The 139,331-nt window shown below is 39.0% G+C and overlaps 3 protein-coding genes across 4 annotated transcripts; 2 read left to right on the forward strand and 1 right to left on the reverse strand.

The window, feature by feature from the left end:
- The first annotated feature begins 19,568 nt into the window (after positions 1–19,568).
- On the forward strand, positions 19,569–38,816 carry SLC39A6 (solute carrier family 39 member 6). 2 transcript variants are annotated; one of them, XM_042808667.1, is made up of 10 exons: positions 19,569–19,668; positions 20,252–20,986; positions 22,282–22,462; positions 22,713–22,882; positions 23,869–24,081; positions 25,438–25,507; positions 26,725–27,102; positions 30,653–30,733; positions 32,997–33,187; positions 33,902–38,816. In XM_042808667.1, the coding sequence occupies exons 2-10, from the start codon at positions 20,261–20,263 to the stop codon at positions 34,052–34,054; spliced, it is 2,163 nt and encodes a 720-aa protein (XP_042664601.1). In that variant the 5' UTR covers positions 19,569–19,668; positions 20,252–20,260; the 3' UTR covers positions 34,055–38,816. The 2 variants fall into 2 exon arrangements, with proteins under 2 accessions (XP_042664601.1, XP_042664602.1); XM_042808668.1 differs by lacking the exon at positions 25,438–25,507 and having other exon boundaries at positions 26,781–27,102.
- Positions 38,817–39,429: 613 nt separating this feature from the next.
- Positions 39,430–41,369, forward strand: ABITRAM (actin binding transcription modulator). Its single transcript, XM_042839930.1, has 6 exons — positions 39,430–39,495; positions 39,570–39,621; positions 39,918–40,047; positions 40,793–40,869; positions 40,941–41,010; positions 41,079–41,369. Exons 1-6 carry the CDS (start codon positions 39,438–39,440, stop codon positions 41,211–41,213), a joined length of 522 nt encoding a protein of 173 aa, XP_042695864.1. The 5' UTR covers positions 39,430–39,437; the 3' UTR covers positions 41,214–41,369.
- CTNNAL1 (catenin alpha like 1) lies at positions 41,020–99,641 on the reverse strand. Its single transcript, XM_042839929.1, has 19 exons — positions 99,507–99,641; positions 82,665–82,854; positions 75,742–75,929; positions 69,272–69,391; positions 66,683–66,772; positions 66,213–66,383; positions 65,150–65,350; positions 62,454–62,540; positions 59,206–59,364; positions 57,331–57,423; positions 56,872–57,022; positions 51,265–51,302; positions 48,243–48,293; positions 47,987–48,141; positions 46,565–46,613; positions 45,305–45,361; positions 45,050–45,169; positions 42,658–42,741; positions 41,020–42,557 (listed from the first exon to the last, which is right to left on the reverse strand). Exons 1-19 carry the CDS (start codon positions 99,630–99,632, stop codon positions 42,396–42,398), a joined length of 2,292 nt encoding a protein of 763 aa, XP_042695863.1. The 5' UTR covers positions 99,633–99,641; the 3' UTR covers positions 41,020–42,395.
- Positions 99,642–139,331: the final 39,690 nt, after the last annotated feature.

Below are 139,331 nucleotides of genomic sequence, written 5' to 3' on the forward strand. Positions count from 1 at the left end.
GAAGGAAGGAAGGAAGGAAGGAAGGAAGGAAGGAAGGAAGGAAGGAAGGAAGGAAGGAAGGAAGGAAGGAAGGAAGGAAGGAAGGAAGGAAGGAAGGCGGTCTGTTCTTCATGATCATTGCACCTTTCACAAGTAACTATCATCTTTGAAAAGTCATGGCAGTCAGACATAACATCAGTGGTGTGCAACACCAGGACAAGAGGCAACAAGCAAAAACTGTGACACAGGAAGTTCTATACAAATATACAGAAGAAATTCTTTATTGTGAAGGTTACAGAGCACTGGGAGAGGCTTCCCAGGGAGGTTGTGGAGTCTCTTTCTCTGGATACAGCCAAGATCTGCCTAGATGCTTTCCCGTGACCTCCAAGACAGCTTATATTCCTAAATCTGTGGTCGTCTCTAATCCACACTAATTTTCATTTAGGCCAAACAGAAACTACTTCTAACAACTGTTGCATTTGTCTGAGGGACTAGAAACTAAATGTAGGAACTCAACTTCCTCTGTTCTACATAGTCCTCTCTAGTGAAATTTTCTGTTTGCCCAGCTCACTGATGACTGTTTTCAATCTCCTGTTATCTTCTGGCTTGTGGTACACCATTCTCATTCACAGATAATGGGACTCCCAGCTTCTGTTTTAGTTTATTCCATTCACTTCACTTATATTTCTACAAAACCTTCTGTTTTCCCTCTAACAGCAGTTTGTCATTTCCCCTATCCAGTTCAACTTGGACAAAAGCTGAACTCAGCATCTTTCCCCCAAAACTCTCCACCTCCTACTTTCTGTATCTAAAAACAGGGTTCATTTTTTTTACTTTAAATACCACACTGGGTCATAGTCAGGGCTGAATATGACAGTGATCATCTTCAAATGCAATATTTGAAGACCTCTAGCTCCCTGACATTAACCACCAAAATATAAATCTTCCCTTTATATCTGAACTCTATTAAAAATGAACCATTTTAAGCAAAATGTGATATCTGAGGCAGGTGAAATTGTCAGGATATTTTTTTCAAAGAGTTGCTGTTTGTTTCAATCAACTGGACAATAATCATATGTGAAAATAATATAGAACTTCACTGTATCTTAATAACAGAGATAGAAATGTATCACATCTTTGCCCTAATAGCATTCTCCGTGAGTGCAGCTTGGAGGTTCCTACACTGGTCACAACAGGTGAAGGAGATTCCACCTACAGCCTCCCTCTCCAACGTGAGGGAACCTTGCCTGGAATGATTAGTTGAAGAAAACTGAAGGAAGGAAGGTATTAACTTCAAATTAATATTGTTTAAAAATTAATTGGAGATGTTAGTGCTGTTTTTCTCCTTTAATTAACAATGTATAATGCAACTTTAACTGCAAGTTAATTACATTATAAAGGCAGAAGATATCTTCTGAAAGCTTTTGAAGTTTTTTTTCTCTTGCTCTGAGGAATTAATCCCTTTATTATTTATAGATAATCTGCTTAAGTTCCTCATATATTATTATGAGAATGGAGCTCAAAGTTTAACTATTCTAAAAAATGTAATGCTTGTAAATTAAACATGTTCTACTAAATCTTAGAGACATTAAAGTGAAAAGACATGTATAGAATTTCAATGTGATTTTGGTTGACATGCTAGAAAAACTGGACTTTAACTGACCTCAAGAAATGCTGTGTTGAGTAAGATTATCAAATTTCTCAGACTGAAAATAGCTACTATGCTACTCCCATGAAAGATTTTGACATTGATAGGAGGCACCTCCCTTCTGTCTAAAGAGGAAGGTATGAAAAGTTTCCTATTCCTGATCCTATTCCTATTTATATTCACCTTCCTAGACTTCTCAAGAGAACAAGATGACTCTTCCCCTTTTAGTTAAAACAGGAAAGACATTTCCTTAGGTGGGCTGGATATTCATCTGCACAGAAAATAAAAATGTTCACTCCCCAAATCTTCACTTTGTGATACAACTGTCTAACTTTCAGAAACAGCTCAAAAGATAAGGGACAATTGATCTTAAAATTAATTTTGATTTAACCAACAGAGTAAACTCAGACATCCATAGAAGGCCGTAAGCAGGTCATAAGAAAATCCATTGCATTCTCTCAGAGGAGAAATTTTAGAATGACCATCAGAGAAAAAAGATAAGTAACAGGCTGATGACAGTTGCAAATCTGTTTCCTTTAAATGTGCAATATGCAACTGAATATTATGAATATTATGTGAATATTATGTGCATTCTGAGTGCAAAGTTCAAACATAAATATTGAGTTGTAGAAGCTGAGAAGTGGAAAAATAAGTATTTAAATTCTCTTGGACAAACAGTGCAAAGCAGGCCTATGTCAGATTCTCCAGGTGACATCAGCAAATCTAAAGAGGAAGAAGGCTGGCCTGAATTCACACTCACTTTAAATATTGGAAATGGGAGATTCTGACACATTTCGTTGAGGAAATTGATGAAAACGAGTGGTTCCCACAAGAGTTTCTGAAAAGTAATTCCTACATAAGAAGCTGAAAGAGATTTTTTTTTTTTTTTTTTTTTTTTTTTTTTTTTTTGTATATGCAAAGAGATAAATACTATTACTGTGATGTTTATCCAGATAAACCTTTTCCTTAATTTCTCTAGACAGACTAGAAGAGCAATTGCAACAAATGCAAGACGGTATTTGATGGAACACTAGGCTCTGAGAGAGGTTCAGAAATGAAGACAGATCTTTTCCCATGCTGTCAGGATTCTTTCTAAATTTCTGATTCCACTTCTGAGAAGCTTGATGATAAATGATGCTGGAAGGTGAAGTAAGAGATCTAAGTAAGCTGATGATAACCTGCTTGCAGGGCACTTCTATAAAACTGAAATATTATGGATTAGGTGTGAAACATCCTCCATTGGAAAGGGACGATGCCTGCAAGGAGGCATGAAGGCAACTATGACTTCATTGTCTTTGTTCAGCCCCCTTTTAAGGTGGGAAGTTTTTACTACTTTGTATCCAAACCTATACTGAATGAAAAAGGCTAAGGATGAATTTTGTAGCTCCACAGAGTTAATCTTTACCATTTCCAATTTCTGTGTAATTTGATTGATACGTTTCCTATCTTTATCTTAGACACTGTGCAAGATTTTTTTATGCATATTATTCTGCCTGTGTCTATTGGTAATCAAGGTCATAACTATCCACTAGAGGTCTCTAAACGGGGTGGATAGCAAAAGCTTCAGTGCATCAAGTACAACTGAAACCTACAGGAACCAACCTGAGATTTGATTGCATAAAAAACTATGCTGTGAGTACACAAATGAGGTAGTTCACCAGATGAATCAAATTCTTATAAATTTTGGTAGCATAAAATTAAAATCTGGACTCAGTAAACTTAGCTCTGATTATTTCTGGATAGATGTAAGGGAAAGACAAAATATAGAGCTAACAAAAGTAAAGGCTGGGTGCCTTAATACTTACAGATGACTGTACGGTCACAGTAAATACATGTACAAACATTTTATTTGCTGAGGGCAAAAGCCAGAACAGAAGAAATTCTAGGATTCTGAATTCAATTTAATATTATTTACCTCATTTTAAATATTAGGTGTACATCATCGGAGATTCAAAGGGTAAAACGAACAAAAAAAGTATGATAGGTTTAAATTCAGAAGTAGAAACAGCAATGAAAACAATCAAAGGAACTTTATTTTTAATTAAACACCAGCAAAAAAAAAAAAAAAAAAAAAAAAAAGTTTCTATTAATTTGTAAATGACACACACGAGCAGGTGCCATTTCTGGATTTTGTAACATTCTCATTGAGAAGAATTCAGCCATAAATGATGAAATTAATATGCACTTGCACAAACTGTCAGTGGCAGTGTTGGATTCAAGTGAGAAATGTGGAAATTTACTCACACATTTTACTGTGCTGCAAGAAAGAATTACTGAATTAACACCAATTTTTACTTTACTTTTTTGAATACAACTCCTTGATATTTCTATTACAATAGCCCATTTATCACACGCTTTCCCTACACTACTTATAAACCCTCATTTCCACATTTATCTGTGTCCCCAAGCTACATTCCAATTTAATAGTAAGGTTATTTGGAGATATCACTTCTACTCTTTAATCTCTGCAAAACTCCTTCACTGGCTCATCTCTGTACTACAATAGGGGTTCATAAAGCTTTTGCCTTATTGAAATGAGATAAAACAAAGCAGCTGATACTGATTTTCTAGATATGTGAATACTGAAGAAAACAGAGAACCAGATTCAAAGGAGTACTTCAATTTTTTATTTAGAAGCATTATTTTCTACAAGACTAGGAAAGGATGATGTTAAATGAGAGTCAGATATGTAAATACCCATGAGCATGAGGACTAGAAAGAATGTAGGTTATAATGCTTGAGACCCCTCCTCAGACTTTCTTCCACTTGTACTGATTTTGTCTATGTAACACTCAGATGGATTACTTAAACTTTTGCCCTAAAATTAGTTAGGGTTTGGTTATGTCCTGCCTCTGCTGCCACTTCACAAAAGCAATATGAATACTTAATCTGTTTCAATGCCTATCTTTTCAATTTCCTGATTCGGGTTTAATGAAAGCAGTATGTTTCATAGTACTGGTACTGGCTAAAAGCAATACTCCTATTTCAGATATTGCCTTCCCCCTCTATTTACTGGAATGACAGATACAGTGCATTTTCTTTTCCAGCTTAACCTTTTGAAAATGTCGAAAGAGAGAATAATTTGTATTTCTCCTTGAGTTACATTTCAGAAATTAGCTTTTGAAAACAGTTCACTGAAGCAATTCGCTCTTATGTTTCAGGGAGAAATAACACATCTTTTTCTGTCATCTGGGAAGTTCAGAATTCAGTGCTCTCAGGGTTCCGTTGGTCTCTTATATTTTTAGCTTTAGTCAAAGCTAAACAGACAGAGACAGTCAATCAAATCCCTGCTTAACTTTTACAATAAAAGGAAAAATAAAGATTGAAAGGTCCTGAAGATTTCAAGCTCTGGAACCCGAAGCAATGAAAATACTGGGAAAATGTCAACTGGATTTTGAATTTAGTGAATGAGTTAAAGTTAAGCACATTATAGTGAAAGCTGAATATCAACAGACATTTCCAATTAACAAGATCTATTAATGTGCATTTTCTTATGGGCAGAAAGGAAAAGTTCACCACAGTAATTAAAACTTGACTAAAATAGACAGGATGATTTCAGTAAATGAAAAGGGATAACAATACCTTCTCATTCTCCTACAATAATTAATTTTTATGTTTTAAGAAAATTTTTAAAATGCATATACATACAGACTGTAAAATCCATAATTGAAAAATGTAAGGGAAAATACCATGAGGTCAATTGAAGGGTAAAAATTCTTCTCTATACAATAAACAGTAAGAGCTGAACTTCTGGAGAATCACAGAATTGTAGGGGTTGGAAGGGACCTCTAGAAGTCATCTAGTCCAACCCTCAGTGAAGTCTGACTGAGTCACAGAATGGGCTACTTGGATACCTACAACTTTCTCCCAGATAGTTATGTCAAATAGATGCCAGCAGTCATTTCATTTAAGCACAAAAGTACCTTTGAGATTCTAACCCTAAAGAGGCAGAGAAGGGCCTGTCCGGACCTTCTGATACACCTCAGTGGGTTACTCTCATTGAAATCTAAAAATTATGTCCATACTGTCTGAACACTTTTGAAAAATAACATCACACCCATCCAAATATTTCCATGTCTCAGTGTAACTGGCTATTTGTCCCTCACCAATTCTCTAGGCCAGTTGAATAGGAATTATCATGGGTAATTAAATAGAACAGAGTCTGATCTGGTGACCTTAAACAGGACGCTCCAGGGAAGAAAAATGTGTTCAGTGTATCACACAACAAAGCAACAGTGCAGAAGACAAAGCAACAAAGTCGCATTCCAGGTGAAACAACATTCTAAGCTCTATCATTTCCAAAATCTGTGCCTGTAAACAACAAATGAACCCAAGAAAGGGTTTCTCAATGAGTGAATTTGAGGCTAAGAGTTAATAATGTTTATAACAGCCAACAGAAAACCTTTTTTTTTTTTTTTTTTTTTTTTCCATATGTATTAGTCTCCAAAACTAAAAAAATGCCTCTGGTGTGGCTTTTCTAACACAATGAATCTACTTAAGTAATGGTTTAGTGTAATTTAAAACTGCTTTGGTAGTAAAAAATGGATTCATTCAGGTATGAACGGTGCTCCCACTACTCAATACCTATCATTAACAATATAATCTGAGACAAAATATTTTTTATCTGCTCATACTTCATACAACTTCTTGTCATAATTTGCTGTTATTTTACTTGCTACTTCTGGGACTAAAAATGCTACACATTTAGCTTACATTTTAATTTATCTCAGGCATATTTTTAACACCCTTGTCTCCTAGAACTACAGTTCTGACATCTACTGTGTTTGATTCTGTATTATATTACTTCACAACTGTCAGACTGATATCTAGCAGCTAGACACTTGATTGCCTTCCTGCTACAGTCTAGGTACTAGCACATCCTTCCCAAGTGTTCCAGGAATCACAGATTTCGTATAAAATATATATTAAGCAAAAGTGCATTTCTGGGTAACACAGCACAGTGAACGCCCAGAGGATTTGCAAGGTACTAAGGTGTTTTCCTAAAGATCATTGTGGCCTCCTCATGACAGTAACATGCCTAAGTTCAAGGAGGCTGTGGATGCCCCATCCCTGGAGGCATTCAAGGCCAGGCTGGATGTGGCTCTGGGCAGCCTGGTCTGGTGGTTGGCGACCCTGCACACAGCAGGGGGGTTGAAACTGGGTGATGATTGTGATCCTTTTTAACCCAGGCCATTCTATGATTCTGTGATTCTAAGTTATGCCAGTGAGCTTCAGTTATTTTACAGTGATTCTACCTGTTATATGGATAGGATATATGGCAGCTCTACAGTTTCTTGACACCAACATCACAATTACAAAAATCAAGGTCTTGTCATTTGGGAAATCCACTCTGTATTCAAGTTATTGTTATTGCAGTTTTATTGACCAACATCTTGTCATGACATTAGGCAGAAACTGTTCATTCTGATGCATGGACTGACGAGTGTAGCTCAGATTTGTCTAAAAGTCAGATTGCTTTATAACAGACTGCTATTTCTTTAATCTTTTTTTCTAAAATTTATCAGTAAACCTAGGATCTTGGTATTAGAAGAAGAAATTGGGAGCTTTGCCAAGGATGTTGATATTAGTTTCAGAGAGAAGAATAAATTATTTGTTCTGATGGGGCTGTACAACAATTATTATTATATTCACAGATACAAAGAGGCTTTCAAGCCACATTTTTCTTTCCTTTTAGACTTATTGTTTATGCATGGCAAGTATGTTTTAGGGGACTAAGCAATGAAGAATGTCTAAGAACGCTTTCTTTGTCCAACCTTGAAGCTTTCCCTTTTCAGTTTGTGCATAATCATTATGAAGAGTCATCGTTTATTAATAGTGAGAGCAAAGGGTGCTGATCACAGTGAAGATGAGAAGTAAACTTGACCTGTTCCTAATCCCCACAGACTTTGTAAATAGAAGAGAAAGTTCATTTTCCCCACTATCCATTCAAACATTGACTTCTGTATGAAATGAAGATCTAGGATGCCTTTAGATATACATGCAGAGCTATCAAGTATCAAGGGTTTTGATAAACCCCAATCAACACACAATACAGAGAAAATTACCATTCCTGACTGTTTATAATTCAGCCAATAATGTAGACTTTTTTCATAAAGGCAATAACAGCACCTATCTAACCCAAAGACTGCCGAGCTTCCAAAATATGCAGTTGATCACGAAGGAACTGGAGCTGCACAAATTATATTTTCATATTATAGAAAGCACTTAAACTGAGTTAGAGGCTTCCATTCCTTCTATCACAATGCCTATAAAGTAATGATGCAATTTTGTTAACCACTTTTCAAGACAAAATAAGCTTGCAAATTTTGAAAATATAATTCTAAAAGCTATTGATATTGAAGACAGGCAGTATGGTGCTCACTTTTAATTTGACAAGGCACCAATGACTTAGAAGCTTCTGAGTCCCAAACAAATTCCTTTTCTGGAAAACAAAACAAAACAAAACAAAACAAAAAACCTTCCATTCAGAACAGTTTACCAGAGCATTCAATTTTAGCAAAAATTTTCTTCAGGAAATGTTTCTTAAGCCCAAAATAACTCTAAAAATACTTTCTTGAAAAGAGAGCTTAAGGAAGACACAATAGGTTTAAAATGAAACAATAAAGTGTGCCAAAAGGCACTAAAACTGTGATTTACATAAAAATATACAGAGAGAAAATGACAGCAGTAATGAGAATTGCAGATGCGGGTTGACAAACTGTAAGACAGCAAAAGTATCTTGGTAGAAAACTGAGTTGGAAGAAAGAGAAGATTGCTTTGTCCCTTTTAGGGAATGAGATCCGAAGTGTTAGTATGACTTTTAAAAAACAAAGAAAATCAAATTTTAGATATTAACAAAGGAAAGGGTCAACATTTCTGCAGGAATGCTGTATCTAATATATCAAGGATTGGCAACAGCTTTTTTCTTCTTTTTGGTGGGGAATATTTATCTCTTTTTCTTATTCAGAAACATAACTTCAGATCTGACAAATTCAGTATCCTTTCTCCATTTTTGAAGTTTTTAAACATACCATCTTTTTAGGGATGCTCTTCCATTTTTGCTTTCCATTACTATTTCTTTACAAGGAAGTCAGTAGTCATGTTTAAGCTCTCTGCTTGTCAGTTCCTAATTATGAGCTTTTGTCTTGTTAAAATGCTTGTATACATGTTCTTTTCAGCATTTACTTGATTCAAAATTACTATTATATTTTTCCACAAAAAGACCATAAAGGTAAAAAATATTGTGTCCAGAATGTCTAAAATATAGTTGTTTTGGTTTGGTTTGGTTTTTTGTTTGTTTGTTTTTAAATAATCTTCAAAACACCTATGAATAGACACACGGAATACAGAGAACTTAAAATACTGTATTCTAAAAATTAAAGACTTCCAATAATGAACAGTATAATGAACGACAGTGTGATTTTGTGGCTGCATGCTCAGCTTCCCATCATTAATGTGAATAGTACATATATAGAGAACAATAATTATTGAGAATCTGCCCCTTTTCTACTGCCTCAAATGCAGAGAGCTTCTTCTTACCTGCCAGCAGCACAACACTATAACAGTGCTTTACAAAGCTACCTAGAAATTAATTAGGCATTACCAACATGCCTTTTATGCAGTGTAGCATCTTACAGTGTGGGACTCTCTTTTGTCCTTATCTTGTGCCCAAAGGAAAGAAGGCAGTTGCACGCAAAAGGGAACATTTGGGGTATTTTCAAGCCTGTGAAGTCTAATCTCTCAGGTATTTTTCCTTCCAAAGAAAAAAAATGTGTCTACAAGGAACATTTATGTTGTATTCAAGCATGTAAAATGCATAAAAAAGGCTCAGATGAAAAAATGCCTTTCTTAAGTACCAGAAAGTAGTAAGAAAATAAGATCAGCACATTCAGATCATAGGACAAAGTTAACAGGGAAGCATCTGCAGGAAATAGTACAACAACCAGTATTCTACATGCAGTGCCGGAAAAGTAGAATTGCAGAACAGTTTGGATTGGAATGGCCCTTAAAACCCACCCACCTCACCCCGTGCTGTGGGCAGGGCTGCCCCCACCAGCTCAGCTGCCCAGGGCCCCATCCAACCTGGCCTTGAGTGCCTCCAGGGATGGGGCACCACAGCTTCTCTGGGCAGCTGTGCCAGCGCCTCACCACATTTTGAGGAAAGGATTTCCTTCCAACATCTAATTCAAATATCCCTTCTTTTAGTTTACAGCCATTACCCCTTGTCCTATAACTATCAGACTGTGTAAAAAATGTGTTTTCCTCTCCCCTCAGGTACCGAAAGGTCACACAGTGAGATCTCCCCAGGGCCTTCTTGGCTCTTTGTTTCTTTCTATAGGACCCTCCACTGATCTATGACTGCAGCATCAGCAATTGTGCAGGTTTTATTGTGAGTCCGGAAATATATGACAAAATACGAAATATGATCCAGCAATATCTGGTGTTCAGGTTTTCAAGTTATTTGAAAATGTTCATTTTGAGTTTCTGGGGCCCATGACTGGAAAGAAAAAAAAAAAAAAAAAAAAAAAAAAAAAAAGAAACAAACCTGAAAGCAAATTGTCTCTAACATCAGAAAATAACTTTCATTATTATTTCATTCTTTAAACAGCGTAGACTATCAGCCACTCAGACCTGCTTTTAGCATTCGGCTCACTGTTTTTTAATACTTATGATCGGTGCGTTAGCGATCCTTGGCCTGCTCTATTCATTGCTTACTTCTGAAATACTAAGGTGCATGTGGATTAAATTGTCTTTTTTTTTTTTCTTTTTTTCCCCCCTGCAACTGAAAGAGCTAGAAATATATTTTAAAGAGATGAGCATGAAAATTCTCTTCTGAAGAGATGATTAAATAAACAGCATGTTAGGGCTTTTAAGAAACTTTACAAAATAAAATTAAATATGGAGATATAGACAACAGCTATTTATTAAGCCCTCTCTACCAAATACATTTCATACAAATTCTTACGTCTCTCCAATCCCCTCTGAATGACCTAAACTGTAACTTCTTAGGAGACAGAGCACAGAGAATACCTGAAGGCTTTTCTGAACCCACGAAATTTGAGTTAGTGGTGTGAGACACAAAAATGATGAAATACCTTTATCCTTTCCCACAGCTGTATTTTTAGTTAAAACTTTCTCCCTGGAGGAAAGGACTTCTCTTGCTTCAGGTTTCACTTTTGTTCCATCCTTTCACCAACTTGCAATAGTTAGTACAGTTAATCCTTGGATGTTGGAGCAATGGCTTCAAGTAAAGCCTTAAGGATCTGAGCCAGCGAAAATTCAGAGTTACTAGAGCTCTGCTACACTGTATTAGCCAAAATTTCCACCATCCTGAGGTCAATTAGAGCAGATGGTATAGGAAATTGATTTCAGACATTTATAGATCTCTAACCCAGGGATACTGGAAGCACTGTCTTTTCTCAGGGCACCACTTACCAAAGCAACTGCTTATTAGCAGGAGGCTCAGAGACTACAATTGACTTGTATAACCACTACAACATTTTTTTTTTTCTTCCCTGTGAAAAATATTCTGGTGATTCCTTGAAGAAAATCATCTCTCCTAAGTTTTAGATGATGGGAAGAGATGTGACCATATGGTCATTGACTATGTGATGCTCACATCCTGATTTACAAGGCACGCTGAGAACTGTCATGGGACTATATGTCATCAGTGCAAGTTTTGCTTTCTAACAAGAAATTAGGAAGCACACTCTGAAAAACAAACAAACAAAAAAACCAACAAAAAATAGCAAAAAAAGTCATTTGCTGGGTGCCTAAGCTTGACTACTGTAAATTTATTTTATTCTGATTGCTTCCCATGCAGCATTTCTGTAGCAGATCTCAGTGCTGACTGCATTTTGTATTGTGGAGAAAATTGAGTGGAACAACTCATCACAGCCAAAAAAAAAAAAAAAAAAGGAAAAAGTTTGAACAAAAATGCTTACATATAGGAGAGTTCTTTTGCTGTCACTCATGCTCTACTTCCAATTTTGTTTCTCTATTTTACCTTAAAATAGACATCTTGAAAACATAAATGGTTTTGGAAACAGTATTTGCTATCAGTATTGAGAGTTTTGTTATTTTTTGGACGTGAAAAGAAGTAATGCATTCTTAGTAATTGAACTGACTGACTCCCAACTGTGAATAGCATCTTCCAGTTGTACCACAGCAATAAGGTTACTCTGGAATTGTGCAAAGCAGTTTGCTCTCCAGATGAAGAAAAGAATCCAGGTGAATGTCATACAACAAGAAAATTTAGAACTGAGTAGTAGTAGAGAACAATCATTCTGTTTACCAAAGAACAGATAGCTGTGCCTTCTGGAAGGGAGTGTTAACTAAAATTGCAAGCAACAGTTGAAAGAGAAGAAAGAACTGCAGAATTTAACAGTTATGGCACTAAAAGTAGCCATGTACTGACAAGCCTGAGGCAAATAATATTGCTACTTAAAAGGTTGAGTTAGGAGAGCAAGTGTTAGCTATAGCTTCTGGGCTATCAGATCACCTGAAGCAAGTCAGAATGAAAAAATCAGTGCAGCACAGCATTTAGTGTGCTATCAGTGCCCAGTAGCAGATATATTGCCTACTGAGCTGGGGTTTTGTTGTCACTGTCTAGCAGCAAGATCATTTGTTTTAATGACCTTCTGCCATCATGTAAAAGCAAAAGCTCTTCTGATTGGATGTGTGGTAAAATTAAAGGCTAATTGGTATTCCACTGACAATATACAGTAGGTACCTCATTGTGCTGCTGACAAGATCTGATTGATGCTGCTTCAAGAACATACAGGTTTAAAGGAAATTAGTTTGATAGGAAAAGAATTGCAGCACCAAATTTTCGAGTTATCTACTAGTGTTCTATTTCACAAGAGATATTATACCATCCAAATTTAATACATACCAGGCAGAAGAAACCACTACAAAAATCCTAAGCATTATTGTGGCATCTGTCATATGCTGCATGATGTTATCATGTCTTTGAAACAAGTGCACCTGGACACAGCAATAGTTTAATAAAAGTGAAGATTTCTGAGTATCAGTTCATCAAAACAGGCAAGTCTTATGGCCAACAGTAGGCATTCTACACAGAGATCCTTTTTTCTACTAGAAGTGTTATAGGAATTCCTGAATATTAATGCTAGGCTGCTAGACATCTAGAAACACTGCACATGCCACATAGTTCTGTGTCGTATTTGCAGTAGTGTAGAACACTGTTGTGTTAGAAGAGATACAGAGTTTGTCTTGTCATGCACAATTAATACAACACATTTTGGACACTGTCTATCCTGCAGAATGGATTCATGTGTTGAATCCACATGAATTTGGAATGTTCCCCAAGACCAACTCAGTGCATACGCTCCTCTTTCTTTACAGAAAGATCCAGAGAGGAATGTGGCAACAGTTTTAATGCATAGAATACACTGCAAATGCTTGCTTGTGTGACGTAGGCCTCGTGTCATTACAAGGTTGCTTTATGTATTACCTTAACTGTAGCCATAAAAGCTTAATTCATCAGTAGTTAAACTGGTATTAAACATTAAAAATATTTTTAAATGACAGAATGTGTCAAAGAGAAAGCTGGCCAGCAATAAATCCAATACTGCCTTCAGTACAAATGGAAGAACCACAGCAGAGGTCACTCTGATGCAATCTTTCTTTTCAGAACACTGCACTTAAAAGTAGAGACAATATGCTTCTACCACAAACTTCATTCTTCAACATGAATTTTCTCAGCTCAATCAGAGCTGCTCAATATTACACTGTGATCTAAAGTAAAGAAGTGAAGGCAATGGGTGCCATAAAGCCCAGTGATATCCTGGTGAGAGTTGCAGCCCTGCTGTGTTGATTAGACCAGCTCTTATGGGATTCAGGTTTCTGTTCACACAAATAAGCAAAACAGGAACAGACAAAAGAGGAAGATATTGCTTCTGTCTGGTAACTACAGCTATACATATTTGGTTATATAAATATTTGGGGTTTTTTTTGACAGAATAGCTAACCTTCTGTGTTTTAGAGACATATAAAATGTACATGTTTGATGATGTTGGATCTCGTAGGCAACTTTCAGAAGTAAATAAAACTCTAGACTCCAGATGACAAACTGTACTCAGACACTTAAACCGTTTTATTCCTAAGGCACAAAGGAATAGAATCTCCATCCTGGGATACCTTGTATTTGTGTTGTAGTTTCCACTGTAAAGATGTGTAATAACTTATGCTACTTAAAAGCACGCCATGCATGAATAAATATTCTTATTCTCTTGCTTAATCGTCTTCCAATCAATAGCATATCAATAGCGTATAACATTATTTACACTGCACACACTCAGTCTGTCCAACAAGTGGCCTCTGATCTCCCATTCCTCCAGCTGCTGGCACCTGGACATGTAAGCTCCCCAGGGCCATTGCTCCACACCAGCTGCTGGAGCCCAGACCCCCTCTTCCATGTGTGCACACACTGGGAATCTCTCTGGTACCTGCCTCCTGAATCCCTGGGTCTTCAGTTGTCTCATGTAACACACATGCAGACAGGCTCTCTGATAGCTGGTCCCTCGATCCCTTGGGACTTTCTGGTACCTGTTCTGGACCTCCTGGACCTCCTGGACCTCCTCCCATAGCCTACACTCACAGTGTTTAGGTCTCTCCAATATCCAGACCAGACTTAGGTCTGACCCAGTACTTGGCTCTCAAGCCTCTTATCCTACTATCCTGCTAGTCCAGCTTAATATTCACTTACAATTACACACATGGGTGAACACATCAACACAATATACATGTACTCAGATCCCTGTCACTGCTGTGTCCCTGTCACATTGTCTGTCACTGCTTCTCTGTGCTCATGGAGATGAGTCTCTAATCACACAGCTTGTCACACAGAGCTTATACAACAGGTGGGGTATTTTTTGTCTTTGTTATGTGTCATAGTAAAGTTTAACAATTTAGAAATTTCTTTTTACTTTTTTTTCCTGTTGGTGTTATTTTAGTACAGCAAATCATTTGCATTTTCTCCATCACTGACTCACACAAAAATTTGGGCTTTTCTACTGTGAATTCCAGTCATTTTCACCTGCATTCTGTACTGGTATTCTGGATACATCAATAGCATACATCAACACACACACCAGTAAACAGAATCAAAACTACTGAAAAGAAGGATTGCAGCAGACCCAGTGTAAAGTTCTTCTTTATAAATACCTGGTGATCTCATGCTCAGTCACTAGGAGCTCTTCCACTGATCTCAGCAGCTGTTGGATCAGGCTAAAGGTAAAAGGTGTTCTGTGGAGAGAAAAAAAAATGGTGTAACTTTAATATTTTATTTCCATTCTTTAATATTTTAATCATTTCAAGGCTTATTCCTTCAAAGTGATTTGTAAACAGCTCTGAAACAACATGCAGCAAAGATTTGCAAGAAAATTACTTGGGCCAAAGACCTACCCTAGCAGTTAGCTCTTCCATAGGCCCTTGTGCATCTAAGCACAGCACAAGAGGATCTAATGCTGTGCAACTTTTAAATTACTACTTCTTTTGTTTTCCCTCTATTCTTATGAGAAGGAAGAGGAAAAGTATTCTTTGAAATGAGAACAAGCCACTACAGAGAGACAGGAACAGAGCAGAAGGTCCTTGCAGTCCTTACATAAGGAAACCGTTTGTGTACAGTGCTTGTTACCATCTCTGCTGAAGGACGTATGCTTATTTATGTTTTGTTATTGCTCTGCACATATGCTAATAAAAACCACCAAAACTCAACTTGCAGGTTGCTGAACATTCGCAGCCATATGGCAGCCATAACCAGTGATACTATTTTTTTCTAGATGTAATGCTATGTATTTTGAAAACCAATAATGAACACATCAATAACATTAATGATATGACTACATTAAAACGTAAGAGTTAAAATATGGTGCCATCAAATATGCAGATGTTAAGTAGTTATTAAGTAGTTATGTTAAGTATGCTACCAGACAGAGGAACATTTTGCAACAGGAACAGAAGAAATCATGGCTTTGGGGATTTTCCTTTACAATTTTGAAATTCTATCAGTAGTACACAAGGATTAATGGAGATTTTAAAGAAATTACAGAGAATCACAACAGAAATAATGTGATAATGGCTGCGTAGCTTGAAACAAGTATGCTTTGGAACATTCAGAACAAACGTAATATTTCTTTTTGTGTAGCTGTTCTGACTGAAAAGTTAAAATGCAAGGAAATATCAGTCTTTTCAAATTCTAAGAAACTTTCAGAGGTAAAAGCTGATATGTTGAATATTTCTTAAGAGGAACCTCAGCATCACACTCAAAATCCTTTCCCTACCCACCTATCATCACCTCCATTAAGTGTATAACATCGGACTCATGCAACACATTTTTGATGAGGTCCTGCAACAGCTAGAAATTGCAGGCATACAAGAGACTAGAACTGAATTAAAACAGTCAGCACCTCACTGTTCCCAAAATACTACGATTTTTGGGGGGATCAGGAACAGGCTGCCCAGAGCAGTGGGCATGGCCCCAGGCTGCCAGTGTGCAAGAAGTGTTTGGACACCACTCTCAGACACAGCATTTGAATTTTGGGTAGTCGTGTATGAATCCAGGAGCTGGACCCAATGATCATTGTAGATCCCTTCCAACTTGGGATATTCTATGATTTTGTGATATATGCTCAGCAAAACAATCAAAAGTATTGGGGCAACATTATTGGCAATAGTTAAGCAGGTTATATTATCCCTAAACATTTCTAATATAAATGCAGACTAGCTGGGAAAACAATCACGACATTCACATGTCTGGGTGGGAACAAACCATCTGTAGGGACTGTGCAGTTGGCTAAGGAGTGAAGTTCACTGATTCTCACAATCCAATGAGAGCTCATTAAAACTTCCTCTGACACAGCTCACACACTCCTTTCCTCACCTACCACTCACTGTTCTTGTCTTTCTTGTCTCACACTACAGCTATTTAATTGGTTGATGCGATTGGATTAAAGATTTTGCTCATATTGACTACTGAAACATCCAACTGTTTGAGGCTAAGCTTAAGGTTAGAGATTCAAGACCAGATGAGGCCTGACAGGTCCTAAAGTTTTTGTTTTTGTTTTTAAATAACTCAAGGCCCGTTATATAAAACAACCACAATCTAGCTCAGCTAATGGCTGTTAATGGGCTTTCTGACTTTAGCCAGAATAACGTCTTAGCTACATGAGTGCTATAGTTCAATTATAAAAGACATAATTGCTTGTGGAAGGCAAGCTTGCTTTCAGCCTGCTACACTGACACTTAGAAGCCCTGCTCCTTGTGAGACTGAATCACCTTCCCTGGGCTCCACAGCAGTTATCGCATACATCCTTTGTACTCCTCCTCATTCACCTTCTTTCCAAGGTGAAAAGATTGTTGTCTCCCGGAAGCCTCTCCATACAGAACAAACAAAAGTGGCATTGAGGGTGGTCCTTCCCATCTCTGGTGCACCCTCTTGGAGGCCTGAGCCACAGGCGGCTTTAGAGCTGCAGGCACACAGCGGATCAGAAGCAGTTGAGATGCTGCCTGATTTGCTCTCTGCTGTACCTCTAAATATTGTCTTATAATGTGTTATACATTCATTGAACAGTCCACAAGGGACACCAAGAGACTTGTTTTATGTAGCCATCGCTATGATTTATATAGCTAGGTGTGGTCCAGAGCTCCTGTTTTCAGAGTAAGCCTTGAGACAGCAACAAGAACAAAGACAACTCAGGTGTTTTGATTTTGGCATGAGGTAAACTTACTGAGATAATTTCAGGTATGATAAAAGAGGTTTGGTTTCAAGTTTTACTGCAAATAAGTTTGTTTTTTTTTTTAAAAAAAAAAAGGATTGTTTTTACTACCCCCTTTTTACTATTTTTTTCCTCAGTTAACTACTCAAATTAAAATAGGAAGGAAAAGGATAGCGCTTTTAGCACTGAAGACCATTTCCCTGTGACCTAAGCTCTGATGCTTAAATCTGTAAATGACCTTGACAGGATGCGAGAGGAGATAGCAGATTTGACACAATGAAACAGCAGGAGACAGCAGATACATTCAAGAGGCTGAAAAAACAGGCTCACCATTCAGTATCTGTATTTGGAAGCAATAATAGTAATAATAAACTATAACAAACAAATGTCTAACATTATCAGCTTAGGTATAAATGCTATGTCACTGCAGCATCATAAAGGCTTCTGGTCAACAGTATTCATGAAAAGGGAATTTGCACTAATGAAAAAAAATACACCCTTCTTCCATTTTGCATCCTCTTGCTCACCCACTGGGGAAAAAATGAGTAAGGCTGAGGGACACAGTATTCTTTCCATACTTCAAAGCTAGTACAAGGAATAAATTGCCTGATCTGCTGCTGTTTCTGGAAATGTTCACAACCCATAGCTCCATTCTGCCCTCCAGTCAGCCAAACCTTTGAACAAACATGTTTAATTCATCCAGGCTTGGAGGTATTAGGTATGGAGATCTGTAATGTGAATCATCTGACAAGCGAGGGGCACTGACAGTGGCAGCAGAAAACAGGAGAAAGATGGCTGAGAAGGGACTGGATGTTAAGTTCAAGCTGCTGGCAATCAACCAAGAGACACAAAAAAACCCTCATATTCTAGGGCTGGATTTGGTACTACCTTCACACTCCAGGAAGCTGAGAGGCCTTGGCAATTGGTGACATGGGGGAGGCCAGATTCAAATCCGGCTGGGATGTGTTAGCAGAACGGCACCCAGTGCTGCAGCAGTATTAATGATGCTACGGCAGAAAGTAAAGTTCTGGGAGTGGTACAGGAAGAAAGGGGAAATACCAAGAGCCTACTGCCAGGGCATATAAATGTTTTGGGGCTGTGTTCACTTAAGAGGGGTACTGCAAAGCAGAATTTGAGAAACACAGGGCACCTATCAGCTTGCAGCAAGTTTCAAAGCCTTCCTGATTGACCTCCATCCTTTCTTACTTTCTCTGTTCACTTGTGCATGAAGAGCAGTTTTCTTCTGCCAGATCGTTAATTATAATGACAGATTCAACCAATGTTCACTGCAGTACCCTTGTGTATGTCACCAAAAAGTGACACTGCTTTCCATTTACCCAGGCCTTTTGCTTACAGCTCATCAGTCACTTTCTACTCCAGGAAACAATTTCTCATCCATACTCTGTGCCAGTCCTCTTTGAGGACTGGGAGTCCTTGTGTGGGACCACTTCTAGGAATCTCAGGAATGCTGTTCTACCTGGTGCATTTTCTTACACTGGAAGTACAGCTGGATATTAGGAAGAATTTCTTCTCTGGAAGAACGTGAGGCAGTAGCACAGGCTGCCCAGGGAGGTGGTGGAGTCACCATTCATGGCAGCATTCAGGAACATCTGGATGTGGCAGTGAGGGACATGGGCAGTGGGCACGGTGGGGATGGATTGGGGTTGGATCAGATGGTCTTAGTGGTCTTTTCCAACCTGAATGATTCTGTGATTCTGTGGAATGGCTATTAATTCGAGTTAGTACTGCTAGTCTCTTCTCACCTCAAGGCCTTGGGCAGCCTGAGCTGGTGGTAGCGGTTGGTGCGTGGCCCTGCCCACAGCAGGGAGTTGCAACTGTGGGGGCTCTAAGCTCCTTTCCAAGCCTAGCTATTCCGTGATGCACCACGCTTGGCTCACTTTAACTCCCTTTAGAGCATTTTGCACCTCGCAAGAAGCAGCTCGACCACTTGCACAACCAGTCACGCTCTCAGAACCAAGGCTCCTCTCAGCACAAAGCCCGGCCCGCAGTCACACCCAGCCCTACCTACCCCCCAGGCCTTCCCGCCCTCGGCGCCCGCCGCCGCGTGACACCGCCCCGCTACCCCATTGGACGCCGCGTGACACCGCCTTGCTTTTCCATTGGCCACCGCACCCGGAAGGGGCGGTGCCACCGCTGACCCGCGTGTGCGTCGGCTGAGGGGCGGCCGCGGGTGCGGGTCTCGGCGGCGGCCTGCCGGCTAGCAGCGAGCCGGCGCCGCGGCTTCCTGCTTCTCCCCGGTTCCCTTCTCCCCCAACGGCCGAGCTGCGGAGCGGCGATCGGGTAGGCGTGCGCTCGCTTCTCTTCGCGGAGGGGCGGGGCGGGGCCGGCAGCCGCGTGGCGGCGGCTCGGGGCGGGGTCCCGCCGGCTGATTTGTGCCGAGGCGGCGGTCCGCCTGCCTGGCCAGAGGAGATGTGCGGTAGCAGCGTGTGAAGCGTCTAAAGTAGCTGCCGGGAAATGCGGAGTGCTTGTCTCCTTGGTCGGCCAAAAGCAGTGAGAAGTTAACAATGCAGGGTTTGGCCGCATCAGGAACTCAGTTGGCACGGATGTGAGGATGCTGTCAGTTTGTTTCGTGTTAGAAAGCTGCCTCAGGCCGAGCTAAGCCGAGGTGAGCTTACACTCCTAGCAGTGACTGTGGCTGGGCACGTCGCTGTGATGCACAGTTCCATCTGTACTGCGTGAGGCTGCACGGCTGGGAGAGCAGTGTGCTGGGGAGGCTGTATGGCTTTTCTTTGGGTACTTCAGTAACTTGAGCAAGGCCTTTTTGCTAGTTCTGGGAATGTATTACAGATTAAGAGGCCAGTTTTATGCGAACTTGGAAGCTTTTTTATTGTTGTTGGTTTTTTTTCCATTTATTGCCTAATAGGGCACTGCAATGGAGAGTACAGTGTCTGTTACGTTCCTCGTATCGTTTTTCATACTGTTGTGTGAAAGTTATCATCATGGAGTGGAGACAACTACTGTCGTGCAGACACTGGAGAGAACTTTTCCAGAAAAGGCAGCTGGCATTAATGATGACTTGGCAGGATTGAGACAGAAGCATCACCTTCAAGAACTTTTTAATCGTTATGGAGAAAACAACTCTCTGACAATTGAAGGATTTAGAAAACTGATACAGAACATAGGGATAGATAGAATGAAAAGAATTAAAATAGACCACAACCATGATCATGACCACGATCATCACTTTCATCGTAACCACATTTCCTTGAGTAAAAACTCTGAGAAGACTGTTTGTCCGAACCACGAATCTGATGCTAACAAAGACCCCAGGAACAATCATTCAAAGGAACCTCATAAAGCAGAGACTGCAGACCATCAGCACAACTTTGTTTACAGTAAGAATGCCATTAATGAAATCACTGGGTCGATCAACACTACTCCCACAGACGGCAGTTCTGAACTGCAGAATTTGGAACCTGCAGAAGGCAAGTCTGTAGCTCAGGTAGGCCTGGCTGGATCTAACTCCATTAATATCACAAATGGAAGCAGCACGAGTTGGCTCGCAAACATCAAGTCAAACGAATCTCATGTTTCTCCGAAGGAATTGGAAAAAGGAAGTTACCTGTATTCCAAACTTAAAAACACAAATACGCAAGAGGTGAGATGCTCTGTTGTGTTCTGGGTCCATTAGGAGCATTGTTATGGCTTGCTTACTGGGAGCTTAATGTTTAACTGGGTCCAGGCTTTATAGTATAACTGTATTCATAGAAGAAACGTGGAACAATAGCTTCTCTTGAATCATAACTCTTTGGCTTGAAAAAATGTTATGCTCACAAGCTCAGAAAATACACACACTATCTCATTTATGTAATACTCTTTTCTTAGAAGGAAATGCATGTTTACATTAAATATAAACACACATTTGTTTTTATATACTTATTTACTTACTCTAAAATATGCAGTGACATCGAAGAGCTCTATTTAGGCAAGCACATACAAGTTAGCAACACTCTGTAGGAAAACTCCCTTTTACTTTATGCAAAAACAGCAAGGGAACTTCAAGTACCCAAGGCACCATGGAGTGAATACTCAAATACTGTTTTCCTGAAATGAATTTCTTGCTGTGTAAGTGCAGCCAAAAACCACGTGTGCATGTGACTGTGACTATAGAGCTTGTACTTTGGTGCACAAGACCAGGAAATAAATAGCATGGGGCCCTGATCTGGAAATAACTGAAGAAGAAAAGTTTTCGGCAAAATGATGTCTGCTACTTTAAGGTAGTGAAAAAGAGTGCTGATGAAGTCAATCATTTTGTTGTAAACAGTTGTTACACGATCTTTCTGCACCAAGAGCTTTAAAAAGCAAGTGTTCCTCTGGAGTGTTAATTGTGTAGTTATTCTAGTTAGTTCAGAGCAGGCATGTGCAGCGTTTGATTAGTGGGTGCTGTATCTGTGAGTAATTGCTGCATTCTGCACAGTCAGAGCAGAAGTGCTGCTGTGGGAATCAAGGGGAGTACTGAAGCCTGTAGGTCATGGAGTGGAAAGTTCTTTTCTGAGGGAAATATGTGGTGGTAGTGCTCTGCAGAAGACTTTCCACAGTAGTGACATAAAACAAAGCTTAAGAGCTTTTTTTATTATTCCTTATCCAGCCTCTAAAACAGAGTCAAAACTGTTAGGCTTTTTCTAATCTCAAAACAAACCATCTGTTCTCCTTGTGTTGAGAACGTGTGATAATCACACATCATCTGTCAGCGCTGCCCAGCTTGCCTTCTGGGCCAGAAGAGAGGATAAAGGTGTAGTTCTTACTGAAGTGATTCGTTACTGCTTTTTAATTACTGCCTGTGTAGCTGCGGTCATGTGGAGTTGCTACTGATTTCAATTAAGATAGGAGATGCAGTCATTTTAAGGTACAGTATTTTGATTCTGGCTAACTTAAAGAAATGTCTTCCCACAGTGCTCCAGTGCATCAAAGCTGATGCAGTCCCATGGAATAAGCACTGAAGTACTGTTGTCTGCCACAGAATTTAGCTATCTCTGCCCAGCTCTTATTAATCAGATTGATGGGAAATACTGCATAGTGCATGCGAGTAGCGAAAAAGCTGAAGCTCCTCCAAAAGGTTATTCTCTGCAAATAGGTAGGTTATTTTTTTTAATGAGAAATAAAAGCCTGCTCAAAACCCATACATGTTATAAATCTCCGAAATGTTTTTCGAAGCTGATGATTTTCTTTTGGGGCTTTTTATCACATGTGGGCACAAATCTTTATGGCCCAACGCTTGCTAATATCTAATCAGATGATAAGAGTATTTGATTAAAAAAAAAAAAGTTAAGCAAACAACATCTCGTGTAGCAGTTGTTTACATTTTCTTTTTCTTCTTTTAACAGCTTGGATTGGTGGCTTTATATCCATCTCAGTCATCAGTTTCCTTTCTTTATTGGGGGTTATACTGGTACCTTTGATGAATCGTGTGTTTTTCAAATTTCTTCTGAGTTTTCTTGTGGCATTGGCTGTGGGGACTTTAAGCGGAGATGCCTTCTTACATCTCCTTCCACATGTAAGTATTAATTGCTGATTCATTAGTTATTTCAAGAGGGCCATATTGACAGCTGGCTGTATCTATTAGTGGTAGTTTCATTAATTAACATATGCTAGTAAGATAGATTATTTAATAGAAATATGTATTTTTCTCTCCTAATAACTTCCTGTTTGGAGCTGTTTGTATTATTTCTGTCAGTCTTATAGCGTAAAACTTCACACCCCTTTCTCTCAAGCTGTATCCTGTTTTCTCAGTCATGCATACTGCCAAATTGCTCACAGTTTGTCACGCACAAGAATTTTGCATAAATGCTTTTCTAGTCACTTATTGCAGTGCCATCTCTTTCTCCTCCATCAGTTTCATGAACCTTATGGGCAACAGAAATAGTTCACTGTGCTCTTTAGATGGGGAATAGAAAATCCACTGTTTCATGTTGTCAGACATGTATGTTGATTGCTTATCCATTGTAATGTTTTTTTTTTTTAATCAGAATTGAACATTTCTAAAGTCCTAAAAATACATTACTTGATAGGCTTTGAAATGTTCCATTACTGATAGGTAATACAGACAATAAAATTGGAATATGGTTGTAACATTTCTAAATTTCTTGAAGCTCTTGATCACATTTCTAGATGCAGCTTCCAGGTAAGATGTACTAAACAGCAGGTTTCAGAGCTGTGAGTTCTTTCTGTTCGTTTCTTAGTCTTGAACTTTCCATGTGATGTCCCTGAAAATCTAAATGTATGTGTATGAATGTAATGCATGTGTGCATTATATCTGCAAGTAACTTCACTGAGAGAATGAAAGCCAGGACTGTTCTCAGTAGTTTCTGTCAAGACATTTTCCTTGTAATTGCTTGAGGTTGTATTCTGAGCATTTATCCCATTCTAAGTGCTAAATCTGTACTCAAGATTTGAGGAGAGAATGTAGAGAGAGCTTTGTATGTTTCCTTTGTTGTCAATTCTTCTGAATATAATGACTTCCCCTCTTGCTTCTCCTTTTAGTCTCATGGAAACCACCACCATCACCACGAAAAGGCTCCGCTTGAACAGAACAGAGGTCCTCTGTTCAAGCATCTTGTTTTTCAAAGTACAGAAGAGAGTGCTTACCTGGATTCTACATGGAAGGGACTTACAGCGCTGGGAGGCTTGTATTTTATGTTTCTAGCGGAGCATTTGATCACTTTAATAAAGCAGTTTAAAGACAAGAAGAAAAAGGTAGAGAAACAATTAATTTGAATTTGTTGCGTTGCATGATGACTTCTGAGTACGCTTTTATAGAAACAGAAGGATTGTGTATGTTGTTATTGGATAAAGTAGCAATTGCTGACTAGATTAGCACTCTGTTCTGTTTCTTTTGGTGGCTTTCAAACTAGACAGTGGTTTGGTTTCTTTTTTTTCTTTTTTTTTTCTTTTTTGTGGTTATGTCGGGGAAGAGTTCAGAACTGTCTCCTTAACCAGACAGGTAGTGTGTGTGAATTGTTTAATAAGCACACAGCTTTGTTTTAAGTTAGAAATTTGGGAAGTTATTGTTCATTATTGACTTCCTTCTGACTTCTTAAGGAGATCATAGGATTGTCTAATCCTTAAAATTGTTCATTTAAATCTAAAATTCAGATGTAATAAGATGGCCTTGTGCAGTTACTGCATTACTGCTGAAGGAGCACTTCCACAAAATGGGTAAGGGCAGCAGTCACTCCTTAGGCAGCTCAGCGTCTGTCTGCACTGTAGAGGGTGACAGAAGGTGATACCTTTAGTTGGCATTTTGCTTGGAAATACCACCTTGGAAGTTTTACTCTCTCCCAAAATGACAGTGCAACACAGCCTTCGCATTACTATGCTGTGTTTTATGTGGAAGGTGTAAATAATGATTGATTCCAGTGAGTTGTAAATGCTAGAACAGCAGATTCGGTGCAGAAGTTGTAAGCTCTTTTACTTGGATCCCAGCTGATTCTGTCAGTGTGGTTGATGCTGGAGTAAGTGAAACTAACTGAGTGACAGGATCAGTTCCACCGTCTTTAGTTAAATGTATTCACAAGGAGATGATGTGAAGAGTTACAAGCAAAGCTAGTATTTTCTGTATCCTTATGTCAGCCACTGAGAATGGATTTCCTGTTGAACTAAGGCACAAGGCTTTCTACATAGCTATTGATTATAAACTTTTGTGACACTGACTTTAACAAGCCATGAATGAAGGTTTTTGTTTGGCTTTTCTTCAGTATGCCAGCATTAAGCATTACACTGATGTTACAGATCTAGCAGAGTTGTTCTTGTTCGGCATATTTTTGTGTTTTTTACTTATCAGATGAATCCTTCTATTTAGTCCTTTCACAGAAGTACATGGTATTTACTTATTCATGTTCATTTTTTCACTCCTTTGGAGCCTGGGGAACTTTTGTCTTTTTACTGTACTTAAAAGAATTTCTAATGTTCCTCTTTTGCCTCCTTTATATGGCTTCCATGTTGTCCTCTTTCTGTGCAGGCTGCATAAATGTTGTGAATATAATATTGCTCATGTATATCCTGAAAAATAAGTAAAATATTCATAACTACAGTATTTTCTTTTGGAATAAGAAAAAAAATGAAGATGATGGAGAAAGTAAGAAGTTTTCAGCGAATGAAGAAAAGTTAGATACAGATGATCGTAAGTCTCAGTAATGTCACTGCACAGTTGTTCTTGTGCAACAGCACAGCTTAAAAAAGCACTGTATCTGATTGATGGCAGTTTATTCATTTGATTCTTACTGTAGGTTGATCGCTACCTCCTTCCAACTTATCCAACCTTTCTAAAGAAGGTAGTGGATTCAGTTTAGAAACGAGTGTTTTGAAGTCATTCTGGGAAGCTCTACTGGCTATGCCTGCTGCATGTGTAGACGTACCTAATGACTTCTACACTTCTATTAGACTGCTAGATGTTGGATACAGAAGTCTAAATAACAGACCATGCATACTTAAGTCCAGTTTTCTGGGGGTTTGAATGTTTATTCTTAAAGTTGATAATCCATAATCCAAGATGTTCAAGTACTTCTGCAAATGGTCGGATGTCTTGAAGATCATGTTGCAAACAAAGCCACACCTCACTAGGTATTTGTAAGCTCTTGTAGTTAAGAGCAGCTTCCAGTTTTTTCAGGAGATAGTTTTCTGTCTAAAGAAAGAGATCTCAGCAGTGCAGGAAAAGAACTGTAGGCAAGGAACGTAACGAGACTGGAGAGTTTGTCAGATAAAATAGTCAATGTTAGTGTGCTGTTAATGTTCACATGAGGACACTTCACATAGTGTTTATATTCTTGTGTGTATATTTTCAGGTGCTGAAGCTTAACAAGTTGTGTATATTATTTATTTCTGTACAGAATGCAGGGAGGTTGCCACAATTTTGCATGGCATAATCTTGTTCTCTTGCGTTCTTACTTCTTAGCCCAAAGATGAGTTAATGTCATATGCATTTCAGTTTTCTTTGTTCTGAGGCAATTGAGCTAACAGCTTTCACGCTATGAAATTTGAACATAGTGCCTTATGCTGTTGTACTTAAATTGCACTGCGTCTTAGATGAAAAGTTGGTTTTTTTTTATTCTTCTTCTTTGACTTTTTAGGAGACATTTGTGGCCACAATGTATGGGACTGCTTTAGTGTTAGGAGACAAAGTAAAAGCTTTTTATTGTTATGACATAAGAATTTTCCCCCAAATCTGATTAAAACAAAAATTGGTTGTGGAAGCATTTGGTACAGCACACTGGGTTATCAACTTCAACTTTCAGACTTGCTATTTTTTTTCTTTATCAATTATTCGACTTGCTCATTTTATCTTTGCTTCCTGGATGACTTTAAAAATATATAATATTATGCTCTGGGTTTTTGTAACAGGGTCTGAGGGCTATCTAGGGACAGACTCACAAGATCCATCGCCCTTCATTTCTCAGCAGCCAGCGGTACAAGAAGAAGAAGAAGTCATGATAGCTCATTCTCATCAAGAGGAGGCTGATAATGAATATGTATCCAGAGGCTGTAGGAACAAATGTCATTCTCACTTACACGATACTCTTGGACAGACAGATCATCTGAGTCATCACCACCACGACTACCATCACATTCTTCATCACCATCATCATCAGAACCATCATCCACACAGTCACAGCCAGCGCTACTCACGTGAAGAACTGAAGGATGCTGGCATAGCAACTCTAGCATGGATGGTGATAATGGGAGATGGACTGCACAATTTCAGTGATGGCCTAGCAATTGGTAAGTGTTGGTTTGAACACAGCAGTCAGGTGTGACTGTAGCCAGGCATTGCTGCCATGTGTCTTTTTTGCAATATTGTGGTTGTTCTTCCTCATACTTGTACAGGTCTGTGGAAGCTGAGTAGTGCTTTTTATGTTCTGGCAGTGTCTAAGTAGGGCACTGGTTACCAACTGTCAGAAGAACAACTCATGGAGAGGATATCAGTAATATCAATGTATGCTGCCTTTATGCAGATCTCTGCTTCAAGAATGTCTCCATTAACTGTAGAAGTATAGAATAAGTGCATTCCTTCAGGCACTCAGTGTCCTGAACAGATTCAAAACAAGCTTAGTCTCATTTTTGAGAAAATGTTTAAAAAGCGTTTTATTTTTCTCAAATACTGATCTTGCTCAACTCAAAATCTGCTCTTAGTTTTTTTTTTTAATTTCAATGAAGTTTAATTATATTAAAGATGGTACAGTATTCTTATAAAGAAAATCAAAATACTTTCCTTTTTGTTTAGATTCCTTTCTTTCCCTTCATGCATTATAGTCTTCATTCTTTTTTGACAGAACTTTAACTGAAAGGCCTTTTTGGTATGACAAATGAACAGATTAATGTTCGTGTTTTGGTCTCCTGGACTTGACCTTGGATCTTGGTGTCTCCTTTCTAGAAGGAAAAATTTGATGGTAGAACTAAATTATAGAAAGGGAAGTTAAATCAGTAATCATTCTTAGTTCTTATGCTGTTCTTTCATGATCTTGAATTCAATAATTAATGCTATTCCACGTGGTGGTTTTGTTTTGTTTTAGCTATTGGATTGGATTCATTACCAGCCTGTACAGAGTAATGAAGAGTCAGTTCAGCAGGAACAGTCTTTCTATAAATTTTACTGCATAGACAAGTCCATTCTTGTTTAAGCAGAAAGCTCAATAGTAAATGTTTTCTTACAGCAGTATTTGCAGTTGTTCAAGTTCAGTCAGTTCAAAGAATAATGTGAGAAGAGACCTTCTGTGATTTAATCTTTTATTTTTATTTCTTTATGAAAGTTGAAGTGTGGAATGTAAATTTTCTAGCAGATGAGTTCTGAATGTGTGGTAGAAGAAGGATTTGCATTCAAATTACATGCAGAATCAATTATCTCTTAGCATTTGGGAGGTTTAGAAAGGAACTATGATTTAATAGTTATGAAAAGAAAACTATGAGAGGCTTATAAAAGCTTACTGAGTAAGCGAGAGCAGTAGCCTTTAAAAGTTCTGCCATGTTCAGACTAATGAAAGTGGAGATTATTATTATTTTTAAATTCTGGATGAGTTTGAAAACCACCTACTTGATGTTTTGTCCATACTACTTATATAATATTTCTGCTTATTTACATGAAGATGTAAACATCTTCTGTGAAGATAAGTGAAGGGCTTTCTGGCTAAACTGAAGTTTGTTCATTTCATGTCATTTGTGAATTGGTAACTTCCGTCAGTTACTTTTTCCTTTAAATCTCTTGTGATTATTACATAGCAATGAGATTTAAGTGCTTTGATTTCCATCATGGAACACTTGCACTGACTAACCTTTATGAAATTATGCTCTGTGATTTGAACTTTTCTGTATAGCTTCAACTAAATAACTAACATGCAGAATGCTGTTTGTTTCCATACTAATCTTACCTACATTTTTACTTCTATTTTTTGAGAGAAGCGATGAGTCAAATATACTTGTAAATACCGTAACACTATTAAATCAACTTCTTGGGGAGGAATACCATCAATCAGATTCATTAGTGTAGTATTCAGTTTGCTGAAAATGTGTTAAAATATTAGTAGTCAGTGAAAAATAAAAACAAATATTCCTGTTCTTAAGCTTCTCTTTTGGTTGTTATGAGTGCAGTATGTGCATTATACAGCTTTCTCAACTACTTAGATGGTTGGTAACACAGTCAGCTTTTGTATGGTTTGCCTTGGTGGCCACAAAATTAGGTTTACCTTTTGTGACTTAGCTGGACTCTTGTATTTTCACTTCCTTCTAATAAATGATAAGACTGAAAACATTGTATAAAGGCAGTAATGTAGAGGAACTCCTAGATTATTGAGGATGCAGGCATGGGAGAAGGTAATTACTTTCTGCTTTCCTTATCTACTCTCTTCAAGAACTGAAGCCCAATTTAATTCTGAGGAGGTCTCTTGTCTTGGGAGATAACTGTAGCTATTCTGTCTCTTTCAAAATCTGACTCGGAAACTATAAAGCAGTATTTAGAAGAAAACAGATTGATGCGTAGAGAAGATTGATAGTTTTTACTAATAGCCTCTTTAGCTAGTCAAGTAGCAGTAACTTGTCAATTATGTGTTAATTACTGTGTAGACGGCCATGACTAAGTGTTTTGGAGTGCTGTGTGAAATACTCTTGTTGAGGTCTTAAATCAAAATAGCTTTAGTCTTGCACACTGCGGCTCACTGAATTGAACTTGGAAAATAGAACCATAAAATGGGATGCTCCTCGGAGGTCACTTGAAACACAGTGCTTGGAAACACTCGGTGGAGCCAGTCATGGATCCGCACAGCCACCCCTTGGAAACTTCCATGGATGGCTGTTTCTCCCCTTCTGTGGCCAGCCTTGTCTGCTGTTGCACCTCTCTCTTAATAATGAAGGTTTTATTTATGTGTAGCCCGAAGCTCCTGGTTGTAATTTGCAGCCTCTCTGACTCGTTATCTCTCACTGCTTTGAAGAGCTAGGCTCCTGCTTTTGTATTTGCACTGAAGGTGGCTGTGGGCTGCTGTTTATTCTAGTGAAAGAAGTGGAATTTAAATATACACAGCTTCCTCAAGCTTTTAGACCATGTGCTGTAGGCTTCTGATCATCTTGTAAGCCTTTGGGCAGTATGCACATCCACCTTGAGCTATCTGTTTTAGGCAGTATTTCTATGCTAGATCAAGTGAGCTTTGGTGGTCTCCATACCACCATGCTTGCAGTTGAGGAGGACTGCAAGCAGTGGGCTTCCTTATGCAATAGCTCTGGTTGGCAGGTCTGCCTAAGGCATCTACCCTATGTGAGAGGGAATTGCCTGCCATTGAAAAGTTTTTCTTCCCGTTGTGCTGGCCCTAATCTGACCATCTGAAGTGTTGGGTGAATATTTTGGGCTGAGCAGAACTCATTTTCCTGGCAACTGTTGCCGGAAGTGTGACAGTTTTTTGCCTGGGTGGAAGCTGCTGGAGTACTGGTGGAGAGATGGGCTTCTTTCCTGTGCTCTCACAGCTGTGATAGCCATCCCTCTGCCAGCCCTACTCCTGGATCCCCTGCATGCAAGCAGCTACAAATGACTCCTCTTTGCAGCATGGTATTGCGCTTATTTCAGAAATCAGTGAAATTTGGTTTGCTTTAGAGGATTAGAGGGCATTATGTTGCTTTGGGGTGACATGTATCAATCTTAAAAACTTCAGTGACACTTCTGAATGCTTGCTGAAACATAAGAAGGTTTGAGTGAGAATAATTTTGTCCTAACTTAATAAGAAGCTGCAACAGTATGTCAGCATTTGATGACTGAACATGACCTAATGTCTTTTTTTCTGTCTTTCTGTAGGAGCAGCCTTTACTGAAGGCTTATCAAGTGGTTTAAGCACATCTGTGGCTGTGTTTTGCCATGAATTACCTCATGAGCTAGGTAAGACCCCAATATTTCAGTATGCTGCAACCACCTAGGTACTCGCAGGTGCACTCTGGGGAATTGTAGGTTATTTTATTCTGTTTTACAGTACAGTTTTTTGATAAGTCAATTCAGCCGTATCAGACTGTTTACTCAATGATACTTTTATTTAAAATAATGTTTATGAACTGCATTAATATTCCTTTAAAAAATCTAAACGGCTCTGCTACCATGTTTAATTCTCTTGTAGAATTTTACAAATTGTTCTGCATAGTTTGTATTTCTTATTCTTCATAGCACAGATAGTGAATGGCAGAAGAGTGCATGTTAGCATTTGCTTTTGTCACATCTGTTTAATTTTATTCTCATGTGCTATTGAAATTAAGATTACATCTAGTCAGAATCCTTTCTGTGTAGTATGTGCTGCTTTTTCCACTAAGGTAGTTCCTCACTTAAATTAGAGCGACTTCAAATATTCTAAAATGCTTTCTTTTTTAAGTCTAAGTGATCAAAATTCATGACCACAATTGCTTATAGGAATGCCCATAAGCTTGCTGTTATGCCCTGCTCCTGAGAGCAGAACTTGACTTTTTGGTTGAACTCTGGAGAAGAAGCAGCTCAGGGGAGACCTTAGCACTATCTACAGTTCTCTGAAAGGAGGTTGTGGCGAGGTGGGGGTTGGCCTCTTCTGTTACTATCAATTGGACAAGGGGGAATGGCCCCAAGTTGCACCAAGGGAGATTCAGGTTGGATGTTAAGAAAAATTTCTTCTCAGGAAGAGTGGTCAGATGCTGGCAAGGGCTGCCCAGGGAGGTGGTGGAGTCACCAACCCCAGAGGTGTTCAAGAAATATTTAGATGTTGTACTGAGGGATGTGGTTTAGTGAGGAAATGGTGATTTGGTGATAGGTGGATGGTTGGACTTGGGTGACCTTGGAGGTCTTTTCCAAACTCGGTGATTCTATGATCTCCTTTCCAGTTGTTGAAGCATTTTGAACATGTAACTGATAGTTCTTTCTTGCTCACCGTGGTCTTACCTGGTGTACAGAATGAGGAAAGAACAGTTTGCTTACACTTCTTAAACTGGTTTAATCCTCTAGAAAGTGGACTGCTCAATTAATTTAATGGAGCTTGTAAACCAGCATGTATATATCAAACTATTTATTAAATGATACATCTGGCTTGTCTGTACAATCATGTTGTAGAAATAAATTACTTTCTCTGGAGAACATTTGTGGTTTTATGGCAGGGAAGAAATTATCTTGTTCATCTCAATATAAATTCTGTAGGAATTACACAACTTGTATTAACTACACATACAAGGTGTCATTAATACAAGCATACAAAATAAGTTCATGTTATACATCCAGTGCTTTGGAGTCAAATGTTGTTTGCTTTCAGGCAAGAAATCTTTCTAAAATTTAAATCCTGCTATTTCGGCCAATGCAGAAAACTTACTGTGAATACCTTGTTTACCAGAGAACATGGAATGAAACAAATTGGGCTAGCTGATGTTAACTGGGGAAGAAATTAGATCTTCTTGTTCTTAATGCTAAGCAATGTTCATAGTGTTACACCAGTTAATCTTAATTGTATCATCTTGTGGGAAAAGCTGTTGTAACAAACTTCTCAACTCCACTTTGGAAACTGCTTTTAATGATTTTAACTGGAGAGAGGTTACTTTTTTTTTTTTTTAATTAGAACCAATTTTTTTTTTTTTTTTTTTTCCAAGTAGTAAGCTTGCATTATTTTAGTCCCTTTTGTTTAGATACATTATACTGGTCTTAGGACAGATTTCTACTCTGAATGATGGGAGATCTTTCTGGCTGGTGACTGATCAGTCTTTTAAACAAAATTAAGGCTTTAAGGGACACTTAAAAATTAGTGAAAACTTCCTAAATTTAAGAAAGCTACAGTTAAAATACTAAGAAAAGTTACAAAATAAAAGGAATTATCTTGGTAACATTGATTTAATCAAATACGTGGGAATGCTTTTTTTAGGAACTGCCTTGGGGTGCACGTACATATCAGGTAGAGCAGTACGTTGGTTGAAAGACAAACTACACTAAAAGCTTTTCCTTTCAAAAATCATGAAAACGTAAGGCTGTGAACTTGCTGCGCTTGTTCTTGTGTATTTTAATTGTTTTCCCACTGTTTTCTAACTTTATGAAGGAAAACGTAAGGCAAATGACAACCTAATCACTTCATCTTATAAGAAAGAGAAAATATGACATGCTGCAATAGCTTCCTGGGGGTGTAAACTTCTGTTTTCTGCTGCTGTAGGAGATTTTGCCGTGCTTCTAAAAGCTGGCATGACCGTCAAGCAAGCTGTGCTTTACAATGCCCTGTCAGCAATGTTGGCCTACCTTGGAATGGCAACTGGGATACTCATTGGTCATTACGCAGACAATGTCTCCATGTGGATATTTGCACTTACTGCTGGCTTATTCATGTATGTGGCACTTGTGGATATGGTAAGTGGTTGTGTTTACGTATCCTGTGTTACACATAACATAGTGTAAGAATTGATATCAATTAAACTTTGGCCATAAATTGTTCTACTCTCTCTTCTTCAACATTTTTTTTGGTGCTTGAAGGGACTCAGAAGTGCTCAGGTAAATGTCCAGGTGCAAGATTGCTTTTAGTTAGATGACTGTTGGTGTAGAGTGTAGCAGATGGTGTGCAACTTGTAGTCTTGCTGGCTTTTTCCACCACCAAACGTGGTTTGGATTTTGCAGTAAAGCATTAGCACTTCTTTTGGTGAAGCCAGGATTGTATTAAAATCTCTCCTGTATCTCAGAATTATGCTTGTACAGAAGTACAAAGTGCTTAATGGATGTTCATGGAAGATTAAGTGTCGTTTTAAGAATAAAATGCTTGGTGTGGCTTGATGAAATCAGTTGGTAAATAAGCCAGCCATTTACTCCAAGCATAATTAAAGCATCAGCATAATTATCATGAAAACAGTAATTAGACCAGTACTGACTCTGTGTGTGTAAATAGCTTATATGAAAGTAGACAGTGAATGTTACTCATGTTGAGTGACACCTGATTCATGAAGTAGTATTAATGCAGCCAACAGAAAAGTCTTGAGGAGTAAGACTCAGCCATCATGCGCCACATCATTGAAGAACTGTTCTAAATGACTGCTTATTTTGAAGGCATTTAACACTCTCTTGTTTATTTAGGTGCCTGAAATGCTCCACAATGATGCTAGTGATCATGGATGTAGTCGCTGGGGATACTTCCTGTTACAGAATGCTGGGATTCTCTTGGGTTTTGGGATAATGCTGCTCATCTCGGTGTTTGAACATAAAATTGTATTCAGCATAAACCTGTAATTTTGCCAGGCTAAAGATTGGTGTTAAGTTATAATTGGTAGTTGTTGTTTTTATTCCATAATGGAGGGGTACGCTTGGTATAGTCTAGGTATTTCTATTGGTGTGTTTTGTTGTCGTCCTTGGGTCTTTCAATCTCCAACCCTTTTCTCTCCCATAGCAATGAGAAGTGTAAGGATTTTCACTCAGAATGTAGTGTTGCATACGGTACCATGACAAGACAAACTCAGTAAGTCATAGTGAGTGCCAAATCTATTAATGCAGTGTCTCCTGTGGTGGGGGCCAAAGTGTTTTTGTGAATTTATTTACTGTATGTAAATATATGTAACAGTGGCTTTTTTTTTTTTTTTACTTCATGTTTTTGTTGGTATAAAGAAATAAAATGTCAGTGGTTCTTATTCTACCACAATCAAAACCAGTGAACAGAGAGCACAGTGAGCAGTGTAAAGCAACAAAGACATGCAGTACGTAGTGTGGATTTATACTGGTAGAAACTGATCTCTGTCCACTTTGTTTACAGGGGGTGGCAGATGAGCTCACCCCATCCTCTTGGTGGTGCTTCTCCTTGTGGGTTCTGTTTCCTACTCCAGTTGGTTTCTACTGCAAATGATTTCATGTGAAATTGTTTGATTGAAGTGTTTGTGACAAGTATGTTTCACCTGTTTCTTCCCCAATGATAGCAGTTGCTCTTCACTGAATCCTCAAACTGGCAAGAGCAGTATGGCCATTGCATTGTAAAATGTTTCTGTAGCTGTAGTATACTTGAATGCCGTTAAAGAGACTTTTAAAGCAGTGTTCTATCTCATTTATGCTGCCTGAAAGGGTGAAGTTATATCACAGTTTTTGATATCATGGGGAGTAGTGTTAGTAGTCCTTTGCTCAGCCTTCTTGGTTTGGTTTTGGAAATGGGATGACTGGGAGAGCTGAATTCATCTAGTTCTGCATAATAACATAAGGTAAACCTGTGCTTGCAGAACAGTTGCATCCTTTCAGCTAAATCTGGAAGATCCAAAGAGCAAGCTTTCTGACAGCACGTCTAGAGAAGCAGAATATGAAGAATAACCTGTATGTACGTGAGTGTGTGGTTTGAGCTTACAGCTATGGTCTTAGTATCTCAACCACCCTGAAAGTATCCGTAGGAAGGAAAGATGGAAAGGCCAATTGTCAGAGTGTGATTATTTTTTTGTTTTGACAAGCAGAATCCTGCATTTACAACGTTGCAGAATTGGCAGGAAATGCGAGCATTATATTATTGTGTGCCTCAACTTCTACATAGTAAGGTACGCTATCTTAACTCGCTTACTTAAAACCAGAAATAATCAATTACAGTTTTTCTCTGATTCAACTTTACCAGTGCTTCAAATCTTCAGCTGAGTAAAAAGCTTGAACGAAGAGGAAGTACTTGATGATCCCGTGTCTGACAAGTTAAAGCAGTCTGGCATATGGCGGTCTGTCATTAAAATGAAAGCCAAAACTGTCGCATCAAAAATGGGTGTTTGGAATGAATTGTAAGATTTGGTTTTTGTTGTTTGTTTCTTTCTTTAACTGGATGAGAAACAGTGTATGCAGGCAGTGAGCTGTTACCTTTTTTTTTCTTTTTTTTTTTTAACCTCCCTTCAATTCTTTACTCAGGTTAAGTGGGCAGATTTATTTAAACTGCTTTCCACAGTGATGAAATACTGTTCTATCAATGTTTCTCGAGCAAGCCAAAATAATCAGCATAGATCTGTTAAGGTTTTGATGCCAGTGCCAGAGCTCATACTGAAGGATTAAATGAGAACAGATTTTTTTCAGACTTGTGTGGTGAATACTTACCCTTTATTTTTTTTTTAACTCTGAAATAAGCTATGGCTTGAACTTCATTTCTGTGCTTTTTTTTTTAAGAAGGTCAGGTATCAATCATGCCATAACAGTGGAAAATCACAGAAGGAAAATTAGTGTGCTCAGTAAAATATTTACAACATCTGAATTGGGAACAGAAGAAAAAGGAGCAAATCAAGCTCACTTTTCCTATCCTGCAAGAGGTTACATATCTAGAAGTTGGGAGAACTGTGCTGATGATTCCCTTGCAACTCTTTTCTTTTGAAAACAGCGTGAGCAGAGCTTGTTATCATTCTCCAGATTGCCTGATCTGAAGGGACCTCAGCCTCAAAGGAGATGCTTGTTTCTTAAATCTTCCTGTAGTCAGCATTTGGCCAGAGTCTTTGGAACAGGATTTGTCTTGTTTCCTTTGAAGTCAGGAGGCAAAGGAAGAATAATGCATCCTAAGGGGAGCACTGAGGTGTGCTGGAGTCTTGTCCAACTCCAACAAATCTGCACATTATGAACCTGAGCAGTTGTTAGGAGAGAAGGACAGGCTTCTCTTTTAGAGCGCTCGTTTCATCTCTAACAAGAATACTGACAAAACACAGGTGTATCCTTTCCCTTCATCAAGTGCTTTACCTTTTTTCTTTTTTTCTTTCCTTTGTTCTGCCTTTTGGTGAACCCTCTGTACTTCCTTCAGAAGCTCACCTCTGAGCAAACAGCAGAAGGAGGCTGACAGGAGTCCTGCAGTTTGTGGTGCAGAGGAACCATACTGTGGTACAACAACCATCTGCTATGTTTTTTGTAGCATCTCCTTGAACTGCCATTCTTTGCTTCCTCTTTTTGCTGGTTCTCACAGCAGTCTTATTCTCACGTTCCGGAGACTGAATTAGGAAAGTTACACATATCCCACCTGTTGCTTCTCTTTCTTCCCTGCTTATCAACTGTTAGCTCACTTGAACTTGCTCTAAAGAGAAAGTAACTCCAATTTCTTTCAAACAATCTGAATTCTTGTGGCAGTTTTGCCCTAACACAGTTAGGACCATTTCCAAACTTACAGCTAAAGCTGTGCCTAGAGCCCCACTGCTCATCTTTCTCTTTTCTTTGCTACCCCAAGTGTTTGAATGTCATTGTCTTTGACTCCTAGTAAGCTGTTCAGTTGCTGGCATGTGCACATCACTGCCACCTTCTTCAGAAAAACAAACAAGTCTGAAAGAACACCCCCATCCCCTCACACCCCCCCGTCAATACTGAAGCTTCCATACCTTGACCAGTTGGTGCCTTCTTCGCTGACCTTTAACCTGAGTGGTCACAGTCAATCCAGTTCTTAGAACATAGCCACTCTTCTCCCTCTGGAAGTTTCTTCTGAGTATTGCAGAATTGCAGTATCTGACTTTGGTTGTGCCGTCTAAGCAGGTCTTGCTTTTCCTGGGGCAGAGCTGATGTGCTCCAGTTCTGGCTTCTGCATTGCTTCTCATGAGCAAGATGTGCTTCCAGTCAGAACACTCGGCAAGTCTTCTCTCCCCCTTTCCCTCTGAGCCCCTCACAGCTCTGTTACATGCATAAATACTGGAGGCTCCTGGTGGGTGCTGTAGGATTTGGACACTATGGTTGTCTTTTGCCTTCTGCTGCGCACCCTCAGCCATCAGAGAAATTGGACATACACACTTCCTTGGTTGTGAGCTATTTCAGATGTGGGTGGCTCCTGACTCGGTTTGCTTTGAATTCTTGCGGTTTCTGTTAGCCTACAGCCTTAATTGCTGAAGTCAGAAGGACTTCTCTTGTCTGTGTGGTAGATGGGAGATAGGAAGCAGACATTTTGCTGAGTGTCCCCTATGAGATGGTTAGATTGGTGACTATACAGCAATAAATCCACAGCTTCCGGGCTGTGCTTCCTGTGAATTGGCTGGCTTGCAATGGGAGAAACTGACGTGAAAATATCTGTGGATCAAAATACATTACTAATAAACCAATGAAATATCTGTGGATCAAAATACATTACTAATAAACCAATGTGGAAAATAAACCTGCCTGCAGTAGGTGTGGGAAAGAGGGTGAGATGATGAGCTGGCAGTGAGCCCTCGGGTTGGCTTGGTGCTCCAGCACATTCATCTCTGGTGGGGTGTGACCAGTGACTGCAAAGCACTATGTGAGCAAACCAAAGATGGTCTGAAATGTGCTGTTTGTAGCAGTGAGGTGACAAAGCTGGCCCACATTTTCATTGTCAGCCTTTAGCAGAAGCAAAGCTTCTACTTCTTAAAGGTACTTGCAGTGAAAGTTCTTATGCTTTGATAGAGGGATAGAGCAGAGTCTCTAAGCTGCCTTTTATTTTTATGCATTGATGTTTCTGAGCAGCTTGTGGTAATGTGCCTGCCTGCTGTGGCTGATAAATGGGAGCACCTTTTTTTGTGTGTCCTTGTTAACCATGGTACAGAGCTGAGTGTTGAATGCAGCTGTATCCACCTTATGTAGTGCCTGCGCTGGCCTTAGGCAAACAGGGCAAGGAAGGGTGGATTCTAAGTAATTTGCATTGTGCCACATTCTTCTTAATCTTTTGGCTCATCTGTATATGTGACATCAGTCATATGCTGTCCTTACTTGCAGCAGGAGTTCCACTGCGCATATGTCAGTCCTTGACTGAGTTCTTGGCCTGCCTGGGTCAAGCAGTGTGGCTGTTCTGTATTGATGGGGAATATTGTGCAGGTGCATAATGAATTTTGTTTAAAAAGCATTCAAGGCTACAAGGTGTAAATCCAAGTGGCTCTTCTGCTGCGTGAATTCAGGGTCAAGTGTAATTACAACTTCTCTAGAAAACTAGTTTGTTCTGTTTGCCACAAATAGAAGCAGAAACCGTGTTTTCATGCAGTTGTTCTTACTTGAAATGGGGTCTTGGTACATTTAAACAATTGTTATAGCTGCCATTGTATTGCTGCGTGCTTGATGGAATAAACCACTGAACAAAGTGCTGTTTTTTGTGTTTATTTGGGACCTCAGAGAGGTTGGGGTTGGAAGGGCCCTCAAAGCCCACCCATCCCCATGCTGTGGGCAGGGCTGCTCAGGGTCCCATCCAGCCTGGCCTTAGCGCCTCCAGCGATGGGGCACCACAGCTTCTCTGGGCAGCTGCGCCAGTGCCTCCTGCACTCTGAGTAATTAATTTCTTTCTGACATTTAATCCAAATCTCCCTTTTATTTTACTGCCCTTACCCCTCCTCCTGTCGCTATCAGACTTTCTTCATGGTCTATTTCCCTCCTGTTTATAAGCTCCCTTTAAGTAGCAGAAGGCTGTAATGATGTCTTTCCCCAGCCTTCTCTGCCCTGAACAAGCCCTCCATAGCTGCAGCTCCCTGTGCAGAATCGTGCCCTCCTCTGAACCCGCTCCAGCAGCTCCTCCTGGTGCTGAGGTCCTGGACGCAGTACCGCAGCTGTGCCCTCGCACCGTTAATTCTTTCTTCCGCTTTTCCCCACTTTGGGAGCGCACTTTTAATTACGCGCGATGGCGCCACGCACTCACCACGGCGCGCCGCTCCGCAGGGCGGGAACAGCTCGCGGGGCGGGGCTGCGCGTGCGCCGTGCGAGCGGCAGCATGGCGGCGGCCGAGACGTGGGGCGCGGCGCGGTACTTCACGCGCTGGTACAAGGCAGGTGCGGCGCGGCCGGGCGGGCGGGATGGAGCTTGCCGGGGCGTCACCCTCACCCGTGTTTGTGGCCTCTCGCAGACGTGAAGGGGAGGCCGTGCGAGGACTTCTGCGTGCTGCAGCACTCCAACAGGCGAGTTGCCGGGCGGGGCGCGGGGTATTGCTCCCCCGGGCCCGGCGCCCTCTGGCGGCGTTGCGCGGCCGGGGCGGCCACGGGGCCGACGGTTCGCGTTGCGCCCGCGCTGCCCCGCTGCTCTGCGAGGGGGTGGGGGTGACGCCGAGCCCGATGCCCGCAGCTGAAGCTCGATTGTAGGTATTTATCTACTTACAATGCTACGGGTACGGGCAGAGACAGCGCTGGAGCTGCTCCGAGCGCTCAGGGTACGGCTTTGCACCGATACGGTACGGTAACTGTCGTTCCTGTTGCAGAATCTGCGTCATAACGTTGGCAGAAGCCCACCCTCTTCTTCAGCACGGAAGAACAATTACAAGCATTAATTACCAAATCAGTCCTAATTGTAGCAGGCTTCAGAATAAAGTCTCTGGGAAGTCCAAAAGGGTACGTGTGGGGGGCTTTCTGTTTGGTTAGTTCTTGTCTGTCTCTCTCTCACTGCCTGGGACTCTCCCTCCTTCCCAGATTGACCCCTGGCAGTGACCCATCCTTTTTATTTTCAGCCCTCTGCAGGTAATTGTATTCAGACTTGAGAGAGAGACCCCCAGCCGGGAGGGTACAAGCATATATAGTATACAGAATATACAGAGACACTTCAATATTCCTTAATAGATAGAAACTTGTTTTCATAAAATGCCAAGGATTTGGAGATTGTTTTGGTGGCTTTTTTTAATTGCAGACCTCTGGTCTGTGACAGATGACAGAATGAGGGGAAATGGCCTCAAGTTGCACCAGGGTAATTTTAGGTTGGATATCGGGAAAAACTTCTTTACAAGAAAGGGTTGTTAAGCACTGAATGAAATAGGCTCCCCAGGGAGGTGGTTGAGTCCCCATCCCTGGATGTGTTTAAAAACTGGATGTGGTGCTCAGGGACATGATTTAGCAGGGGGCTGTTAGAGTTAGGGTAGCATGGTTGGACTTGATTGATGATCTTTAAGGTCTTTTCCAACCTGAGCAACTCTATGATTCTCATCTACTCCTGTAAGGAAGTATAAATATGGAGCCCCTAATGACCTGTAGCTATTCTCCTTACTTTGTTCTGTAATTCACCAACTTGTGTTATTGCTGATGTTTATGAAACTGTAAGAAGAGCTGGATAATTAGAAACACACGTATTTTTTTCCACATGCAGGGTGCTCAGTTTTTAACAGAACTTGCCCCGCTCTGCAGGATATCCTCATCAGATGGAGAAGAATACACCATTTACAGGTAAGGATTTTTAAGCTCCCACCCCCATCCTGACATACTGTGCACTTTAATGAGTCTGAATACTTTTGCAGTTGTATACGAGGGCGACTGATAGAAGTGAATGAAAACATTCTTAGCAATCCAGCGCTTCTGCAAGAAAAGGTGAGAAGCTTTTTAATTCTTAGCCTTTATTTTACTACTTCAGTGCTAACATCATTCCTCCATTTTAGCCATCAACTGAGGGATACATTGCAGTGGTTCTACCCAAATTTGAAGAGAGCAAGAGCATAACTCAAGGACTTCTGACACCAGAAGAATACAAGGAAGTTTTACTGAAACGTCAGAATTCTTCTTCAGGAAGTTAATTATACAGGCTAAATAAGCTGCTTTTACATTGTAACTTTCATGGCATTGAAAGGTGTGTCTACTTATAAAAGTGGAACTTGACATATTTGTTTTATTCTTGTATGAAACAGGCAAAATAGTTTGTAGTTTGTATATTAAAATTGTCTTCTCTCACAGCCGTAGTACGACAAATTTTTTACGTAAGCACAATTTTGGAGAGTAATTATGTTTCAGGGATCTCTTTGCTCCTGGCTCAATGCAAACATAACACATAGAGAAAAAGCACAATTGAGCTGTTAGGTAATTCAGCCCTATGTTGTATTAGTTTGGCTTGCCAAAGGTGAATTGAAAATAAAATGCAATAGGAGCCTGCCTACAACAAACAGTTAACCTTGAAAACAAGCATTTCACATCAGGTTACAATTCCTAGCATCCTGAAGTCAAATAATGCCCTTTTTATAGAGGTTTCTTATAATCAGTATCTATTTACTTCAGTTTTAAATGCTGTAATGTAAAGTCTACATGTAATGCTTCAGTGGTTCTACATGCAATGCAAATTCTGCTCAGTAAAGTTTAATCATAAAGGAAGCAACAACTGCCATCTACAGATAGAGACAGTGAAAGAAAAAGGGTTTTAGTCAAGAGTCTTAATCACTTAGGAGTACACTTTGGAAATATGAATAATGTCAGCAAAACTAAGATTCAGTGTCAAGCTCTCCCCAGAGTGTTTTTTCCTTAGGACTGAACTTCATTGTAGTATAACTAAATATTTCAGTGCTTCAGGCCACAACCTTTCAGACTACATTCCTGAATGGGCTTCATAAATCCATAGACTGAATTGGGCCAGAGAGGAGTTTACAAACATCAGCAGTAGTGTTGCATAGAGCACAGGGTTCTTTATGTGAAAGGTCTGTTAGCAGCATCTTTGGGTTGAAACATCCATTAAGACATTCGTAAGCATTAATTACAAAACCAGTATCAATAGTGAGCATAGAAAATTCATTCACATTATGAAAATACATAATGATTACACTAGTTGGTGCTGTCATTGCTAAGTAACAGGACATCTATTAGATGTGACAAAGGTCAATAGGTTTAATTCAAATTAACCTGGTTTGACTTTCCACAAACGAAAGCAAAATTGAAACTTCAGCAAGAGTTATTTTCCCTAATGGAGCTTCTGCAATTTCTAAGTGCTGTAATTACTTGCTCTCTAAAAATGTCATTTTAGTTACGTGATTTTCCAAAGATTTGATACCAAACATCTCCACTCTCCTTTCTGGAGCGTGTACGTTTGTACTGGTTCGTGTTCTGCCTTCTTTCCACGGGGGAGCAGGCTTGAGATAGCCATTCCCTGCTTTATTCTGTATACAAAGACAACATATTATAAAAAGCAAGCAAACATACACAAAAACAAACAAAAAATCCCAAGTTTAAAATACTGCAGACAGACCAAGGACTCACCTTTCTCATTAATTTGCTGCAAAGTGGAAGAAGTTGACATAACAGAGTCATCACATTCCTTGTTTTCTGAATGCATGCATCAACCTACGCAAGACAGTTACAGTTGAGTAAGACCACTGATCACTTCCATTAGGCAACATGAGATGAAAAATCTATTTTGAGCTTGAAATGAATATGAAGGATAAACACAAATCCAATCTTTTCTAGTCTAAAGGTTTTGTCAGCCTGCTCAACTTCCTGTAGTGTTCATAATGCAGCAGCATCCCTTCTGTTAAACCAAGGCAGCAGCTGTGAAGGAGAAGAGAACGATGCACATCCCAGGAGAGGGAGCTAAAAATAATATTAGAAGAGTAATATACATGTCTCGGAAATAAAGCTCTCACTATTTAAGTGTGCTTATCACAGTTCTTCATCTGTTTTTTTTCGTTTGTTTTGTTTTTTAAATTCTTTTCAGCATGATTTTAGAAAGCAGTGCATCACAGAAGCCTTACTTTGATATGAGTTACATTAAAACTACTCAATTACTGGAACTTAAGCCAAAAGCACAGCACAGATCATTAGGTTTAGGCTGTCCAGAAACATTAATTTGATAGCCTTTAGCACTATGTACCTATAGAGTCTGGAGCTCCCGTTTAGTCTAGCTAGAGCATGTGGAAGAAACCAAGCAACAGCCCTCAGGTGCTCAGTTTGGGTTTGATTCCTTTGGATGGCGTAGCTGGTATCAGAACTGAGCTGTTTCTCCTACAAAATGGAAACATCTCTTACAGAGCCAGTGGGAAACCAACACCCAGGTGTACAGGACTGCTCTTAAGAAGTTCTGCTTCTGTTTGCTGCTGTCATTTGTAGACCATTGTAATCATGGTAACAGTGCAGAAACTTTTATGACAACTATGTAAAAGTTGATGTATAACAACTATTAGGATGGATTCTGCCTTTGGAGAAGCAGCATGCATTTTAATAACAGAGAGTATTCAGGGATTGGAATTTATGTTTATCTAAAGCATCAATTACAAGATCATAACTAATTATGAGAACGGTAGTACAAATTACCTTCATTAGTACACTTTGAGCACTGAAGTCTTTTCTTAGGAGTTACACTTGACTACAGCTCATATTTCTTCAAATAAAGTTCTGTGTGTTACAGTAAAATAAATTCATCTCTTACTGAGCTGAGAATTCTCAGTTTCACCATTACAGATAGTGGGTAAGTTGAGGAAAACTTAGACATAAGTTCCTTGACAAAAGTCTCCAGCAGTAAAAAGTAATACACAGTAATGGCACCCTACAGACATCTAAGAGCATCAGTGTCTTGGGAAACATTTCTAACTCAACCAAAATGTTAATTTTGGTAATTTTAGAAACAGAAAGGAAAAGATCTTTCCTAAATCCTGTTACATACTGATTCTGCAGCTCACATGGTAACCTACTGGCAGGGAAAAACATTAATATTACAGAATCACAGAATGGCCAGGGTTGGAAGGGACCTCAAGGATCATGAATCTCCAAACCCCCTGCCACATGCAGGGCCACCAACCTCCCCATTTAATACCAGACCAGGCTGCCCAGGGCCCCATCCAACCTGGCCTTGAACACCTCCAGGGATGGGGCATCCACAACCTCTCTGGGCAGCCTGTTCCAGCACCTCACCACTCTCATAGTAAAGAACTTCCCCCCTGACACCCAACCTAAATCTTCTCTCCATCAACTTAAAACCATTTCCCCTTGACCTGATACTAATGATATGCCTGTGGCCAGTGGGCTAATTATATAAAATGCGGATATCCATGCTCCCTAAAGAAAATAGTCATGAAGGCCTGAAGAATAATGCTACCCAAACTATCCACCTGCATACTTCCATATATTGTATACTGGGTGCCAGCTTGTTGTATTTTGCCTCTCTTCAAACTCTCAGCATGAATAATGGGGTCAGGATAAACTTCCTTGAAGCCCTTCTGCTAATGGGAAAAAGAGTCCAGAAAACAATTGCACCGAGGCTGAAGATCCTTTCTGACACAAAGTTCTGCAGTGAATGGCTGGGGTTACAGCTACCAGTAGAGATGGGAAAAAATATTCTCATTAGGAGGAACAGTTCTTACTGTTCTTCCTCTATACTTAGCCCATAAGCTTCTCAAAAGATGTGAAGAGCAAAACAGTACTTCAACTTGAGGTAAATTCCTTCTCATAAAGAACAGTAACCACAAAGTATTGCATAGCAGAAAAGATTAAATGCTTCCACAACATTATGCAATTCTGTACCTCTTAAGTTCTACCTCCTTCTGCCAATCCTGGAAGTTCATCTGTTTTGTATGTTATCAGGACCATAAACTAGTAAGTCTCTGTATTTCAAAACCAGTTAGGTTTTATTTTCAGACATAGGTAATTTTTACTTTACCTTTGTAAATGTAGCACTTTTACCCTGAACAGAAGTTTTTGCTGTTATCTGGAGCTGCTTGCATATGGGGATCAGTTTTTCAGCCTCCAACAGTAGCAAAGGTTTGTCATCATCATGTACCTGAAATGCATTTTAGGAAAACAAAACCACTCATTGTTACAGACTCACTATTAGGTTAATGGAGAAAGCAACCAGCTTTTAAGCAGTATCACTGAAGCTGTGAGCTGAATGCCTATCCTAGTTGCCATACATCACCTGATCGGAAAAGACTTGAAGAGCTGAAGCAAGCTTAATTCCTTCTGTTGCAAAAATCTGAAAGAGAAAAAAAAAAAACAAAAACAAACATGTAAAAAAATAATTAAAAAAACAAAACAAAACAAAACAGAGCACCACAAAAAAATGAAGCTTTTTCCACTCTGTTTCAATAAATAGTTTATGAAAAAACAAAAGAGTAACAGGAAATATTTATGACAGTTGCACACATTTGTAGTTTAAAAATTTGCAGTGACTTTTGAAGTAAAAACACTACAAATTGTTATTTCCCCATGGCAAAGTTGAAAGGTCTTCCCTTTACCTATGAAATACCTCCAGCACCTAATTGGTTTTGCACTGGAGCAACTCACAAAAGTTTGGTGGGTAGATGACTCTCAGCCATATGTGTTGTGACCAGTCTCCTGTTAGATGTTCACACATCTTGGTAATGTCATTCTACATTCCCTTATTTGGTCCCTTGTTTTTAGAACCATAGAATCATTAAGGTTGGAAAAGATAAGATTAAGTCCAACCCCCAACCCACTCCCCCCACATCCCTCAGTGCCACATCCTCATTGTTCTTGAACACCTCCAGAAACAGTGACCCCACCACCTCCCTGAGCAGCCAGGCCACTGCCTCACCCTTTTTTTCTTAGAGATTCTTCTTAATATCCAGACTGAACACCCAATGGCACAACTCAAGGCCATCCCCTGTCATCTTAACACTGTTACCTTGGGGAAGATGCTGACCCCTACGTTGCCACAACCTCCATTCAAGGTCATTGTAGAGGGTGATAAAGTCTCCCCGAGCCTCTTCCAAACTGAACAGTCCCAGTTCCCTCAGCTGCTGCTAGTAAGACTTGTACTTCACCAGCTTCATGACCTATCTGTATGTTCCAATTTATTTTTATTTTTAAAAATCTTTTTCCTCCCCTAGGAGAATACCATTGCTCAGACTAGGATGGAGTACTTGTTAACACCATCAGGAACTGAATTAAGTGACATAGTGAAGAAAACTATCTCATTAAAGGCAACTGTATTTCCCACTTGTAACAGGAATCTCAGTTTAAGCAGCTGTCTTAATTAAGCACCTACAAGAACATTGCAACGTGAGCTTTCAGGAAGTACAGAGTTGCGCTGCTTAAAACCTACAGTTGACAATTTCTGATACACTGTATTGATGTATAAAGAATCAAAGTGTTACATTTGCATTTTGTTCTTCATTCATAATCCCTAGCTCCTACTTCGTTAAAAATGTATTACCTCTGCTTGATGAAATAAATCTTGAGTAGTTTTCAGAAGTCCTTCTCCTCTGTGGAAAGCAATGAAAACAGATTATGTGCCACGCAGAGACTGAAGAATAATTTGCCTGCATAATTTATACTCCCTCAAACACACAAGGGGAGTGGAAAGGGGGTGACTATACAGACACATCGGTAGCACCAGCAGACAGAACACTATCCCTAAATCCTTGTGGGATATTTTGTACTGTATCTATCCTCTTGATAGAGGCTGTCTACATCTTTTATATGCCTCGTGTAACTGTTAAACAAGTATGTGGCATTATAAATGTAAAAAAGCACTTCTGAGTGTTTAAAAGGCAACAGTCAAAGCTTTCTTAATATAAACCTGCATGCTGTAGTAGCCATACATTCTCAGCAGCTAGTGTTCCAGCACTTTCCTTCCATTCTCTTTGAAAAGAAGTGTACACTGATACACTCTTTGATGTTTAGGTTCTGAAAGGTAATCTGATTTCATTTATTGATTAGAAAAGAGGCTGCACGCTCCCCTTCCCCTGTGCCAGAAACTAAGCCTCTGTTTTCTTCTTCCTTGAAGCATTTCTGCAACACATAAAAGGATCTGAAAATCACAAGAATAAGAGAGGGCATGCTAAAATCTTAGCAGCTACAGAATATGACTAACTATCAAAAGCAGAAAACCTACCAGCAAAGACAGTGAAGTACTGAATATTCAATTTTCACAGTTAGTTAAGAAGAGTGACTAAGTTGCATTTGAACAGGGATAACATGATGCTTAAGAACAAACACAGAGGATATAGAGCGAACAGCAGACCACAGGCAGTTAAGTCATAAAGGTAGGTAAAAACCAAAGTGCTTTTGCACAGAACCAAATTGCTCAATTACTGCTTAAAATGTTATAACTGAGCACTCCATGCCAGAAAGCATAACCTTCGGTCTTCTACTTCCTAAATTCTTTGCAGAGACTGACACTGTATAGGCAAATTTCAGAACAACACCTTTCAGTACAGCAAAGATCAGCAATCCTCAGTAATATAGTAATGTATCTATTCACTAATTCCCTTACTTTTGAGAATATTTATCAACAACCTTATTAAATATATTTCCTGCCTGAAATCTACAATTAGTTGTTCTGCCACAAAACAGATGTTTGGCACTTAAACAGAACCCCCACTAATTTATTGTATTATTGAACAGCTTAGAAATGTCAAGTCATCACAGAACTGTAGAATCACCAAGGTTGGAAAAGCCCTCTGAGATCATCCAGTCCAACTGTCCATCGCAGTAAAGTTAAAGCATAAGGTTGTAAATTAAAGTTCCTTTCTGTGTCCTAATACTCGTGCTCTGAAAATAAAATGGTCTTACTTCTTATAAACATTTTATTTCTCCTCTCCCCACTGAAGCACACCACACACGCTGTCATTACCTGGTGAATAAATACATGGAGTAGGCCATACTTGACATGCCTTGTCCATGTTGCACAATCTCATTCTCTTGGTCCTCCCATTTCTCTGTCTCAGAATCCACATCAGATGTGAGCAGATGCAGTTCTAATCCAAGTTTTGCAATTTTTGCCTGTTCCTGTAAACGTTAAGAATATTTTATACATATGAAAATGTTCTCCAGACAGGAGAAAAAAAAAAAGAATTGGAAGAACTTTTACTAAAATGACAGCATCTTACCTCAGTATCTAGTTTGACTGGCTTTAACGTTTTCAGATTTGCATTATGCTTCTGTTTCAAACAAAAAATAATAATTTTTAATAAAAAGAATTGATAATTATTTTTGCTAACAAATGAAAAGAGATGGCTGTATACTTAAGACTTTGCAGGAGAGTTCCAACAGTTCACACGAACTTCTTTACAGAAGCTGAGAACCTGTTCTGATTTGCATGTCCTTTTGAAATGGGAAGTGCAGCCAGGGCCTGTACCTCCAGACACAGTCAGGTTTCAAGAAGACCTCTTCCACAATTCTCAGGCTTGTGCCTCTCGTGTATTTCCTCATGCAGTACCATCTTTTCCCCTTACCCTCAAAACCCCAAGTACTAGTTACTGTTGAACAGTCATGATCAAGTACAGCTGTGCTGATTTTCCCAACAAATATCACACTGCTGTATCAGTGACTTGGGACTAGCTGAACCTTCCAAGCTGAGCTGGGGTACGTGTAAATGTTGGCATGACAACGTAACTGATCCTTCCGTGTCGTCTGCTGAAATAGCTGGAAATGAACACTGACTCTTTGAATTATTTTTTTTCTTTCATTCTCTTATTTAAGTCTTCAGCTATCCAAAATATGTCTGACTGCAAGCCAAACACTGGCTCAGATTAAATGATAATTAGTGGTATTGACGTGAGCAGAATATCCAATACGGCAGAGCTTGCTAACTGCATAACAGATAGACACAGCAATATATCTGATCTGTTGCAAATTAATTTGCATGTTCAGAGAAAGCAGCAGTTCCAGGCTTTTGCTTCAAGTGCTGATGCTGTCACTGTGCAAAGACAACAAAAACTAATGTGGGAGCACATATAGCCCACACAGAAAACACAGAGCAGTACAGGGAAATGAAGAGCATAAAATTGGTGTCATAGTTTGGAGAGGTTTGTGTGAACCACTAGAGGAGGTTGGAGGACAAGGATGCAGCGTTGGAATCCTTGCCTGAGGATCTAAAAAGAGCTGCTATTAATTAGTAGAAATACTCAGACAAATTAAGCCAAGGAATCCCTGCCACAGGAAAGTGGGAAACAGCACCCATTGTGAGTAGCATAAGAAACACAGCTCCAGGTGTGGTCTCCATCTCTGACTTGAGGAATCTAAGCAAAAATGAAATACTGCTTTTACGTTTCTACCGCAGTTTGCTGCTCAGATTTCAGCTGCTATGCCATTTCTTTTCCCTATCCCCACATTTTTAATAGCTCTGGATCTTCTCAGTGTCTACCCAGATGTAATTCTGCCAATGTATTAGAACAAACGGGACAAGCTGTTCTCATATCAAAGGATTTTGAAGAAAAAAGTGCATAGATTGATGCTCCTAATTGTGATTTGATTATATTTTTACAGATGCATTTTAAGAAATGTCAGTTTCAAGGCAGACTCTCGAAGAAAAATACAAAGCCAAGCTACATTTCTATCCACGTACAAACTTTGGACTACAAGATATGGCAAAAATTTAAGCTGCTGAGTGAAGGGCATTCAACAAAATCAGCACATAACTTCCTCTATCTACAAGTAACTAAAGAAGCCTCAGAATGTTTGTCATATTTGTAGTTTTCTCCACTCTGGTGTTCACTTGCTGTATTTGAATAGAAAAATTGGTTTAAAAAAAACAAACAAACAAATTATCTGAACATTTACCACTCAGCTTGCAAACTGTGATTTGAAAGCTAATACTACAGAGAAAATACATAAGTGCATTAAGTGCTACTACTGCTCTGCCTTCAGCTAGGACAGTCTGGGATGTCATTTGAAACCAGCATGCAGCACAGCCGCAATTAAAAATGTAAAAAAGTATATTAATTGGATCTACAGGAGCAGCACAGCTTCTGTGCAGGGACAGTTTGGGCATCAGCCATAGAGGGCAGACCGACTCCCCCAGCTCCACGCATTTTGGAGAAGATCCATGCAACCTTTTAGAGACAGAACTGTTTAAATCTTGGGGACAACATTTTTCTGAAAGCATCTTTAAATGGCATATGAACTGATATGTGGGAAAGTCACTTCAAGCATCTCTAAGTTTTGACTGAAGTTCAGAAGCTATGTAGCTCAGCCAAACCAGGACAAGCCCACAGGGATGAAAATCCCAACAAAAGCCACTGAACCAGTCTATTTTTCAGTCTCAGTATTTAGTTCTGTAAATGTGAAATTCATTCATGCTCACTCAGTCTAAGACTATACTCTATTTAAAACCTGCAGACTGGATTTATGATGGGTCACTCTCTTTTCAAGGGTCGGAAGTAACATACTGTATTTGAAGCCACAGAATTGCACAGCAGCAGGAGATGGAGACAAGCATTCACTTCACACCCAAATTCCTCTACACCAGAGGTTGAAGGAGAGAAAGCAAAGAGTGAAACAAGCTGGAAAATACAGTAAAATCTGAGATCACTCTTCCCCTTCTTCCTCCCAGCAAAAAGATTCAATATGTAACAAGTGAATCAATGACTGATTTCAGGGTTTAAGTTTTAACACAGAGATGCTCTCGGGAGCAATGTAATATCAATTACTGTCAGCTAAGGATATAAATTATCTCACAACTAAACCTCTGCACTATAAGCATTCAGGATCAAATATGGAAACAAGAATCCATTATTTGAAGAGTTAAAAATATGCTCATACATATCTATGTGTTCAAAATAGGTCAGTTCAGACAACAATACAAAAAATTCAAAGTACCAAGACTTATCTTACAGTGCATTGCAGCGTATTCTCACTGTTTTAATAGCGACAATGCATTTATTATTACACATCATTAAAGTTAAGCATGTGGTGAAAATGTCATTTTAATAAACAAGGATCAAAGCTCACCTATAAAGTAAGTGATTGAAGTCTGTGTGATTAAATATCCAGCTTTCTATGATTTTTATTTAGCCACCAAGTCAAGGTGCATGTTACCAAGGTATTGCTTTGTCCTCATTAAACGCAATATGGAAAGTCAACTAGTTAGCAGCATATGATGTAAATAGAACAGTCTCAAGAGCAACTTACCCCTGGTCTAGGCAGTGAAAGGTAGACACGCTTCTCTCCTGGAAGAACACACATATTTACACCAAAATTCATGCGCAAAATGTAATCAGTAGGACTGCATGACTTATTTCAGCCTTCCTCAAATTTCAGTACTGTACATAAAAGTGAATGACTTACCTGTAACTCTTTGGATATTGCAGAGAATTGCCATTCTATCTTATGCTTCCAGAGAGAGAAACGTCAAGAACCTCTTACTGTTTAGATTTTAGCTCTCAGTAACTGGCACTTAAATATCTGAACAGCTTCACTCTTTCCGATTTCTAGTCCCCACCATGCAATCCTGACTAAAGAAGCTCTCTCCAGTGACTGCGCAGCTATCACTACCTGGGCCAAATACTGTGGTAGTTCCATGTAAGGCTTTCCTTGGCCTCAGATGGCATAAAAATTGCAGTAGGCAAAGCCACTAAGGAGAGATATCTAAGGTCTGTCTAAAGTAACAGCAATAAAACCCTCACATTATAATATACAACGAGTATCCCACCTGCACTGTATTTTATAAAGTAAAGAATCTGTTGCATTTTACACACTTGCTGAATTATTTCCTATATCCCCCAGGTTCTCAGTCATTCTAAGTTCAAGCAAAGGAAACAGAGGAAAATACCCTCTAGGCATTAACTGAAAACGGATGAGAGTTTATTGGCAGGAGACAGTGCCACAGCTAACAGCCTACAATTAAAGCTCCAGTTATCAGATGTTTTAAATAACTATAGTTACATTTATTCAAATGTAAAGAGGAAAGCCTGCTAAACAAAAATTAAATAAAATTCTTACAGCTAGTGAAAAATAGAAGTTGCTTAAAGAAACAAAGGGCTAAGATAACGATATCACTAACGTGTTTGCAAGGAGATAACGCAGATGGGCAAGGAATGGACAAGTAACAAACCCCCTATCATTACTATTTCCTCCTCTTGCATCAGCTCCTGTAGAAATTCCATTCTGAGTCTTCTGAAGACAGTTCTGTTATGCATTCATGATTTTTCAAAGTATGTTCTTTACCTTCTGACACCTGAGCTCCGTGTCTAGACAACTGGCTTATTTCAAACAAAACTCAGTGAATTAACAAGTATCCCTCAACCCACTTGACAAAGTAGGATTCTTCCCTTCTGAGATCACCTCTTCCTTCTTCACTCAGTTTTTAAGAAGTGAAAAAAGAGCTATCATATAACTGCCTGTTTTTCTTAGAATGTAGTTACTCAGTTTAATTTCCCTCCACACACAAACATGTCAGATTCCTCAATAAAGACTCACAAAAATGATTTATCACATTCTCTGTATCAACACATCAACTAAAGGGGGTATAACAATGTATGTAAGAAGTACCAAGAAAAAAAATAATCTTAAGTTTGAACTGCTAAAGCATAAAATAAAATCTCTTAAGTAAAAACCTACTGTGTCCTATTGAAAAGAAAGTTCCAAAACCCAGAAAGCTTTGGCACGAGATGAATACTGACAAGAGAGAAACACAAGAGAGGTGAACACACAGAATTACGGCAACCAAATCAAAGGAAGAAGAAAACGAATGAGAAACAATGCCTTCCTTCTTCTACCAACTCCCCTCATTTGGTTTTGGGAGATTGAACTGTTGACTATATACAGCAAGAAGATGATCTGACTATTTCTTGCAATGTTACTTCTTCTTTCTTTTTTTTTTTTTTTAAAAAAAAAAAGATTTCCGGGCGGGGGGGGAAAAATAAAAAATAAAAAAGACTCAGGTATTGCTCTTTACAGAGCAGATCAACACAAGCCAGAGATAATCCTCCTTCAACAGGAAATAAATCTACACTGGTATAAAAACCAAATTCAATATTTGGTTTCCATAACAGAACATACAATTTTCATGTATTTAATTTCCATATTTTAGAAGTTAGATGTAGACTAAAATTTTGAAAGATTCTGTCACGTTATGTTCTTTCTGTCATTCATTCCTGCTTGCATTTATTTTCTGTAATGTGTTTATTCTGGAATGTGTAAGAAAATCATTTTTTACTATTCCCATATACTCCTTACATATATACTCCTTTACATACATATATATACATACATACATATATATATACATATACATATATACATATATATATACACACACTCCTTACATTCCACTTTCTTATCGTTCTAGTCACATTTTTCTACCCACAATTTCAACTTCTGAATGTTGCTTTTGACCTCATTTCTCATCTGTAAGGATGGCTATGCCTTTCTAGAATTCTAATGTCTAAACCTTTGAAGTTAGGAACTGCATCCCTTATTCATCAACTATGGCCCTTTCAAATCGTAATGCTCATTTAACTCCTTTTAAATCGAGTGGACAAGTCTTCCTTTTTGCCCCCCTTTTGTTATCTCCAGAAATCACTCTCACATTTGTGATCAAATTACAAGGAAGGATACAACCAGAGGAGTATTCACACTGTTTTTCAACATATTGAAACCACACCTAAAGGGGGAGGAAGACAGGCCAATACTGGATCAATAAAAGACACTTTCATTAGGCGATTCACCTCAAAGTGCAAGAGCCTCAAATTTAAATGCCTTGTCTAAAACAGTTATCTTGGGCTTTCTGTGTAGTCAATGGGAGAAGGCAGCCACCCTCCACCAGCAGAACCAAATCTCCTCTTCTACATGAACCATCTCTACAGGTGCCCAACACTCCCCTTAGTTCATACCAGATACATGCTATTTCAAAGACATGCAGGTTTCAGGAAGGGCCTCCTCACCACTGTATTAAATGGTGGTTTTGGATTAAGCAAAAGAAATTCATATCTACCTCACTCTATAGCTCTGCATAGCGCACAGGGATACTAGGCAAGGAACTGATTAGCAGAAGACAAGTTTACACAGTGAGAATCTACAGCAATCATAGAAACGCTTGTTTTATTAGATGTGTCCAGCACATTTAGTTACCATTCAAATTTTGCCTCTTAAACTGTATTCTGTACTCTCTAACAAAGCCAAACATTTTGGTGGTACAAAAATACAAGATTTTAAGCAAAGGAGAATAAAATATATATATATACACACACACACACACACACTTCTGACCGTAATTCTATCTTTCATTACACACCATCACAGTTCTACTATAAATAAAGCACTTTACACTGTCATCTAAAATAAAGATACTTTTTACCAACATCAAGACAAGTAGTATGAATTACAAGAAAATAAAATCTTATAAAACACTGTGAAACTCCACTTCATTGGAGAGGAGAATGACATTCACAAAACCTTTACAATCTCTTACCAAATAGATATTTTAGTCTATTTTATTAATTGGGTTATCTGACAAGAGTTACCTCTTGTCAAAGAGTTAATGTCAAGAGAAAATAGTGCTCAATAGGGAAGAAAACTTTGTAGCAGATTAGTGGATATAGTAGATCGAAGTTACTTCTAAGGAGATAACTGACAGTTAATACGCAACAATCCAGATTCATCGGGAGAGAAATCCCTTTAGCAGGCTGGGCCATGAGACAAGAAATAGGGAGACAAAGCCTCTTAAGCATCTTTCTGGCAACACAAAATGCAATGTAGCTAAAGCAATATAAAGTATACAGTGCATGCTTAATAGTTTACCTAGAGGAATGTAAGGACACTACATGCTGAAGGAACGACTGAAGAAACAAGAGACACTGAGACAGACCCATCTGCCTATACCCAACAGGAAAAGCCTCAGTCTTCACAGTACTCAGGCCTAGGCACACACTAACAGGCTCAGCAACAACTCCTCATTCTCTTCTGTCTCCTTCAAGCAACAGTATTAGAGAAGCCTTATGAAATAATGTTCTAAAGAGGCTGGAGAATATCAGTTTGTGGAAAACGTCTGTTATCTGCTGTCAATATTCACAAGAGAACGGAAAGTTACAAACTGCAAGGAGATGCTGGGAATACACTGTGCCACTTCAACAATTGTTTGTTTTGAAAGCCAAGTGCATGTTTCACTGTGGCTGCAAGGTTCTTCTCTTGCTAATTACAACAATACTCATATGGATATAACCTTTCTATATGTATGTTTATCAGTCATTATTGCATAAATGTGAAAAAATAAATAACAGAATAATCAGCCCTGCAAATTCCAAATGGATGACAATATATTAATATTAGAGTAATACCATATTTTTATCACATTATATAAAATGTAATATATGTTTAGAGAAAATTAATCCTTGGCTCCCAAAACAAAAAAGACACTAGAAGTTAAAGGTGTATCAATAGCATCTCTGATCTAGTAGATTATTACATATTTTATATAACATTCCAGAGCAAGGTGGAAGAGAAAGATAACAATCACATATTTCTTGAATTCCCAGTAACATGTGCTACCCACAGTTATTGTAAACCCAGTCTGAATTTCATCACCTTTTTCTTTTACAAGCCTTCAGACTCAGACACACATTCATCTAGCAGCAACAAGGTGAGCTATTACTGCCCCGCAGTTGCTTGTTCACTGACCTCACAACAAATTGCCAAAGAAGTACTTGTGTGATCAAAATAGAAAGTTGAGCAGCCAAAATAAACTCTAAGAATGATAAAGTTTTATGTTAATAACAAGTTGAAGTATTATATCATTGATAAAGTGTCATCTAACCTGAATAAGGATTTACTTTTTCCCCTGTATCTTAGGCACAGAAGCCTGAAGTCCCTGTATTTAACTAAATTTGAACTTCTTCACCTGAGTGATTTTTTTAAAAATACAAGACATTCAGAATTGTTATATTTTACATTCTATCTGTACACAATTGTACTTTAAAGACTGAAACAAACACACAGCCACAAGATGCACGTCAGGCTACATTTAGGACATCATCTGGGAAAAAAATATTTTTGATAAAAATAATAAAAAAAAATAGCTTCCATTTATCAAGAGAACCTACAAGTAAACACACATCTGTTTGCAGAATTCCATTGTTCCCTTCTACATGTTGTACAAATACCAATAAACTTACCGACCAGAGAAAATATCCCAAGATTGTGCAGAGTCATCAGAGATTCCATCCAGGAGAAAGGACAGCAGTTTAAAAATCAAATAACTACATTCACTACATTGTGAAGTAAATACAACACAATCTGACAGAATACACAAATGTGTATTATTGGCCAGTAAAAAGGAATAAAATAAATTAACCATGCCACCCAATTAATGTGCATCTTGACTGTCATTAACTAACATGCCATAGTCAAACCAAAAGGTGGGATGAAAGTCTGCATCTCTACCTCGTGGGCACCACTGGCAAAGAGTTGTGTCAAATATTTTGAGTACTTGGAAAAATTCAATTTTACAGGAACTAATGACAGTGCAGAAAGTTAAACATATTTGATTTCACACAAACCAGGCCTTCACATTTCTGGCTACCTTTTCTTAAAAAAAAAATCCAGTAAGTGCTTCAATTTGGCATCTGCACACAACCAATGTATTTGAGTATTACCACTTAGAATTCACATTGCTGTAAGGGATACAGGACCACTTATTATGCTGCTCTCTTAAGAAAGCAGTATTTCTTAAATTATAGCTAAAATTCTTCTTTGGTTAGGAAACTACATTTTTTTTTTTTTATTTCTGAGTAGCATTCTTACCTCTTCTTCCTTCGAACACATCATTGATTTCTCTTAACAACATTGACATATCACTCAGTTGAGACTCCCAGGCCTCACAGAACACCTCAAGATTCTCTTTTGCAATCTTGCTAGATGGATGCAATGCTAGTGTTTCTGCTGCAGAAATTATCTATATAGAGAATAAAATATTTGTTAGTGGAAGACATCTTGATAAATAGCATTGCACACGAATTAACAAATGAATTCATAGGAAAAACACAAACTTAAATTGTCACTATGAAGTTTCTGTAGCATATTCATTTGACACATGCAAGTTCAACGACCTTCCTTGTGAATGCTTTTAGCTAACATCCAACACTGAATTGCAACTCTTCTATAGAGTTACATCAAAGAGTTCAACACGATGTCTCCAAAAAGCTCATGCAAGTAACTTTTATTTATGCCCAGTTGAAGTGACCAGATAAAAGCTGAGCATACCTGTGGACCAGTGACTTGGAAGGTATCTTCTGCATGTATGCACGTGATCTCAAGGGGCTCTGTTCCAGAAACATGCCTCAACAAGCGACACATCTAAATACGTTTTATTTTTAAATTTAAAGAGAAAAAGAATGATAAAAGTATTTTTTCATTAGTAATGTCTTCACGATTAATGAAAAAAGGCACACATGCATGCCTGCACACATACAATGAAGTTACTAATAGTCCTTTTCAAAACTTACTGGGTTCCTCACAACTTGGTGTTTCTTAGGAAGCATTTAAAATCAAGGAAAAACAAAAATCCTGGCTTAAAAGGTATAGAAAAAAAAAAGTCACCCAAAGAAATAAAAATCTTAAATAAAATCATTCCAAAAACAACAATCGCATACATAAATAAGTAAATTAATAAAGCTGAAAGTAATCAGATATCTATAGAACTTGGGGCAAACACAGCAGAGATGATGTCACTATAATCAGCTTACTCAGCAAACATCAACCATGCAGAAAATGTAGGCTTTCATCATCCAGAGAACTTAGTTATCTTTGTATGACCTTATTTTTCTCAAACACAGGGAAGAAAGTAGAAGACTGTATGGGTAGTAAAAGGTCGTCACTTTCTTTTTTTGGTACTAAGTTTAAGAGTGAACTTGGGGCTGAACCTCTGATTGATCACCTGAGGCGAGCCATGAGTCAGCCAGAGGAGCACAGCTGAAGGCAATTCACCTGTGCTGCCGGAAGGGGTGGAGCCTGGCTCCTAGACCTATTTAAGAGCTGGCTACCAGGGGGGAAGGATCTTGTCTGGAGATCCCTCCTTCTGGTGTTTTGTGGTGAGCCCAGCATAAGGGTAAGCCTTCCATTTATTCTCTCTTGTTATCATAGTCCACTTCACCTAACTCTGTTGTTTATTTTGTGATTGTAACATCTTGATATCCATCGATTATACAGGGACACAAACTGAATTAAAAATGAGTTGATTTTTTAGTCTCTGAAGTTCATAAAACTGTCCAGAACTTAAGGATATTATTTCTGTATAATCATATTTCTTGAATGAGTCCTTAGGCACCATTAAAACCCCAGAAATAGTACTAAATATTTCTGGTGCAGAAAACTCAACTCTTCTTTGCTTCATCACTATCTTATCAAGACTTGCTCTCACATCACGTGTTTCTTCAGGCAACTCAATCATGCAACTCAATACACCTGCTTAACCCATACATCAGAAACACAGCAGGCTGAAAAGCAATCCTCATCACCTTGGAGAGGAACAAAAAAATACATTTAAAAAAAAAAAAAAAAAAAACAAAAACACCTAGGCCTTAGTCTCTTATTCACGTGTATGAACACTGACATACAAAGCTGTGCATGTATCAATGCCAAGCATCCATGAAAAAAGAGAAGATTTCCAGTAAGCTTCTGACTGACAAAAACTTAACAAGACCATCAAAACAGTTAAGTTCATTAGATTAAGAAACCTAACCTTAAATTCTCTTCATTCTTAAAATGTGTCCTGGGTTCATCTATTGCTGGATGCTTAATGCTTCAGTAAAAGGCTGTAATCTCTAGTTAGATCTAAACACTACTTTTTTTTCATGAGTATTTCAGCCCTAAATTACGTATGCATACAACACTGAGTCAAACAATGAGTTTAAGTTAGACTCAAGAGGAGAACAGACTGTACTGTGGGAACCATTTGCAACAGTATCACACCTGGTTCAGACCATAGCAAGAACAACACGAAATCCAGCAGTATATTAGGAAAAACTAAAAAAAAAATAAAATTAAAACCAAAACAGGCAAAAGCCTTCCTAAAGAACAGATGAAAATAACCCTGCTATTCATTTTCACCTATTAAGATCAAAACAATTGTGAACTCACCTCAACAAGTTGCTCTTTCTGCTCTGATAGCTTGCAAGTATATTCTGCTACAGCTTCCAGATTTCCTTCTACTCCTGTGATTTTTAATGCTTTGAGAATCATATGATCTGTATGGTATTTCAGCAGATCTGCTGCCAAAGATGTTGCTGCACTGTGGACCTTGAATAGCATTAAAAGAAGGAGAGAGAAACTGAAGAAAGAAATATAGCCAGTACCAAACCAAACCCCTTTGAAGATACAGCAAAAACGTATACTGCTATACCAGCATACGGACAGCCTGGGGCCTTAATTCTTCAACTATTATTTAAAATACAAAGATAAAATTCACTGCACTCAAAAATAGCCCACCCAAAGGTAAAGAGAAACAAAAGAGCAGCTGGGTAGAATCAGGATGTGTGATTATAACACAGCTGCTTTCTGATGATATTGCAGATAGAAAAAACAGGTGCATGAATTTGTGGAGCACCAAGTTCAGCATAAGTACAACACAGTAACCACTCTACTTCTCATAAAGAATGTACATGAATAGAACCAGATGCACAGTATCTGAATTTATAATGCATTAGAAATTATGTTTCCATCAATAAATTGCCAGCGATCCAAAGAGAAGCTTGAAAATAATCTATTGGCTCATTACATAGCTTCAGGAAAGTCAAAAGCACCTGTTCTACAGGAAGCTCAAAGCCAGAACTAGGTTTGAAGAAGTTTCAAAAACATGCTATTAACAAGCAAGGAGAAATTCCTCATGAAACATATCTCTAAATCCATTTGCATGGAACTACTGAAATTGTGTTCTGAAGGACTCTGCTTGATGAGAGCAACCAGCAACAGCTGCTGCTACTTCTAGTGACTAGTCAGTAGATTTGCCTACTACTCTTGTGTCATGTAATCAGCTCAATTCTAAAAACATGGGTAAAAACAAACAGAAGCCTGTTTTAGAAATAGGAGAGCTTTCTTGTGACTGCTGAGTCTTGTAGTATTACATTTGTTTTAGTAGACTGAATGGAATGTATAAGAAAAATGGCTGTTCAAGATGATTTTTCAAGCCCTTATAAACATAAAGAGTTTGATAATGTGACCCCGGTGGGCCTCGACTGCGGATGAAAGGGAATGTTTTCTAGAAATGTTAGCAGTTTTTTTCCCTCTGGACTGTCTTTTCTCTTCTGGAAGTATTTCCTATGCAATTCAGAATTAAGAGGTTTTGTTTGTTTGATGCATATTTCATATGTTTAACTTCTGAAAGGAAAGTAGCTCCAATGAAGAGATAACTGCAAATTGTAATGTTAAAGTAGGAGCAGGCAATTCTCATTTACATATAGAATACAATAGTGATTACCTTTTCATTACAGATTCTTTTCATCTCGATCTAAAACAGAAATGTACTCAATTCTGTCTCAGAATATCAAGCAGGAAAACATAATATTGGGGAAGGAAGGTACCTCTTGTTTCTTCCATAAAGTGACAAGAGATGGAAAAATAATACTTTTAACATGGTTGTCTGTTCCCAGCTACTTAGCCTATTAAAACGTTTTAATTAGTGTCACGAAACATTTGATTTCACAGAGAGCTTGTTTGTTGATACAGTGCAGCAGCAGAAGTCAAGGACTAACAGGACAGTCTTCAAGCACACTCAAAAACATGGCTATGCGGCGATCAGCTACGATTTCTACAAGGAATAAAGAAAATGACAACAATCTAGATTTGCTTCTATTGATAGCATAAATCCTGTATGTCTTAAAAAGCTTTTACTAAGGAAGCTTTTATTCTCCATGTGTCACAAAAGCAAGGTATACAACACGGCTTGGGGTTTGTTTAGAAATGCAAACCCACTCAGTTTGTTCCACAAATTCTAGAACAGCTTACTACACTTTCACCTCACTTTCAATATGGGACTAAATTGTAGGGCATAGATAACCCACTGTTTTGTACTCCACCTCTGTTAGCTGCTTTACAGGAGATAATTTTCTTTTATTGATACCTGACAAAACTATTTAACTGTAATAAGTATGTAGTCTTCGCATGACGTTCATAAATAGAAATCTGTGGGCAGGACATTGTGGCAAGATTTACATTTAAAGAGCTAAAAAAAAAAAAAAAAAAAAAAAAAGCAAGGATATTAACAGTTTCTCTTACATACTATTTGCCAGACCCTTTAGCTTTATGGTCTCTGCAATTATGTAGCCACATACTATTTTCACTGAGAACCCTTCCTTCTCATTTGCTACATAGGAATGCCATTACCCCAAATGGATTAAAGCAGCTGAATGTCACTCTGGAAAAGCTCTGCTACTGACTTCCTGCATAATGGTGACCAAAGTAAAAAGCTGTTAGTAAACGAGCACAAGTATATTCCATTTTCCAGGAGCTCAACAGGTAGCATGACAGGTAAGAAAACCAGCAGAAATTGGTTTGTTAGCCAAATATTTCCAGTCAGAACAGCTCAGATCTCAGTCTTAGCAAGTACACCATACCTCTCTTTTGTACTGCCTTATAGCTTACTATAGAAACCTGCACCGCCTTAGTGTTCACTTTGCTATCTGTTTAAGGGAATAATAATGGGGAGGACTTTAAGAGATATCTGAATGCTTTACAAATGTTTTAGAAGCTGCCAGAAATCAGTAATTCTGTATTTGGCTCAAATGTGTGGAACAGACAAGGCACCAGTGCTCTCTATTAAGGGAGAGAAGAGGGAGAAGGTAGGATCCAGATTAATAAACACAGTCAATCTCATGTGTCAAACAAGGCAGCTATCCCATACTGCATGTCATGATTTGTGACATCTAGCATGTTTGCATTCAGGAGAAGAGTGATTACAACAAACTGCCAACAGTCCAGAAAAATACCTGAGTATAATGCATAGCCATAACACATTTTTGCTATGCAAATACACACATAGAAATGAACAGCTAAGGTAAGTTTCAGCACATCCTAACAAGAAAAAGTATTTAAAACAGGGATGTGTGCTTCCTCAAGTAAAATTTGGTTACTACATTTAAAATAATGATGGTACTTTCAAATGTATTTTTATTTGATTGCTGTCAGCACTGGTAAAGAGCCTGGGTATCCAATAGATTTCTAATTAGTTATAAGAAAGAAGAAAGGATATGATTGCTTACCAGCTCTCTGATGAAACTGTGATTCAGCTGCTCTAACCTCTTTAGGTCTAGGATCCTATTTTACAATTTTATATATGAAAAGTACAAAATGCAAGGTTTCCTTCAGTTTATGTTTGTTTGAACTGCACTTACCTCTCTTTTAAGCTCATTCATACACTGGCATGTTTTTAAAATGGAGACTTCCAAGTCTTCCATGAGATCCTTTGTCTTCTGGTTTTGCTAGAAGTCAAAGAAAGCAACCAGACAAAACATTACACAGCAGATCCCACCATGACACATGACTTAATTGCTTTAGAAGACAGCACTGTATTTCTAAGAGTAATATTTCCATTTGTATATCCTGTGTAGATTTTGCTTGAAGAATTCCTTGATGGAATCTAAAACTGATACCAATGACAACTAATTGACTGTTTGGGATCAACAGGGATTTATTTCTGAGTCATAATGGCACCTTCAGAAAGGTTTCTTTATGATTAAGAACTTACACTTTCTGTCTAAACATCTGAAAGTAGAGTAACAGTTTAAAGGTGGTGTTTTTTTTTTCCTATTCAATGTCAGCAACACCCTTTTCAAATAAAGTGCTACCTAAAAAGTTATATTGGATGTTTTACATTGAATTACAAAGAGATATCTTCCCTGTAAGACTTCAGATCTTTGTCTAATTTAAACAAATACATTATCTTCACTTTGTTGAATTAGCTTCTAGATGGAGCTCCAAATTTGGGAAAGAAAAAAACAACCAACAAAACAAACTGAACACTATCTATGGAATAACCCAAATGTCAAAGGCATACAATAGGAAAAACTGTTCCATAGAAGTAGGTATGCACCCATCTCCAAAACCTAGTGAAAATAATTATCCTAGGTGGGACCATTAAGAAGCCCACAGCTGCAAAGATATGAGCAACTCAAGTATAAACTACATAGTAGCATAAACACAAAGTGTTTATCTGCAGATAAAGACAAGCATGCTCTCATTTTTTTTAAAGCAAAAAACTCACCAAACCAATATTAGCATTTCCTCAGGTATTCTTTAAGTACAGACTGCCATAACATCACTTCTAACATTTTAACATTCAATACTCACTGCCCTGTCCTTTCTTATTCTTTTACCAATTTATTTAATATGCACACTATAACTCCTTTTGTGTGTGATTATTTTCCTTTTCAGTAAACACAACTGAAAAACAATTTTCTAGTCCAAATAAGCCCACAGGAAAACGTAAAACAGGACACTACTCTATACTGCCTTTGAATTTTATGAGCTTGAATATTTGCAGCACAGATTTCAGAAATATTTATAACTCAATCAGTGGCATTAGATTTTCTGGTGTGTTCCAGCTACTTTGCACTGACACAGAGGAATACAAACTAGCAGGTCAATGATGCTAGCTAGCCTATGATTTAAAGTTGATTTATGTTTCTGGACACTTCTGTTTTAAAATACACTCTTCAATGAAGATTCAGTTACTCTGCCTGCTGAAAGGAAGTATAATGGGTGAAAAGGGAGATAATCATGCAACCTAAGAGCTCTACATATCTCTCAATTCATGCATTCCAAGGTATTTTGATTATCAACAATCCCACTTGAATTACATTAAGCTCCTCAGAAAATATTCAACCTCCAACGAAGCTCTAAACAGCAGAGCCACTTCAGTGAGCAAGTAATGTTTCAACTGCTCCCTTCAGTCATAGCTAAGCTGCATTATTTATTAGTGTAAATATATGATACACAAGCCCATGTGTGCACACTCAAGCATTTTCACAGCTCATATACATGCATATTTTTGTACTAGGCTCTCATTTCCATCATCTGAAATGCAGCATGTAAAATCTCTAGAGGTGATGAGTTTCTCCAGTAACACAGCTTAGAACTACTCAACCTAAGCAGAGTTTTAGCTTCTTATGGTTACTGTATCTATGCAATAAACATTCTAGATGCGTCTGTATATCAGTCAGATTAATATTCTCTTCAAACTGTTCCACTAGATTAAGAACAACTGATGGATGCATCTAATTCAAAGAGGAGAAAAGGAAGAAAAATGCTTTCTCAGCAAATAGATTCAGTTTTAATGTAGCTTATACGCATCTGTCATTATTTTAGACTGTTGACATTTCGTGCTATGTTTTTCCTCGGGAACAAGACTGAAAGCAAGTCAGTAGCAGGAACAGAAACTGCATTTTCCTTTGCTGCCCCTTTCCTCCCCCTTTAGCATGTGTTTTATATTATCTTCAAGGAACAAGGTAAGACAAACGACAGAGACAGATTTAATGTGTTTCTTCACAAAAAAGGAAAATTGCCGTCACTGAAATTTTTAGAAAAAGCTGGACAAAAATTCCCAGTAAGTCTCTTCTCACTTGTCTTCCCTCCTCTCTAGAAGGCAAAAAAGTAGTTTTATAATATTTCACTTTTCAATAGTTTAAATGTTTTCAGTATTCTGTAGAAGACAAGAAATACAAGCTGTGATTACTGCCATGGGATCAAGACAACTGAAGTCTCCGAAGGAACACATCAAAAGGCCTTGCCATTCAAGACTGTGTTTTGACACTTCTATTAATCTCGTTTCTACTTACAGCTTCATGAAAACCAGTCCACCTTCAGTAACATAACTGAGGTGTCAATGAATGACTGAAGCGATATCGCTGGGGCAAGGTGAAAACAGTACTGAAGCTAAAAAAGCACAGTTACAAACTCTGGCTTCCTTCATCAGCTAACTTACTCTGAGGAATACACACAATTCTCTCTTCCTAGACCAAAGGATACTTGGCCTTAAAAACTTCTTTCCAAAGTAGAGGTGAAAAGATTTACTTTGCTAAAAAGCTCTTACAGCTTGCATCCACACTGAAACCAGCTGCTCTAGTTCCATTTTAGCCTGCTTAGACAGCTCCAAAATGTGTTCTCTGTGCTCATGACTGGTATAGGCAGAATCTGTGAAGTCCTCCGTATGTTCCAGGATAACCTCCAGCATTGTTGAAAGATTCTCTTTTGAGAGAAAATAAAGATTCTCACGAAGACCCTCCACCTTATTCTGAAAAAGAAACACATCAATTCCTTGAGAATTTTTTTAGTTTTACTAAAAGCAGCAGGTAGGTGCATCATTTTACATTTCATTTTTCTCTTCTGTGTTTTTTAGTATTCATGTATTTTCAAAGTAATCCAATATTTTTCTTGTATCAGACCTCTGGTGTAGGATGTGGGTTTCTTTAAACAAAATTACTGTCCATTTATCAGAACTATCATCGTTTTCCTGCAGTCAATAAGAAGCTTTTCAGTTAAATAAGTTTCAGAAAATAGCTGTGTATTCAGATTTTGATTGATCTTTACAAGCTTTTCCACAGCCATATGATCAGTTTTGAGGGTGTTTTTTAAATATTTACATTTGATATATTGAGAATGGAGGGAGAGAAATCAAGTGTTACTCAGATTCCAAGAAATAAGACATGGTTGTTAATGCATTGAGCAACAAGATACAATTTTAATTCATAGTATTTTCTTTGAATGCCAGTTTGCTCTTTTAAATTTCTGCATGAGTGTTTGTATGTGTTTTAAAAATGCTAGTCTTATGAAGTGAGAATTCTTCATCATCAATTTTAAAGAAGTTTGATATCCTGGTGCTTAAGATTATTCAACATTAAAGGCATTACTCCCTCACAAAAAAAAAGCAGGAGGAAATGTGAAATATCAGAAGGCATATCTTGGCAATAGCAATGAAATTATCACCACCTTCTGCTGGATTCTCTTACATTCTGAGACATTTATTCAAGTTACATCTGAAAAGATGCCACTCTACCATTTAGAATTAATAATCATAATAAATTTTTTAAAAAGATTGGATTCTAGTTGGGGGTAATTTGTTAAGCTGTAGAAAACAATACTCTTTCCATTCTCACCTTGAATTCTCTGATTCCAGTATATATACTGATAGGAGCCACTTCATTTTCTCCATTTGGTCTAGAGTCAGTTACAATTTCTATTACCTGTTCCAAAGCCAGTCTCATTCGATGAAAAACACCATCTTTGTTTATACGAGCAGATTCACAGTCTGGATGCCTAAGACAAGTCTTCAAAAGAAAGCAAATTAAGTAGTAAGAAGGAGACAAATGCAGGAGTGAAATGAATGCTTCCTGCTGAAGCAAGTCTGAAGAATGTGTTAGAATACAAAACATTCTTCCTGTTAAAATGCTGTTAAGTAGAACTCATAGAATTATTCAGAATGCAAAGATGTTCCTCTACTCATTTTATAACCTTCTACCTTTGAGTATGAAGTTTAAAGTGAGGTTGAGAAAGAACAGACAGCTATCCTGCCAGTTGCCATACCCTGATTTATCTAAGTTGTGTAGAAGTGTGAATTATCACTGACCTTTGAAGCAGTTAATAGCATCATTGTGCACTTCTCAAGAACAGCCCTAGATGCTGCCATTCTTGCCTTTTTCTTCTCATCCTTCAAATCCTGAACAGCAAAAGAAAAATGATTTGAATACTGCAGTAACTAAAACATTTACTGCTTATGAGACTGGGAAAAAAAAGACTGTCTTGCAGATGGATGGGTTGTAAGAAAGCTTCTTTATGATGTCTGACAGATGCTATTTTAAGCCTGGCTCATGATCTAGAACTTGCTTTTCAGAAATACTTTAATTTATGTATTTATTCTTGGCACTACTCAATTCAGATTTCAAAGAAAGAAGATGTCAGAGATACAGCATGTGCTAATTGGGTCACTAATTTCTGTATCCTTATCATATAGCATTATTTATAGAGCAGGAAAGGAAGCAAAAAGCACAACCAAAAAACAAAACCTATGATTAAAAATAGCGTCTGAAATGGTGGGGAGCGGAAGGCAGAGAAAGAGAACACCGACCTTTCATTGCACTGCAGGGAAGGAAATAGAAAATTAATATTTTATACATTGTTATATTTACCATATACCAACAATAAAGAAGATGTTCATATGCTTAAAAAGCCATTCCTCTGTAGAAAGCATTGAATGCAGGAATTTTCCAGGGACTCTACACGGTGAGGGATATAGTGCAAAACCAAATTTTACCTCCAGAGAAAGTCAGCAAAAGAGAAGAACTTGGAGTCCAAAGTGAGACTGGGGTGGGAGGGAGGTAGAGAGGACAAAATTTTAGACCCTCAGTGTGTAACACGAGGAAGGACTTAGCTTAGGATCTTTCCAACACTAGTAAAGATAGCAGAATGCTTTAAGAGTGTTATGAAACGAGTAACCAAATGGTATTTCCACTGAAACCAGGTCTAGTTCTCCTCTGCCAGTTACCCATGTCTTGTATTTCTTACTATAAATGGACACAGCTTTTTCTCAGATCTAGTAACTTCTTTGCATCTTATTGCTATTAGGAATTATAAGCTCCTAATTATACAAGTTTAGAAAATTTAACTCCTAGAAAACAGTGCACTAATTTTCTGTTTATATGTCCATTTCGATCAAAACAGTGACATGTATTGTGTATCCAGACTTATTACTCATCTCAAAATATGGAAGGTAGAATGAAAACAATTATTATTAGCTGAAAAAGGAACAGTTTACAGGATGGAATTAATACCACATTAAAAAACAGATAAACATTCACACAAATAACCAGATAAATCATTTTGACATTTTTCAAAAAGTCTGCTAATGACAGAAAATCTTGAAGCCTGAGGTGGCCAAGTTTTAAACAGCAGCTCATTTCAGAAATTTATGCACTGCATTTGGATAAATCCAATCACGCTCAAGAGTTTCCAACGTGCTTATATTAAAGAAAAATACCTTGAGGGAGGTTTCCTCCCAATAAAATCACACAGCAGCCTACACACAGGGTAGAACACTAACCATAACCCTGACAGAATTTTTAAGAATATTAAAGAAGTACTCTTTCGAAAAGAATCAAGTAGACAAGGAAAAGGGAGAGTGAAAGCACAAATAATACTGAAAACCAAAAACAGTTGAATAGAGCATCACTTACTAGCAATACAGTTTTCTCTTTTGGAGAAACAACTGCTATGCATATTTGAGAAGAAAAAAAAGAAGTGGCTCATTTCCAAGCAGGATATCCTTTAGCAGCACATAGCTTTTCCAGTCTTGATTATTTGACACTGAGCAAGTTCTTCACAGACTCAGGACACACAGACAGTGAAAAGAAGTGTTATATGTTTTTAGTAAAATACCCCAATGTCCTGTTTATCTCAGGGATGCTGTGTCAAGTCACAAAAAGCCAATTCTATATGCATGATGCTGGGCAATCTTTTTACACAAACTGAATTCCGAATTTTGCTCAATATTAAGGATGCAATCAGACTCTGGTCCAATTCTGAATGGGGGATTTGATTGCCCAGGGGAAGCAACCAGAGCTCAGAGCAAAGGTCTTAAGCCTCAGCAGATCTTTTATTTACAGGGAAAGTATCATTCAACAGAGAGGTCCTTTTCCCTATGAAGTGAACAACAAAGATGAGAACAGTCTCTTTGTAATGAGGAAAAAAAGTTTTGAACAAAATCTAATGAAAATGTTTCAGAATAATGAAAAAATTTAAGCAGATGCTTTATTGGGATGTAGAGATTCCAAGTTTTGAGTTTTCTGAAGCCACTACTCTGTTTTCAAAGTGTTTCACTATGTGCAAACATCAAATGTTTCTGTCAAGAAGTAACAGACAAATTCCCTACCAGAGCAAAAAGCCAGAAAAGCTAAAGCCAAGCAAATGAAGTTAAAGCATGACTCAGAAAATACACACAAAGGACTCTGCAAGATGTACAAGGGAAAATAATCCAACTGAGTTTTAAAACAGAAGGATGCGCTTTGTGTGGAACAAAAAAAAGAAATGTGTGTTTCAGAGACAGAACACCACTATTTTTTGCTTTATAATAGTTAATGATCACAGAAGAATAAAAATCTTCAATAAATCAGGTGAAAAGTGACACTTAAAGCATCTCTCGTAGCCTTTTATTAACACTTACATTTTGCCTGTCTCCAGTTAAATGGGCAAATTCGACCATTTCATTTCCAAACTGGCTGAATATTTGCACAAACTCCTGGAAACTACTGACTTTTTCTAGCTGTTCCATAGTTGCAAGAACCTGAAAGATAAGGGAAAAAACTGCAGATCATCAAGATACCAAACAGAAACCATTATTACTAATTTAGGAATATTATTATTTGTGAACACTTCTAAACAATGTCACATGAAATGAATGGATTTCATTACAATTTAAGTACTAATAAACCAAAAGCCGGAAATCGAACTTTAAATTATTAATCATGCTTCAATCAAAATGCGTTACACACATTTGAACACTCAAACACACTTTCTTCACTCTTCCCAATATCAAGAACAACAGGATTCAGTTTCCATATTTAGAAAAATATTCCTGCCTATTGCTTTTACAAACATAAGTACTTTAAAATTATATGCTGATAATACTCTATATTATAATTCTCAACTTTAAAGTGCAATTTCAGATGCATTGTTTTCAAAGTCTAAAGCCATGCTTGCACAGTCCAACAAGTGTTTTATGATTGGCAACGTGCACAAAAAATGCATTCACAAAAGAAAATTTTAAAAATATAGAGATGAATTAATATAGCTTTACGTTTCCCATAACAGCTGAATTTAAAATAGTGGCAATTTTTTATTATTTCTATATAAAGCAAAGTACTAAAGTTGTAATAAGCTCTTACTGAAGGTATGTAGGAACATGTGAAATCAGTATTTTTGTAAAAGTTCAGCAAAAACTATCACATAGGCTATAAATTATTGAAGCTATCTTGCTGAAGGCACTACAGTATGGTTTACAACAGACATTAACATTGGAGCAATTCAGGTTAGATGTATAGTATAGAATCCCACAGTGATCTTTCAAATCCAACTGACTTCAGAAGGAAAGACAGTTAAAGTAGTTCTTTGTTGTGTCTCAGTCTGAAGATAAGAGCCCATGGAAGCTTAATGAACTGTACTTAAAAGGGAGAAACTTCAACTCAGTTTTTCATTTCTATGGCAAAAGAATTTTCCACTCAAGTAAAAAGCAGCCTCCTCTCTGACAAATTTCCCTTTCCCTACAACCCACAATCTACAGCAAGTGTTCCATGCAATACTAGACTGCATTATCTGAGAATGCTACATTATGCAGCCAGTTCCACAAACACTGCAGAAACAAGAACTTCCATTATTCAGACGTTGAATCTCTGTGAGCAAGGATGCAAAGAACTTAGAAGGAAGCCACACAACAATGAAGATATGAAAATGGCTGTATAAAAGCAGAAAAGTGAACGGGGGAAAGGAAAAAATAAACAAGTTAGGTTCCAATATTCTTATCCAAAAATGAATAAAAATATGTAGGTCAATCCAAGAGTAATGCTTCCTATTTATTTCCATGAAAATGACAACAAAGAACACAATAACACTATTTGATAGAACAAACTCTCAGCTACAAAACAATTTTTCAACATAGTCACCACTACTGGATATGCATTTGCAACAGCAATGAACAAGAACCTGCGTGCTCTCTATGCACGTAAAACACTGCACCAGCAAAGGTGACCCACTGAAGTGCTGGTGCTGAAATGCACCACTCCCTGCCTCACTGTGCTCCCATCCACTGTTTGGTCTCCATAAATGTTCAGCAAGTGCCAATGAATGTCAATGGGAGCCATTTTTTCTGCGTGGAGGAATTCAGTGACACACCTTTGCTTCATACACGTCTCCATGTCAGACACCATTCTGTCAGAGTGCCTCTTTGCAAAATGTAGCAATGTTGGTGGGAATGTTCAACCTCTACTGCCATACCACCAACATGCACCTCTGACATCATAGGCCAATGTAATAAAATAGGAGGCATTGCTTTCCGAGCAACTCTCATATAGGAGTAAATATATCTAATCCTTCTTGGTTTAAGCAATTACAGTATTCCATGAGTATGGCCTTGGATGCAAGAAACTTCTGTTTCAGTTACCCTAGAGCAAATGTTTCTGTCATGACAAATCTTGTCAAATAAAAATTTCAGTGAAAGCACACATTCCCATTACTGCTAACAATTGTAGACATTCCAGGCAGAAGTCACATTCTAAGGAACTACACACAGAAATAGTGTAGATAGCCCTAAATTATCTAAAGCTTATTCAAGAAGATCTTAAAATTCAAAATATCCATTATGTCTCCAATTTTTTTTTTCATTATTATTTTAAGATTTCTTCACCATGAAACACTCAGATACTAAATGAAATGCGAGGAGTGGTGCTCCTTGGGAGTTGGCATTGGAACACCATTATTTAATGTCTTTGTCAACAACATGGACAATGACACTGAGCAAATTCGTGGACAACACTGAAGCTCTGTGGTATAGTCAATACACTGGAGGACGTTGACAAGGCTTGAGAAGTGGCCCATCTGAATATCATCAAGCTGAACGAGGCCAAGCGCAAGGTGCTGCAGCTGGGTCAGGGCAATCTCAAACACAAATACAAGCTGTGCAGAGATGGAGAACAGCTCTGGAAAAGACCTGGGGGTCTTTGTTGATGACAAGCAAATCATGAGCTGGCAGTGTGCACTTACAGCCCAGACAGCAGAGTGCATCCTGGGTGGCTTCTAAAGAAATGTGGCCAGCAGGTCAAAGGGGGTGTTGTCCCTCTCTGCTCCACTCTGATGAGGCCTAACATGGAGTACTGTTTTCAGCTCTGGACCCACAGCATAAGAACAGGGAGCTGTTGGAGTGAATCCAGTGGAGGACCACCAAGATGATCAGAAAGTTGGAGCACCTCCTGTGAAGAAAAGTAGAGGGAGCTGGGCTTGTTTAGCCTGGAGAAGAGAAGGCTCCACAGAGATCTCATTGCGACCTTCTACTGCTTAAAAAGGGGCTACAGGAAAGCTGGAGGGGAACTTTTTCCAAGGGCTTATATTGATAGGTAATGACTTAAAGATTTGATTAGATATAAGGAAGCAATTCTTCACTATGAGAGTGGAGAGGCACTGAGACAGGTTGCCCAGAGAAATTGTGGATGCCCCACCCCTGGAAGTGTTCAAAGCCAGGTTGAACGGAACTTTGGGCAACCTGTCTAGTGGAAGATATGACAAGTGTATGGAACTAGATAGTCTTTAAAGTCCCTTCCAACCCTATCCATTCTGTCATATGAAAATGTTAATAATTAAATTAGAATTTAGTATTTCACATCTACTGCTGCTCTATGAATGTCACTCTTCAGACTGCAGTCTTACGCTAACATCACTTCAGGGCACTTCCATATTTTTATCTGTTCTGCATAGGATAGCAACACCCCCGCTGTCACTTCATTACTCATTGTTCTGGTGCTTCTGATTTGATTGGTGACAGCAAGTGGAGCAAGATGTAAACTTACTGATGAGGTGACTAATTCTGATAGAGAATGAAATAAATTGTGAAAGGCTGGAAAGATGTGAGCACAGACTTAAGAAATACACACCATCTAAAAACAGAGATGGTGCAGAGGATGCACAGGCAGGAACAGAATCATCAGGATTATCAAGCAGAGATTTGCAATTTTGCGGTAGATCACCATTCTAGAAAATCTCAATCAGCAGTCTATGAATCATTTTTCTGTCTTTCAGCATTTTTTTCACTCAACTCCTCTTGATTCACATGAGGAAGATGATTATGACAACTAAAACGAAACTGTTCATAAACCTTAAGGTGCGCAAGTCCATGCGACCTGATGAGATCCATCTGCAAGTTCTAAGGGAAGTGGCAGATGAAGTTTCCAAGCCACCACTCATCACATTTGAAAGGTTATAGCAGTCTGATGAAGTTCCCACTGACTGGAAAAGGGGAAACATAATCTTCATTTTCAAGAAGAGAAAAAAAGAATATTCAGGGAACTACAGGCCAGCCAGTCTCATCAATGTGCCTGGCAAGATCATGGGAGCAAATCCTCCTGAAGGCCCTGGGAAGCACGTGGAAAATAAAGATGAGGTAATTGGTGGTAGCCAATATGGCCAAATAGACTCCAAGATGAAAATGCAGCTGAGATGTTCTTGACCAAAAAGCCAGCATCTGCTCCAGTTGACATAAATGATAACCTTCTTCTGCCTCTATTCTCTACGTCAAATTATACTACACCATCTCTGATTATTCGTACACACTGCTTAAGACCCTGTAAGTTTGCAGATGACATCAAGTTGGCAGGAAGTGTCAATCTGCCTGGGGATAGGAAGGCTCTGCAGAGGGAACCACATAGACTGAATTGCTGGGCTGATGCCAATGGGATGAAGTTCAACAAGACCAAATGCTGGGTCCTGCACTTTGGCCACAACAACTCCAGGCAATGCTGCAGTCTTAGGGCAGAGCATCTGGAAGAAGTGTGGAAGAAACAGACCTGGGGGTGCTGTTGGTGATCAGCTAAACATGAGCCAGCAATGTGCCCAGGAAGCCAAGAAGGCCAACAGCATTCTCACATGTATTAAAAATAGTGCAGCCAGCAGGAGCAGGGAAGTGATCACCCCCCTGTACTCAGCTTTGTAGAGGCTGCACCTGTTTTGGACTGTGTTCAGTTTTGGACCCCTCGCTACAAGACAGACATTGAGGTCCTGGAGTATGCTCAGAGAAGAGCAAAGAAGCTGGTGAGGGATCTGAGGGATCTGGAGCACAACTCTGATGAGGAGCAGCTGAGGGAACTGGGATTGTTTAGTCAGAAGAGGCACAGAGGAGATGTTGTAGCTCTCTACAACTACCTGAAAGGAGGCTGTGGTGATGTGGGGGTTGGCCTCTTCTCCCATGTAACTAGCAATAGGACTAGAGGGAATGGCTTCAAGTTGTGCCAGGGAAGGTTCAGGTTAGGTATTAGGAAAAGACTGGCCAGGCGATGGAATGGGCTGCACAGGGGGGTGGAGGAGACACCAGCCCTGGGGGTGTTCAAGAAACATTTACTACTACTACATGCTTTAATGGAGTTATATTGGTGGTAGGTGGATGGTTGGATGACATTGGACGTCTTTCCAACCTTGGTGATTCTATTACTCTATGATCTCTCTATCATAATCTCTTAAAGGAAGACCTGCCCTGCTATCCATCATACCATGACCTGACACAATTTTCAGAGCACCCTCTCAAACAATGTGCCTAAATAACGAAACAACATTTGTTTGACTTCCTAGAGAATTACCTTACTGGTTCCATAAACAGACACAAACATTCTCAAACTCTTGTAGTATGTACAGAAAGTAGAATGCAGTAAAACTCAAAGTAAACCACAAAGACTAGGTGACTACAGCAATCACAGTAAGACACACTTGCTTTGGAATCTGACTTGATTTTTTATTTTGTAATACTTTCAAAATCAAAACCTGTTTCTGCACTTATGCTTATTGTATTCATATCACTATCACATTTGGACATTAGTTGGCAGAATGGCTGCAGACAAAGGGCTCAGGGAAGGAAGCAAAAAGAATCAAATGCACCACTCTGCTGCAAGAGAAGACCAGGCTGCAAGTAACAACAGGAAATTAATATTGATAAAACTAACACCACTTTGACCGACCACTGGAAGAAGAAAAGGCACTAAGATAGCAAATCAGTACTCGTAAGTCTCAAGCCAGACTGAAGCAATTATTATAGTCAGTGCAGTTTCCAAATCTTGGGCTTGGCTGTCTTGCACCTATAAGACACAAAATAAAGCCTGTCTGAAAGCATACTGGGAAGAAAGATAGAAAGCATGAGAAGTCAAAAGAAGAAAGAAAGGCACTACTCTGGATAAGGAGTTGAAAATTAATGAGCAAAATAAAATAAAATAAAATAAAATAAAATAAAAAAAACAACTTGTCATTCTGAGGGTTACATTTTACAAATGCATTTTTTGATCTTTTTTCATTTCAGTACATTGGGCAGTGCGGCAGAAATATCCTATGGTCAAGACAGTACAGTACATGAAGTAGATTTTATTCAAAGTTTAATGGCCTTCATGCGCTATTTAGATCAGCTACATAGTTTTAAGCTAAGTTTCAAGACACAAGCTAAACTGCACAAAAAACTTTTAGTCTGTAAGACTCTGAACTAGCACGTGCTTTTAACAGCTCTCCTCACAGCCTTTTGTCATAGATAAATTCTGAATGGTATCCTTGTCTTGTTTCGGACAGTAGAAACATCTTCTTTGCCAAGGAGAAGCTTTTATTGGCTTTTTAACTGACAGATAAATAAGCAGTAACACAGCTTTCTCTTCAGCATATTAAATCAACAGAGTAATATAGGTCACGTAAAATGTAAAAAGTCATAGAAAATATTATTCCTCTTTACTCATAGCCATCCTACTTTGGATATTTGGTATTAGGCATACGTAAAATATACATTTTTACCTCTTTATTTTCCACTTTCCCCTAGAGATGCAATGAAAATACCACTTCATCTAGCAACATTCTTTTGCATTAACTGCACGTATCAGTTAAACCAAAAAAAGATGCTACAAATACCTTGTTTCTAGAAGTTATTATTTGCTTAATAACTACTCTGTCTGCTAACACCAGCACTTTTGTGACCGAAGAAAGTAACAGCCTTGCAGCTTTTACCACGCCTGTTTTGTCCGTAAAGATCGTTATGTGGCTATCAGATTCGGGATGATCCAAGCTTGCTACATCTGTAAGCTGTGCAATAGTTTCACCTATAGGGAAAAAAATAAATAATTATCATTTCATACTATTTCATACTACTCTGTGTCGTTATTAGTACTTACGAGGCATTCCAGAGCAATCCACGATTCCTTTTTACTTTGTTTTGCTTCCTGTTGTTGACTGTTGGTGGCACCCTCTCCAAAAAGAAATCTGTATGATTCAGTACTGCCCCATACATCCATCTGTATGTAGCACTGATTGTCTTAGAGTGGTGTACAAATATTTAGGTGGAAGGGGTGGAGTTACAAAGTTTCAAATGAGAAAACACTCGTGGAAAATACTTCTCCAATTTTCATAGAAAAAGTCAAATCAGTATCAACACTTGCAGAGCCATCAGAATAAGGGAATGGTATACAGCAAATAAAGAACTACAAATTCCTCTCTGCTTTCCAAATTTCAGTTAGCATTTCCATAATTTGTTAATTTCATATTTCTGTAAAGATTTCTATCACAAATCATGATTCTGTGAAGTTTAGAGAGATTAAAAAAAAAAAAAAACCAACAAAAAACACCTGTATAATTTACAGGACTGAAACATTACAGTGAGACTACTGTGCTTTATTTTATGTACTGTGCCAAACAGTACGTTGTCAGAGACAGAAAAGAAAAAAGACAATGAAGCACTGATTTTCATTTCATGAGCATCTTTTAGTCAACTATCTTTTAATATAATAAAAGTTAAGGAGGGCCATTTGACAACGTTTATCGTTACTGTAATTAAAAAGTTCATAGATCAATGCAGTCAATGAATCTCCTTGTCTGAGAAAATCACAGGACTCCATCCTGCTAAATCTTCTGGTGTACCCTAAGTAATAGTGCAATAGAGGAAAGGCACAGAGCCTTTCATTACTCCATAGCTGCAGAAGGACTGCCAGGAAACAGTACTCAAGCAAGCTCTAAAATAAGGCATACTTTTTATTAACATCCAAGACAAGATGATCAAACCACAGCTAACTTGCAAATCATCCTTGAAGACAGAACCCAGGACATTTGATTGAGTCCCCTGGGATTCATCTCCAAAACCACAACTAAGATAGTACTCCTAAGCATTTCAGATATTCACTTCAAAAATCTGACAGTCAGGGATCCCACACAAAGAATTTGAGAGTACATAATGAACCTGAAAATAATTTATAAAAACTCTACACAATGAGAAAAAAAATGACAATCCTTCAAAACATGACTCCATGTTTTGTAGTATTTATGGATAAACTTCTCTCATCTGATAGTTATAATCCCTTGAGCTCTCAAGTTGTCTGAATATGTATTGGCCTATGGCAAGGAGCTTTCAGGTCAGGATGTAAAAGCAGAAACTAAAAAACACAGATGTAAAGTGCTTTTCACAACTGAAGAAAAAGATGCACAACATAATTATCTCATTTCTTACTCTAAGTGATTCACCTTCTTGAAAATGAATTACTGAATCATAGGTGAAGCAGAAAGTCATATAAAGAGTAATCAGAGAATGTAGAGAGAGCTGCAAAAACTGCTTGTCAAATGCTCTGGGCAGCTCTAAAAACTAGTGACTTCTGACAACAGAATAAAGGATTTCTTCTCTGCCGATGGTTCTGCAGCTACTGGAGTAGTAATGGTGACCCAAGAGTAAGCTATGAGAAAAAAATGTTGTTAGTGTAATATGCTAGGGAACATAGCTAGGCATACATTTGTCATGTAGGGGTGCCGTGACTGAGACTGGCAAATTAGGGAAAATTTTTCCCCGATGACAGAAAGAAACAATTGTCACAGCCTCTTCCATGAAGAGTTAACAAGAAAAATTTGGGTAGCTATAAGACCAGTTGACCTTATTTCAAGAATAATATTAAAAATCATAATGGAAGGCCTTACCATATGAAGGATAAGAAAGCAATTGGAAAGAGCAAGCAGAGACTGCAAGGGTGAATAGTCACTTACCAACCCAAATACTATAATGATGACACCCTCTCTAGATGTGAAAGTAATGGATGTTGTGTATATTGGCTCTATCAAGGTCCTTAATGTGACCTCTCATAGTGTTCTTATCACTAAGTCATGAGATATGGACTAGATAAGCGAACAGTTAGGTGGATAGAAAACAGTCCTGACCATGAAGCTCAGTGGTAGTAATCAGTGACATAGGATTTCCCTGGCAGCTGGATACCAGTGGCATCCCTCAGGGACTGACATAAAGGATCAGAAAGGTTCCCTGGACAATCATGTTCAGCAAGTGTGTGAGCAATACCAAATCATGTGAGTGTCTGATATGCTGGAGGACAGGGATGAGAGAGAAAGAAGGACTGGCTGGACAAGCAATCTGACAGGAAACTCATTAAATGTATTTGCATGCCTGCAAAGGCATATAACTTTGTCCTGTATTTGGGCCAGTGCAACACTATACAACAATACAGACTGTGGTCAGCAGCCTAGAAAGAACCTTATAAGGAAGAACCTAGGGGTCCTGGTAGATGATGGGTTGGGGACGGCAAAGAAGCCTAACTGCTTGCCAGGCTGTCAACAAGAGAGTAACCAGCAGGCTGTAGAATTGACTCAGCCCTTCTGCTTGGTACCTGTGGGACGGTATATGGGTATCATGCCCTGTTTAGGCCTCTTAGCCAAGAAAAACATTAACATAGTGGAGCATGTGACAGGAAAGGCTGAATGAAGTGAATTTGTTCACTCTCAAAGAGCTCAAGGATGTATACTACTATCCAATGGGCAGGAATAGAAAAGATGGGGACAGACTGTTCCTAGAGGTGCATGGTGATAGGACAAGAAACAATAGATGAGATATAAGAAAACGTTTTTTCAAATACATGGGTGGCCAAACACTTAACAGTATACAAGAGAAAATGCAGTGTCTCCATTCTTGAAAACAAATGCAGTTTCCAAAATGTTATTTTGTGATTCTTTGTATCCATCTCAAAACATTGCTTTTCAACATGTTTAATTTATTCCTTGTGTGTACTAAAAGACAAGACAAAAATAGGAGAGAGCTATCACTTCCATTTTACTCCACGTCTTCCTTGAGGGTTATGCAGTCAACTGGCAGTGAGCACTGAAAATGTTATGACACTAACTCATTCTTGACATGTGTTTTTTCTTCTAATTTAACGAGTCTCTCCTTAGCTTTGGGGAAAAATACCACAGATGGACATCTAAAAACATGATTCTTTGAGTTATATTCCACTACTATACTGTTACTGTAAACACTGACACAGTGCAAGAATAATGTTAGGCAAAATCTGCTACACGACCCTCTGCAGCGTTTTATGATTCTTTTTAAGTAAATCAAATTACAAGATTTATTACAAGGAAATAGTCATAAAAAGTCTGAAACACTTGAGATCACTGATTATACTCTTCACAAGAGACAGACACAACACATCATCCTTCAAAGCCTTTGCAGGATATACAATTTAAAGACTCTCTACTTTTCTTAGCAATAGAAATAGTTCTAAATCCTCTAGGGTTGAGATCTATCTTCTATGCCATCCTGGTCTCAGATAGGATAGAACTGACTCTCCCTTTATAGTGTCTGATCTGATGCTATGTTTTTGTTTTATGAGAAAAACAAAACTGACAACACACAGATGTTTTAGTTGTTGTTGAACAGTACTAAGGACATTTCAGCTTCTCAGCTTCTTGTAGTCCTGCCAGTGATGGGGGCTGAGGGGGTACAAAGAGGTGGGAGTGGACAGGCAAAGGTATATTCCATACCATATGACACTGCAAAAATCACCTTGAAAAACAGCAGTTGGCTGGGGGAGGAGCCACTGCTTGGGGACTGGCTGGGCATTGGTAGGTGGGCGGTGAACAATTGCTTGCTCCAACAACTGTGTGGTGCTTAGCTACCTGTCGGGTTAAACCACAACATACATCTAACAACACTTCCCTTTAATTTTTGAGGCATTGTCTAATTTACTGGCTAAAAGGATGTATAAACAACTCCACAATATCCTGTCCTAACCAGCTAAGGGCTTTCTGCTACCCAGGCCATCAGAATATGGCACCTCAACACCTCAAAACCAAACAGACATGAGAAATGCATGCTTTAGCTGCACACAAATTTTCATTACAAAAACTTTGTTTTCATTATAGTAAAATGTTCACAAGTGCAGAGGTAAGCCATAACTTCACATGTGAAATCCCAGACTTAACTCTATTGTCACTCCTTAACACTTCATCAATATATATGTAATTTTACAACACAGAACATTTTCTTTAGGGACAGGAAGATCATGGCAGGCCAATTTCTAATTCTTCTGCTTCCTTCTTGTGCGTGTACAATTAGAAACAAAGGAAAACAAAGGCTATTTTAAAGAAGGCTTCTCCTACTTTTCCCTTTATTTTACCCTTGCAGAGATAAAGGGAGAAGGGAAGAAGAGTTCACTCTCTCCTCACAGAACTTAATACCTTAGGCAAACTACAACTTCTCATAAAATCCTTCTCATCCCACAAGAACAGTTGGTGCAAACAACAGTGTCCCATGGCTGGCTGAAGTTTTTGTGGGAATCCCACATAAAGCTTTATGCTTGCTTGCTACATGTATTGTAATGTATAAATCCAGTATGCAACGTTGACATCTCCAGTACTGATGGCTGATATAGAAAAAGACTAAAGAGTTGACAGTTTGGGCTTTTCAAACTAGTCATATTCACTGATGAATAGTTTCCACAATGATTCTTTTATACGAGTTATTAATTGAATATAACTCTCCAGGAAATTTTACTGGCTTGCTTCGGAATAGAAAAGTTCTTCAAAATGGCACTCAGGCAACTTGCACCTTGAGACTGTATTTAGAGGACAATTATCCATAAAAATGTGTCTGCACAAAGGACTCTCTAGCCTTGTTCAACACTTAACAGTCCACAGAGTTACACTAGCAAAAAAAAAAAAGCAAATAAAAAAATCTAAATCGAACAATAGCAGCAAACATATATAATATATTGAATATTCCATGTAAATCTTCAGTTAGATCTAATACACATAGGCTTGAGAGTAACTGACCCATGCCAAGGGCAATTTGAAACTTGACAGAAAAGTAAATAACCTATATCCCCACTTGTCTGTACTGAGGGGGAGAAAAAACAACACAAGAAGTATAACCATTGCGTGAGATAAAACAGTGCAGCCGGAGTATTTTTAGATTCTGAGCTCCTTCTGGATAAACTGATAGGAAGGGGTTGGAAAAAGAACTTAGCCACAAAATAGCTGGCAAGTCAAGAAACAGAGATTCACATTGCACTGGTCTTTTAACAGCTGAGATTATCAATGGAAACTTTCGGCTTGTTAGCATTTTACTTGGATCTTTGAAGAGAAAAGACATGCTTTACATAACAAGTGGAATGTTTTCAAATTAGGACATTTCTGTTTGCAGCCAAGTTTACTGGAGCGGCCATGAAACTTCAGCCTGAAGTTTATCTAGAATAGTCTTTCAAATCACAAAAACAGTCCAGTGTTTTTCTTTGCTACTCATTGCTGAAGAATTTCCAGAGGATTTCTTATATTACTATGCTCAATCTGTAAGCTTTTATTTTAAGAACAAAATCAATATTAACTGCATATGCCAAATACATTAATGGTACGCATCCCCAAAATTTCAGGCCAGCACAAGGATTAAGCCAGAAGAATGCTAGCCAAAAGGCAAGATCCTCAGGCTTTTGGGCTTATTGAAAAGATATAGAACAAAGTAGTAAACAAATAAAAATAAATCTCACAAGCACCCACAAGTCCTCTGTTTATCTTAACAGAACCAATTACAATAAGCTGGTCTTGGAGTACAGCTCCTGCTGGCTGACAAGCCATTAGTGTTGAAGGAAGGCTCATTTATTTGTCAGCACATCTGGAAGCTCAAGATAGACTTTATGCTTCCTGTGGCTTCAGGGAGACAACCCGTCATGCTGGTAGGCACTTCTGCCTGCTTCAAGCAGAACTTCCCATTATCTAAAAGTATATGAAAGAAAAAAAAAAAAGAAAAAAAAAGAAAAAAAACCCACACCCAACTACAACAATAATCATTTAGGAAGTCTAGTAAAACATCATGCAGTGGGCATATCTGGGAATGTGGTTTCTAGCACGACACTGAATTGCCTTACAGTATCAGAAAATATAACCCACTGTTTCCATACAGGGTGGCTTCTAGGAGGAGGACCATGACAATAGTCAACTTGATCCCTTGTCCATACTTCAAATTAAATCCATACACCCAGCAAGTCTGCAACAAAAACGGTATCCAGCAAAAAGAAGAATACGGTTTGGTATTTTCGTTTTACTGAGGGGAGTCATCAGATGAATGATGTGAATCATCTTACTGAGTGCTGATGAAATTCGGGTTGACACTGACCTTAATTCAGACATTCAGATTTAGAAAGCAGTGACCTCAAATTACTTTAAATACCCCACTGTTCTAGCTTGAGAGCAATAAACTCTAAACATGTTCTCTCAACATTCTGATCTTTGTTTCTAAAGACATCATAAAAAAAAAAAAAAAAAAAAAAAAAACCCAGCAGTCAGGTAATTCATTCTGGAAAAATATCAAAGCCACCACACAATTCCATCGTCTGCTGATAGAACAACAACAATTTAAGCAAGTGACCAAGGTAACAGACGAGGCCTCGAATGAAACAGCAGAAGAGGATTAAACAATTAAATAACACACTAAAGTTCTTACGTTACTTCAAACAATACAAATACTGATCCAAATTGGGCACAAGCACAACAGGTTACAAATTTCATGAGTAACTACGTACCTGCTCTCCTTGCTTCAATGCAAGCAATACTCATTTCTTCTTTCAATTCATGATTTTCATTGGCAATAGCTTCACCTACTGTAACAAATCTTCCAACTGCCAGGTTAACTGCTTGGCCCACTCGCTGAATTGCCTGCAGAGTCTTGTCAGAACGCTTTGGTTTATCCTTGTGGTTAATGAGAGTAGTTATCTGTGAACAAGTAAGAGTCAACTATTAGAACTCTATACAAGATGTCTTTTTAATATCGTTGGCAAGTCTTGAGCAGAATTCAGAGACAGTTTTTTAGTATACTAATAAAATACAGAATGGAACCACAATGTATCATTTAACTTGTTAGAGAAGGGGGGGGGGGAAAGAACATAATTAAATTTGCTCATCTGCTACGATTTCAGCTTGTCCCAGATCCGAAAGAATTGAGGGAGTATTTTCCTCCTAAACTACCTAGGTTCTCCTACCAGTCAAGTCTATTGTAGAGCAAGAGCATAAAAGCTGTGCCTGTAATGCTCATATCACACCCAAGGAAAACGCAGGAAACAGTGTAAGATCTGTTCTGCTTCACAATTTGGTCAATGTCCAAGGCCTTCAGCTAAGATATCACTAAGTATTGTTTCTAGAAAAAAATTTCAGGTGCAAAGATCTTACTGGGGCTAGATTTAAATGCCAGGAGCTGACTTACTCATACTAGCAATATCAAATACCTTATAATGGAAAAAACATCAGTATTTCAGAAAACACTGCACCACCACCACCTTGTCCCTCCCCCTAGAAAAGAAGAAAAAAAACCCTAGAAAATACTAAAAGCATTCCCAATAAATAGTGCCACTTTATTCAAGAACTGCTATGGGAATTAAGAATATTTTGTCCTAGAATAAAGCATCATTATAGAAATGCATCATCTACTCAGTACCTTCTTACATATGTTTTCCTCTGTCCTACTTGTACCCAAACCACAAGCTCCAAAGGAACGTCACTTTCTACAGTTCACATAACAAATCTGTCCCTCTAAGAGTCCTTCAGTTCACCAACCTCTCTCCTCAAAACCTAAAAATCCTTAAATAGAGGTTAAGATGAAAACAAAATCCTATTAGAGAGTAAACCAAACATATCTCAACACTTTCAGGTTCATTCTAGAATTGGAGTGATATTACCAAAATGGATTAATTCCTCCCCTCCAATTACCATTACTTCATTGGAAATTCAGATTGATGTCAAATGGATCTTAAAAGCACACAAAAAACTGCAATATGCATTTTCCAGAATTCTTGCATTGTGAATGCTCATCATACAGCAAATTGTCCAATACCCATGGGTAATCTACCAATCCCATCAGGCCAATACCTGGCCACAGACAGTAAGAGTACACAGAGCATTAGCCCAAATGCTGAGAAAAAAACAATTTGCTAAAGAGTCACAACTCTGTTTCCTCAACTGATATTTAAGCAAACAGCAACCTAACATTATGTAAACAAAGGACTCAAACACTCACTGAGTTAATGACTTTTCAAAAGTATGTAGAATAACAAATAGAATACAAGTTGGATGCACATCCTGCCTGCAAGTCTGCCTCCCACAGCATTTCATAATAGCAGAAGTTTAAACACGTTCTGTGTAACCCTGAAAAAATGCATACAAAACTAACACTGCAGAATGAAAGGAATCCCACGGTCTGTTACAAATCTTCAAGGGCATTTAATCCCATATGTTACCATAGAGGTATGTAAATGACAAAAATCGCTAAGATGTCACTTTCAGTTGCTTTAATCATTTTTAAACGTTTTTAGAACATTTTCATTTGAGAACACGGGTGAAGTTCACCTCTTCAGCACTCTTATGAAGATAAGGAATCACCAGTACTGCATGATTTCAGACAGAGAGAGCCCCCTCCATTCCCACTATGTAAGCTGAAGCAAGAAGCAGTAGCATGTTTCACCACCAGCATCATCTAGTCTGTAACACACACTGAAGTAGTTTGTAAGTGCAGGTAAAGCTTTGCAGATCTTTCCTGGAATAGATAACACCCAGATGGGTAATATAATTTCTTTGGGACTAGCTATATTACAGCCACTTGAGCAATCACTGTAATGTTAGAATGGAAGGAAACTCATTGACCAATAGACATCAGTCAAGTGATCTGATGCACACAACAACTCCAGGTAAAGCTACAGGTTTGGGGCAGAGTGGCTGAAGGACTATGTGGACAAAACAGACCTGGAGGTATTAGTCGACATTCAGCTGAACAAGAGCCAGCAGTGTGCCCAGGCAGCCAAGAAGGCCAATGGCATCCTCTTTATCAGAAATAGCACAACCAGCAGGAGCAGGGAAGTGATCACCTCTCTGGAATCAGTTCTGAAGAGGCAGCACCTTGAATATTGTGTTCAGTTTTGGGCCCCTCACTACAAATGTGAGGTCCTGGAGTGCGCCCCAAGAAGGGCAATGAAACTGTGAAGGGTCTGGAGCACAACTCTGATGAGGAGCAGCTGAGGGAAGGGATTGTTCAGTCTGGAGAAGAAGAAGCTCAAGTGAGACTTTATCACTCTCTATAATAACCTGAAAGGAGGTTGTGGCAAGGTGGGTGTTGGCCTCTTCTCTCAAATAACTATCAACAGGACTATAGGGAATGGCCTCAAATTGCACCAGGCGAGATTCAGGTTGGACATCAGGAAAAAATTCTTCACTGATAGAGTGGTCAGATGCTGGAATGGGCTGCCCAGGGAGGTGGTGGAATCACTGACCGCAAAGGTGTTCAAGAAGCATTTTGATGTTGTACTGAGGGACATGGTTAATGGAAAATATTGGAGATAGGTGGACAGTTGGAATAGATGGTTTTGGAAGTCTTTTCCAACCTTGGTGATTCTATGGTTCTATATCAAGATATAAATACCTTCATGCCTATTAAAGTGCTATCAACACTACAACGTTAGATATGGCAAATGTAGCCTGTACTGATACAGTAAATTTTGCATAGAAAAATAAGTATATATATGCTTATATATAAGCATATATACCCTGCACCTCCAAGAGCGTTATCTAAGCTCTGCTTTAAACTTAAGGCCTCCCATATATTTAATTCTCTACATACTGTATCACCCAGTTACTAACACTTGTAGTGTCTGGACAGGAGTTAACAACTGCAGAGATTACCTGTAAGCCTCGCTGAACAAGAGAAATACGTTACATACTGTTTACTTAAGAATTTACCTGCCAGGTGCTAGAAAGGAAACAGACCTTTCAATGATGTTTACATTCTGTTGAATAAGAAGTCATACTTTTACATGAAATACTTGTGCGAGATTGAGATGATCAGCTTAAAGATTGTGTGATCTCAAGAACTGTCAGTTACATCCCTTAGCATCTTGTGGAAAACAGCCTTCTCCCCCACAACATTACTGGAACAAACATATAGCCATAACAGACCAAGCTGTACTTGATATTTAAGGAAATGAGTTCAATTGTGGCAGTTTCCAAGCAGCTGTTTTCTTAGCTTTTGGAGGGCTTTCAGATATGGCATTTAAGTTGTTATATGCTTCATGCACAGGAAGCATCATGGCAACACGCCTCACTAAAAATATCATAGTGTCTATTTATTATCAGTGTAATTAAGTCTTGCATGACAGAATGAAGTGATACTTAAGAGACTGGGTTTCAGGAAGTGTTTATAGACTACTATATATAAAACCAACGGAAATGTAGCTATTTCACAGCCATTTCCACAAACACAGAAGTTAAACTGGGAAATTATGATGGAAGGTACCTTACACACCTCCTCACACTGCATGCTGTACGTAGGATGATTTAGGCCTACGTGAATAATGCTTGTTATTGCCTCACCTTATCAGATTTCCTGTTAGAGCAAATACTTAAGGTATTTATTCTGTAAACCGAGGATTAGCTATAGTCTTGTAGCAGACTTAGATTAACAGCTCATCTTATGTATCGCATGTTTTCACCTTCCAATCTTCCATTAATATCATATACGTAGAAAACATATTTTTGAAATAAATACAATGACAGCAATGGAAAGCCTTTGCTAAGAAAGTGCAATAGCACTGCATACTAGGCAAGAAGATATAAACACAACAGGAGCATGCCACAAAGTACGTTTAGTTGCAGTTGACAGGATATGTAAAAACTTTGGCCACAGCAGTCTCCTCACAGCTCAAACTTTTATTAACTCATATTAAGCTGGGAGCTAGGGGAGTGGGAAATGACTTCTAATATTACTTTTGGGCACTGTATCTCATTAGGTTTTTATGTAACTTATGTAACCAAGGACAGACAGGTCTGGTTCATTCAGCCAGAAGGCAGCAGACATTGCTCTAACATCTACCTCTGCTACAGAATACAACCATACTTGCAGGAACACAGGACATCCACTCCTAAAGGCCTACGAGCAGAACTGTCAGGAATGCTTCTCATCACAGAAGACAAACCTCAGGGAACTCAAGAGGTGGATGAGGAAGGACTACCTGCTTACCTGTCCTAGGAATCAAGTCTGTCAAAATTAGATGCATGTTTAGGCACGAGGAAAAGTCTTAGTATTTTCTAAGATTTTGAGCACTCATCTACAAAATATCCACATACACGTACACACCCCTGTATTTTTTTGTTTGTTTGTTTTGTTTTTGTTTTTAAGAATTAGAAGGCCTTATCTTCCTACTCAGGTTTTAATTGTATGAATTCAACTCTGAAAGTTTTTAAAAGCTAGAAAAGATTCACAAAAATGAAATTTTGGATGCTACTTGAGAACACCCAAAGGAGGGTGAAGGATCTTGAGGGTAGGAGGTACGAAGAGCGGCTGAGGTCCCTGTGTTGGCTCAGCCCAGAGGAGCTGAGGAGCTGAGGGGGGGCCTGATGGCGGCTGCAGCTCCTCACAAGGAGCGGAGGGGCAGTGCTGAGCTCCAGGCAGCTGGGAGTTAGGGAAAGGGTCTGCACAAGAGGGTGGTGGGCATAGAATAGGCTGCTGAAGTTCAAGGAGTGTCTGTTCAATGCTCTCAGACATATGATCTGAGTTTTGGGTGGTCTTGTGTGAAGCCAAGAGCTGGACTCAATGATAGGTCCTTTCCAAATCTAGATATTCTGTGATTCTATGAAATGCAACTGCATTAGTTACCGATGCACTAATTAAATGTAGAAACCCATGTTCTACTTAACATGAAAATAGTATTTGAAACATCTGTCTCTGCTTTATGAACAATTGAAAGAGAACATTTTATTCTACATTTTGTTCCTGTGTATGAAAGGACAACCAACCCCCTCTTGCACAAGTCCCACAGAACTCAACACATTGTACAGGGCCTCAAGACACTATTTCTGTAAAAGAACAGCTTGCAAGAAGCAATACGATACTGCTACCATATATTTACATATTTTCCTCACACTGCCTATAAACAGGATGCAAAAGACAGTACAAAAACTCTGCATGAACAAGAATACTGAGTTCCTTTATGCTTAGAATCATAGAAACATTCAAGTTGGAAGGGATTTCTAATGGCTGCCTGGTCCAACTCCTTTGCGATGGACAGGGACACCTACAGCTACATGTTGCTCAGAGCCCCACCTTGCCTGACCTTGAATGTCTCCAAGGATGGGGCATCCACCACCTCTCTGAGCAATCTGTTCCAGTGCCTCAACCACTCTCACTGTTCAAAAAAAAAAAAAGAGTTTCTTATATCCAATCTAAATCTCCCCCCTTCTAGATTGAAACCATTTCCCCTTGTCCTACCAGAACAGACTCTGATAAGGAATTTGCCTTTTTTTTCTTATAGCCTCCTGTTAGATACTGACAGACCGCTCTCAGGTCTCCCTAGAGGGTCTCTTCTCCAGGCAGCCCCATCTCTTTCAGTCTGTCCTCACAGGAGAGGTGTGCCATCCCTCAAATCATTTGTGGCCCTCCTCTGGTCATGCTTCAACAGGTCCACATCTCTCCTGTGCTGAGGACTCCACATCTGGATGCAGTACTTGCAGTATTGAGATTGTTGTAGTTGCATCTTTATAAGAGGACTTTCCAAAAGCATTTTATTGCTTTTCTTTCTCAAAAGCCTTGAGGAAAGCGAATGAAATAAACCACTTTGACAACCTGCAAGCTAATTCACTTATCTGCAGGCAAGTGCTTATAGGAACCTCTGGCAATCTTTCACATGTAGCACCTGACAAGCTGATGGCTGATAAGCCAAGTTTGGACAGGAAGAAAGAATAATCCAGGGTGGGCAGTGACAAGTAGAAGCTGGCAAACAGCGCAAGAAGAGCCCTACCAAATCAGATTGCCAGCCTACCTAAACTAGTGTCTCCAACAGGGGCTAAACATGTCGGGTACCTAGGAAAAGATTCAACAAAAACAACCCAAGTAGAAAATAAAACAAGCAAATGAGATACTACTCACTGTGTTACACATGTATCCAGAGTTTTGATTAACTGCAAATTGTACTTTGCATTTTAAAACAATATTTAAATTTGTACTTGTCATGCAAAACAGCTTCACATGTAGACAGTATTATTTTGATGGAGGTCAGAAGAGCTCTCTACACTCCCATCTTTCTGATCTAGGCTTCAAAACCTACCTCAGACCTCTGTAAACTTTGCAAGGAAAGACAAGAGTTCACTCAGAACTCCAAATTTGAATACACACCTCAGATAATTAGCTTCATTACTATACACTTGTTACACATTCTTGGAATTGTTTAGTGAACAAAAGGATTGAATTCAATGCAAGGCTGTACTAAAGCAAGGAATGGCCTTTCCTTGTGCTGAATGCATTTTTAGAAAAACAAGGCTCCTTTAAACTTCAAGATTCAAACCCAACACCATCAAAACGATTATCCAAAAAAGCAAAGATACAGATGAACTTGTTCAGTTGTGATGTAGACTTCTATGACACCAATTTATTTCCTCTAGACTGTTTTGGGGGCATTTGAGATTTCTCCACTCCAAACAAATGAAAACTCTGGATTTTTTTTTTCTGTGTGATTAAGATTATTTCCAACTTTTAACTTCTTTTCTTTTTTTAGAAGTTGCTAAAAGGAACTCTGAAGAAACAGAAGCAAACAACACAGCAAACAACAGACATCAGTTTTTGCAATCCATGGACTCTTACACATTATGTGGAATTGATAAATATCCTAATAATGTTACTAAAATAACACTGCTGTAAAGGAGAAATTCACTTGCTTCGTAAAATTCAATTTTCACAAACTCCTTGAAAATCACTGATTCAAAGATACTTGGCAGAAAATTGACACTCCTGCCACGCTCCTTTCTCTCTCCCCACCCCACACAGAGCAGAGGAAGATAGGGAATCCTGAACAATGTTCAACAATGCTTGACCACTGATCTAACAACACTGAAGTTTTCAATCTTTTTGTTATATGCCTTATAAGTCAGACAAGTGACTTATCTTCTTGCCCAAAAGAAGGTTTCTTTAAAAACCAGTGACAGTGGGGAAGATACGTATTTTTAAACAACTCAAGTTTCAATTCCATTCCCTTTTTGAGAGGATGTGGGGAAATTTAGAATGAGATTCCCACTTCTGAGCAATTTGACACTTAAGTTGGGAAAAATATTTTGTTTTAATTCAAATTTAACTAATTTCTAATGTCTAATCTAACATTTTCTGATTAAATATGTAAATCAAGTGCCCCGAACATCATGGTATATGTACTTATTTATCCTAAGATAAAAATAAAAATAAAATGACCTTTAATGCCTTTGCATTCTAACAGTCACCACACAGAAATTTTACTGAAATGCACAACGTCCTCACTAGAAAATGAACTTGAGCTAATGAATGCAATAATTGGTCTTAATGGTATAGAAGCCAACAACAACTCCTCCTGTTGCTCTCCAGTTCAGTACCTTCTAACCTGAATGGATAGATTTCAAAAATACAGCTATTACCCTCTTTTAATTCTGCACCTTGAAATTCTGGGCAAAAGCAAGTCGAACAAAACAAGAACTCAGATGGAAGCCCATTGTTTAAGGTGTGCTTTCAGATGTGGTCAAAACAGATGCACACATTTTCAGCACCAGAGAGATGCAAGTCTCAGAAATAACTCAATTTACAAACATGATCAGATAAACCTAAAACCAAAGACTGAAGGCCAAATAATTATTGTGGCTTTCTTGTCTAACTTGCCTCTGTTAGCTCACCTAAACCTCTGTGCAAGCAATGCCTGAGACACCTCTGATCTTCTCAGTCAGAAAAAGTCACTGTTGGGGAACTAAGAATTCAGATATTGTAACATAGGATGTAACACAAATACCACACTGATACTGTCTGCAGTCGAGACCTCTTCCAATTCAAGTCGGGACTGGATCCTGCAGATGTGGAAATAGTTGCTTGCTAGCCCCATAGGCAGCTTCACTGATATGAATGCCAGTCACACAATGCCTTGTACTGCATGTTACAGACAGGATAGTTTTTCAACCCTTTTTTAGAAGAAGCTATCTTTGCAGTTCTTTTGCATACCACTTCAGTTCAGAGCAACATCTGGTATTGCTTCTTGAAAAACTCGTGCTTGTCTAGGGATTAACAGAGAAGTACAATGTACTCTGGAAAAAGGCTTTGCGTGTAACTATTATCCACTTACAGAAATGTAAACAACAACAGCAACACAAAACTTGCATATAATTTAGGAACCATTATCTGAAGAGCTCACGAGTAAATTACATTTAAATATTCTTCAATTTTACAACTGAAGGAATTTCAAAACATAATAAACTCTGATAATGAAAGGGCACATTCCTTACACTGCTTTAACTCCCACATTTTAAATCCTTGTAAGTTGGGACAGTACGTCCTTTCCAAATAGCTTTGATCCCTGTGAATAACAAAAAGGCATTTACAACACTGAGTTACTAGAACTAATTTTCAGCTTCATTTTTACTTGAAAATACATAACGTGCGGTTATAAGTGGTCATATTCATCCTGCTTAATACAAAAAGTCCATACCAAAGTGTTGCTTGATGACAAAATCTACCATGTAATATTTTTCCATATAATTCTGAAAGAATCACAGTATTTGCTCATATGTTTTTTGCAACTTGTGTTTAGGAGTTATCCTAACATTTCACTATTCATGTAAGCTATAAAAACAAGAAATCATCCCGTTCACTATACAAATTATCAATTAAAAAATAGAACCAGATTCTACATTACTGCTCAGTTACCCCTTGAACTTTAAACAAGACAGTACAACTCAACAAGTAGAAATGATGAGGCTTTAGCTAGTAAGGGTTACGCTTTGCAATGCAGAAAGCAATGGTCTCATATTACCATACAGCAATTTCATTAATCTATAATCAGAATTGTTTGCAATCATTCATTCTTAATTCATCCACTGGGGATTTCAGTACCTAATTGAAAACCATCTGTTAACAATGCTGAGTAGCAAGAAAGCTGCTCTCATTCTTTACGCGCAGGGCCGCTGTGAGGCAGTTTTGATGTAATACTCTGCTGGAGAACTACAAAAATGTGCTTAATCTATAGAAAAGACGTTAATCAGATCTCACAAGTGTAAAAGATAAGCTTCCTTTGAAAAAGAGCAGCTGATTTTAAGCAAAGTCACTATGAAGTATCTTGCTTCAATTACTTGAAATGTTACAGCAATTCATTTATGTTACGAAAGCTGAATATCACAATGGAGGTGCTAAGCTGAATTCAAAGCCAATTGCACCAGTTAGAGTTTCATGTGGTAAATGTTCCAATGCAATTTTCTTTGTAAAGCAGAATATCATTAGTGATACTGATATTAAAAAACTAACATAACATTAAAAAAATATTCACCTATTTAAAATATCCTAAGGTATTCCTATGCTCTCAAATATACCTTAAAAACCACAACTGTAAGCAACTATCTCCCTTTCACCGATTCCTAACAACTCAGCTTCAACAATTAAACAGTCAAATAGGAACAAGCCTCAGTGATGAGAAATCTGCAACAGCATCAGCCCAGAGATGCATCTGAGGCTGTGGTACGACAGAATTAATCACAGGATCTACTGTCAGATGATGAACTCATGTGGTTAACTTTCCTGCATAAATCAAAGAGAAAGAAGCAGTCTCTTTAAAGGGCACAGAGTACATAGGGTAGACTGAACAGCTGAATTGCTGCAAGCTTCATTTTCCAGAAAAATGTATGTTTGTATAGAATAAAAGATTCATAATACAAAACACAACGCCATAAATTAATCCAAAATACCTATGGAACCAAAAGGAGGAGACAATGAGTTAGTCACTAATTGAATCTAATGAGGTACAGCTCTGTAAACAAGCAGCATACCACATGCTTCCAGAGTCAACAGCAAAGTTAATGTGTACGATGGCAATCACTGCACACTTTCCCTGCAGTACCAAATTCTGTCTAGTTTAGCAGGAAGTTTCCTTCACTCAGTACAAGTTACAACATAAGCCTCTACACAGTAATTCGTAATTTTATTACTCTACAACAGTGCCAAGTCTACAGTGACTACCAAATTAATTCATACAAGAAGAAAATCGTGGAGCTGCTCAAAGCTTGGAGGTTGGCAGAATTCTTAAAGTACGGAAAGAGAAATATTTGTACCCAAGAAGCATTTTAAAAGGGGAGCACTCATTAGATTTTTTTCCTCTCAAGTGCACTGAAGAAAGTAGTAAGTTTAAGACAAACATGGACTACTCTACTTTTTCCATCTCCAAGAGGAGCCATAAGGGACAACTCCCAGTGTTTGGCACCACATTGGAGCAAGCGCAGTCAACAACACGAGAAAATGTTAAAACCTTCTGGAGAAGAGAAAGGCCTAGAAGTATCCCAAACATGCAGCAAAACAAGGCAGGCAGGGGACTTCACGGAATAAGTCTCTCAGTGCATCCACTGCATGAGAAATGCAAGTAAGCTGAAATGGAGAAAAGCTCACACTTTTTTCACATTCAGGAAGCAAACAAAAATAAACATTCATTATTTTCAGGAAAGTTGCCCAAAGAAGTCAGAGACAATCCTCTACCTAGTCTCTAAAGCATGGATGTACAACATTTGGCTTGCCTGGGATGCAAGTGGAGAGGAATTGTCTTGTGCTACATATAAAATAGCTAGTGGATATAGTTAACAAAACTTAGTTTTTTATTTGTTTTATTAAAAAACAATAACAAACATAAAATTGGGGGAGTGGACATATATGCTCTAAAGGAAGAAGAGACAATATATTCAATATACAAAAAGCTCAGAAGTATGCCCGTAGTCCAATATAATATTACAACTCCAGACTTTTGAACATTAGGTTGCATACATGACTAAAGCATGATGCTGAGGAAAAGCAGGATTTTTTTTTTTCCAGTTTTTGCAAACTAGTGATAGAAAGATAGATTCTAAGTGTGCTCTTGGGATATAACTGTTTTACAGTCATTAGTAGAAACCCATTAAGACAAATCCATGACTGAATAATCCTCAAGAACACTAGATGTGCTTAGAAGAAACAAATATTTGTTAAAATGTGTCACATGTGTTAGTTATCACATAAGTGACAATAGAATCTTTCACATAAGTTTTGACCGGTTTTGGCACCATACATGCATGCGTCCCCACAAATAAGACTTATGAAGCAACTTTGCCACATCCTGATAAAATATTCTTCAGTAAGGCCACAAAGAAAGATCCACATCCATGGTACAGAACTGAACGCGAGCTGCCGTCCCACATTTTGCTGCTACTGGGTACAACATAAGCAATCTAGCTGTTACCGGGCACCTGAGGTCTTCTAAGACAACAGGACACAAAAAAGCTTTCCCAAACACAATATTAATCTACAGATAACACTCAGTGTCATGCAAAAGTAGCACGCTGAACTCCATGGCTGCAGTTCTACAATACCTGTCTCTTTGATTGAATATGCTTGTTCAGTTCCATGCAGAATAACAGCAGTTTCACTAAACAAAGTAACTTACCAGCTCTTATAGTTGGTTTCTTCAGGAGCATAAGCCTGATAAAATCAGTTACTGATTCAAAGTGACAGTAGAAGAGGCTATGAAAATATTAGGCACAATGAACTAGAACAACTTTATATACCATTCACTAGTATTTCAAGGAACACAAAGATGTAACAGATGATATCAGCTTTTTCCATGCAACCTCCTTCTTAAAAGTAGATTGATAGTTGAGGTATAGAAGTTGCCTGATGCTTGTACATTAATACAAAAGATGAGGCAAACAGAAGTAATGGACAACCAAATAAAAATTACATACTGGAAAAGACTTGATATTTGGTGTTTCTGAAGGGAAATCTTGCCTGACAACATAACCATAGCTCTCTGGAGAGGTCATAGATTATAGGGCTAAGGATAGACTCTGCTTCCTAATTCTCTTTCAGCAAAGTCCATTTAAAGGGTTTCAGCGAATGAGGAGAAAGATGGAGTAGAAAGGCAGAAAGTGAATGATCGCCCATTGTAACAATGGCAGTTTCACAGAAACCTTTGCTGGAACATGAATTATTCTACACGATCGTGAAGAGAGAGGGGTGATAAGTTTGTAATAAAACGATGGAAGTTTGCTGGTGATCCCAAGTTATTCATGGCAGTAAAGATAAGATCCAACTAAAGAACTGCAGATGCATCTTACAAAACCAACCAGATAAAAATGTCAGATGAAAATCACTAGAGATCAAAGTGATACAGATGCGAAAATAGAGTCCTATCTTCCTGTATGCAATGGTAACTGACCATTACTCCTCAGCAGCACAACTTTTTTCAGTGCAATATCTGGCTACAATGAAAAAATATGCAATTTGCATAAAATGAAAGAGACTACCAGTGACATGCAGTCTGGCTCCATACTCCAGCCAGGTCCAATTACTGCATGTTGCTAAAGGTCTGGCCCAGGGAGTTTCTCATGCCTCCAGAAACACAGGTATAGATTTTCTGCACACGTCTTTCAGTGTTTGAGTACTGGGACAGCAAAAGAGAGCCTTTTCCTATATCTCAGGTTTCCCACGTTCCAATTTCTGTCATTTTCTTCTTGCCTATCACCATGCATCTCTAGGAAGGACCTACCTTCACCATATCTGCCTGACACACACAGTTGCAGACAACAGTGAGCTCTGCCATTAGCCTTCTTTCTCAATGGAAAGCAAACATGCTTCCTGTAACCCCTCCTATGTCATATGTTTTCCTAATATCCACATTTCTCTTTTACCAGAGAGTGCAAGAGCTGTTTTCTGGATGCTGGCAGAGCAGTACGTATATAAAAACGTAATGTTTACTGAAATTGGAATTATTTCAGCTAGCTTCAGAGAAACCAAGGAAACAATATCATAGTAAAGAACAGGCTTCTTTTTTTTCCTTCTCAAGGCACATACCACTGGCTGTTTATTCAGAATCTGAAAGTGACAAGAACAAATTCAGAAACATTGTGTCTTTGACTTTTTTTTTTTTTTAATTATTTAAGTTTTGACTACATTGGCCAAACAAGTCCCCAAACCTCTGACAGTATCACCCACAAATCACAGAAATTGGAAAATCACATTCAGTAACATGTGAACACAACAGTTTTCCAAAGTGCCTATGGCAAAATGCACTGCCTGAAGCTGAGGAGTTAGCTGCTATCCCACGAGTCTGTACACAGGCAGGTAGGTTCCCTACAACTACGAGAAGTGACTTTCTTTCAGAAACCAGACAGAGCTCAGGCTTCCACTTCTGAACTTTTCAAGCGCCTTACTCTGAAGGTTCACAAAAAAAAAACTGGTCTACAGTTTGTCAGAATGCTTTCTTGGAACAGACCCATCCAGACAGACAGCTGAGAAGATGCCTGCTTACTGCTAGACTAGCAAGCAGGTACATACATAATGGCAGCTGAGGAAGTCACTGGTGGAGCCACATCCTGGAAAGTGCTTTTTCCCTGTCTTTGCCTTTCCCCGATTATTTTAAATGACTTGTTATTAAATGAGTCAGCACTGACCGCTTTAAACACCCTTCCTGACTTACGTTGCCAAAAACTTTCCATAGAAAAATAAAAACCAACTTAATTAGTCTGGAAATTGCAGCAGCAGTGAAGGAGATGTCTAGATTTTAGAACACTGTGCCACTTTCATGTGAAACACAGAACTAAAGGCACCCAACGGGGTTTGACCCATAAAGCCATATTTTCTGAACTGTGTGCCAAATGCTTTGTACAATACTGCAGAATAATTCCCTCCACAGCACAGATATGTGGATAGCTAAAAAGAAAGGTTAGCAAACTGTGGCTTAAGTCTACAGTCTTCTTTTGTCAGTTGCAGAGCTATTAGGAGAGGTAAGCATGAGGCTAAGAATAGATCTAAATAAAAAGATCTAATTCAGCTCTGTAAATACTAACTTTTTAGAAAAGTTTATTCATGAGCATATCCAGTAGAGAATCTAAGGGTAGTTTCGACAATTGGGAGAACAGGAATCTTGTACCACTGCTGGTGGTAAATATACTCTGACACTATGTAGTCTAAGAAAAGCAAGTGGAAAAGTACCATTAAAATAAATGCTGAGTAAGAGAAGGTAGTCACATTCACAGTATGACATGAGTTAAAATAAGAATCAATACAGGGAGTTTGGTGGGGGGTTTTTTTGTTTGTTTGTTTGTTTTTTTGGCTTAATGAAAGATTTAGCTAACCAAAAGAAGTTGAAAGTGAGGCTACCTAGGGTTTCCTGTTCTTTTAGAAGCGGTAGTGAAAAGCAGTAAGAACATTCTCACTTTTTTTTTCAGTAGCACGCAAGTATCACATAGCAAAACTGTCACCTATGAAGTTTACTTCACAGCATGAATAATAATTCCCTTTGCAAGAGTATTTTGCACAAGCGCAAAGCCAAAGTCCTGCACTTGCAGCAGATACATAGCTTATGCAGAAACAAATTATAAGAGATAAAGCACTATTTCTGCATAAATCCTCAAACAAAGACAATGAGAAGTCTACTAAAAAAATCTCCATGAAGCAAGTATGGAAATAACTGAAACCTGTACAATAAGTAGGGCACTGTATCAGGCCAGTTTAGGGAACTACTGCTGATACCATCAGTAACTTCAGCCTGAATCTGAACGGAGCTCAGCACTCATGTTCCAAGGGCGCAGGCTTGTTCCAAGTCAGGAGCACTGCACTAGGAGAACAGTAAGCTTTGAGTTTTTAGAAATGCTCAGACATCTTCCTAACACAGTATTAATGAAAGATGCTTAGCACGTCTGGAAGAGATGATCATAGGTTTTGTGGTCATTAACATAGGCACTGCCAACTATGAGGGATGCTCTGAAACTCCTGTTTTATTCTGATGGCTCACACATTAGAGGCAGATGTTGGTGGTATGGCAGTAGACATTGGACCTTCCCACCAACATTCCGTTACATTTTATTGCTTGTGTGATAGATGGCAGCGGTGGGGCAGTCTGGCACAATGGCGTCTGACATGGAAGTGCATATGAAGAAAAGGTGCCTGAATTCCTCCATGTGGAAAAAAATGGCACCCATTGACATTCATCAGTGCTTGCTGAACATTTATGGAGACCAAACAGTGGATGTGAACACACTGAGGAGGTAGGTGGTGCAATTCAGCAGCAGCAACAGTGGGTCACCTCCGCTGGTACAGATATTTCTGAGTGTGGCATGCAGGCTCCTGTTCACTGCTGGCAAAAATGCAGAGCTAATGGTTGTGACTATGTTAAAAAACCATTTTGCAACTCAGAATTTGCTTTACCAATGATAGAGCGCTCTTTGTATCTGTTGGAGTGTCCATGGAAATTAACAGGAGGCATTATTTTCGGAGCAACCTACATACATACACAAAGATACAAGGCAGCCTCTCCTAAGGAGTATTCCAGAATAAGAATGTGCGCCTCATCACACAAACCTGTCAAAAGGAGGGATTTAGAAGCTGTTAAGCCCAGCCTTGGCAACTGGAAAGGTTTTTGTTTGCCCTTAAGCTTCCTAAAGGGAGTCTCCATGTTTTACCTCTCTGTTGTTTCAGGAGTAGAAAGTTCACTGAAGTGTATTGAGGCTCTGCCACAGAACAAGCAGCTGAACCCCTGAGGTGGGTTTCTCTGAGCTGGTTGGCATAAGAAACTACCGTAAATACAGAACCATGGTCACAACCCTCTCCGATAGGCTGCCCATGCCCATGCAAAACGGGGCTGCCTACGGCATCTTTCCAAGAGGACTGCCACCGTACAAAGGCAATTTCGCATCACTACGACTAATGGGGTTTTTGTACTGCTGTTACATGCTGCGAAAAGGTTCTGCACAGACGCACAGATCGGTTTTAACTAACTTTTACAATCCACGTTCAAAGTACAAAAACGCTATCAAGCAAACACTGTACACGTTACTTTCATTCACAGTTTCTTCAAGCAAGAACAGCTTTATTGGGCATTCCAAACTCCAGTTTTGCAACTAAGGACCAAATGAACAAAACCGACCGAAGCTGTTAGCGTACAAACATTCAAAACCCGATTTATTGCTTCGAGATCGGCCCGGACCGTGCGGGATACGTTCGGAGGTCACAGTTAACACATTATTTAACTTCTTAGCATTCAAGCGCTACCCCCAGTGCGATGAAAGCTCAGATCGATGCCGCCCCGTGCAGCCAGCTCCCAAAAGCCGCCCGGCCCAAACGCCCGGAGCGGAGCGCCAACGCCGGGCGGGACAACCGAGCGCGACAGTCCGGACGGCGGGGGAGCCCCGCAGCCGCCCCTCAGCCCTCCGCGGGGCGGGGGAGCCGAGCCCAGGCGTTACGCAACGGCCCCGCGACCTTGCTGGGAGCCGGACTGCGGGAGGGGAGCATCCCTCGCCCCGGCCCCCGCGGCGGGACGGAGCCGCGCAGCCCGCGCGGGGCCGGGCAGCGGGAGGGCGGGAAAGCGCATTTCTACCTGCGACACCAGCGGCACCAGCGTCTGCTCCACCGAGCGCGTGCGGATCTCCAGCCCCGCGTCCGCCCCCAGCCCCGACGAGGACGACGAGGAGACGCCGCTGCTGCTGCACGGGGACGTGGCCATGGCGGGAACCTCCGGCTCCCTGCTATCGCCCCTCACTCCCTCTCGGCCAAACTCCGCTCCCGCCGCCCTCTCGCCCGTTCTCGGCGGCCCCCGAACGCCGCCGCCCCGCCCCCTGCCGCGCCCCTCCCCCCCCCGCCGGGACGCGCGCTCGGCCCCCCACCCCCCCCCGCCCGGCGGCCCCTTCCCCGCCCCCGGGGATAGGATTTAAAGCGGCAGCACTCGGCCCCCCCCACCCTCTTGCGCCCCGCCGGTCAGTCTGCGCCCCCTGCCCTTCCCATCCGCGGCCCGCAGCCGCCCGTGGGCACAGAGCCGTGCCCTGAGGCCGTCGGGATGGGATGCAGGGGATCCCGGTGCGGCTGTGGGAATCCTGAGTTGTTTGGGGTTTACTGCCCCGCGGCAGCCGCGGGGACGAGGGATGTATGTGTCCTGAACGTGGGCTGTGCCCAGAGAGCGGCTGCGGTTTGGATCTTGCTAAACACAGCCTTCATGCGAAAGCAGCTCTTGTGGGTGGCCGATCAGCACAGAGAAGGCAAAAGTACTTTCAAAGGAATAAAAGTTCTTTTATTATTTTTTCCCCCCTTTCTAGTTTTGGAATGGGCTAAAATCACTTCCCAACATTAGCTTATAACCTGTATTCAAAAATCATCAATTCACAAATGCCTGCTTTTCTAATTTGGGTCTATATTTGCTACAGCCATTTCTCACCCTGGCATGAGGCATGTAGAAGTGCAATAAATTTTTGATACTATTAGATAGCATCCAAAAGAGAGCTACAAAGACAGTGAAGGTTCAGAGGGCAAGAGACACGAGGAGTGGCTGAGGTCCCTGTGTTGGCTCAGTCCAGAGGAGCTCAGAGGAGCTGAGGGGAGGCCTGATGGCGGCTGCAGCTCCTCACAGGGAGCGGAGGGGCAGCGCTGAGCTCTGCTCTGTGTGACAGCGACAGGGAACGGCATGGAGCTGTGTCAGGGGAGGGCAGCTGGGGGTGAGGGAAAGGGGCTGCAGCACAGGGCGGTGGGCACGGCCCTGAATGCCGGAGTTCAGGGAGTGTCTGGACACCGCTATCAGACAGGGTTTGAATTTTGGATGATCCTACGGCAAGCCAGGGATTGGACTCCATGATCTTCATTGGACCCTTCCAACTGGGACTGTCTGTGATTCTGTGAACCTGAAGTTTTCCCATCATCCAGTGAAGAAAGGCAGTGAAAGAAAAAACTGCAGTCAGAAAATATATACATTAGTACATGCAAACATCTGGGGAATGCTGAGCAGCCCATGGATCCATCTCCCACAGAGATGACTTGGCACCACCTCAGCTTCTCTGTGCTCTGTGCAGTGCGATCACAGCAATGAAGTTGCAGGAGAGTGAGACAAACTCTCTACTCAAACCACAGACCCTACACTCACCATTAACTCAGAAAGAGTAAATTATAGACATCCTGCAGGCTAGCCTAAAAGATCCTCCAGCAATATGCTAGAAGATAGAAGAACAAGACCCTTCTTCTTTAGTCTGCTGCGCTAGGCTCAGGTGGAATGCCACCATAGGCCCTTCACCTCCAGATGAAGACCTAATGGAAGTGGATCTGCCTCCAGGACAGATGGCCTAGAATGATGCCATTGTGCCAGGGCTCGCATCAATGTGGTCACAGGAGCAACACTGAAGGTCCAGGCACCCAGCTCATTATCTACTCCACAACCCCCATGGCTGGAATTAGCTGGGAGACCATCCATTAACATCCAGTAGGCTTGCCTGTGAGATGGCTTCCTTTCCCATCTCCCATCCCTGCTCCTTGTGAAGAAATTAGGAAAAGGTTCTTCAACGAGAGAGTGGTCAGTGGTCGGGCCCTGGAACAGGCTCCCGAGGGCAGTGGGCAGGGTCCCAAGCTGCTGGAGTTCAAGGAGTGTTTGGACACCACATTCAGACATAGGTTTTCAATTTTTGATAATCTTCTGTGGGGTCAGATGCTGGACTTGATGATCTCTGATGAACTCAGGATGTTCTGTGGTTCTATGTCTATGCAAACTTGTGGAAACAAATTTAGAAAGCTTAAGAGCTCTGTGGCACGAGCTACCAAGACGCAAAGCAGCTCTCATCCAGCACTAGGGTAACTTAATGCAACTCTATGCACAAGTCAACAAGGTTTGCCTAAGGTCCAGGTTGGTAAATCATGATGACTCCTTAGTTTCCTCCTCAGCCCTGGTGATTTATGTTTGACTGCTCACGGTTCAGATGACTCAACCATGTAAATGTCTCTTTGGCTTTTTTACATTGTTGGATCAAGAACTTTGTATCATCTTCTGTCTTTAAGAAGATATCCAACCTGTTCCACACAACCCAATTTTCAAACCTTGACATAAGATGAAGGACAGCATTTGCTGTCCTACAGAGTTATCCATATTTATTAAAAAAGAAAATTGCCAGAACTGCAAGTACAACCCTAGATAAAGATTTGACCCTATTCCTAGTACTTCAGGAAATTGCTTTCCAGCACGATCTCATATTTTCTAAAACGACATCTTATATAACACTAAATGTTATAGGAGAGAACCAAACACTTAAATCTACCATGGTAGAAAAACATCAAAATGATGGTGTTGACTTGAAATAAATGCTACTCATGTTAGATCAAAGTGGGTTAGAGCACACTTGAGATTTCTTGTTGATGTTGTTGTTTCCTCCCAGATACTGTTCATTGTATTACATGCTATCACATTATTTTCCAGGTCATTTGATTTCCTTTTATGTCCTATGTCTGATAGACTTTTTTTTTTTTTAATTCAAAACAAAGTTATTAGCAGAGGTTAACTGTAAATATTTAACTTCACATTGAAAAGGAAAACAAGTTTAGTATAAAAAAATAGCAGAATAGCAGTTTAAAAATAATTTTCTACACTATTTGGACAAATGATAGAAACTTTGCAGTGATTTTCAGCAGGCAGAGGTTCTATTCCCAGTCTACAACTCTCTATCCATGCTTTCATTTTGTTTTCACTAAGGAAGCAACATTAGCAGGCCATGCTAATGACTACATTATCTAGTTATCCCACTTTCTTTCTCTGAGTGCTTCCAGATTAAATATGGAAACTACATACTGTGCTTCTGAATCCTGCCTGCTGCAATAGTTCTAACTGAATGCAATTGAATAGCTATAGCATGCCTCAGACTAACATCTTTGAAGGCATCTTGAGGAGATCTTCAAACGTGATAGCCTGAAGCCTAATTGTGCTTTTTAATTATGTTAAGACAGTTTGAATGAGCCAGTGTGATAAATTACAACCACACCTTTGGCATGCCAACACATACTTCTGAAGGAGTACTCTAAATTTGCATTGCAGAGCACTAGCATGTTTTGCATATGATTGTTTTCATGTGATGGGTTCAGGAAAGCAACAGTCCATCAGCCCAGAAAGAATGTCCTTGACTCCCATATGCAAGGGGTGTATCACTTGGCCACAGCACTTTCCCCACATCTACTGCCTTTTAGCTCTACTTTTCGTCTGAAAGGCATTTGAAATATAAGAATAGAAGACAATGGTAGCACCTCCTAGACCATGCTTCTAACTTCATAACTCTGCTAGTGATCAAAGGGAAGGAAGTGATTCATACTTTCATAGCATGAACACAGTAATCTGTTCCTCCTTATATTGTTTCCAGACTTCACTCAAGGATGTGACACCTTCTGCTTCTCTGTCCATGACCTCACACAAGCATAGGTTTCCCCCACAATGGTTAAAATAGTTTTCCCTAGTCTAACCTTTCATCTTTTTAATTTTTTTCCCTATCTATCAGAAGCAACTTTTGTAGGAGGAAAGATTAATATCCAGCACAGTAGCACAGTGCTGAGCCAAAACTCTGTCTTTCCTCTAAAGTGATATCCCCCACACCCCAACAGTGACAGTACTCCTGAGAAGCAAGGATGCTTTGAGTCTTTATGCACAGTTAGGCATCTGAATACAGGTGCTGGGAATTACATGAAATTAATAACACAAAAGCTTATCTTATTCCACCTGCATTACAGCTTGTACAAAGAGGTTCCAGTTAGCCCCAATGTGATGAATCTGCTGCTACCTTCCAGCTAAGATGTATGTTGCCCATATAAGATCTGTTGCACTGGAACAGTTTAAACTGTTTTTACTGATCCGGTCATTCTGAGGTCTTGATGAGGTCAAAAGCCTTTTCTATTGGAAGAAACCTTGTGTCTAACCCTTAGGAAACAAGTTGTCACCCTTGGTGTGAGAGTACTGCAAAAGCATGCAGCAGAGCAGATGCCATTTAACCAGTCCAGACGGGTTGGAACCTGCATTTTGCGAAGGGGAGCCTAAAAGTTTCTGGCCACAGGGAGCAGTAGGCAAAAAACTGCAGGGAAAACAAGGAAATCCTGGCAAAGACCAGCTGATGGGATCAGAAAACTTTTCAGTAAGTTTTGATAATGAGCATTTTTCCACTCATACTTACAAGTAAGGAGATAACACATAGAAATTATCTAAATTAATAACACTCTAAGGGTGAATTCCAAATGAGGGTAATTGCTCTTTATTCTCCCATGGAGAAGATCCCAAATATCCAGAGGTGAGGAAGCAGTGCCTCCACTGCTTTCTTATCTTGCAGTTGCTGTCTGGAAGGCAGAGCTGAGTGGGCTGAGTGTCAGATTGCTCACCTTAAGCTCCTTTTCTTTTTCCTCCAGGTGAGAATAAAGTTAGAGCAGTGTGGGAAGGAAAAGCACTTCAATCATCTTTCCAGATGAAATTTGGAAATCTTCTCTAAAATTAAACTTTTCCCCTGGTTACCTCCAGTTGTCTTTATAACTTGACAAAGTCATATTTCTTTTTATTTCGGTGCAGATGCTTTAGAGCAAAGTTGTGAAATCAGTCATTTTAAAGATGACTGAAATTTTTTGGCTTTTGAGGAATGTCAAGAGACAAGAGACAAAAAAGACAAGAATCATTTGCAATGTCTAATCCTGATTAGTAATGGTTATAAACTCCAAAATGCATTACATTTCTTTATAAAGCCAAAAAATCTCTTATGTTTACTTCCTACCCTGTAGTAAAATACCTCAGTTTACAAAAATACCTCACTTTACAAAAAAAATGAGATTTTTTTTTTTTTTTTTGTAAATGGAGAATTATTTTATGTGACTATATATTTACTATGCATTTTTGTCATTTTGTGAATTACTAGTTTAACAGTGTGACTGTAACAGTTATTATAGGGAATATTAAGAAGAAGGAGATATAAAAATAATGTGTAGAAATATTCCAAGGACTACAGTTAGTGTCTATTTTTATTCAGAATTCTTGCATGCCTATGCAGCCAGAGGGTGATTTCAAACTGAGGCTCTCTTTGCATTTATGATGTGGTAGCTGCCAAAATCTTCAGCAAGTAAAAGTTATTTGGCTGTTCTGCCAAATGCGATACCCTGCTGAAACACTTCTGTTTGTTATGACTCTCACAAGAGAAATGCCTTTTGTTTGAACATTCAGCTATCAATAACCCACCACGGCTTGACTATTGCTTTTGCACAGCACCTGAGAATACAGTTACTCCTGCTTGATCTCAAAGAAGTGTAAGGACTCAGTGCTGATAATAAATCCTAGTGTAGAATAGAATCATAGAAATGTAAGGTTGGAAAAGACCTCTAAGATCATAAGGTCCAACCACCAAGACATCACCACCATGCCCATTAAACTCAGTGCCTCATCCACACAGTTCCTGAACACCTCCAGGGATGGTGACTCCACCACCGCCATGGGCAGCCTGTGCCACTGCCTCACCACAATTTCTGAGAAGAAATTTTTCCTGATATCCAAACTGAAGCTCTCTTGGTGTAACTTAAGGCCATTCCCTCTTGTCCTATCACCAGTTACCTGCAATGAGCAGATCATTTTTGAGGCTATATATACAGCACAACTTACTTGTGGCATAGCTGACTGTGAAGCATGCAAGAATTTCAGTTAACTGATCAGAATTAAAGGGAGATAGCTAAAATCAGGATTTGAAGAATCTGCATCACCTTCTCACTGAAGTTTCTTCCACTCAGAATTGTAGTTGATGTGTGTCTGAGGCAGGGAAGAATAAAGAAACAATTTCCAATCCTACAACATGTTTTTATTTATGTTTCTATGAGGCTTTATTGGCAGGGAAAGATCTACAGCTGTGGATACTGCTAGAGTTGTACAAATTGTCCACTGTAAGTGTAATTGTTCTATGCTTTTGGCTTTATATGAATGTACTACATTTGAAAACTTTGGTGTGGTTATCTGACAGGTGTTTGTCTCATAAATTATTTAATTTTTGGAAGAAATTGCAAGATTTGTAATTTGCCTTTGTCATAATGGAATGATTCTTACCCTTGTTTTGTGGTAAAGACCCAGGCTGTCTTAAGAAGGTGGAATGCTTACATGGATGTAAACGGGATGGGACAGCCAAGAAAATGCCTTTTGTAGTCTCTTATAGAACAGTTTTGCATAAATTTAATGGAAGGATAGTTTACTGAAGACTTTGTTTGGAGACACTTTGTAGAATTTATTTGGAGACAAAAAACTACATTTTCTGAACCCTCTGAAGAGAGTATTTCTTCAGAGCTTAGCATGCAGGGCAGATGTGAGGTACAGGAAAAAAAGAAAATGGCAGGATGAAGGGGGGCACAACAAGTGATGTGAGAATAGGGGGGATGTGCAAGAAGAAGCAAATCTGTGCTAGATGTTAGCATTCTCCAACTGCACAAACTACCTTCACAAGTCTTGTCTGTCTGACAGTCAGGGGCTTTTGGCTTTCCCACACTTCTGAGATACTGCAGAAGTTGAATCAGTTCTGTAATTAAGTGTGGTAATTTTTTCCTTTATTTATAGTTTTCCCATGTTGCCCTTTATAAATGTTACTGGTACATGGACTTGAACCTAATGTTTTCTGACACTCGTGTGACAGCTTTTGGAGACTAAGAGTCCCATCAGCTTAGTCTCAGCTGTGAATTTGGCCTTATTTCAAAAGGGACATCTGAAAAACACGGTTTCATCTTCAAATGTGAGTAGAAATTACAATGTATTTTTATAAAATAGTGGCCCAGGAGTGGTGGAGTACAGGACCACTGTATAGACTTATCAGTTAATGTACATTTCAAGACTCTCCATGCTTACTGTTACCGGATCAGTTCCTGGATAATAAACCATAATCTGTGCTTTTTTGTTTGTTTGTTTGTTTGCAGTCTCTGAGATTATTCTTTTATGTATTTGCATTTTTCATAGGACAAGAGCTGAGGCTGATTACATCTAGGATCCTGTTCTAAATAATAGCTAAGACATTGACTGCAGAAGAAGGTATGAGCAGCCTCCCGATACAGTGCAATCACCCCATTTGAAATTCTTAAGCTGACCTATAGCTGAGGGTTGGATGAATCTGCCAGAGAATTTTTTTTTCTCTGTTTCAAGTCTTTTATCATGCTAGTATGGAGTGTTTTTTTAACCATTCCTGTGGGCTATAAAATAAATATAGCGGATTAAAGGCTTGAAGAAATCTCCAGCCTGCAAAATCTTTAAGAGAATTTGCCACCTAGCAACAGCAAGGAACATGTGTCTGCTTAGAACAATCAGTGATTGTGTGATTCAGAAGAAACCTCCACACTGCTTATAACCACAACTGTAACCTATGTAGGAAGGAAAAACGCAGCAAAAGACTCAGGTTTGGTCACGGACAAAGGGATTTCATTACCATAAGAAGTCCCTAACAGGGTGACAAATAATCAAGACTAAAAAGAATGTGTGAGACCAGCAGAAAGGGAAACAATGACGTTCCTATTATAGCAGTGGGCTTTACAATAAGTGATATGTCAGCTTTTTCACTGGGAATTGTGCTGAATAACTTAGTGATTTTAATTCATCAGCAAATGAATACTTAGATTAGAAGCTCTTTTCTTTTCAAATTTGCATTTACCGCTTAGTCATGCAATAAACATCGCATTCCTTGAGAAGTTTGAATTATTTGCATATTATTTCAAATGTACTCTTTCTCAGTGTTCAGGATTCAAAAATACAGACATCCTGTTAGTTTGTGCATTAGAAAGTAGGAAAAATACGTGAAAAATATGAGAGGAAGCATAAGTGCCGCATACACGAGCAGGCTGGCTACCAGAATCCCATTGGTCTGCATTTTATGATGCTAAAGAGATAGTAGTAAAAATCACACAGATGCTAATGCACATGGATTCTGCTCAGACCGCTCTCATGTGCAAGAATGCATTTCACTGGATATCAGGTATTCCAGTTTCTCTGTCTTCCTACCTTTTTTTTCTTTCTTAGAAGAAAGAAACCAGGGATATCCAAGGACACTGTGCCTCTCATACCTCACAGACCTCTGAACTGTTGATACTTGTTAAGGAATTTTCCCCATGTGATGCTGTTAAATTAGCCTGGATCTGGTAAGATAAGCTGAATATATTGTTTCAATATCAGTTATTTTTAAAACATGGCCTGTAATTTCTCAGTTACAAACCAGTTTTAGCCCAACAAAGCCATTGTTAAAAATCATTGCTAACAAACTACTTTTAATCTCAAAGATAGATGATGTATTATTCCTAAATTAGACTACTTTACTATTTGGAGAAATCACTAGCCTAGCCCCTTACAGGCAGCTGCTAGGACTCAATTCTGTTTCTGGCAGCAGGAGAGTACATGCTGGAGTATCAGAATTGGAGCAGAAAATTGTAAGTACAGCTGAAATGGAAAAGGAAGCAGCAAGCTATTGCCAAGGGAACACAGGGATTTTGGTAAGGGAACTCATTCTATGAGTTTATACAAAATACAAAAAGTTCCAGAACAGATAATGTAAGTAGCAAAAAAATACTGCTAAAAGTATCTCACATAACTTGGCATTTATACTGAATTGCTAGTGACATTTCAACTTGTCATAATATAGTCAGGCCCTAGTAGGCAAAAATTTTCAATGGGAAATGAGATATTTAAGCAGTAGGGTGGTAGATTGTGGACTACTAATGTCAGCTCTTACTTGGCAACACTTCCATTGATGTAGATGAGTGCACTGGCAAATGAGGACTGTACGTTCAGATATGCTCAAGACACTGCTGTTTGATAACAAGAGCAAGTTGGCAAAATACAGAGGGAAATCACTGCCAAGTCCAAGCCCCCCTGCTTCACAGGTAATTTCTTCCAGCAATTGATTAGAAAGTGAAGTGGCATGTTTTGGTTGAGGAGAATGCAATTTTATAACCAAATATTCCTTTGGTCCCAATTATTTGCAATCGTAGTAAAAGTCCTGCTTCTCTGAAGACAAAAGAAAGCAGTCAATAAGAAACAGTTTCTGTTTTCAGAGCTCCAGACTTCTCATCAGCTGCTATTCAGTCCACAAGTGGCCTTTGGATTCCCAGGAACTCAGAGTTTTTACCTACATATATATAGAGGTATTCATTCTGATTTGAACTGCTCTCTGTCCGCTCTAACACTGACATGCAGGACAAGGATCCCAGCCTTTTCAGCAGGACCTGTGCTACAGCTGTGCTTTATCTACTTCTCTGCCTCCTCAGAAGTGAGGACTGAGGTGCTGAGGGAATGCAGCAAATAGGATGATATTTCTTTCAGCTCTAGCAGAGCCTGTTCTTAACTTCGAAGGAAATCTGATTGGGATTCCAAGAAATGGGTGAGGCAGATACAAGAAGACAAGGGGAAAAAATCCACACCGGCCAGTGCAAGGCTGCATCCCAATCGCATATGCAGCCTTCAAAAGCAGACTGAACCCCTACCCAAGCCAAGTTCAAAAGATGGCTTTGAAACTAGATTTTCTCTTCCCATGTGTATGTCTGGCTGTGGAAATTTTCAGGGTAGTGTCCCGTTTTGAAGAAATCTGAGACAGGTTTTGTCTTCACCCTGATACAAAGACATCCTTGTATTCTTGCAATTCTTACCTAACTCCTGAAAAAAAAAAAGATTTTCGGCACCAATATTTTACTTGTATACTTATGATTTATTTTTTTTGTTTGTTTTTACATAGAGTAGAATTGGAACTAGAACATGTGATGTGGAGCAGCACGTAATTTGTTGATTAATATTCCTGCAGGTTTACATTTCTTCCGAAAAAAATGGCAGAATTGATATGTTCCACATCAGAATGTAAGTATTAATGTGCGGGTTTTCTTTACTCCTAATATTCTTTTCAGTATCTGGAGATAGTTTAATACATGGTCTTCCCCCTTAAAAACCTTCCTATTGGAAATTGAAAATGTACTGTTGTTTTCATACATCATTTCAGTTCCTTCTCTAAAAACTTTCCCTTCAAAAGCCATATCCGAAATATGAGTTTCAAAGAGTAAAGCATTCACAGAATCACAGAATCATAGAATGGCTTGGGTTGGAGGGACCTCAAGGATCATGAATCTCCAACCCCCTGCCAGAGGCAGGGCCACCAGCCTCCCCATTTAATGCTAGACCAGGCTGCCCAGGGCCCCATCCAACCTGGCCTTGAACACCTCCAGGGATGGGGCATCCACAACCTCTCTGGGCAGCCTGTTCCAGCACCTCACCACTCTCATAATAAAGAACTTCCCCCTTGACATCCAACCCAAATCTTCCTTCCCTCAACTTAAAACCATTTCCCCTTGTCGTGCTGTTATTTACTCTTTCAAAGAGTTGACTCCCGTACTGTTTATAGGCTCCCAAAGGCATGAGTACCACTCTTGTAACAGAGTTTGGTGTATCTGGGCAAATTACAATGGACTTAATATACATAATGAAATTTCATTATAGCTATGCAGCTTGTATCATACTGTTACTTATCTGTTCATACTGGAACTTATCTATTCATATTCCTTCTTCATTCCTGTTGAAATTTACATCTTGAGACTGTTATCTCTAAGGAGTTTATTTTCCAGGTTATACAGAGCAATACGCTTATATGGTTAGAATCAGCAGTTTTCCTCATTTTTAATAGGGCAAACCTGCTTTTAGTTGGTGCTGTTGTACTTGGTTGCAGTTCTCTAGCAAAGAAGAATAAAACCCAATGAACCGTATTGCAACCTTACAGTTTCTTCATTAGGATCCCACTGAATGAAGCTTTTTGGTAAGAGAGCTTCAGTCATCATCCTAAAACTGTCCCCATGAAAGCCAGCTGATTGTCATCTCATGAGCCCTCTGGGAAGAGTCACAGGCCAATAAAAGGCTTTTTTTGTTAATGTCTACATTCTATAGCCTCTTCTAGTCTCACAGTCTCTCTTTCAGAAACTTCTTTCAGCTTCCTATCATCTGATAACTTCTCATATTTTTTTGAGTTATTCTCTGGTCAGCTGTTAGAGGAATTAGAGGAATTGATGTATTAAATTCTCCAGCATTTACTTCCTACAGATTCTAGCCTCAGAGAGCATCCCAGGACAGAAGTCACATGAGTCACACATGACCTCACACTACTCCAAGAAAGGAATGAAATGCATGATTTAGCTAAGTGCATTAATGATTTCTGGTTGAGACATGCTTCTGTGTATAATTTTATCCTTTTCTGATGGACGATAGACAAGATTTTGAAACTGGTAATTGAAGGGAAACTTAGAGGAGTTTTTAGCTGAAAAGGTAAGACTATTAAATTCAGCCTTGGCAGAAGACAATAGAAGGAATTATGATAGAAAAGTTAAATATAGCCCATTCCTTTCCTTTCAAATTTTTATCTGAGATCAAGGCTGCATTGTTGATACTTGCCTTTCTTTATGCTAAGCCATAAACTTTAAGTGATACACTTCCATATTTAAAAAAAAAAACAAAAAAAACCGTATGATCCAAAATGGACATTTAAACCTTTCATACTTTCCTAAGCCACACAGCTCTTAAGCCTCAGCCATTTCACTGTAAATCATACAGTCTGAGAAGGAATTCTTCAGCAAGATTTAATTTATTCAGTGGAAGGATTCAGTATTTTCACAGACACGTTTAAACTACAAGCAAATAGAGATAACTGACCATCCCCTGTTCCTAATCACTAAAGAACAGAGGATACACATGCAAGACAGACAACCTAAGAAAGATTTAAATATCCAAACCTTTCTTTTTAGAAAAAAATATCTGTAAAACAGTTAGCTAAACTATAATTTGAATATATATGGATAGACTGGAGTTTGTTGCTCATGAATAACACATAGAAAGGAAACCTCCACTATCACCATTTCCAGCGTAGGAGTTGAATACTTTGTGAAAGCAGTGAATTATTAAAATTGATTCAAACAGAATCCTGTGGCAGGCTACATTCCCCAATAGTCCATGGACAGGAATCTTAATGTTAACGTGTATGCAACACCTTCGTTCAACAAACCAAAGAGGTACTGGGTTAGGTTACTATTCCTAGTACTAAATTAAAAGCTGATGGTTCATGTAAATGCCACAGCATCTGGAATACTCAGGAACTATGCAACATTTGTGGAAAGGAAAATCCGAACTAGTCAGCCTTTTAAAATCTGAAGTGTCTTTGTGCAGCTGCACCTACTTATGTAGTAGCAGCGATATGGCACAGGTACCTGTGATATCTTAGGAAGACTATGAAGACCATTTGTGTTTTTTGCTGACAACCTATCAAGTAATTGATAGCAGCCTGACACAGTGAATGTCACACATTTCTTTTTTTTTTTTTTCCACTGTAGCCTCAACTTGAAAATATTAAGCAAGATTTCCTCAAATTTCTTGTACTCAGCTACTCGAAAGCTCAAAATCAGCCTGACTTTGTTGCTTATAGACAACTTGGAGGTCTCTTTTACTTGGTTGATCTTTTATCACATTTCCACAGTGAACATTTTCCAAAGTAAATTCAAGGTTATTTTCAACAAACATTTCATGGTGAGACTGAGATTAATTTTATGCGAACATATCACAGATGGCACTATTTGAATCAATAGGTGTAGAAAATAATGCATAAAAATGGATGTATCAGATTAATTTAAAGTTAGATATCTACAGGGAAAAAATGTAGTACCATTCCAATACCCTATTCAAAAGATTTTTTTCTGATAAAAAATTATGAGTCCTGCAAACACTTCCGAGTAGAGATTGGAGTGACTTTGTTAATGAAACATATCTTTACATCAAGAAGTATAAACCCACAACTCCTAAGCTTCCCTTCCTTATTAATTATCCCTAAAAAGATTTTTAAATCTCTTATTTATCTAATCTGTGTTTTTTTCTCTGTACTTATTTTCTATAATGGACAACATTTATCTCAAATCTGAATGATGCAAACATTTTGTCATAATTTTAATTTCATTACTTTTTAGTGTCTTTGTTATTTTCAATATATTTTCATGGATCATGCCATCCAACAACACAATATGAAGTACCTAAAAGCTTGCTGATAAAAATCTCTGTTCTTAGATTATTTCTCTGTCAGTTTTTACATGAAATGAAATTCACTCAGCATAACTGAAATATTAACTGGTGTAAAAAGACTGCTTGAGGAGCTTTGCCTCAGGTGTTTCCCTTCCATACCCTGATCAGGATGACCAGATAGATAACTGGGTAATCTATCACTATCAGCCCATAAGCTGTGCTGCTACAATGTGAAGTGGGAAGAAACTTGTCTGCAGAGTGCTGCTGTATTCTCATTGCAATGAACTGATTCTGGTGCTTACTCTCTTCCAGGCACAGCTTTCAACATCCAACTTGGTTTTTAATATAAACATTGCTGAAGTTCTACACATTTCTGGCTGATGTTAACTGTAACTACTTCAGAAGAGGTATACTACTTTTATTTATGGCTGTTGTCAAGTTGAAAATGAAGCTTATTTATTTACTGTAAGAAAATTGAGATGGCTTCAGCATATTTTATGTAGGTAAAGCTCTGGAGCCCTTGTAAATGATAAGGTATCCTGTACTTTCCAGTTAAACTCCACTTCCAGTCTTTACACAATTCAACTTTGCAGTTACCATTCATGTCATTACTGCCAAAGTAATGCCTTTTTAAAATTCTGATGTGAGGGAAAAAAATAGCTTTCAGTTTTAGCTAGATTTTTTGTTAACCAAAATAACAGTTTTCCATTCCTTTTAAACGAATTTCTCAGGCTGGTGCAAGGTGACCTGTGGAGTTAAAAGTGTGGAAATAAAACAAAAAGTCTTATAAATTAATGTACAAGATGTTCCAAGAAGGCAGCCCGAGTTCCGAAGAGAAGGAGACAAAGAGGTCTAGTGAAGGGTAAAACATTGTGCAGACTCATTTGCAGTTCTACAGTGAATGCCTTTATGTGACTGGTGCCTTTCCACTCGTCCTCAAAGGGAAAAAACCTCTAGAAGAGAGTGAAATTTAAATTATTTTTGGCAGTTCTTAGAAGGAGGATGCAACTAGTACCTACAGCAAAAAGAACTAGTAATTTAGGACTAACTTAGAGAAATTTGCTTTTCCTTTAACTTCTTAAAGGCAAAACTTTTGTTGTACAGAACAGCTAGATATTTTTTTCTGTCTCTGGTTTACAGATTGAGTTGCAGGAACATGAAGAGTTTGATTTACTTAGGTTTGGTTTACAACAAATCTGCAACCAAGGCAGAAGCAGAAGCCTTTGTTCTCCAGTCTTCTGTTCTAACAGTTAGATTCACTCTGTGGTTTTATTGATATGTATATAATAGCCCATATTTTTTTAACAGATAACATTCTGGATAGCTAGGAAGTGGCCCAAGTAGAAGCTGAGTCATTGGTATATGATATTTTTAACTGGCATCATCAACTCATCATCTACTCTATCCAGAATCTATTTGGCTGTACCTTTCTTTTGCAGCCCATCCATTTTCTTCTATTGCTATCAGAGAACATTTTTAGTATTGTCTGTCTTATGCTCCTGTACTAAACTAAAATCTCTTATGATATTCTAATGAATTGATTAAGGGAAGATGACCTGAGGGCGACATAAGAAGCAGCTAAGAATCAGTTATAAATAAAATACAATTCTGACTGCAGAGGCAAAATGTGCTAAACACGTTACATGCACAAAAAGATAGTGTGTGTATAGTAGATGGTTCCTTAATATATGCATTACTAATAAGGTACAAAGATGTTACAGGCTTACTTTTATGCTGACTGGTATTACCATTTATGCAGTGGGAAATTAGGCAAAAAAATGGTAGACATTATTAATAAAGTCTTGTTAAAAAATACAAGGATCACAGCAGAGACAAACGATGCTGATGACAGATGCACAGAGACTGAACAGAATGGCAGGGTTTTCTAGTTGCCAAGCAGATTTGAATGTTGACTAATATAACAGTTACACTTCATTGTAACTCAGCGTTAAATGGAAAAGCTCTCTTCAAACACTTGTGTCGTTGGATCTCACAGGGAGCCGCTCTGATCCTCACATAATACAATAACATGATTTTATTACACTAAACCAACAGAAACCCAGAGCAGATACTTTTCACAAAATGGTTTCTCTCTAAAAACAAAACAAAACAAAAATCCTACCCAGAACACCGATTTTCAGCCTACATAAAGGAGAACTGTAGCTGAACCACTCTGGGAACTCTGACTCAGTGTCACGTGTTCTCCTTGTTTGAGAGGGGAAGCAGTTTGCACCACCCTTTTCCTTGGCACAGTCTGCTTCCCTCCCTCCAACTCTGGCATGCAGCCCAACCCGCTGACCCATGAGGCTCTTTACATTCTCTGGGCACGTCAGGAAGGTTAGACCAGAGCATCACCACCTCCTTCCTGCCTCATGTAGGACAGCAGGTAGTTCTTACTTTTCCATGTTGGAAACAAGAGGACTCCAAATATTTGTGCAAATGTTGACATTCTAGGTGATGTTTTTGCTTCTTGAAATAAGTTGAAATGTTACTAATTTGACTAATCCTTCTTTGGAGTATACTGTTACTGTTTGGCACATTTTCTGCAGTTTCAATACAGTGAAGACTACTGCTTAGTTTATCTCAAATGTTCTCTGTTGTGTGTGCCAGAAAAGGTGTACATATCACTTAAGTGTATCAAATATAGTTGATGAGACTGAACGTGTAGAAAAGGTTTTATGTGTGCCCTTCCAAACTTGATCTTCAGTTCTGGTTTACTGTTTTCACTTCTACTCATTTGTGGAACAAATTAAATTGAAGGACACACTCTCATTACCCATACTTTAATTAATTTTTAAGGTCTAGTAAAGCATCAAGGGTTCAGCTACTGATGTGGTACTAGTCCTTTGTGTCACTAAACATCACTGTAGCTTGGTTACCTCTCATATTATTAAATATACTCCAATCATGTAAGTAGCCCCTTAATTACAATGACATCTCTTCCATGAAGAAATGATACTTAAAAAACATTCCATATTCTGCTTCCCGAGGTTACTTTTCATTCACCCCTCTTCTTTGTGCAGTGTTTCTAAGAACCCTGCTTTTAGTGCACAGATAACTAAATATTCTGCTGTGGCTGGATGTAGGAGGCATAATGGTAGCATCTAATTCTGCTGGAAGAGTTATATGAGATGCAAGAAAAAGATGTTACGTGTTGAAGGAAAAAACATTGACTTCAGGATGATGGACTGCTAGGGGAACTAAAAAAGGTGTGATGTTCCTTTGATTAGGAAAACACATAGCAGAAGACGTAGGGCAGCAGTTGAAACCATTACCTGAAAAAGCACTTGGGATGAAAAAGAACTTCAGTAAGAACAGTGGACAACACACTATCATCACCAACACTAAAACAGAAGAACATGTTCAGCCTGGTCTAGTGGTTGGCGACCTACCCATGGCAGGGGGGTGAAACTAGATGATCTTTGAGGTCCTTTTCAACCCATTCCATGATTCTCTGATCCTACGTATCATGGTAGTTTTACTAGTACTTTTACTGTTCCTATTACAATCTGAAGAAAACTCACACCTGGCTAAATGGCAGAGACTTAATGAGATCTTGAACAGATCTGTATCTGTGAATTGTGAACTAGATGCTATGGGGAAAAAAAGGCAGGGAGCAAACTTGGCAGGCAAAAATGCTTTAAGAGTGGAAAGAAGCTGTGAGAAAGCATCAAAGAATAGGTTGCCTGTATCTGAAAAGAGAGAAATAAGTTTCTCCATAGAGGCAAATGAATTTGTCAGGGAAAGCAGATGTATAGTAAAAAAAAAAAAAAAAAAAAAATTAAAAAAATTTTACATATGCAAGACCAAAAAAAACCCCATGACAACGTTATTTGGAAGCTTCCCTCTACACTGTGTTAGGACACCATAATGCCTCCTTTACTTCTCTGTAGTTGCATAAGAGAGTGTGATGTTTCTTTAGAACATTTCTTGTCTACTGAAGAAAGAAATCAATGATCTATTTTTATGTCCCAGTAGCAAATACAGTTAAGTATCAGTTTTAAATCATTATATTTCTTTATTGTGCAGAAAACTATGTAATTTTTGTTTGTTTATTTGCATACCAGCCTGAAGGTCACATCTCCTACTCATATGAACCATATCTAGGTCTGTAGCAGATCTCCTCATCTGGCCCAAAGTTCTGTAATTTGGAGCTCTACCTCTGCAAATTGTATCCTTCCTGTTTTCCCCATATTCAAAGCACTGGAAAAAAATGCTGCAATTAGAACTAGATCCTGTGGTTCCCAGGAATAGCACTCTGTTTCTGAAATTAGTTTGGATTACTATGTAGCTGTCCTCCACTTACTTGAATCCACTCCATTGCCTTTTCCTTTGTCCTGTTACTCCATGAGTCCTCCTGAGGTCTCACTTTCCTCATTCCAGTCTTTCTTATCTCCAATTGCTCTTTAGAGGGAGGTGATCATAATGGTACTCTCCAAAGCTCGTATTTTTATTTCTTATATCCATTGTTTCTTGAAAAGTGGAAAGCTAAAATAAAATCCTTTTCCCTTAGCTTAACTATTCTGTGGACAGATTGCTAAAATATGCCATGAGTATGGCAGTGACTTCATGGTTTCTGCTATCCAGATTAAACTGTAAAGTTTTTGACATGCTCCATAAAAAATGTCCTGTCAGCTTTTCTCTTATTGCATATTTTCATTATAAATTGCTTCATACCGCCACCGTGAACATAAAAAGAAAAGATCAAGGGAAAAAATGCTGAACACATTGTTTGTACTTTGCAGCAGCTCTGGATAGTACACGTGACAGAAAAACTGAAACAAAAAGATTGTTGGACAGTAGATATGTATATGAACTGTGTCAGGGTTGTTCTAAATCACTAATTTTGGACACAAGTTTTCTTCTCTGGAGATATCCATTGTGATAGTACAAATTATCAGTGCTCTGGATATGTTTTTGAAAAATAATGCAGAAATTAAAGGACGGTTATCAAATGTTACCAATTCACAGATCAAATTACTTTCCAGTTAAACTCCAACAATAAAACACATCTAAAAAATCATCTTGTACTAAAAACAGCTTGATTCCTTTTCTTTACTTACATTATCCAGGCCAAAAAAAAAAATCATTTATTTTTCATTAGGAAATTTCAGGTGTGGTTGACTTGAATTGAAACATTTTGGTTTGAAATACTTTTATTTGTTAGTGAAAATTAGTTTGAGTCAGACAGTCTCCCTTCTCATTAAGTTGACACTTTGCACAGCAGAAGCCATGGGCAACAGCCAAGGTGATCTGCCTGGGAAGCTCAGATCTTTGGGAAGAATGTGAATGCTGCTCACACCTGAGGTATTGAGATAAGGCCAAGGGACAAGTTAATTTCAAGTCAAGATGGAATTACACGTTTTTACATTTCTAAGCTGAAATTTTTGAATTGAAAATTAATAAATCAGTATTTTGTATTTTGGGTATTCAAATGGGAAATTAGGCTGCTGTAATAGAGGTCAAAATGTAAAGCGGTGGACTAGTCCACAGAGGCTCTGCATTCCAATTTTGCCTTAGAAATACAGCAAACAGCCAAACCTGGGAAGGTAAACCTAGAATCCTGACCCCCTATGGCCTAGTGTACTGCTTTACACCATGCTTTACACTCACTGTTTTATGTCAGCCTACATTCTCACATAGAAAGACAAACTTCATATCCAAGGCAGTGACAGTCCACACATCTCATTTGTTGGAAGAAGCTAGCAGTATTCCATATACAGCAGGTCCCAGAGGGCCTCAGAGTACTTAGGAATCATCAGCAAAGAAGTTCAGTTGTTGCTACAAGCAAAAAAATCCTATGAAAATAATTTATCTTGTTTGAGGATACTACTTCATAATTTAGCCCCTACAGCTTTCTTCATCTTCTTCCAAGGCTTTCTCATTTCTGTATTTTTTCTGTAGTAGAGTGATCAGTACTCTGTGAAACTTTAGAGCATTTACATTTTGGTTTATGTATGTTCTGCTCATACAGAATCAGAACAGTGCATGTAATACAAAATAGCAAAAGCTTTAATATATATGAATGAAATGCTACGTAGAAGAATTACGCCTCTCAGCTCAGTGATATTTCTGAGTATTTCACTTTCAAATATGTATTTATGCTATTAAAGACAACTGTCTAATCCCTCACTGAATCACATTTTATTTTCCTTGTTTCCAATCAGCATAACCCTTCAGATTCCTCTTCTTAAACAAGACCAAAGTCAAGAGATTAAGAATCACTGTCTTCCCATCACTGTCTTGCACAGTCTCCACATAGACGTGCTCTTGTCTGATATAATCTGTCATTTTTATTTCCAAGGGCAATGGTTTCCGTTTCTATGAAGGACAGAATGTTAACAAACTCTTACTCTGGATGTGAGACATTGACTTCCTTTCTCTTTGAATTATCTGTGTTTTTCATAAGACTTGGGTGGTGAAAGGTGATTGACACTTTCCCAGGTTCCAAGGAGAGACAAAAAGATAATGGAACTGTTGAGGGGCTGACTGGTATAAGCCTCGGGAAGGTCTCATGCATCATTGCCAAGGAGAGAGGATAGGTGAAGAGAAGACGCAACTTCTGGGCATGTTGATAAGAAAAAGTATTAAGAGCCTGGAGTAGAAGACATGTGTTGGCTTTGGGAATGCAGTGTGCTGGGAAAGAACAAGCAAGACAGACATCAGAGAGAGGAGAGAAAAGGAAGGAAATTCTTGTGGTAGGCCGGGAGAAAGTAAAAAAAGAAAGGAGGAAGGACAAATTGGGATGACAGAAGAGAGTGCATAACCAACTGGGTATCAAGATACCCAGTCATGGAAAGAAACAGAGCTAGTGAGGAGTTCTGGAAAGGAGGGATAAAAACATGAATAGCATGAAAAACCATGAATAAGTTAGATAGAGTGAAGCTCAGCATAGAAATGGGTTGCAGGAAAAAAAATATTCAAATATAGATGAAAACACCTTTTAGTGTTCTTCAGAAACATTAAAACCTCAAGGTCATTGGAAGAGCAGTGGGGATTTTGATGCATCTCTACGGGTAAGTTTGGCTGTTCACTCTTTTGCCCCGCTTTGACCTAACACAAATATTGTGCTACGGCCTGGTGTATGCTGGAGCAGTGCTGTCACTGTGGAACAACACCTTCCTCAGGTGACACCAGAGGAAGGAAGAGATAAGGGCCATCCTGCAGCCCTTATCCCCTGCAGCTGATATCTCCTGCAGCCATCATCTCCTGTGTGATTGCAACAGTCCCCATGAGAAATTTCTTCTAAGTATGCTGACTTTCAGCAGAAGTACAGGCCCAAGATCCATGCTACAAGGTATGGCAGCTCACCTGGAAAGGCTCTGGGGTAGATCCAGTGCTGCTGAGGCTCCTTCATTCCCTAGTGCAATACAGAGGATGTCCACACCATGAGGGATGAGCACGTGGCTGGGGAAGCACCTTACCCACAAGCACGGAAGAATGTCTCGGTGAATTTGTGAATTAGTGAGTTAATGAGGTAGTGATTTAGAGTCTTAACAAGTTAGATCGGTTCATTAAAAGCAGACTGAGTCCTTGTTTGAATTTTATCTAATGAGCTCACAAACTCAATTTTGATTTACAGAGTACGTTGTTTTGTAAATGTGAGCGGTCCAAACCAACCATGACATTAGGAACTGGCAGAGTGTGCTGGAAGGAGACAAGCTGCCTTTGTTTTCATGTAAGGGTGTGTGTGCTGCTGGTTGACTGGTTTAATTTTACATTCACTATTCTTCCCATTTTGTTGTTATTTCTCCGCTAGTGTCCAAGAGTATTTTTCCCAGCCACTTTTCACTACATGAAATGTAGTGATATTTCACAGGAGCATAATTTGCTTCTGATAGGTAACTCTCTGCAAGCACATTGAAAAAATTTACTCACTTCCTTTTCTTCCACCATGTAAATGTTTTTGTGGATTTAAACAGAATTTCCCCCAAAACAAGGGATAACACGGCATGGGAAGACAGAATAGGAAATGATGTGACCATACAGTGACCAGGGTACTGTCCTGAATTCTTTTCAAACATATTTCTTGTAGCTATCTAACACTCTGGATGTGACACAAGATCCTTCAGATTTCTGGGGAATGATTACCAAAGAGCCCACCCTTATTTTTGATGTTTCTGAAATTAACTTCAACTAATCAGAGGACTAAGAGACACAAATAGTACTGGAGTTTTGCTGTGCTGAATACCATAACTACTGCTCCATTCTCACAGATGTTAAAACACAGGTATCTTGAAAGATTCTTTTCATTTATGGAGAGAATGGGGAAGAGCAAAATGAACAGCTACTATGACAGATAGGCCAATAACATCATGCAGACAGAGCAGAGCAGCTAGAGGCAGCCACATCTTGATATGACCACTCAGCATCTGTGACAGTTTGCTTACGTCTGTCCAGGCATCCCACTCTTCTACCCTTGACAGCTTCCAGCAATTCCTATCATTTACGTGAAAGAAAATGTTTGTGATGACATAGCTTATAATTCACACTGTGTGAACAGACTGAAGTACAAGTGAATAAGAAAGGGCTACAAAGATGGGGAAGGATCTTGAGGGCGAGATGTATGAGGAGGAGTCACAGGATGATAGACTTTGTCTGGAAGGAATGTGCTTTTGGTTAGACTAAACTTTTCACTAGACTTCTCAAAACTTAAATATTACTGATTTTACTACCGCTGACTCTTCTCCTCACTGTTTGGGTTATGCAGTGGCGGCTGTGCTGAACTTCTAGCGCAGCTCTCTGTGTGGCAAATTCCAGGTGAATTTTAGTGAGCCTTCTCAGGATTAGGACACTGTGGCTTAAATCTAGCAGAAGCTGACGATGTTTTCTTCTGAAAGCTGGAAAAATGAAATGGCAATTTTTTTTGCAGGGTAAAACAGCTTCTGTTGAAGATTCTGGAAATCTGCCACAAGATTTATGCAGCAGCTGTTGTGAAGTAGGGGGAAATGGTGGAGCTGGAAATTGTGATGAACAGCTGCAGAATTATTTTTTACAGCTGTCTCATGTCTTTTTTCTTTTTCATATGCATCTTTTTATTTTTGTGGTACTTATGAATAGTTTCTCACAATAAAATGCCACGTCCGGGTCTGGAGCATGGAATGAACACTCTCAAGTGACAAGAAGATTGCATGTTTTTTGCAGTGAGCTGACTGGAGAGCAGTTCCATTTGGCTAAGAAAAAAACAACAATGACTTTACTGAGCAAAATATGTAAAAGAAGTAAAATTGCACTTTCGGAAGACCCTTGGTCATTGATACTATCGAAGAAGATTCAGGAGGATGCAGAATCATAGAATGGCCTGGGTTGAAAAAGACTACAATGATCATCTAGTTCCAACCCCCCTGCTGTGTGCAGGGTTGCCAACCACCAGACCAAGCTGCCCAGAGCCACATCCAGCCTGGCCTTGAATGCCTCCAGGGGTGGGGCATCCACAACCTCTTTGCGCAACCTGTTCCAGTGTGTCATTACCATCTGTGTGTATGGAGGCAAGCTCTTTTCACTGGTCCTTTTTGCAAGGACAAGAGGCAATGGGCTCAAATTGGAATGCAAGAAATTTCATCTGAACACCAGGAAGCACTTCTGTGCAGGTGCAGAAACCTCAGCAATTGTGAATCAGTGAAATTGCCGAAGGATTACACAATAAAAAGTCTTTTAGTATACTGTAAAAAAAAAAAACCAAAACTGTTCAGTTGTTTAGTCACCAGAGGCTATTTGCCATCATCCACACCTTCATCATCTTTAAACAATTCAAAGAGTACATTGGAAAAATCCTCACCTAAGACCTAGAGGTTATTTTAGAAAACAGACAAGTTTTTAGTCTCATTTCAGTGTCATTGCACACTGTGAATAAACTCAGATGTGTACTCTCACGACAAGGGGAAACACATCCTGAAATTTCTAGACTTTCTGGTTTACAAGAATTTTTTATTATGTAACTTTCATATCAAGAGTTATCAGTTACATACTTTGTTGTACCGCACAGCATATGATCTGAGCAGTTAGATGGAAGTATTGAATTTATTCAGACAGATACTAGAATATTCTGCTTGTAAGCATGTATTAAATATGAGTTCTTTTGCTAATGAGAAGCTTGAATCATTTTTAAAGTCTTTACCATCATGCATATATGTATATAATTCAACAAAACAAATACTTGAGGGAAACCGCCATCCCTAACTCACCTCTTTAGAGCCTGTATACAATTCCATTAGATGGAAGGGCATCACGTATACATATATTTGAAATTTTAAACAGAATAGCAAAATCATTATAGAGATTAACTTTATCTGAAGGTCATGGAAATAGAGCAGAGCTTTTCTGGGAGACAGCTAATACATCTTCTTTTCAGCAGCAGCTGAAATTCTTTCCATATGAAGTTTGCTATGAAATGAATGAAATTTGGGGTTCAGGATTCAAACGCTTGGAAATCTGTGTAGGAGTAAGCACTCATTATACATCTCTCAGTTATTTTTAGTCTTTAGAGAAGAGAAGGAGTTTCCGTTTTGGAGTTTTTTGCAAAAAGTGCTTTACCTCTGCTGTCTCTGAATCTCAGTCTTTGTCCTGGCTCAGAAGGATCCCAGATCTTTCAGTTCTCTCAAAAGGCCATAATTCTCTGTGTAGTTTGTGGGGGAGAATACATCACTGACAAAGTAAGCCCCTCAGTGACTGAAGTTCTCCGTTATTTTTAGAATGCTGAGCCTGCTATGAAATTTCCATAAAGTTCTTGAAAAGTCAAAGCTTGAATTATAGAAACCAGAAGGGCTGGTTTGTTTCTACCCTTCCCACAGTACACTGCATGTTTGCAATATAACATACTGACTTCAAATAGCATAACTTTTCTGTTCGTGTAGCTCTACATGAAGCCTTTGAAAGGTTTCTTTCTTGCATGTCATTTCCCTCACTGTATTACAAATGCAGAAATAAAAGTGTGGGAGAGCATCAGTCTTTAATAGGCAATGGCTCATATAGATACAACTCCACACCCGTGACCTTATATTTCAAACACGCAGTTCAGAGTAGGCACAGAAAAACAGAAAAGGGTATTCTTTCCTAGACTTTGCCTTCAGATATTTTTACAAGATTTCATTCTGTCAGGCAGATGTCCAGTCTAAAACAAGATTTAGTCAGCAATTTGGTTGGTTGGTATTACTTGGCCAAGCTCATCCCAGTAGTTTTTGATTAAAGTTTTTGGTTCAGATTTCTCCATGGCCTTCTGACAAGTGAATGAAATAAAAAAAAAAGTCCCTTAAAACTAAGAACAGAGTGTATTCACGGTGAGAAAATAATTTCTGCCAGGAGGGAGTGCTGGCACTTTTAAGTTCTCATTGGCCATCAAAGACTAGACTGCATCAGAATTTTCCCTTTTTTAAATACCATTTAAACCTATTTCTGCTTCGCTAAGCCCAGACAGAAGCAGACTCACTCAAAATATGTTGTCACTAATGCTACAGCTCAGATCAGAATTATGTTTTTGAAATGATCTTCCTGGTGGTGCCCATTTACTACATTTCTATTTGCATCACTGAGATATTTTGGAGTTTTATGAACTGGGTCTTCCCAAGGTTCATAAGAGCAGCTTGCTTTTGGATGAAACTAAACTAAACCATGTGAAATGTGCTCCAACCACTGCTGGGTACTCATTCCAGGTGGCCAGACAAAGCAAATTTTATAACTGGGGAGGGAATATGATGGGACACTGTGATTTAACAAAAAATAGTGCTGCATTCTTCTGTCTCCACTAGTGTTGAGGTCACCCCTGGTAAAACAAAAGGACAGCTGGATATGTGCGTCAGTTATTCTTGGTTTCTGGAACAATTATTTTGGATTATAAGGAGCTGGGTGCAAATTAAAGAACCCTATAACAGTCTCAATTCTTTTTTAGAATTAATGACTAGACTGTTAGCCCTAAGAAGGGTAAACAGGAAGATGGAAGACATCTGTTTCAGCAGAATTCGTGAGCTGCATTGTTTTCAGCATTTGATCAGAAGAAACATTCAGACACTCTGTTTTACAGAAGCTCCTAGAGACTTATGAAGAGACTCTGAAGACTAGCACTTACAAGAGCTAGGAGATCAAAGCTAGATTCATATCTTTCAAAATACAGAGCCTGTGCTCTGGTTAAGACAGATGTGATGCCTATACGGTTACAGAAGAAGAGGACAGGAGCTCACTTGGACCTAATTCAGTCCAGACATACAGAGAAGTATAATGAAATTAAACATTCCAAAACAAAATTATGGCTGAGACTGTAAGCTGTTCCCAGTGGATAATGCTGCACCAAAATTTCAAATCCCGCCTGATTATGTGCTCTCAAGAACGATTCTGCATAAGAGCAAATCTTGTTTCATGATGAGTCAGAAGGCAATGAAGTTTTCTCTGCAAGGATCTCTGCAGCTTCTTTCTGCTTCTCTAAAGAGAGTGGCATGGTTTTGCACAGATGGCATTTGGTGGAAACCAGGAGGGCTGCAGTACCAGGAGATGCAAGAAGTGGGATTTCTTGCCCAGATAAGCCCAACTGTGTTAAAACTACTGTGAGGATGTAGGAGAGCATTGTGCTAAAAAATTATTCCTTATAGCTTTCACAGGGTACAGTCTTCAGTGTCACAGACAGATTTTGTGGTATGTGGAATGCATTTCAGAAAATCTCATTTATTTCTTTTGGATGCGTGAGTAGTGAGGCTGGCACCTCCAAGCTGTTAAGGGCTGAGGACCATGCAAGTTCCTTTGCCCATGATTTGCAGCACAGTCTCACATTTAATATGACTTCAAAGAGGTTGAGAAATCTCAATCTTCACATTCCTTGAATAGGCATCTCCACTATTCCTTCTAGGTGCTTAATAACTAACAATCTCCTTATCTGACTTGCTTTCCTAAAACAAATTTTTGAAGGCAGACTTGTGGTTGGTTGTTCTGCGAATCCTCACAGCTCTGCAGGGTTACAAACCCTCTCTGATCATTTGTTAATGAGTCATTAGTAGTGACCGTCTGTTAATGTGAATAAATCACCCCTTCTTAGTCACTCTTTGTCCTAATAAAGTCTGTTCTGATAACAAAAATGTTACAACCAGCCAAGAATTAGTGAGATAAAATTAGAACTGTTCTTTCTCAGGCCTGCCACAAAAACAGGGCTTAGCTCCCTCTGACTGTGTCTGTCTGATCCTCACTACAGCCCTTTTGTTTTTTCTCCTTGTTTCAGTTCAGAATACCTATCCATTCCTACCCTTTTTGTCTAACATTGCATGATTGTATTTCAGTAAGATTTTAATGTATTCGAGTGGCTAGGAACAAAAGGTCAGCACTTGTTAGCTGTGTAGCTTTACTGAACTGTGACTTTCCACCATAAAATTGGCACAAGGTCATTTTAAGAATTTCTAAAGTTTTGTTAGCAAGGAGGAATTACCTATTCATTTCTGGACAAGGTTAAATAGCTGACAACAGCTACAGGTTAAATATTAAGCCATTGGTCCTTCACTTCAAGTAAGAAACTGTAGTTGTCTTCAAAACCAACTTGAAACCTGGCACTGGTGCAAAACCACTTTTAATCAGCAAAAGAGATTGTAAGTGTCTTGAGCCAGACTACACTTTACTGCACCTTCATACAACCTTGTAAGAGTGAGAAAGGCACAGTTCTGACTGTCATAGATTATGGTTTGAAAAACTCAGCATATTTTTTTTTACCAGTGTATATTCAGCAGGACTAAAGATGCAATCAGATGAGGTGGCTGAGCTGACTTCATATTTTGCTATTGTTAAAAAACAATCTCCTCCCCTCTCCTCTCCTCCCCTCTCCTCCCCTCCCCTCCCCTCCTCTCTCCTCCCCTCTCCTCTCCTCCCCTCTCCTCTCCTCCCCTCTCCTCTCCTCTCCTCTCCTTCCCTCTCCTCCTCTTAGTTCTATCACTTTAATGGACTCAGCTGGCTACTCTAAAGATCGCGTATTTCCACACTAGGCCAGGGAAGAGCTTGGGACCATAGGATTAGAAAGATGGCACCAATGACAAAAGGAAGGACAAAAGGAAGGAGAAAGAGAGGGAGCAGGTCTGTGAAACACTGGAACAAGTCTGCCCAGAGAGGTGGTGGATGCCCCATCCCTGGAGACACTCAAGGTCAGGTAGAACGGGGCTTTGAGAAACCTGATCTAGCTGGAGGTATCCCTGCTCACTGCAGGGGAGTTGGACTACATAACCTTTAAAGGTCCTTTCCAACTCAAACCATTCTGATTTTATGTCTGCTCCTCTCAGCTCCTTGAGCTGTGGTATCAGCACTGTCTATTTGATCAGCCAGACCTTTGTGCTCTGCAGTTGATTGACAATGGACAAAAGTCTCCATAGTGTAAGCATTTAGACCTAAATTTAACAAAACATGTGGGCTCCTGGTATTTTGTTACATTTTTGTCTTGGTGCTGATTTAGTTGTTTTTCAGAGTGTGGCAATAGCTAGGATCTACATATTACTGCGTTAGGGTCTACTGGATTATTATTATTATCATGAAAACCTCGAAAATACGAGCAAAGTTTGTCACTGCTTGCAATAGTAGGTACCATAAGGGGTAAAAGCTGTCTTCATTTCAGACAGGGACTTTGCACTTCTAGAGTGTGGGATTCTGTCATTTAAATATTTATTTTTTATTTTTCCCTGAGATGACACTGAACCCAGAATTGGTACCCTAAAACCTAGCAGTTTGCTGCATTTGGTCACCAGCCATTTCTTAACCCCTTCACACACCCACAACGTGCTTGCAGCTCACTTTCCTGTTTTTCTGCGCATGGTTTGTCGGTCTGCCTGAATTACAGCATATGATGCCTGACCTGTTGAACATTCACCCGGGTGAAAGCGTGTGCCCTAATGCATTGCCCAGCTGTACTACCAGCCTCAGACCATAGCTTACTCCAGCTTAGTTCTCAAAATGCTCTTGGCAGTGTGGTTCAGAGCAGAGGTAAGAGGCCAGACTGTCATTTCTATTGGTGGCCACGAGCTACATTCTGCATGCTTTGTGGCTTGAATGAGTAAATCATGCATAGAGGCCCAAAGGTAAAGGTCAGGAGATGAGAAGAAGTGGAGAATGACTTTTCTAATTTGCTGAACATATGAAAGCTCGAAGACACATGTGATTGACATTGACTCAAAGTCACGTGTGTTACCTTACTACAGTTGTGTTCAAATCCACTTTCTGAAGGACTGGAAAAGGTTAAATGACATAAGATAGCCAAGAGGAAAAATAATAAGGTGAAGTGCTTCAGCTCATTTATATGGTCCCCCAAAACATAGTACTGACTGCATGAGTCCTCCCACTATCCATTAGTTCAAGCTGAAAAAGATGCTTTCATTTACTTAAACTTGCACAGAGAAGAAGATAGAGAGAGAAGGTAAAAAAAGAAGATAAAAAAAGAAGATAAAAAGAAGAAAATAAAAAAAAAAAAAAAAAAAAGAAGATGGGAGATAGAAGAACTGGCCATACACTTCGTGCAGTGGGAAGAAACTAAAAACTTACTTTGGTAAAGTTTTGTAAACAGCAACTATCATAGCAAATACTTGACTGTGAATGTTTCTACTGAGGGCTCTCTTTTACTGTATTTTGTAGACTCCAGTGCAAGTCTGAAAAGCTGCAATAGGTGCCTGTGGATGCACCTCTTTCCAAACACTGAGACATCTTGTGATGTACACTGAACACATCAGACTTGGTTCTGGGGTGGTGATCACAGCTCCGTGACTGCTTTTTCTGAAGTAATACTCTAATTCATTTAATAATGCAAACATGGTCCCAGCAGTGCAGCTTTACAGCATACCGACTAATCTCTGCCACGGCAGGGTGCTGAGAATGAGTTTCTGTGGGAAGCTGTGGGTATGCATAATAAACAGCTTATCCCCAGCAAAATCTTTTTAATCAGGAGTCTTTCTCAGATCAATTCAGTTAAATGAGTTCACACATCATAAACAAAAGAGTTCAAATCTCTGATCTGGAAAAAACACCATGTCTGCTCTGAAGTTAGTCAACATGAAACAAGTTGGCATCCTGGCCCTAGGAGCTAATTTGCGTTATGCTTGTGTGTGTGACGAGAAAACCTATGTAACAGTACTGTTGCCTGTTAATGTACTTAGAATATGTGGTATTACTTTTTGTATACATGCCTCATTTTCCCTCTAGCAACTTTTGAACACAAGTGCCAGACTAGGACTCTGTATCTGCCAGGATTTTTCAACTAAAATTAAAAAAAAAAAAAAAAAAAAAAGGAGGTGTGTTTCAAAAAAGAGTGTTTCCTGTAGGCTTGTAGAATTAAGTTCAGAAAAGAGGGAGATTGCATGTATGGGGAGCATTCTGAGTGCACTTTTGAATTAAATTCCTCACTTTCCTACTCTTGCTGTGTATGACTTCATGTCGTGGAATCATCTTCACATGTATGAATGGGATTCCTCTCAGATGCAACTGAACAAGGAGCCATTCTCCAAGGATGTTTCTCATGCACTTCTGTCATATATGGTCATGCAGTCCATGCAACAAAATAAAGGCTGCTGAATACTCCCTGATATGTGGATGGCAGAGACTATGATGTCGTATTTCTCTCCATAGATCCAGCACTGATAGTCTGCAGATGCTTGCTAATACAGGCCATCAGTGCCCTTGCCTGAGGGTTCACACTTTATTAGATGCTGAGAAACCTAGTCTTCTACAAAATCATGACTTCAATGATTGCACCTTCTTGATGAGATCAAATGGCTTCCAGTCCAAATTCAGGCAAAATATCTGTCAGACCAACAAATGTTCACAGAACTATGAGTTTAATAGGAACATCTCAGCTTCCAATATTGAATTTACATGAAAACAACTGCTGGAAAAACTTGGACTTGGAGTGTGGACCACTGCAGTTGGTTCTTGGACATTAAAAATCATTTCAGCAATACATTTTAATCTTTGGGATTTTGTATTCCCTCAAGGATTTCAATCAAATATTACGGCACTATTGGACAAGAGAATCAGTGAGTAAAAATGACAGTTTTGCCTTGGATGGCCACCTTGAGTGTCAAGACTGATAACCTTTTTGAAACACAGGTATAATGCGAGTAAAATAGAATAATCTTTTATTCAGAAGATCACTACCAAGGAAATGAATCTGTGTTTCCTTACATGGCTACTGGCCTGACAGTATTTTGCAGATATACCCTGAATGTAGCTGTGCCTTTTCCTTATTTCTCTTGCCAGAGACAAAGTAAGTCCCAGTGAGAATAATGATCTAAATTCCCCATAAAGATAGACTTGGGAGAGTAAGATTTGTTTTTCCCTTGACTGTTTCTATGTAGCTTATAGAGGTCAGAGCAGTCAGTCATAAAAATTCAGACACTATTCTGGTTAAAGTTACTTTGTAAAAGAGGCTGGAAGCATCTTCTTTCCTTTTTTACTTCTCTACTTTTCTGAAGTAGGAAAGATAAGCTATATTTATGCCAAAGATGCAAAGTAGATAAGCAGAATCAGTTCATAATTTCTGCCAACTTCTAACATTTCAAATACTATCCCCCTAGAATTTGACATCAAACGAGTCTTGCAAAAATAAGTCTCTAGAAGTCATCCCTTCAGTCTTTTATTGCATGCTATGTGTCTGGGAGAGGGAGACCCCATAGCAGAACATCACAAATGTTGTGCAGATGTACTGTACATGCACAGCAGCTCCCAGTTTGGGCTGGAGGCATTCCAATCTTGCCATGGAAATCAAGCACAGAAAATCTGTTTCTTCTGTTAAAAGCAGTTTAAAAGCAGCAGAATAAAAACATGATCCATGTTTTCTCACATAATCATCCAGTCAAAATTTTAATCATTACAAAGCCATGACTGGATTCTCTGATGTGGGTGTTTCACGAAGAAGTCATCACAAAGGATGGCTGGCACAGAGGAAAGGTTTATCCCACTCTGCTCCTCAGCTTCACCTCAAGCAGCTTTCAGGTGCCACAATATGAGAAGGGTGTAAAACTATGAGAGAGTGTCCAAAAGAGGGCAACAAAAATAGTGATGGATGTACGAGGAGCAGCTCAGCCCAGAGGAGCTCAGAGGAGCTGAGGGGAGGCCTGATGGCAGCTGCAGCTCCGAATAGAGAGCGGAGGGGCAGCGCTGAGCTCTGCTCTGTGTGACAGCGACAGGGAACGACATGGAGCTGCGTCAGGGGAGGGCAGCTGGGGGTCAGGGAAAGGGGCTGCACCACAGGGCGGTGGGCATGGAATGGGCTGCACAGGGCTGTGGGCACGGCCCCGAGTGCTGGAGTTCAAGGAGAGTTTGGATACTGCTCCCAGACATATGGACTGATTTTTGGGTGATGTTTGTGGGGCCAGAAGTTGGACTCTTATGGGTACCTTCCAATTTGCAATATCCTGTGATTCTATGGTTCTGTTATTAGGATGGAAAACATAGAACAGTCTGTCGAAGAAGTAATAAAAATATATGTAAATGTGGTAACAGATGAAGTCATAAAGTTAAAACAAAGAGAATTCCCGTGGTTTACCTGCTGGGTGTCCTTCCAGTGTTTGATGGCAAACAGAAACCTGGGGCCTATTTCAGAAGGTCAGACCTTTTTGCCTGAAGTTTTGACCAAGCTATCTGGCACTAGACCTCCCTTCTGTTGTGCAGCGTGAGAGTGTATGCAAGAATTATATCAATGTGCCACCTAATACAATGTGCTAGTGAGCAGCAAGGATATATTCAAGGGAGAGACTACAAGATAATGCTAAAAAGAAAAAAAAAATTAATCATAGAATTTAAACCTGTTTTTCTTTGTCTTGCTGTAAAATCAGTCATGAGATTTTCATAATAGGGAAAATTAGTTCATAAGTACCATTTTAATTTTTCTATCTAAGCACAACTATTATCCATTTATTAAATGTGAAAAAAAAATGGGAAAAAGACAAATGGAAATTATTTCTGGTTCCCTCATTCAATTTTTCCACCCACGTAATTGGAGAGACTTTCAAGGGAAAAGGAATTTAAAATTCTTATTTTGTGGATATGATAAATCTTAAAGTGGTCTGAAAGTAATATCCACTTCTAGTAGCTATCTGGAAATGAAATAGGTTGCTAAGGATATTTCTCATAAAGAAATCACCTGATTTTTTTTTTTCACTGATGTTTGGCAGAGCTAAATTAATTTGTTTGGAAAGATGTCATCCGATGTAGCACCATTTGTAAGCTGCTATTTTTCTCTTCACAAATCTACATAAACCTACTGTCCATGTAGCTCAAACTGTCATTGCAGAATAAATCAAAGACATTAATATATATCTCCTGAGGGCACTGTATACACCAAATATCTGTGCTCACACAATAGATAAAATTTTATAATTGTTAAGATGCAATGAGATTTAAGAGTGTGCCTGGAAACTTTTTAAAAATGATGTTATTTATTAATATGTTTAAAGAGTGCCCAGAACAGAGAAGACAAGCCTGGGAGGTTGCTGGTGCTCAAAGGCTAAAGAGGAAAACCGATCCCCAGATTTGATGGCAGGTGAGGAAGCAAGTACTGCGATTATGAATCTGGTAGCAGGGTTGATGAGAGAAGAAACAGGTGGAAAACAATTTGCTGTTGAATGAGCACTGAGGGATGACCTTCCCAAGAAAATTCTCAAGTCTAGTTGATGCCTTCATAAAAGTGATATCTTTCTAATGTCTCACAGTTCTTAGAGGTTTTGGGGAAAAAATCTATCTTCACAAACTGTGCTCCATTTTTAATTTATTTTCCTAGGGGCTCAAACTGAATCCCATTTGGAATCCAACAGAACCACAAATCCCAACCTCTATCTTTTCTGTAGATTGCAAATGCTGCCTACTACTATGACCTGGGCAGCAATTCTGGAGGGAAGGCTCAGGTACCATGGAACAAGAGAAAGAAGAAACTGTCAAAATCTGTTTGGACAGCACTAATGGCTGACAGCAGTAAGAGCCCTGCTCACTGCTGGCTGCAGGTCTTTCAGCTCTGCCTTTGTGCAGTACCAATTTCTTCTGCAAGTTCTCTAAAAGAATCTCTTTTAGATAATTCTCTCTCAAATGATCTGAAAAACATTGGCCAAAGACAACGTAAAGAAGGCAGCTCAAGCATAATAGCTCTCTACATTGTTTAGTAAAATGAAAAAAGAAAACAGTGTTGTTAGAGCATTCATATTATTTTAACAAGTGTCCTTAAGGTACTCATCAATCTCAGGAAATACAACATGGCAGTACATTTTACGCCTGGGCTACTATGAGCTAGCACCATACCTGACCCACCTGTACCACATGTCCTATTACGGACATAGGAATGTGGATATTTTAAAATCAACACTCCTTAACAAAGTGTGCACAGTCTGCCCTGACTTTTACTGACTCCCAGAAATAGCATGTGCTTGGTGCGTGCAATAGAGTCCTAAGTTTTGAATTAAGTGTACCACTGAGTGACAGAAGACATAACAATGGGCGTTAGCTCTACATGGGAAATTGTGTTTGTCTTTGAAATCTCTCAGACTTAGTCCAACTTTTTCAAATTGTGAAAGCAAATAAACTTTAACTTTCTAAAATAGCCCCATTGCTTTACTGCCATAACTCATTCTCACTGCTTTCTTTTGCGTTGAATATGAATTGTATACTTTATATAGAAAGCTGTACTGTTCAGAAGAGGAAGCAATTTCCAATTCTGTATTTCTCGTAAGAAAGTTATTAGAGTGATAATGGTTCCTATGCATAAATTGGCAAGTAATTTTCATTGTGGGATTAAAAAACAAAACCAAACTGTCCAACTAAAACAACCAACCAAACAACAACAACAACAACCAACAAAACACAACCACAAAAAAAAGGTTAAACATTTCTAAGGAGTCTTTCCATTAACCTGTCTGTGCAACTGTGGGATTTTGATACTTGGCACTGATCTCAGGCTGGGATGCATAAGGCTTTGGCTAACAGTAGGGAGTAATGACGAACTTGAATCCATATGCTCTTTGCTTTCAGTTCTCTCTTTGTTGTAGAGGATTGAGTGTATGGAGTGGCATTCTCTCCCTTTTTCATACAGTTATGCCCAAAATGTTCTGCACAGTCTGCAGTGCTTAACACTTTGAAAGCATAGCAGTGACTGCACTACATGTTATGAGCTGAACCACAAATACACGCAGAGCCAACTTTCCTCTGCCCCTGAAGTCCCAGGAATTTCTCCCATGTCCCCAAAGAACTGATTTGGCCTCTCTGTTCTTCACCAGGGAAAGGTTTGGCAAAAGCATTGTTCCATTTCTTACAGAGATGCAACCAGACAAATCTAACAGCAAAACAACAACAACAAAGAAAACAAAGAAAAAAGAAAAAAGAAAAGAAAAAAGAAAAAAGAAAGGGAGATCTATTTTAGGTAATAATATAAAAAATGAATAAAGATAAAATATTTGAAATTTTCCTGGTGTTAATCGTAACAGATGGTAGAAATCAATTTGCCATTAATTTACTTTCATGTCAAACACTCAACATAATTAAGAAAAGTGTCATCTAAATTTTCAAATTAAAATTATGTGTAACATAGGTTCCTCATTATCATACTAATACCTGTGAAATGCTGTTTTCAGTTTCAAAGCTTCACAGCCTTTTTAGAATCAGACTTCAAAGCCTCCTGGCAGGAATTGTGGGTAGGAAGGTTAGGACTTAAAGCTAGATTTCTTTAATATTATCCTTGAAGCGGGAGCACTTGTTTCAGTTGTTAATTCCCTTTTCTAAATTTCACACATGCAGCGAAGCATGACTATCAGTGTTACACTCTGGTTACCGTTTGCAGGGTACCTGCACAAATAAATAACAGGCATTACTCTCCCTAAGCCTAACAGAAATTGTCCGAATGAATCACAGGCATGATTTAAAACCATAATCCAGTATACATCTGTGGGTTTTTTCCGGAAGAAAGCTATTTGTGTTAGTATTAATTACTGCCAAATTAGAACAGAGAAACAAATCTGAAAATGCACTGCATGCCATTGGCTTTTTAATTGTGCCAGTACCTAATCATCCTTCCATAGATATGAGAGATCTGGAAGAACTCTTGAGCTGTTTCATTTTATACAAAATTTTTCCTCTGTAAGCTGTTGCATTCAACCACGTTTTCAGCATTTCAAGCTATGACAAGCCTTTCTTTCTTTTTTTTTTCCCTATTTTTTCTGTTTAATCTTTTACAAACTGATCAAGAAAAGAGTTCCTGACAGTCACCAGCCTTTTTTTTTTCTTTTTTTATATGAGTCATCGAACCCCTCCTGTGTCTGCTGCTGGACTTCAAAGCAATGATCTCAGGTTGTTACATGTGGCTTACTGATGGCAAGTTGGACATAGGATTAGTTATTTCAGCTTGATGCCACCTGATGACCTGTGAAACAGGAGTGTGAGAAGGAACCTTTTTTTCAAGTAATATTTTTCCACATAAGTCACAGCTCTTTAGAAATATTAGTGCCTCACATAACAGGAGAAAATGGCAACAACTTCAGTGAGTGGGAGGGAGGATGAGCCATGCAAAAATTCTTTCTCATTATTTTTTTTTTTTTCCCAAAAGATTTGAAAATCCTTGCATCAGCTGAGTAGTAATAAGGAAGAAAAATCAAAGAGTAGGGTAAAGAACAGAAAGGCTATCATTCTTCATTAGCAGAGAATATGTGTGCCTTTGTAGCACAGCAAAAAGCAACTGCTGGGCAGAAGCTCTTCTCGATGTGAAGAAATAAGGAGATCCTCTTGCCAAGTTTTAAGAAAATTACCCATATAGAGTTTTGACCAGCCTATGAATGGGAGGCCAGAGGCAGCCTATGTTGACTATTCAGAAGGAGCTCTGGAAAGTTTCTAGGATGTATCACAGAGCATTGGATGACTTGGTTTTACATAGCTGATAACACCGAGGACTGGTCCCAGGACTCCTGAAACCCCAACACTTAAACAAGCAGGATGTAACTTCTACTTTGGTCTTTAAATGCAGTTAAATTTTGTCACTAGCAAACTTACACGTCAGTGTGCCTCAGTGTGCCACCTCAGTAAAAGCCATAAGGAAAGTTACCACATATGCCACTGTATACATGGGATATGGTTCGGTTTATATATTGGCCACACCAGCAGATTCATTGTTCAGAGTATAACACATAAGACATCTTTATTGCCTCCTTCCAGGCCTATTTAAATGATACTTAGCTCAACAAACCAAGTTTATTTTAAACCAAACTACACTTGAACAAAAGCAGAACAAAACCTGCACTTGTTAAGTGCCACCAAAATGACTCCTATGAAGACAGTGCTTTTTATTAGAGGTGTTAGTGTTAAATGTAAAAATATTTACTAGACCCAGAATGCCTTTCTGTCAGAGCAGTAAGTGTCCAGGCAGAGCAGCTCAGAATTGCATCTTCACATATCTTTGTGTAAGGGGGCACTTACTCGAACAGATCAAACATCTCACTGCTTAGAAACTGGAGAACACTGGTGTCACAGGTACCGCTGGCTTGGTGTATGTATAATGACAGAAATCAGTGACTACTTGAAAAAAATTAAATTGAAAGTATGGAGCTACTTCTGAGAGCTTGACATGATGGTGCAAATTTGTATGAGGCATGAGAAGATTCAGAGACAGAATGACACAGGGGCCATTCAGCACCACTGTGTGATAAGCACATTTATCTGGACCACTGAATGCAAACCAGGCCTTAATACATTGTAAATGCTTCACATCCATCAACTGTCAATGAAATGGGAATGCAAACAAATATGTGATCTTGTGCTTTAAGGAATAACACAACTGCAGCTAGCCTCAAAGGAACTTTCTAACTACCTCTCACGTACTAGATGTGGGAATAGCACAACATCTCGTGATAAAAGATGCCAGATATGGAATTCTGGATCTTATTATGTGAAGAAATCATTACAGACAATAACATGTCTGACAGATAAGGAGCTTCCTCATTTATGAATGTTGTGCCTTGGCTTGGTTATTATATTAGTTTTCTAGGCTTAGGGGATTGATCAAAAAACTCAGACAAAACTTTCTACAGCAATTTAAACAATAAAAAACTGTACCAACCTACTTTACAGCTACAGGCATCAGCTGTCACGCTGAGCTGACAGGGCAGAAGGGTTTGATCAGAAATTTGGAGCAGAGACTTCAATCTTAAGCTGCATTATGCCAATCTTAAGCTGCATTATGCTGTTGGACTTCAGGTCACCTAGTGTCTCATGGGATAGTGTGCATATCCCTGGCTCCACAGGAGGACAGCAATTTGTAGCAGGTGAAGCAGAAATCAGAAATGCAGAATCTTCCACTGTGATACCATTTCTACAGAGAGGAAATTGGGAGATGTCCAGGAACTACAGCAGGGATGGGGCATCCATAACTTCCCTGGAGAACCTGTTCCAGCTTCACCACCCTCACAGGAAAGAATGTCTTCTTTACATCGAATCTAAATTTTTTAGTTTAAAAAGAATCACAAATAATTCTCAAGGGTTAAAAACGTTGGCATCTCGGAAAAGCAAAAAGGGAAATAATTTACAGGGGTAGGAACTGGAAAGTATCTGGAGAAGTTGGATGCCACAATGCTGCCACAATGGGATGCTGGGGTGTTAAGCAACACAGACAATTTGGAGGGTTCCTTGCTTTCATAGAATCATAGAATTGTTTGGGTTGGAATGGACCTTTAAGATCACCTAGTTCCAACCCCCTGCTATAGGCCAGGTCACTCAAAGCCCATCCAGACTGGCCTTCAACGCTTCCAGGGAGGGGCCTCCACAACCTCACTGGGAAACCTGTTCCATGTCTCACTACCCTCAAGGTAAATAATTTCTTCCTAATATGTAGTTTTAATCCACCCTCTTCCAGGATAGCATTTTCAACACCAATCTCTGAGGAATGCAACTCATCAAAATATTTTAGAGTGAGCTTTTGTTCTCTCGGTAAATACAAAATGCTGTTTGGTAACAGAACCAAACTCAGCCAGATTTTCAAGATGGAAAGCATTTGTCATGGACTGATAGAAGCAAGAGATTAACCAAGTATTTGCTCAGGCATAAAAAAAGGTTGATAATCTGGAATAAATTATTGTCTGTAAAGAAGTCAAAATGGGAATATTTTTAAAAAACAAAGTAAGTAGGATAGGAGATGAGGAAATAAATACTATATCATGGAAAAAATTGAGGCTACCACAGGGCAGAATATGAAGAATAGGTCACAGTTATGCTTTACTTGGTGTTTCACTTTTCAAAATTCTGCATGGAATTTAAAGTGATATATAAGGATACAGAGAGTTTTGCCGAAGGATTTTAAGGAGAAGAGAGGTTTGGAGTCAAAATTTGAGGAAAGAGAACCGTGTGAAAGAATAGATGATCAGAGAAGACATGCCATATGTAACAGAGAGCAGAGAGAACAAGTAATAGGGATTTCTGCAGGGAAGTGTGACAAAGGAATTGCCCTGAAAAACATCTAATGTGGAAACAACAGCTCATGTCCAACAACTCAGCACCTTTGCAAGGGAGGTCACCCCTGGTTTATGATGCGTGACTTGGACTTGGAACCTGGCTTCATGTTTCAAAGTTGTGAAAACTTCAAACCTCTTCAACGTGCCTGTCCTATAACTCAAAAGACAGTTTATCAGACACCTTCTTGTCAGAAGAAACATAAACTAACTGAGGCACAAAATGTAAATCTTGAAACAGATTAATTCAGACTCCAAGATTCAAGAGGACTTCTGAGCTGAAATGTGATTCTCCTTTTATGACTAAAGATTGCCATATTGCTCAGTTATGAAGGTTAATGTATTTTGAAGCCATGCATAAGATTTGTTTTGCTGGTGAATGTTTTTTAGCTTTCAATTGTACTCAAAATGAAGCAGGTTGTCAGTAATGCAAAATGCACACTACATATGTAATTAGACAGCAAAGTAATTTCTGAAGTTTTGAAAGGTACAAATATGAATCAAGCTAAAAGCAGAATATTTATGTGATAAGGTAGTTGTAAGAATCAAGGTAGGACATAAAGTAACTAGAAGGAAAGAAATGAAACTACAGCATAAGAAAGTATGGACAAAACCACAAGTGCCAACCCTACCCTGTGTATTCAAACAAATAGGCTGTTCATGCAAATAACTTCGATAATGTTTTCACTTTGAAGAAAGCAGTGATGTGAAATAGTGTAAAAGCCCTGTTAGTCATTCTTTATTTACTAAAGTTTCTTCCATCATATTGTCAAATTGCATCTAATGATCCCTCTTCAAAAAAAGAATAGCATTCTGGACAACAGAAAACAGCAATATGTGAAATGATATTGTTGAAGAAAGCAGGAAAAAAACACGGGTGTTTTACCCAGAAGAAGATGATCTGTCTCTGGTGCTTGGAAAGATCTGGATGCAATTATTTGTCACAAAGGGAAGGGAAGGGAAGGGAAGGGAAGGGAAGGGAAGGGAA

The sequence above is a fragment of the Centrocercus urophasianus genome, unplaced genomic scaffold, assembly GCF_019232065.1.
Source record: "Centrocercus urophasianus isolate 14NV4802_14NV808 unplaced genomic scaffold, USGS_Curo_1.0 seq_11, whole genome shotgun sequence".
NCBI lineage: Eukaryota > Metazoa > Chordata > Aves > Galliformes > Phasianidae > Centrocercus > Centrocercus urophasianus.

Excerpts from the sequence above, each read along its gene's own strand:
- ABITRAM (XM_042839930.1), top strand. The coding sequence starts at position 39,438 with ATGGCGGCGGCCGAGACGTGGGGCGCGGCGCGGTACTTCACGCGCTGG. Across the intron at positions 40,870-40,940 it reads GAAGAATACACCATTTACAG|TTGTATACGAGGGCGACTGA; the intron begins GTAAGGATTTTT and ends ATACTTTTGCAG. Across the intron at positions 41,011-41,078 it reads CAGCGCTTCTGCAAGAAAAG|CCATCAACTGAGGGATACAT; the intron begins GTGAGAAGCTTT and ends CCTCCATTTTAG.
- SLC39A6 (XM_042808667.1), top strand. The coding sequence starts at position 20,261 with ATGGAGAGTACAGTGTCTGTTACGTTCCTCGTATCGTTTTTCATACTG. Across the intron at positions 20,987-22,281 it reads AAAACACAAATACGCAAGAG|TGCTCCAGTGCATCAAAGCT; the intron begins GTGAGATGCTCT and ends GTCTTCCCACAG. Across the intron at positions 25,508-26,724 it reads AAAGTTAGATACAGATGATC|GGTCTGAGGGCTATCTAGGG; the intron begins GTAAGTCTCAGT and ends TTTTTGTAACAG.
- CTNNAL1 (XM_042839929.1), bottom strand. The coding sequence starts at position 99,632 with ATGGCCACGTCCCCGTGCAGCAGCAGCGGCGTCTCCTCGTCGTCCTCG. Across the intron at positions 45,362-46,564 it reads ATTTATTTCATCAAGCAGAG|ATTTTTGCAACAGAAGGAAT; the intron begins GTAATACATTTT and ends TTTCTCTTTCAG. Across the intron at positions 42,558-42,657 it reads GCAGCAAATTAATGAGAAAG|AATAAAGCAGGGAATGGCTA; the intron begins GTGAGTCCTTGG and ends CTTTGTATACAG.